The 144,179-nt window shown below is 38.8% G+C and overlaps 1 protein-coding gene across 1 annotated transcript; it reads left to right on the top strand.

The window, feature by feature from the left end:
- Positions 1-36,242: 36,242 nt before the first annotated feature.
- On the top strand, positions 36,243-143,823 carry SLC24A2 (solute carrier family 24 member 2). The gene is made up of 10 exons (XM_013948236.2): positions 36,243-37,178; positions 92,573-92,611; positions 93,695-93,803; positions 111,167-111,217; positions 117,455-117,550; positions 119,611-119,699; positions 133,346-133,477; positions 140,462-140,551; positions 141,016-141,182; positions 143,574-143,823. Exons 1-10 carry the CDS (start codon positions 36,243-36,245, stop codon positions 143,821-143,823), a joined length of 1,959 nt encoding a protein of 652 aa, XP_013803690.1.
- Positions 143,824-144,179: the final 356 nt, after the last annotated feature.

Genomic DNA, 144,179 nt, shown 5'->3' with positions numbered 1-144,179 from the left:
TGCCTTGTATCCCTTAAGGCACTAAATTCACTTAATAAAGCCTCCTATGGCATAAAAAAATCTCTAAAATTCATAAAGTTAACCGGCCAGGTAATTCTCTGTGTAGCCACACATGACCCCTTGGTTTCACCGCGTGAGTTTGGGGGCTCTAAGCGTCGAGGAGACGGGCAGGCAAGCAGCTGTTGGACATTCGTGCTACTTGTCCCCATAGGCATCTAGAGGTGATCATCTTGTTCAGTTCCTTTCCCCTGAACCTCTGGAAAGCAGAACAAGTGTCACGGACACACACGGAAAACTCTAGCGATTGCCCTGGCAGCTGCTCCCACGTAAGCAGATGAGTTGCTGTCCTCTGCTGGTAAAACACGGCATTTTTGTGTGGGCTTTTTACAGGACACAATGCCCTGGAGAGCCTGGAAACAGCTGGAATCTTGTCTCCCCGTTTCTGACTTTAGACATACACAATCTCATGCTGAGGCTGCTGAAAAGGGTAACTTTGCATAACTAATTTTTGCAAAAAAAGCAAGCCACAATGGTAGGGAGCAATATGAGTTTCTGGAAGACGAAAATGTCCAAATGCAAGGATATAGGAGAATATGTAGTTATACAGGAATAGGCACAACATGAGTTATCTCTGGGCACTGTGAAATTGTTAGTGCCTCTTTACACTTTGTATGTTTTGCATCTGTGCATGCATTGTTGCAAAGCCAGAGTAATGCACAGGTTTGAGAGATTAGTAACATCTAATATCTCAGTACAGAAGAGCTTGTATGAGGCATTGCTTTGTTATTATTCCACACCAAGGAGAACCAGTGCAGGAATCAGTTGGCAAACGTGGGTCTGGAATTTAGCCCTGCTAGTGTGCTCTGGTGCACAGCTGGGCAAGGTACTGCTTTGTGCTAATTTTCTGTATAAAATCATGAATTGGCCTCTCAAGCCCCCATGCTATGTTCATATTTGCTCAACTGCTCAAGTCAGCCTGGCTGGAGTTTCTTGTCTGTTAAAAATCCAGCAGGAGGCAAGTTCTTCCTTGAGCTTGTTTTGACAGAAAAAAATCCTGAGTGTATTAAGCATTATGCTTTTATCAACAAAGAAGCTGTCACATATAATTGTATGGTTGTATGGTGTACATACAGCCATCATAATAAAGTATAGGGGAGTTTAGCTTTCAGGTATAGGCACAGATTTTTGTAACAGAAAAATGTATACTACTTCATTAAAAATACAAAGCTATGACATTGCTTAATACCATTTATAACAACCATGCTCACAGATTTCAGGGGTGGTGCTATTAAACGAAAATATTTTCTGTCCCCAACTTCAGGAGCTAATTTATCAAGGACAGATGATGGAGAAATGAAATCTTGTGACACAGCATGAGACATCTGAACAAATGTTGTACATATCAGTTCAGGAATATGTTGGGCTGTGTGGTATTTTTATTGTATCTCTTCCTTATGTTTGCCACCAGGAATGCTGGTATTAGTATGTTCCATTCAGGCTGAAAACAACTGATTACTGATGCAATCTTACAACATATTAATCTTCTCTAGTTATGGAAAAATGCCCACACTTTATAGAGATCTTGTGCCATAGTCACAGATAGATCTAAATGGACCTTTGACACTGCTAAGCTTCCTTTAATCTTGCTTCCAGGTTTGCACTTAGAAATTATATATTTCTCTCTTTGAGCCCGAAACACTGACTTAAAGCTAATGTTATGCTGAGTTATAATGAAAAAAGCAAAAAAAGTAAAAGAAATGTGGGACACTTCAAAAATGTGTATGTTACAGTAGTAGATCAATAAATTATATTCTGTCTGGTTATATGCCTTACACTCACATTTCCCAGAGAATGGGTGAACTGTTAACTTGTTGGATATCTTTCCAGTACACAAAAGTTATTTCCTAAAAAGACATCCCTAATACAAAGCCTCCAATCCTGACGTAATAGTGCTGTGCTATAGAGACATTCTGACTGGCTGTGTTTTTCAGTTTAGTAGGCAGCAACACTGCAGAGATAAATCTTGAAGCAAAGAGCTGTTTTTCATTGAATTCTTCCGTGTCCAGATTATTCTTATTAGATTGAGAAATAATTTAGAGTTGAAAACATGTGACAAACCATTATTTTACAGGTAGGCTGGATAGCTGACAAGAGACGGTTGATGGGATTCTCATTTTAAATTGATAGATTGATTCTAAATCAGGGATGGCACAAGATAAAACAAGATTCACCAGCACTGAGGATTGTCCTAATGTGAGCTCCTATTCCCTCTGCAGGGGCATGAAGTATAACTTGCAAAGCATGCATAATCCTTTCAGATGAGAATATTAGAGAAGTGTTAGGATCCTGGAAGAATTAACATTTATGCAACCTGAACACCACAAGTTATCCAGGCACACCATGCTAGCAAACCTGTTCTAACGTTGCTCGGCGATACCTTGGCGCTGTACGAGGGCCCAAGTCTGAGGGAGCAAACCTCATTCCACAGAGCTCTGATTCATCTCGTCTAATTTGGGATGTTTGCACTCTAATTTGTCAGCCCATGCTCACTCTATAGTCGTGAGAGAGAAATAGATGCCATTAAGGCATAATTTATCTCCTATCAGAAGAGGTAATCCAAAATAGATCAGACGCATTGTGCTGTAAGTGCTTCTTTCTCTCTATGTAAAGGTATCCTGAGCTGAGTGTTTCAAATGTTGGTGTCTACCATATAAACATGTATGTTTAGTCAGGTTAATCACACCCAGAGGGACTAGGTTGCCATTACTTACAGGCTAAAGGGAATGGAAGCAAAGCATAAATGGCTTGAAGACAGAGAACTAAGAATCTTCTTTAACTGAAATGCATGTAGGTATTTTAACACTTGGAAGAGCAATATGAACAGGTCATTCTTCTTATTTTGGACAACTCATTTTCACAGAAGTACTACTCTGCCTCCCTCTGTGTATTTTTATTCTTGAGGAAGAAGTGTCCTTCCATCTTCTCTTTCATAAAAGAAAAAGTATTCTGTCAACTATTCAGAGAAATTGGAGACAAAATTGTTCTGACCTTGCTTTGCAATTTGCTGTCTCTTGCGCTTGTTTCTCACAGATGTATACTCCACTGAACATAGTGTTTCTCTAGTAGTGTTCTGATTCTTTAAGTCACAGGAAAGTAGCTGAACTTTGTTAAATAATTTATCTTTTAAAATATATTTCAATTTTCAAAAAAAAAAAAAGCTTAAGAAAGGGAAAAGGGCATTCTGCTGCATGTTTCCCTTTCCAAAATGTTCTTTTTTATCACATCTTAAATACTAGTCTCAAATTCTGAATTTGCTTCTGTAAATGACATTGCAGAAGTTCATGGGAAACTAAAGCAAGACATTATGGTGTATCATTTTGTCTGCATTTTCTCTAACATACATGCATTCCTGTTCAGGACTTTTATCATTCTAAAATAATTTATTCATATGACATTACAGGTGTAAGATCTTTGTGTCTGTTGCTGACACTGGTGCTCCCTCCGACCCTGCTTCTCTCTCCCTGTTCTTTTTTCCTCTTTTTCCAACACTTTCCTAACTTCTCCTCCAGGACACATAATGGTCTGCCCACTGACAGTGATCTTCCGGATTATTTATTCTGGCTAGGTATATATGTGGTAGGTTAATCAATATTCCTCAGGGCAAAAGTAACACCTTCTCTTGGTGTACATCCCTACTTTTCTCTCTGTTCAAGATGAGAAAAATACAGTTTGGTAAGAGAACAAATTCTTTCAGATCTGTCATAACTTCCTTCCACTGATACTTCACAAGTAGGCACGGAGTTGTACTGGGAGGCAACAGTGTGCAAACCATCTCACCCCAGTACTGTGCACAGCCACTCTACCAGGGGAACGGGAAGCAACGACCACCTCCAAATGGACCTCATTTTACTCAGAAACAACCTGTGAGGACTGTCTTCTCAGCCTAAAGCAGATGTGTACTGTGTGTATAAGCCGTTCCCTTTCTGCCTGAGATCTCCTCAGCTACGTCATTGAGCAAGATCCTGAGAACTGCCTATATTTTACAGCATGTCCCAAGTTTTCAGCCTGGCATTTTTTGGCTTACCCTCTCCTGCTCACGAGTTCCCCTGCAGCCTGTGCTTTGCCCTGTCACAGAGCAATCTCAGACATTCTCAAACAGGCAGCTGCTCAGGAAGCAACAGGGGCTGGTCCTTGTATGTGCTGAGAAGTAAACACAGAAAACAAAGACAAAATGATAAGTCAACAGTTTTAGCAAATATAATATAAAATGGCTTGAATTCCTCTTTGTAAGAACAGGCTCCTGATATTGCTGAAGATGATGGGAATTTTACACTTGCCAGCTTCTTACAAAAGTCATCAAATACAGATTATTTTATTGTTATAGTAAGGCTGGCTCCTAGAAAAGATCCTGGCCAGCTCCCAAGATTTGTTGGATGTTCTTCAGTTGCCCTTGATTACAACAGATATTTACATAACAATGCAGGACTGACTTATGAGCTGGTACTGGCTTGTATATTTTTATTAAGGAGATCACAGGGATCAGAGGAAAACCATAATTATCAAAATACAGGGCAATAAGGCTGGTGGGATTAAGTATTTTGTGAATGTGAAAGTCTGAGTTCAATTTCCTGTTCTGTGCTTGGCTTGATGCAGTTTTCAGAGCATCTCTTGAATTCTCTCTAGGACTCAGTTTCACGGTCTGAAAAATGTCCAACAAACCTATTCCACCAGCCAGTACTTCTGGATATGTAGATGAAAAGTGCATTGGGCCCACTCCAAAGCACAGTAAAGTCAAAAGGAAGCTCTCCGTCCCCATGCATGAGAAACATTTCTATTTTCATTGCACTGCATCAATATATATATTTTTACATATACATACATTTGATTTTACAAACATAGTATTATTCCATATATAGAAAAAAGAGAGGGATATGTTACTCTTTGCAAATCCAGCTCTTTTACTCAAGATGTTTTATGGACTGGCTTATTTTCTTCCTGTAGGCACCAAAATCCTGGAAGAGAGTCCCAAAGAGGTTTCTGAGAGGAATAGTCTTTATGAAGTGTAGTGAACAATTTACGCCAGATTCCAGAGCTTGTAAAATAGTGAGCCTAATCATAAGCAGAGTGAGAATATACACATTTTTTTGGGCCTGTGCCCAGCCATGACTTGGAAGTAGAATGTGAGAAACATCTGGAGAGGACAGTGGGATTTTTCATCACTGTGTCAGTGACAAACTGCCTCTTTTGAAGGTGTTTCATCAAAATAGGTGGTGACAAAAGAGGGATGGGGACAGAAGAGAAGGCTGAAAGAAAGCTTTAGGTTTTGCCTTGGTAGACCAGCTGTGTTCTGAGCATTAATTTTAACTGCCCTTTTATTTGTCTCCGCAGTAATATAAAATGTGGGTGGGCAAAATTCTTCCCCCATTGAGGAGACTGTATAGCCTCTTTAGGTTTTTATGGACCTTAATATTCTGTTCCCCTTTACAGAGTGGCATTTTATCTTTCCTCCTGCACAGGCAGAACACATCCAGTCTCTAAATCTTCCTCCCTCACCTTTGAAAATTTATAGGGGCTTTCAGGCAGGCTTGCATGAGTGCCATTGACCTCTGTGGCCTATGTTATTGACCAGAACACAGAATCTTCTGCCCACATTGTATATGCTTCCTTATACCCCTGAAAGAGAAGGAAATGACTCTTAGAATGACCAGGACCACAATAAAACCTGGAGATAGTTTCCCAGTTCCCCCTGCAATGTTGGGCTTTGCAAGAAGATAACAGGAGGGATCAACATGCTTGTTAAGGAGCACTTTGAACTCTTTGATTAGACAGGCATTACTTTCCTGGTGATTTGCTCAAATAGCAACACCATTTGCAGTGAAGGTTACTTGTGTGTTGCAACAGTGAAGAGTGCTCTTGAAGAATGACCCATATCATCAAACCATGGTAGGCAGTGGTAACATGCAGATAACCAGAAAAGATAGTCCTTTACAAGGCAAGATTTGCTGTGGATGTTTTCTAAAACAAGTCTGAATTATATGAAGTCCTACATGTGCTAACACTTCTTCAGGAACACCAGCTAAGACGTTGCTCCCTTTCCTCATCATTTCCCAAGAGTTCACCTCCAGCCACTGGTGTAGACTGAGCAGAGCTGTTACTGTCTGGTTCTCCAAGGAGGAGCTGATCTCAGCCAGTTTCAGTTTTCGCTCATGAAAACAGTGCAGCTGAGAATACAAGAAGCTGTTGACAGATCAGTGAAATACGTGTTAGACATTCTAAGCAATCAGCTTGAAAGGATGGAGAGAAGCTAGCCATGAGTAGATTATTCATAAATTATTTGGGGTAGAAATGTCTTTTAAGCATTTATTTGTTGACATCACAGAAAGCTTGCTAGATTAGGGTATCTTGATGCCAAAGCAAAACTACGAAAAAAAGAAAAATAAGAAAAATAGTCATGAAAAAGTGCATGAGAGCAAAAAAGAGAACAAAGAGAACAAAGATTTGTACTGCCACAGCAAATTATAAAGAATAAAGGCAAGAACCATTCAGAGTGGAGATGCTGAATCACTATTATCATGGCAATAATTTTCAAACAATGTGAAATGTATTTTAATATCTCATTAACATGAAATATGTATTTTTGCACAGATGGCTATATACTTGCATGTATTTCTATGTCTGTGTGTATGCAAGGCCTATTTCCATTTTCATTTGAATCATAAATCACACTTAAATCTCTGGTTTTACAACATCTTACAACTGGTCAGATAGTGTCTTTCAATATCTTTAGGGATCTCTGTGTTTAAGTGTAGATAGAGGAAAATTGTTCCTCTCTCTCTGAATATATAAAACATGATCACACACAGAATGATAGCTAATACATCATGAAGTTGATTAAAAGTGGGAAAATGACCATTTTTAAGAAATCTACTTTCAGTTATAAAAATATCAATTTCAAAATACTTTCAAAATCAAGTTGATAACAAAATGGGAAAATCCGAAGAAAACGTGAATTTTTGTTCTTTCTTAAAATTTCAAAGTTTTAATCAGTGTTATTAATGATACCAACAGTAAAAAAAATGCATTTTTGGACCCAGTTGCACAGACAGTAAGATGTGGAGGGACTGACAGTTGTAGGCACGACGGGTGCAGCGTGTTAGGTCTCCCTCTCTTGGTATTTCTCTATAAAAAACAATCTCAGGGTTTCAGGTTCATGGCTGTAATTGCACGAAGGCGTTGTATGGTTGCCTGCAACTTTTCTCCTGCCCCTCTCCCCTTTGCTGAAGAAGCCTTTGCTCGTTAGATGTTTTAACAGCCCTCTCCCCTTCAACCGCCCTGGCCGCTCCCCACTTTGACTGCTTGATCACCCATCTGCTGTGAAAGCCCATTTTACGTTTGTTTGTGTTAGCCTTGACACTTTCCCTGCAGACATCTAAAGACAGTTATCTGAAGGTGCTCCAGCAGACGGGTCTGGTGGCCTTACAACACCTGGATGGCTCACAACAGGAAGATATTCACAAGTGCTCATAAAGTCACAGGAGCTTTTTACTCTTCCTCTGGCAGAGATAAGGGTAGAGCCACACACCCACTAGCATGTGACCCAAGTCAAACACAGCCTTAACTGAATAGCAAGCGTGGTCCTTAACTCGATTACAGCTGCTCTAATCAGCAGAACCGTTAACCTTTGCACTTTTAGTCTAGCCGGGTCTGCATACCTATGGACAAGGCAGAGCTGGTTTATGAGGCTTTCCAAAGTCAGCCGGCTGCAATCAGCATGCCTGCACTTCCCGGCGACGTGGGGGGAGACGGCACAGCTGTGTCCATGGCAGCTTGGGGCTCAGCACCCCCTGTTTCAGCCACAGGCATGTTTGAGGCAGATACCTCCATCTTGCTCAGTTCGCAGAGAGCAACAGAGCCTCTTTGCTGGCATGAGGAGCTCAGCTGCTTATCCTGCCTTTTCCCTTCAGCCACAGTCGTGTGTTGACCCTCCTGCAGAGCCAATAATAACAATAAGGGAATTCAGTATCACTTCCTCTGTCTCCTACAACCTAACTTCTGTCAAACTATAGTGCTAAACTATAGACATGCTTCCTGGTAGAGTGTATTGAGGAACATGACTAACGCATGTACAGAGACTTGCTTTTAGTGTGTTTCTTCTGTGCTATCAAGATCAAGGCCAAAAAACATTTCTTGCACAAGGAGAGGAATATAGTAAAAATCTACATAATCCCTGAGCACTCAATGGTACTGAATTACTAGCAGTCACTTGCACTCCAGTAATCACTAGATGTGTGTGCAACATATTAGCTTCAGTCTGAGTGAAATCAGTGTTAACAAATCCATAGGGGTGAGTCAATTTGTAGTGGACTTCCTCTCATGACTTCCAGCCAGCCACTCTGAAAATACAGCCTGCCATCCAGAGACCCCTGGACATTTTGTTTGCATTTTAGACATGCGGAATCACATCTCAGGAGCTCCTTGAAGATGAAGACCAAGACATTTATTACACAAACAGTTCCAGAGGAAGACTGTATGGAGAAGGGAGGACAGTTTTGAAGTGCTCATGGTAAACTTTCTTTAAAGTCTTGTTCTGGTTTATCTTTTGCCAGGTGTTGAGTGAAATCTCCAAACTAAATTACCTTTTAAATAAGTCAGGATGTACATCTGTTTGGTGATAGACTCAGTCAGCGTAAGTGCTCCTTCCTCCCTTCCTCCCCCACCCCATGAATGTGCTGAGTCTTCTCTAAACACAGAGATAAGACATGGAGCAGGAAAGCCACACAGCACATTTATGCTGATACCTAGGCTAGCTTTGACATTCCTTTTATACAGAGCTTGAGAAATAACAGTCTCTTAATGCCATTCAGTGGGAATCAAAGAAACCAAAGAATATACCTTGCTTATATTGACATTACCTTTGCACAGAGTGGTTGAGTTGGGTTATGAGATTATAACGTGCTTTGGAAATCACTGTTCAACACAGCTGGTTATTGAGTTAAGCATGCCGGTGATGTCATCTTAAATATATTTAACTACAATTGTCAGTGGGATTTGCATAGGTAAATGAATGAGGGCCAGAGTTCTTACACTTTGCAGGCTTGACTCCCATGTGTATTTTATTATTATATAAATATTATTACATCATTGTTACGTCAGTAATTCTCCCCGCATTCCATGTGATTGAGACAAATACATTTTAGCTTTGATGTTCCTATCCTGAACATAATGGATCAACTGATAGTTTCGGAAGAGATCGATTTCAGCTCCCTAATTTTTCTCTGTATCCATAGATCTGACAAAATAACTCTTTCCATTCCCATGTCATCAGCTGATCGCAAATATTACTAACACCAGCAGAAGTACCGTATTCTCATACTCCTTACAAAGCATGCCCCTTGTGTTTGCTGCTCATGCTCCCTTGCAGATTTGACTACAAGAGAGCTCACAACTCTTTGGCAGCATGGTCTTTTTAAAAGAAACTTACTTTAGTCAAGGGAATTCAATGAAAAGACAAGGAGTCAATGATGCATGGAAAATAATAACGCTTTTCCACTAGTATCTCTGTTCCTTTTAATACTGCATTTGTTTGGGAAAGGAAAACGCTCTTCCTCCCACTTCTCTAGCCCTAACTTTTTTTTTTAATTACATTGACTTTGTTGTTGTGAGATGAGAATGTTGAAAATTTATTATCCTCATTGTGAAATTGCTGGTGGTTTAAATTATGACCCTGGATATTGGACCTGAGCTAGTCCTGACCTTGCACATGATATTAAGGCAGTTTTATTGTCTAGCTCATCTCTCCAATCTTCTTCCATGAAATAGGTTTTCTGGAAGGTGCCATGCTGTTTCTCTGATGCAGGGTTTTGATCTGTCTAGTTTATAACTTTTTTCCCTGTGATATTAGGTGTCTGTTTTCTTCCACCCTGCTTGGATTCCCATAGCTGGGAGAATCAGGCCTGTTCCTTAAGCCTTTAATGCCTTACTTCAGACATAGCCCCTTATTAACCCTCTGAACTCAAACATCTCCTTCCTGCAGGGCAGCTCTTGGTGGGATGTTTTGCATAATCCTACAGGGAATAGTTTGATCAAGTTTAAGAGACAAATCTAATGTTTTCCAGTATCAGATGCTTCTCAAGGGGGAGTGGAGGGAGAGGATCTTGCTATTTGGATGTTGTTATGACAGCCTTTCATGAAGCCCTGACTTTGCACATATGACTATAACAGTGAGGTGCATCTCTTGTGGCTGTCTGTGGGACAGGGATGGCTCTTCCTAATGCACTCTTCCTAATGCATCACTTCTGAAAGGCATCATTATGTAGTACAGCACTTATGCACTGATTTGATATTAAGCAGGTTCCTGAAGCCAAGAGTAAGTTGTTCAAGGCATCTCTCTTGAGTTATGGGTCCAAGGAAATGACTTTTTTCCCTACATGGTAGAGGTCTACTTTTCCAGAACAGAGTATTACAACTTTAACTGATGTTTTGTTTATTAAATAGAAGTAAGTAAATGTAAATGAAACTACCTGATTAGTTTCAATTTTCAAAGTGTAATATTGCCAGGCACTTTGGTACTTGCCAGCAAAACAAAGGACCATCTTTGGTTATGGCCAGTATTTACAGGGAAGCAGTTTCTACTTGCGTGTGAAATGATTTATCGCAATACAAGGGTGTTCAATTTGAAGCTAAAAAAATATTCCTTATGATAACTAGAAAGAAGCTTTGGGCTCAGCTGTATAATACATAAGTAAATTCTGTGTGCTTCCACGGGTGTAGCAATTTTAGGTCGGATGTGGTGAGACTGTATAAACAGCTTTGTAGATTTGTTTACCTGTTACACCTAAAATGGTGCTACCATGTGGACTTGAAATATAAACATACCATCCCAGGCAATAGTTTTCTTGTTTGTTTTGTCTTCATATTTCTGTACAGAAATCAGTATAAAATGCCCATCAGTATTCTGTAGTTCTCTTACACTCGCTTGTGAAATGGAGGCTTTAAACTACCTTTTCATCTTTTACATTTTAACTTCCTTTAGGTTGTTATTTAACATCTGAAACACTGAATTCCCTCCACATGCCTTAATTTTGTTTTTTAGCCCACCTTCACCCTCCACAAGGGCCTGCTAGAAGGATATGAATTTTATCCATTTCACCCATTTTGGTTTTACAGTCTCGGCCCTCATAGGATTTCTGTTCCGTTCTGGTTCTCCTGTCTCAAAAAGGATACAGTACAACCAAGAAAAGTACAGCAAAAGGCAGAAAGGGTGATGCTAGGTATGACAGCTTCCACACAACTCTTCACTAGGCTGCTTTGCTCAGTAAAGAGAAGTAAAATGAGGTGTGAAAGAAATCTGTATCATCAGTGGCTGGAGAAGAAGCTTGTTTAATGCCTCCTCCAATACTGCAGCAGAGGGACCGTCAAATGAAAATAGGAAATAATACCTTCAAATCAAGCAAAACACAGTCAAATTCCTTGCCTCAGAACATCATGGATATTAGAAGTTTACTCAGGGTGGAAAGGAATAAAAGTGCAGGGGGCTATTAAATGCCAGCATACTCCATCAAGTTCAGAGGTCTATAAGCCATAAATCTGTGGAGTGTGAGTGAACAATCTGGAGAAGTAACACTACATGCTTGCTTTGTAATACTATTCCTGAAGCATCTACTATTAGTTACACTTGGAAACAGAATTACAAAACCAGACAGACTTTTGATCTGATGTGATATAGCCATTCTTATTTCTTTATGGTCCCCATATGTTGCTAGAACATCTGGTCAGTTGGATAAGTTAGCTTCATTTTAGGAAGCTAGGGAAATCTAGTTAATATATAGCTTTTATTACTGCAGCTACCAGCCTTTACATACAGACCTGCACAACACCTTTGCTGCAGTGTATTGCACAGCAGCACATCTCTTGCTACCAGAGCAGAGGTGCTTCAGATAAAAACCTGTTTTTAAAACAAATTAAAATTCCATACAGTGTCTAGAAGATCACCTAAAAACTAAACATTTCCTTAAAAAAAATTTTCTTTTTCCCCATTCGAACACATTAAACACAGTGAAACAATATGACAAATAATAATAATAATTCATGGACTAAAGACTTCAGGGGTGATGCAGGGCTCTGTGCAGGTGCAGGGCCATAGCAACTGTGTGCAGGATGCCCCAGTTCATCGCTGGTTTTCACTGCTCGCTGGGGCAAATGGGCAACCACCTAGCTGTTGTGAGTGGGAGCAATGCCCTGATCACAAGAGTATCGCAGCCACTGAGAAATTACAGTACTGTGTTTGCATTCAGTGCACATGGCTTCCCATTATTACAGATTTCTCCAAGTAGAGGCTAGAGAATGAACTATTGTTAACTGAATTCAGTGCCAAATAACTGAAAATTTCAGAAATCTATCTCCAGGCCAATTTATCATATGATGTTCTATAGGCCAGTTACATTTCCTGTGAATAGATTCATTAAAAAAAATAAATCAAAACTTGCTCCATCAGTTTCTGCACATGAAAATGATATTAGGGAAACTCACGATTAAATATGAGCCCAATTATTCTCTGAGTGCAAATGCGTAAGCCCTGTTAATATTAACAGGAGTTATTCATGCTGCCGGGGGGGGGGGGGGGGCGGAATAAATCTCTAAAGCTGGTGGGATGGGAATCTGGAGAGATCAATCCAGCTGTCCCTGAGTCTGGGTTTTCCTGGTCCTGCCCACTGGGTGGTGGTAAAACACTGCAGATATCTGCTGCGTCCTGGTGTCTCTGAGGCACAGGTGTCTCTAGAAAGTATCTCACAAGGAGAAAACCTCTTCAGCCTTTTAAATTCTGATGGACCAGTACATCTTTCCAGCCTGCAGTAACCCCCTTCAGTTGCTTATTTCTCTGGAGACCAAAGGACTCGGTTGTCTACAACAGCTGTTAGCTTCATATCCAGTAAGACTCCAGTGGTGGACAGTTTATGGGCATACCCACACTTTTGCAGCTTCTTTCAATAAAATGAAAGTAAAAAACAAACAAACAAAAAAGGCAGTGCACAAGGGCTTTCCACTTGGGGCTGCCTTCCTCCCCATGCTCTGTCCCAAGGCATTCAAAATGCAGTTATGCATCCTGCTCTTGTGAAGAAATGGTCATGCCGAGGACTAAGCACACTGCCATCCTGCACTCAAAGGAGATGGACACTTCTGGGCTGTCTTTATACACTCAGGAATGGTGTGGCATCCGAAAAAATGTCTGGCAGAGCAGCAGACTATCACCCATCTTTGTATTTGAAGCATTAAATGGAGAAGTATAATATGGGAGGAGACCCTGAATAAATGTAGTATGCCGATATACAGTTTTAGTTCAACTTATTACAGCTATGGGAGCCAAAAAAATTTTGTATAGAAACAGAAAATTCCCCGAGGTCTGAGACATTTAGATGTAGAATTATCTAGATCCATCTTGGACTGTACAGCAATGGTTTAACCTGTTGTTCATTGACACAACGGAAATTTCTCAGAAATTTTAACCAAAGCCTTATGCTTTAAAGATTTGTAAAACATACTCTTATTTACTCCTTCCTGACCTGGTTCCCAAATTCTCATCCTCCTGGATTCTTCAGGTCTCTCTGTGAATATCAGCTTTCATACCCTGCCAGGAAATGGGTAAGTTCAATAGGAACTGGGCTGTGAACACCATGCTTGTAATAATGCACACATCCTTGTGTAAACCACCCGGTCCAAGAAAATACTTTGCCAACAATACTGCCTCTCTGAAAGTTACCCTTCATCCAAAGAAATGATAATGTTAAAAGTCTGCAACAGGTAAATGTAGGTTACAGACCCAGAGAGAAAACATGGTGTAAGTGTGAGGTCAACATTTATGCTACTGTTATCTTTTGTTACACGATACAAAGTATTTTTACTAAAGGTTCTGGGAAGTGCAATGTGCATTTCATGTCTGAAATTTTACAGCTTTAGCTTTAGATTTTTGCATGTCACCAGTTTTTTCTTTCTCCCAAGATGCGGAGCAGCTGAATGCTGCTGGCATTTTTTTTAGCCCAGTTTGTTTTCAGGTTTGCAGTTGAGAAATACTTGACAAATAAACACTTTTAAATGGCCACATTTGTGTATCAGTTGAGGCCAGATGCCAGATTTGTTCTGCCTCTGTTCAAGGTAACTTAGTACTTCAATTAAACTAACTAAGGTGCATGATTTCTAGTGGATATTCAGCTACACCAGTTGACCACTGCCTGAAGTGATTACAGGATCAGAGCTGAGCCCTACAACAGCTAAGTATCAGAAGATTTCAAGAAACACGGAAGGAGCAATATCTAAGTGTTAGGATATGCTGCAATTCCCCATGAGCAGGTTCCAAAGTTAAAGATTGAACTTGCACAGAAGATGCTGATTCTAGATCAAAAGCATGCTCTTCTCCACATGTTCAGGTTGTTATTTATACTCCTTAGGAAAAAACAGTTTGTCCTACTGTGGTAATTGACACTTCCAGATCAATAGTACAGGCTGAATCATTGCCTTCTGAAAGCAGTATAGGGCCTTTGCTGACTGAGAGGACAAGGCCATGTCCTTGTTACGCCTCAGGAAGTGCAATCCCATCTGGCACTGTTTAGCTAAAGCTTTATAGGAAATAAACTGCCTTCTGGCTTCTGAAGTTCGTCCTTTCTAAACAAGACTGAGAAAGGACAGAGGAAGACTTTGTCCAGATTTTTTAGTTTCGTACCTTGTTGAATAAAGAGATTTCATTCTCCTAGGCTAATGAATGACTAGGGCATATCCTGCACTTCAGCCTGAAACAGAGATGAGTGGGGATAGTTATGATGAAGTCCATATAATTGTGAATGATGTCAAGAGGTAGGGATCTACTTCTCTCATATTGAAAAAAGCAGTGAAATAGGAGGCATCAAACTGAGGCATCACTTAGCAGATTCTTTCCACATCTCATGAATAAAACTCATTGCCACAGGATGTTTTTTAATGGCGTTAAGGGCAGACTTAACAAGCTCATGGAAGAGAAACCTACTGAGGACCTCAAACAGGAAGAAAAGAAGTACCTCTGATTAAGTCCCTGAGCAATGTGCTGTTGGAGTCTGGGAGACCGTGCTGGGGAAATACAGTGGTGAGCTTGCCCTTCCTCGGGCTGCCACCTTCAGCTGTTGTCTCAGATGGCTGCTGGGCTGAATGAACCTTTGAGCTTTCATGTTGTGGTTGCTGTTTTGTTCCTGTGTTTTGAGAGAATTCGTTCTGGAACACCTATGAGGAGAATTCTCCATTGTCTTAAATGCTCTGGCAAATTCTATTCTAACATTATTATTTTCAGTGAATGGCTTTCCTTGTATTTATTGACATCGGAGAAAGGCAAGAATATTTTGTAAGCTTTCCGAGGCTTGAAAGAGCAGTGCAAGGATGAGGTAAAATATAATGATGTTTCATCAGGCAAACCTAAGATGCTGGGAAAGATACAGGAGATGGGGGCTCTGTAGCATTCATAATAGTTTAAAAGCTTTGATGCAGTGTGTACCACCTGCGATCATGTCTTTGAAGTATTACTTATTAACCATGTTCATAAAAAAGTAATTGGCAAAATATAAAGCATTACTTCACCTATTGATGGGAGAGAACTAGGGCTTCTGAGTTCAATTGCTTGGCGCTGCAAAACATTTTTCCTGCCAGTACTCTACTGGCAAACTTGGAAAAGGCACAGGCTGCTAAACATCATCCTTCCACCTGCAGATATTTTACCCACTTGTATTCCTGCAAGGAGTTCCTGTGTGAATGAAAACTGAAGGAGACTTGGGGGTAGAAAATGCTAAAAATCTCTGTTTTTCCCCACTTTAGGATTTTGGAAGCCTTTTGTATATTTTGTTTTACTACCTTAAAGCCATGCACAACAGTCAAGTTGTCAGAAAGCATCCTCCTGGTGATAGACTGCATTGAATCTGTTCCACCTACTCCCCACCTAGGGCAGGGCTGCCTGCCTTACACAAATGCCATATATATATACCCTGTTAGTTGTAGAGGTTGCATGAGAGTTGAGCTGGTCTGATGTTATTCGTTAGACATCATTGACATATGAGTTCATTCTGTGCTGAATATGTGGATTTTTACTAATATATAGGAATTAGAACCTCAGCATGCACTGTCATGGCTCTACTGAAGCCAATGCCTCACAATCCTATTTTCAGTAACCTACTTATCTACTGATCAAATGTCCTCCCGCAGCTCTACACAGCTATGTAATAGAGCAGAGCTTCCTTTTCCCTTGTCCAAGCATTCAGAGGTGCACTGCTGAAAGGCCAGCACAGGTTCAGTCATGGCAGTAGGGTTATCTTTTCATACGTGGGGTGTGCATCAGACTGTCAGAGTCTTCTTATCTTCATTATCTTTTGCGTTCTGTGGCATACATTTTGTTGGTGCTGCTAGACATTTGTTCAGGAGGACAATGCTTTCTTATGTCTGCAGGGTGGAGGGAAAAACTTGTATCAAGGAGGTGAAAAGTAATGTAGGTGGTTTATTGGTACGTTCCCCAGACCAGAAGTAGCAGTGTAGGCATCTCAGCTGGTGAACCGATCAGCCAGAAGCAGCCTCTTGTGACAAGGCCACGGTTGTCCTCAGCCTGCACAGACATGCTACAGAAACTGGGCAAATCACTTAACAGTCTCTGTTCCCTCCAAATAAAAATGGGCACCATGGTTTTAGCCTTGATTCACCTCCATACACACTGGGTAAAAAGAGGAATTATGGACAGTGCCATCATTTATTGATTAATTAGTTAACTTTTTAATCAAGACCTAAAAAAACAGATGATTGTATTTGTTGTCCTGATGGTATCTGGTCCTGAGCACTTTCATCAGAAACACTCCCCTCAAAAAACTGCCTGGCACAAGGTAGATGGGCTCCAGGCTGCCATACTAATCAGCTCCCAGTGTTCACTGGTGTATCGAAGTGTCCGACTTCTTCCATTACTTCAGCTGCGAGAGTGTGAGATGCCACTTGAATAAGAAAGAAAGCAGTTAAAGATACAGCTGTGGCATAAAATTGTTGCTTCCCCTATTCTCTTCTACTTATTCCCAGAGGAATTCTAAAAACTATATCAACCCCATTTTTTAGCTCAATGTTCAATTACTAAACACACTATGCACCTGGACATTAACAAACAGCAAAAAATGGTTAAGAAATAAGACTTACCCATATATATTCATAAACAGGATAGTTCTTCAGTTGCTGAAAAAGGAAAGAAGCGCTTTCTGGGTTTTTAGCTGGAAGACAGATATACTGTTATTTAAAAAAAAAAAAAAAAAGCTTTCTTATCTCATAAGGATCCAGTTCTGAGTATGGGAAAAATCATTATGGAGAGATGGCATGTGTTATGAAAGTCAATTTCCTTTTCATAAGCTTTCTCTCTAAGAGGCTTTTCTAAAATGTAATGTTAAATCATGCAGAGCGTGGAAATGCTAATAACTGTGGTGCCTCTCACACTGGAGATACATCTGCACTGCAGATCCAAGGTGTGACTGCTGCTCATATAGTCTGTCTCCCTTGGAAAGCAGTATAGCTGCAGCAGCATAGATCTCAGAACAAGATGCATTGCACAGATAACCCAGAGCTGAAACCTGCGGTACCATAACGGTGCTGCTAGTGGTCTCCAAAACATTTAGTAAGTGCACACTTGTACAAACTGCAAAAATATCTCCAGACACTATGAACTTAGGGTATGAGTGATCTTAAGTTATACTTGGCTAAGAGAAGGGGAAAACGGATCAAAACTGTGCCAGAAAGTTTGCTAACAATGTAAACAGTGTTGCAGAGCAGCATTTGCTCAGCCTCTCTGCTGCCCACTCTGCCTGCCCTGAGGTCCCCTAAAACAGCCCAGTGCACCCCAAGGAGAACCACAGGAAACGCTGGAACACGAGTGAGAGGTGCCTTCTAATAACAGGTAAATCGAGCAAAGAGTAAAACTCCTAGAAGTGGGCTGCCTTAAAAGCCATCCAAACACATGCTGTGGACGCCTTTCCAAGGGGTGAGCTTTTAGAGAAAAGCTGGCAAAACCAGCAACGAAATGGTGGAGTAGGTTCTTAAAAATCATATGGCTTTCGCACTGCTGTTCGTGGTGCTGATCTGAAACTGGGTGAGGATTGGTGGCAGCTCAAAATCCAGCTGGGCCATCACACCAATTAGCCTACAGTAACTTTCACACCACTCCCCAAAAATGGCGTGTCATGCCAGTGCTGAGCTATGCATATGAGAGGATGCCTGAATTATACAACACTTTTTGAATCCAATCTGTGCAATCAGGGAGGAGGAGGAGTTATGTAAGCTTCCTCTTCCTGATGGAGAGAGAAGTTGTCCTTAAGCACAGTTCACACAAGGACAGGTTCCTTAGAAGAGTGCACTGAAGGGCTCCCTTGAGGAAAGGCACATAAAATCAGTAGACAGTTTTCTCTGTGATTCTTAAAATCTTCCCAAAAGGGCCAAATCCTAGATCTTGTGTTATACTTGAGTAAAAGAGCTTTTAGGCAAAGAGTCTCAACTGGCACAGGAAAGCCTTCACAAGTGTTGCAGCTGCAGGTCTACTGTAGGCTGTCCAGTCATTGTTCCCTTATGCAAAGAAGGAAGCATAAGAAATAGAAATGCATAGCAACAGATTCCTATTTCCACCCTGGCAGGTTATTACAACTGCTTCCGGTACGCAGGAGTGATGGGCCACCATCCCTACATCAAACACTCTTTGAGAGAACCATTTTTATTCTGCTACCTGCAGAGCGTCCTGCTTTCCCAAACGAGGCAAAATCTGTCCTATGGTTTGCAGAAATAGGGAGGTAAGTGCACAATGGCACCTCCAGGGCAAAGAGCATTTCAGTGACCACTTCACAGAGCAGGCTGCACAGAGCTGTTGCTGATACCTTGGAGATGGTGGTGGGGACAGGCTTTTTCTACTTGCTTCAGGAACAATGAACAGATGGAGAATTGGGAGTCCTCTCCTGAGACTTCTGCTATGTGCTGAGAAGAGAGGGAACACAAGCCATTCTCAGGGATGCCAGTGGGAATAGCGTTATCTCTGAGTAAAGAACTGGGAAACTGAGGCAATCCCCACTCACCTGATGAACTGCAGTTACTACATGCTCTTCATCAGCAGATAACCAAAGGTAAAACATGCCTTGTGGAAGACTTTTTTCCTCATCTCTGCAAAGGGTTAAGACTTTCTACATAGATAATTACCATGATTCAGCTACTTGTGGTAACTTGATTGTGTGACTGAGCTCTGACTTGCTTTGGAAAATCAGTTTGTGTTTCCAAAACTAATGTGCAGTCAAAAAGTATTTCATATATACATATTTATTTATTTATTTATTTATTTATTTTTATTAATTTATTTATTTATAGAAAGTACTTTTTGACTGTCAAAAACTGACTATACTTTGACTGTACTTTTTGCAGTCAAAAAGTACTTTTTATATATATATAATGTGTGTGTATATATAGATAATGTTATATATTTTACATATGTTATATATTTGTGTGTGTGTGTAAACATTTCATAAACATATATATAAACATTTTTTAGTGACTCCTGTGCTACAAGAGAAAACAGGATCTGAAAATGTCCCAGGTACCAATTAGAAGTTTCCTACACAAAACCTCTCTGACCGCTACTGCCATTTTCCGAGTCTGAATCCTTTGTGTTCCCACCTCTTTCTAGAGCTGAATGCCTGGTCAAACCTGCTGTGACTCTTCTGAATGTTGTCCCATTCTCTGAATTAAGCTGGCAAGGGGCCAAATTTCAGTGTTTATTTCCAATGCTATTCAAAAATGAGAGATTCACTACAGATGTCTCTGCTGCCCATGTCTTGCTGGAGATGGACTCCAGCCATTGATCAGAACTTGATGGTTCAGCAGATGTGGATTGTTAACCAGTATAGTCATATTTTATCACTGGAAAGAAGCAGCTTTCTTCTTATATGCTCAGATCTTAGAAAGAAAGAGCCAACAACAAAAACAATAATAGAAAAATCCTAGTATGAGTCAGAGAGCCCTATTTCAAAAACGAAGTGAAAAATGGTATCTGTCTCTGACACTGGTTTCTGCCATAAATTCCTTGTTCTCTTTAGTGTTTAGTTTATTAACTTGATAATTATTATCATAATAATAACACCTAGCTCAGTAAGACCCTTATTTCAGAGGGAGTTTACCAAAGGCAATAAGAATCTACCCCCTGGCAGGAGCTTTACTGTTTATTTTTCGTATTTCCAAAAACTCCTGGAGGGAACAAAAACATTACTCTGTATAATGCTCCCTTTCCTGCTCATCCTTTTCTGCTGTTTTTTACCCAGAGCATCCTAACCTGCAAAGCCTGCCTGCTCATTGCGCTGCTGATAGACATACAGTCAATAGGGCTGCTCACAGTGTTAATAGCATTAATATTTGCAGAACAAGGGGTTTATTCTGCGTCTCCCAGAGAGGGGGATCCCGTCTTGCTCTGAGTTAAGCACAAGGCTGAATACGCTGGGTATTGTTCATCATGAAAAAAAAGTGTCTGTCAACGAAGAAATATCATTCTGAATAGGATACCTGGAATAATAAGAAAAACATACGTTCTGAGCTTCTCAAAGGCTCAGAGCAGAAGCAGCAGCTTTGGATCCCAACCATAAGCTGTAGCTTATGCCCTGCCTTTCCACAGCACACATGCTGGGCTGTTGTCAGTTAAGGAGCAGATCACTAGCATAAAATTACAAGTCTGTGTGGCTACAGTCTGCTGAATACGAGGTCAGACAAGTTTGTGAGCAGACAGGTAGATGAGACCAAAAAATGATATCTGTCTTGGGTGAGTGTTTTCAGAAACAGGAGGATGAGAAAATGATTCTTTTTTCTCTTTACTAGGCTGATGGGGCAAAAGGGAAACCATATTCTATTTCATAGATATCAAAGTTAATTTTGTTTCAAGTGAATTTAATCATCATGATCTGTCTGTCTGTCTTGCTTTTTAGGTAGTAACATGGTTCTCAAAGCTGTAATCACCAGCTAATAAATTTGCATGCCCATGTGCGGAGACACCCTTAGCAAGGAAAGTGAAAGGGGTTGGCTAGTGAAATCAGTGACACTGAAGGGCTTGGACAAAAAACAGCCTTGACATTTCCTTATACCTAAACTTTTAGGAAAGGGCTTGGGACCTTACTGAACAAATAAACACATTAAAAAGCCTTTCAGAGTAACAGAGAAAGTGCAAGGAGAGGGAAAGGGATCTGCCAGCCAAGGAAGTTACACCTTAGCAGTCTGAAATAAAATGAGAATTGCCAGAAGTCAAGATAAATTTGAACTTTTAAAGGAAATTAAAGTTTGTAGTCATCTGCAAGATATACAGAAAGATAACAACAACAAAAAGAAGAGGAGCTGCTATGTGGGTGGCTGAAATAAAGATTAAGGTGAATCCGCGTATATCTCAAAGTTAAACAAGTATTTTGACTTGGTTTTCAGTAAAGATGATGATGCTGAACATGGAAACAGAGATGAAGTGTCTAATGAGAGTGATGGTATGAAAATGGAAATCACAGCCCAAGTAGCCAGACTAGGGCTTAATGCAGAGTATTTAATAAATCTACTTGAGGTTGGTATTGTATGACTAGAAAATAGTGATCACAGTACCTATGTTTAAGAAAAGGAAAACGGAGATCCACCCGTTAGTGCTGGTGTGGTGGAGTGACATGATCATTAAGGTCACATTTGCACAGTAGCAGATCATCTGGCAGCAGAAAGGTCACCGGTACCAGAGGGGATGAACACATGGTCCAATTTTTGTTGAATTAGCCAGCAAAGACAATGCTGTGTTTATGTCAGCTTTACACTGGTGGCAGGAAGACAAATAATACTTGATTTAGAATAAAGTCAGCTGTGGCAGAGCTCTCTCCAAAAAAGCGTTTAGATCAGATTTGACTATCAGAAAGAGTTAATACCAGCTCAGTGCTTTGCATTACATGGAGTTTTTGATCCAGTACTTTATCCTCTGAAACTGGATTTACTCTAACATGAACACAGCCTAAGAAACATTAACATTGTTTAAGTTTTCAGGGCAAATTTTGAAAAAAAGAATAGTTAAAAATTTGGAGGCAATTGGGGCAAAACACAAATCAGTTGGGCAAATTATAAATGAAATGGAAACATGGTATCTTTATTTAAAACAGTAGCTGAAATTTCCTGTTTTCCAGACAAAGAAAATCCGATAGAGCTCCTCTGAGTAGACTTTTTCAGAAGTTTTTAATATAATGTCACATGAATAATTAGGTGATATAGCAGGGGACTGGACTATATAACCCTGGAGATTATTCCCAGTAGCAAGTTTTGCAACAATAAAGAGGTAAACAATAACCAGTTGGGGGAGGGGAGGCTTTCTGGGGGTGTCTACTGAAAGTCATGGTCAGTCCAGTGAGGTTTAAAAAACGTATAACCCACTATGCAGTATCCTGGGTGTGTGCCCCTTTTATTGATTGTATTGTAATTTTTCACAAATTTTGAACACTTTGTTCTCTGTAGCTCCTATGTAGGGTTTTGTTTCTCATCCTTTCCTAATACTGAAAGCAACTTTCTTTTGCTTGTATTTTCGCTTGCTTTGTAATACAACAAAGTTTTGCTTTGTTCCTGTATTGCTACCCACAAGGCATTGTTAGAAGAACTGGGTGGTGGCAATTTAAGTACATCTGATTACTTAGTCTGATCTGTACGAGGTCAAGGCTAATCTGTTCCAAAATCCAGACCTTCTCCTTTTGTTTAATATAGCCCACTGAGATTAAAATGGGATTAGGGCTCATCTGATGGTGAGAATAGTATCTTCAGACAAAATCTTTCACTGCTCTTTTGCAAACAGTCCTAGGTGGAAATGGTGTCTTGCAGTGGCCATGTGCTTGTTCATTAATATACACAAGGCATTTGTGGATTCTTTTGGTCCCATGAGAATTCTGAAACCAGATTTTGAATATATTTCTCAAGCCAGATCCCAATTGTTACTCTACATACATATATCAGAATGTGTGGATATGGATATCAGAATGGGTGTTTTTTTCTCATTCATCTCCATGTATTTTAAACTCTCTACAACAATAAAACTAAGGTGAATTTAAATAACCAGATATTATCTAGCTGCACATTTAATAAAGGGTTTAAAATTTAGTCTGTTAAGGAGATTACCAAGATTTCTTCATATAAATGTTTTCTCTTCTTTAAACACATGTGATGATTGCTGCTGTTGATGAACTAAGATGTTTTCAGTTCATCTTGATACATCAGCTACATTACAGATATCACAAATACAAAGAAGTCTACATGATCCAAATGACATGCCTCAAACTTGGTTTCAGTGAAGCAAAACATAAGGACCTTGGAAAAGCAAACTAAATTAACGGTAGTCTTCCGTGGTTTTTTTTTTTCCTAGTATTTTCATTTAAGCCATTGTTCTTTAATATTTTAAGTCCCTGCACAACATTTTTATATAAAGTGTAAGACCATAATGTGAGTCTAGAAGTGAAAGTAAAATGAGCAAAATTATTTGATCAATGTGTTTTCCCTGTGGAGATTCTTTGAAATGGGAAAATAATACAGCTGTCCATGATGAGGATGAAGTAAAATACCACTGATATTATGCACTGAAAAGATTATACAGAAACAGTTCTTCCAAAAGTGCTATATTTGCACAGAGAGGCTGCTACTCTCCAGGATTTCTGCCTAATAGTGAGTCTGTGCTTTGGCTTTTGCTAAAGCAATTAGCAAGGTCAGACTTGCTAGCTCAGTATAAGCCTGCAGTAACTTCACTGAAGTGTAAAACTAGAATGACTGAGGAGAAAACCAGGGACTTTATCCTGCATGCAGCGCTGCCCATGGTAGTGAGGGTATCAGGATATGCTGGAAGTAGATTTCAGCACTTTGCAGCTTTGGACGTTTCACTCCACTCATGCAGGGGGTTATCATTTGTGTGCTGTTGCTTCGTAACAGTGGTCTTCAGCTGTCAAGGTTAAATACTCACCTTATCTAGCATTTAGGGTTTGTTTTTGATCCTGCTTGGATGCTGGCACAAAGGAACAGCTCTTAAAACAAGTATGTCTGCTAAAGAGTTCACTGAATTCTTAAAACATTTTCAGTGGAAGCAACAGAAGGTACCTTTCAGACATTTACCTAGCCGTATGGGATCAGCTCCCATATGCTTTTTACTTGTAGAGAGAATACATCCATTGAAAGCGTCTTGTATCTCACCAAATAAGAACGTGTGCAGATAGCACTATCAGTCACCAAGATTTGGGATTATTTTTATCAGCAAACTCATCATTTATAATCTTCAACACAGAATACAACTGGGCAAATATGTAAAGATGAAAAGAGCAGTTTTACTGCAGTCATCAAAACATTATTATATTTCCCACTGCTTGCTGAAAAGTTACCTAGCATTCCCACTTCACCTGGCAGCCTGGTCAATTCCATTTTGTGGCTATATTGCATGTAAGGTTTACTCTGAAGAAAGATTTGCTTATGTTTCTTTTAACTGTTCTGAAATTTGAGCACAATAATTAATGCAGACATATTTTTCACTGGTTTTGAGAGGACATAAGAACCCACTAGGTTACTTTATTTACCATTTCATTATAGAAAAGATCTCATACTGCTCAGAAATTTTCACCTACCTAGCAGATTGGAATCATGTAACTATTATGGTTAGTTTGACAATGGAAAATGCAGTTAAGGAATAACAAACAACGTTTGAGTGTCATGGTGCCCAGCTAAGCTCGTTTTGTAAAGCATGATGTGTATGCATGCTCATTTTGTAAACCATGATCTACTTAGCTAACGTATTTCAATTTCTTCCTGACTGTATTTCAATGTAATATAACATTATTTCAGGTCCTAAATTGCTTAGCAGAATGATTGGTTCCTGATTTAATCTTAAGGGTGAAATATGGAACTGAAACTTGTTAAGGTAATTTTTTTGTTCAACTTTCATGTTATCCAGTTCATGCCACAAGTTTGCATGGGATTTTTGGCAAATATTGTGGTTTCTTTCTCCTTTTTCTCTTTAAATGCACATTACTTCCTCTGTGGTAGGAAAGCCCAGATTCCCCTTCTTTCTGTTGCCTGTGCTTCTGATGTAAACATAAATTTGCTTTCCTGGTCATGAAATCAGAAAACATTTTTTTTAAAGGCCAAAGCCACAATCATCTTTATGACCAGGAGTTACAGATGTATTCTGTATTGGATATTGTCTCTGAAATTACTTCCTAAATGTCATTTTCCTTTTCTTGGTTCCTTCCTGTATTCCATATAGAGCAATGCACATTTGTGGGGCAGGAGGAAAAAATGAACCCCCTGCTCTTCTGTGCCAGTGAGTATGGTTGTTTGTTCTTTTTATGTTCACAGAAAGAAAAGCTGACACACAGCTGACGTTGCACAACTACTTCTAAAGTGCAAATTCTGCTCCAGTGTCCCTGTGCCTCTAAGGATTATGTTAAAACTTGTCCTGTGTGTCACAAGTAGCAGCCAAGTAAACACCAAAAATGCTTACATGGAATATCAAGAAAAAATTTGGCCCCTCATAGAACCTGGGTTTTGTTGTCTGGGATTTGCATTATAATTCTAACATCTGAGGGATTGTTTTTCTAGAAAATAGATCACAGAGACTGTGATTTGCATGATTGTATATCAAAGCCTTTTCTGCCAGACACAGTACAATTGATAGAGTAGTGTCTGACAGAGTGGTGGTGTGCAATAGGAATCAGTTTATGTATCTGCAGTGGAGGGTAGATTTTGTAATTGCTAGACGCTGCTAAAACCAGTTCAACAGCTTGGTGAAAAATGGTATAAAAATTATAAAGTAACAACCTTAAAAGGCATTTGGGTCAGCCTTTGATGGTAGTTAGCATCATTAAATGACCAGATGGCATGACTGAATTGTGGTTTGCCACTGAAGAGATTTTCAGTGACAGCTACTTGAAAATGGCAATGTCTTGTTGAGTCCTGGAATCTGACAGTTGGTAGAATGATGGAAAGATGGTCAAGCTATGCCCAAGAAAAACAAAATATTTGAAGTGTTTATATATTTATGATGGAAATTAACAGTTGACAATAATATAGGTGTCCCACAGCCACTGCCACTCACTGCCTCATGAGTCCATGCAGCTTTCCCAAAGGACTTTGTCCAAAACAAGCTCTCCCAAGGGAAGCTGCCTGACACTGACTCCCAGTCCATGCACAGTTCAAAGGGGAATTTCTTTCTCCGGTCTACATTTCTTTTTTTGTGTGCGTCACTGAGTATGTGGTGCTGCTGTGAAAGTGGAAGCACCCTCATTGTTTTCCTCCTCCTTGCAGTCCCATTTGCTGCTTTTATTCACCTCTGAGCGATTTTTTTTGCTGAAAAAATTCTTACTGTCATAGGCTGACCTGATTTATGTCTCCTGAGTAGATTGCATGCCAGTCAGCATCACTTTATTAAATAGTTGTATACCACACTGCTGATTTTTCAGACCTGTTCTTCCTAAGCAAGTGCTCAAATTTTCACTGTATGCATTATTGCTATATAGGAGGTAAAAAAATTCAAGAAGGAGGTGGAGTTTCTCTCTCCATATATCCCTTGCAAGATATGCACAAGTTCTTGCAGATTTTGGATTGCACTTTTGCAGCACAATTCCAGTAACATGACTAGATCCATCTTCAGTCCAGCAGAGAACTGGCAATCATTTGCTCTGCATGTTCAGGTGGAAGTGGACAACTTGGCTGGACTCTCATTACCTCCCCCTGGATAAGCGGAGAGTACCACGAGGCACCCCTTCCCATTTTTGCTTCCCTGTTACCCCACAGGCACAATCCACAAGACAGACTTCGCTTGCAGGAGTGAAGAGGTGCCCTTGACTCTGAGTATCTTCTTCATGCCTCCCATGGTAGGGAAAGCTTCTATTTCAAATGTGAAGAGTTTGTGTGCCAAAAGTCAGTTGGTTTTATGAAAAAATTTACCTCTACCTACTTATTTGCTGATAGCCAGTTCTTGTAGTACTTCATCTGCAATAACACTACTGTCACAGAGACAGTAAAGGCATCATCTTTTCCTCCACTGTGCTATAGAGTTGGCTTGAAAGTCAATTCCAATGACAGCATTGATCAGTCCCATTTTCATCTTTCTGGAATTTTTACAGGTTTACAGGTTTTACAGGATAACTGAAATGATGGACTGAAACTTGTTACAGTCCAATATTAAGCTTAAATGCATTCACTCACTTGAAGAAACATTGTATAGTCAGATCCACATAATACCTATTTCTTGAAGATCTGACTACCATTTGTAGATGGCTGTGTAAATGACCATGAATGTATGATAAAGATTTCATGATCCACAAGTCTCTAATCTTCTTTCTCTTGCTACTGCTGAAAAGTACAAATCTTGTGTGTCAAATGTAAAAGGGAATTTACTTGTATTTTATAACATGTTTATGGTGTTTGGTTTAATTTTAATTTTCTGTGTACATGCACAGAAATCTCTAATTTTTAACATGGTGAATGCAGTTTACTTTGAGATATGCAGAAATCATAAAAGGGCTATTCTTTTCTAGTGATTAAAAAAACTGTTGAATATTTTATCTCATTCTTGGCATTCAAATAGGGCTATGCTGAATCTAATTTATTACACTTCCAGTATTTTCAAAAATATTTATACTAATAAGTAATTCCGTGTCTCTTAAACAAGGAAAGAGATAAAACAAGCTGTCTCTGAGGTCAAAAATCAAGAACAGTCAATGAAACAATCCAAATTCCACTGAAGTCAATGGAAAAATATGTTTGAGTAGGACGTCCACAGCTCTTCTGGCATCAAACAGTGATTGTAGATGATTGCAACATAAGTGGCATTGGCCAGTTGGTAATTAATGGGAGACTTTTAGATTCTGAAGGAAGTGATGCTTGTGTTCAGCTGGAGGCACAAAGTATTAAATTGACCTGCAAACATGGGAACTGGGCTGCAAAAGTCAACATCTTTCAGATATGACACAGAGCAGAGGTACTCATCATTAAGGATCACATATCTGGCCAAAGCCCAGATCAGGTAATTGCACTCTGTCTTCCAAATTGTCCTTAATTTAATGAACATGTTACAGTGACCTTTAGAATATCTAATGGACAATGCATTTGAGCTTTTTGAATGTTTAAGCCACTTTCCAAATTATCTCTCATTTGTTTATTCTTATCTTAACCCACACATTAAATTGCGGCATTATAAAGATAGACTTAAAAATCATATATGGTTAATTCCAGATTACATTATTGTATTTTCTCTGCAGTTTCAATTGGAGAAGTAGTTCTTTGCTGCTTCTCTTGAACTAGTATGTTGTGCTGTTTCATTTGTCTGCTTTTTTAAACAAGTACTGTAATTTACCAAAAAGATCATTGCACTTCAGTTGTGATCAGAATTATCCTGCAGATTACAAGTTTGTAAACTTCAGAAATCTGGCTAGGTTTTGGGTTGAATTTCCATCAAAAGCTCTTAAGGAATACAGGAAAATTACATACACTTTAATTATTTACTCAGTCTTCGATAGAGACTTTAAAAAGCTATACGAAGAGCTTGTAATCTGAAAGCTTCTCAAAATATCCGTTTATTCCAACTCAAACTTTCCTTTTATGTACTGACTGCAGATTCTCTTATTAGTTTGAAAGGTCTGGGTTTTTTCAGTTGCTGGGACTAATTTTGTGGTGCTGTTTTCTACCACCCTTTTGATCTTACTCCAAAATTCAATATAGCATGAGTCAGTGCTATAACTACTACCAAATACAAAGCCTAATATGTCATCTATTCTTTGAAAGATTTTTATTTCTATCACAACCTTTGAAGATATTGAAACTCTGCTGATGGATGGGGTCTCTGTTTTATTTGACCTGGACATGTGTTCATCTTATTATATCATTTTCAGTGTATGTGTGCAGGACATTTTACCAAGCAATGCTAACTGTGACTACACCCAAGGACCTCAGAATTTAAAAGAGAATGGACTCCATGACTTTCTCTTCCTTTCATCAGAAATGTCAAGGGGTTAGCATTGATTTCTGTGCAAAGATGCTTTTTGTCATCCGTTTCTCTTTAATCCTGTCTTTTTTTGCTTACTAGCTTTGTTAATCAGCAGATTTGTAATGCTTATCTCATAAATTCTCACCATTTCATATTTTACTATTTCAGGGCTATTTTTACCTTATATTTATTTCCCTGAAATGTTCCATGAGGGTGGAGAAGATTAAATGAAAATGAGATTACTGCAGAGATGAAGATAAATAGCTTGTAATTCATCAAACGCAGGGAATATGAGAAGGCTGAACATATGGAGACAGAAAAGGAAGAAAAAGGTAATTACCATGTGGTGGTACAGCAATGAAGATAACTTAGTTTGTGAGAGGGTTATAGTCGGTGGGAGTCCTTCATGTCCAGCTCTGCTTGGACAATGGCTTAGTCAGAAACAAATTGTATAAGAATTCCAGGTTGTGGCTAATATCAAGTTTGACCTCTGTTGCTGAGGCGTTCCTAAGTATTGCAAATCCCATGGAGCAGAGGGCTACAGCAGAGGCTCCAAGCAACATGATGCATGAAACTGCTGAGAAATTGGCAAGGATGCTGGAGCTCATCCACCAAACCAGCAATTGTTCCTTAGGGCAGTTGACTCGCCAGCATGCAGGTGTTCTTGTAAATCAGTCTGGTAGGCCATGAATTACTATGAAATAAGCCCTCACCTTGATGTCAGGGCAGCTCACTGAGGTTACGTTACAGCACTTGGATAAGTAGAGCTTCATAAGAGCAAATTACCACATCAGCCTCAAAAAGGGAAGGTCATCTTGCTTCATCCTACTGATTTGTTGGAAAATGCAGTTACCTTGTAAATAAAAATAACCACTTGGATATAATATATCCAGACGTTGAAGTGGATTTCAATAACAGTATCCCATACAGTGCTTTTCCTGCTGTAACACTAGATGTTAGGCTGTGATGATTCTGGTCTGATATGGACCTCTCAAACCTAAGCAAAGAGGAAGAAGATTTGTACTTTAATTTAAGGAGACCATCTCATAGGGAGATTGGCTTCTGTGATGACATTATTCATGACTGTTTTGTGCCTAACTAGTTATTGTAAACATTACACTAGAAAAACAACATTACATTAGAAAAACATGTTATTTTGTGACCTGCAAACACAGCAGAAACAGCCTTCACCTTTTAAAGGATACCTAATTTATATTTTTCTATCACTGTGTTCATTAGCAGAAACTGGATCAAAAAGCAGTCAGTTTTAGCTTCTTTGATAAAGGTGTTTATAATACTCATTATAACTAAGCAGAGCACAGACAGAAATTAAAAAACATTACAGAAAAAAAAAAAACAAGAAAAAACACCCCCTCAAATGTTTTCAAAGCGACCATTTGTTAGAAAATATATAATTGCAACAGTATTTTAAAACCGTTGTTGCCAGCATTACACTGGATTGTGACTTATGTAGCAATTGATGCTGAAAATATTTTGAAAAGCATGCATTTACAAGTAGAAGTTGACCCGCTGCAAGTGAAATAGGAATATCAGAAGATTGTTTGAGGGTTAGTATTAAAACTATGCTTAGAGTCGAAGGTAAAATGCATCTTCTACTGCATCTTTTACAACTGAAGTCCTAAATTTGTTCAGTCTTTGGCGTGACAGTGAAATGCTATAGTCAAAGAGGGATGCCAGTCTATGTGTCATCTTTGCTTACAGTTTTGACACTAGTGAGAGCTCTGCCATTGTGTATTCCTGATATATGAAGTGGAAACAGTAAGTATTCACAGCTTTAGGCACTTGTGGGATTTATTCATCACTGAGAGTTTAAAATAGTTTCCAAATTTTAAACTTTAATAGCATCCTCAGTGTGGGCTGCTGGAAACTGCTGTTATGGCAATTACTTTAAAGAAACCTGTTTAATTTTGCTCAATGCTTTCTTCAAGAGTGTTCTTCTCAGGTAATATAAACAGTTTCTGTTCTTCAGGCACTGTGATTTATATGTAATATGCTTGCTTGTTATTATGAACATGGAAATGATATAATGTACTTCAATGATAAAGACTGTATCAGTGTTTTAATTTAACTCTGTTATTCATCATCTTTTTCAAACACTTCTTTTATTTGTTATATGTTGCAAAGTCTTAAAAAAAAATTTGGTATTTCAGATATCTTCTGTTCCCAGTTGCAATTAGCATTTAAAAGCTTAACATCAACTTTCATTCAAATATGCCGCCTCTGTAGTCATGGTAACCTCCTCATCAGTTTTATCTTCCAGCTTTAGAACTTACTGCTGTGATACGGACGTTGTCATTCAGGGTTTTTCATTTAGTCCCCTCCTTCCCTCTCCTGCACAAAAGACACTTCTGTGCCTGCTCTTACACAGTCTAAGGTGTGTAACACTAAGAGAAGAGCCAAAACAAAAATACTGTAAAAAAATAAAAGATTACAGTGTTGACCTTCCTGGAGATGGGAAATGGTAAAGAAGAATAGTTTATGACTTGAGAGAGCACATCACACATGGTGTGGTAAACTAAATATAGACTCTCTGTTAAAGAAAAAAAAGCCTGTTTACATGCTCAGATTGCATATATGTAACTAGACTTTCATTTTTACAAATGTGTGTACTCAGAACCCAACTACTCAGCGGATATCTCTTGTCTTCTCACTTAAGAAGAGAAACATTGTACCAGATACAAGCCAAAGACTGTTTCTTTCAACTGATATAATTTTTCGGTATTTAAGCAGGATATACTTTGACATTTAATTTTGTGAAAAGAAAAATATATAATTTATTTTATTGTTAGTTTTCGTCATAATACTAATTTAACTGTGGGTTTTTTTTATTTCTGTCATTATTATGCTGCATGTATGTGAGAAGATGCTCAGCTGATTCAAAATACTTAAGTTATTGCAGAGGTCCCCACCTTTGAGCACCTCATTTCATGTTATACATTTTTTCTTTGGCCTGCAATATGTGTTTTTGTTGGGAGCAAAATCATCACAAATACATAAAACAGATGAGTGCTATCACTGAGATATTTGTTTCATGCTGTTCTTGGGCTTTCTGTTTGATGGCCTTTTGGTTAATGTAATCAGATGGGATTTTCTACATTTTTCTTCTGGTCATTCTGCAAAACTCACCTGCTTCTACTTTTATGTGAGAAATTGTTTGATGTTGGGGCACTGCATGCATATCCCAGCCTGCTTCTGGCCACCTGTGAAACTGTCAAAATGTCTCATAGTCATCTTTATCTAGTGGCCATTTTGCATAAACTGCAAGACAAACATACAACAGCCATAAGTACTTATAAGAACACTTATGTTTAATCCCCATCATCACTGAATAGCAGTCACAGGTTGGATATTTGAGATGTAGCTGTTTCATTTATGTCTTACACATGTGGTACAGACTATAAATGCATTTTAATTAATTCTTAAGTATGTGGTCATTCTAGATGGATGGTCAAAGCAATCTCCACATGTGTCTCAGCATCATCCTGAGCCTGAATTATAGAAGTCTGGATAATCAGCAGGAATCTTCAATCAACTGTCAGACACTAATTAGAATCTCTCAGTGTGTAATGTGAAATAAATATAAATCACCTGTGCAAACTCTGGCATTGAAGGGCATCTTCAATGTGTGTGAGTCAGTCCTCACTCTAGCTGGAAATTATTGAAATTTCCAAAATATTTTAAGAACTTCTCGCATCCCTTGCATGTCCATGTTCTCTCTAAGATGCCTATCCATTCAGTTGCACCAGTTTTTGCTGTCTCATAGTTGTTAGGGGCTTCCAGTCACCCCCAAGGTAACCTGAAAGGCCCATAGCTGCCAGTGTCTGTTGAAACACTATAGAGTTTGAGGCATTGCATATGGTCAATGTGGAGATACAAAAAGACTATATGCCCCAGGTCCATGCAGACAATCATTATTTTTCACATGGTATCCCAATAATAACTCAGAACATACTTAAAATGTCCACATTTTTTTAATTAATCAAACCTCTTGCATTTTTCTATTCTCCACAGAGCATCAAGTAGTTATTTGTTTGCCATCTGATGACATAAGTCAGAAATGAAGGAAAAAGAAGTTATAAAAATCAAAGTTATTTTTTAGCCCAAAGGGACTGAGAGTAATACTTGTTCATCATTTACAATAAATTTCTTCAGAAGCTGTGTTGTTGAAGGATATTTAAGTCCCCTACAGCCCTACAGTTGGCCTGCTTACCTTAATATTATGTAAGTAACTTCACAGATGACTGTATGGCCTTTTGCAACAACTCCATGGAGTAGGGCTACAAGTGGTATTTCAACAGAGCTATACTTGTACACTCTGTAAGATCTGCATCATTTAGCACCAGGAGTTAGTCACGATAAAGCTGCATTGTAATATTTTGTTGTATTTGAATCTTGAAGCAATTACTTAACACAGTAAAATTTGTTGGGGAAATACCTGTTTTGAAAGGTGGAGGCCAAACCAGAAAGACCCAGTTCTAGATCTGAACCTCTTCTGTTTCTTAAAGTGTTCAGTCCATCTTTATTGTTCTCTGTGCCAATTTTGAAATGCAGTTTGAAGACATTTCTGTTAATGAGTAAAGATGCTTAATAACTTTCAGTGGATGTGTTGTCTTACTTAAAATCAAAACCACACTGAAGTGTCCTTTTCTCTCATTCCCTAATTTCCCTCCAGAAAATATTTGGAATAAAGGGCATTTTAATTAAAGACCTCTTCTTTCTGCAATTACTCTTCATTTTGAGGCTCATTATCCATGCTAGAAACACTGTGTTTTTTTTTTAATCGCAGAGTAATTAACCTGCACCAGTCAACGCAGGATAGAACCGGGGGGGGGGGGGGGGGGGACACACGACACCTTAGTTTAGCACAACCGAACTCCCGGGGCGGGGGGGGGATAGCGACGGCACCGAACCCCCGGAGTCAACCGGACCCCCCAAACTCGCCGCGCCGCCGCTCGGACGCGGGGGCGGGCGGCCGCCGCCTGCTCCGCCTGCGCGGGGCGGAGCGGGGCGGGCGGAGCGGTGCGGTGCGCGGCGCGGAGGGGGCCCCGCGGGCAACGCGCCCGCACCGCCGCCGGCAGCAGACGGCGCCGCGAGGGCCCGTGGCGGCTGGCGCCCGCGCACCGCCGCGCACCGCTGCGCGCCCCCCGGTGAGCGCCGCCAGGCTGCGCGGGTGGGCGGGCGGCTGCCGCGGCGGGAGGGGCCGGGCGGGCTGCGCCCTTCCCCGCGCAGCAAAGCCGCGCTGCCGGCGGCGCCCGTGCTTGCGGGGAGCCGCGCCTGGAGGCGGGTGGGTGCGGAGCCTCCGCGGCTCTCCGCGGCTGCGGTGTCGGAGGGGAGAAAAGTTGGTGCAGGGCGAACTTGGGCCGAGTTGGGGAGGTTGTTGGCGCCTCTGCGGGGCGCGGCCGCTGCGCCGCGCGGGGGGACGGGGTCTGCGCTGCGCGGGGCGCAGGGGAGCGCCGCGCCCGCGCTGCGCGGGGCGCTGCACCCCGGAGCGGGCAGAGGGAAGGCGCGGCGGCGGCGCGGCGGCTGCGCGGCACTGCGCGAGTTGCGGGTGGCGGGCGGCCCGAGGGGCATCTTCCCCCTTCCCGTTCCCTGATTTACGCCGGTGCGGAGTGATCGGCCCCTCCGGTCCCAAACTGTGCGTGCTGCAGGTGCAGTGGCGAGAACGATGTTCCGTTATCTTCCCTGTTCAATCCTTTTTGTGGCGATCTGGTGAGCCGTAAATCGAAGGTGGGAAATAAAATATCTCCACGGTGGTGCTATATCCTTGCGGATGGAGAATGTCTCTGTGACATCGTAGCATGGGAGCTGTTGATAAAAGGAGGAAAAACTGGGCATGACTTAGTAACTTTTATGCAGATAACTGTGGGCAATGATTATAATTCTGTGTCTGAGCATTCAAAGATTGGTATTTTTCTTTTAGGTATGTAATCTTCAGTATTCAACTATTACTACAAATGCCTTGAATAACCGGTGTAACAAAGTATTTTGGACTATAAAAGTGGTAAACAGTAGTAATGTCATTTGGAAATTATTTTATATTTTGCATCATATAAGGTGCATCTTGCTATGCATGCATATACACTAATTTCTACATAAAATATATTCTTTAAATTCAGTAATATAAGCACCTATTATTGCACAGCAGTTTTTCCTGTTATAAAAGTGGTGTTGGCATAACGCTGTCATCCCGGCATACTAGAATTGTTCTTCTTCACATATTTTCTCTTCTCATAGTTTCATTTGTTTCAGGATCAACTCTTGTGTAAATTTAGTCTATTTTCCTAAGGATTTGTAGGACTGGCACTTTGAAAAGATACTTATCACATAAATATTCTGTGTAGCTTCCTGCATTTGTAGCTGAATGTGTTAACATAAACCAAAACAGAAGTAGAATTGAATGAAAATTTTGTCTTAGCTAGTCATAGGTCTGAGCAGAAGCAAACTTGAATTCTTACTGTTAACTTGAGTAGATTTTCCACGAGAAATAAAGAAGCCATGGATATGTTAGATTTTTATTTTGATCCTGTGCCAATGGTGTAGTATGTTACCTACGCTTCCATGATTGTTGCTCTATGTACACATACCATTTCAATTAATATTGTCTCAGTTGTGTGAAGGTCTGATGAGATGCTTGTTGGTACTACTTTTTCATACATTACTGCCCTTGCATTTGGGAATTGGGCATTATATGATCATGGTGAAAAGTAATTACCGCAGGTAAGGATCTTCAGTGTATCTATTAAAATAGTAGTTTATTCATTTTACAAAACATTTGGGGACAGTTTGCCTTCCACTAGGATTATTTGTCAGCAACTGAGACCTAATGCTGAGCAGTGGCTTCTGAAAGATGTAAAATGATCTGAATATTGATAGATTTTTATCCCTAGGATTACTATTGAAACAAACATATTGTTACTGTGTCTGATAGGTTGTGGTAGGGTATTATGTTACAGTCAGCAATATTCCGCTTTAAAATCTGAATTTAACCCAGTTTGGTTAAGTACTTCTTTATATTCTTCTAATCATATGCTGTTGCACTAATATTAATAACACCCATTTGTCCTTTTAAGCGTGAATGAAGAAAACAATTCCTATGAAGAATAGAAGTACTTGATTCTGGAAAACCTCTCAAAGCACCTTTAACTTCAAAGCTGGAGAAAAGTATGAAGGAACAGTCCATCTGACTCTCTCAGCATCTCACACACAAAAAATGGCTCCTTGTAAAAACACTGTCATGAGTATCTTTGAGGAGTGGTGTTTGAAGGAACCACTTTTTGGTTGCAGACGGAACCAGAATGTTAGGAAAAAACTGAGACTGATACGAATAATAGGGCTTCTTGTGAGTATAATGGCCATTAGTACTTTCTCTCTTTCAATTAGTGCCTTTTTCAAGACCGAACCACGTAGCACAGAGCTGGCCAGCAGCCTTGACAGCCCAAGGCTGAAGCATGGGAACCAAAGAACTCTCTTGGACTTCACAGAACAGAACGAAAACAGCACCCCGGATTCACCTGTTTCTTTGAATCACAAAGCTGAGCACGACAACGCAACAGAAGATCATGTCAAGGGAGAGTACCCAGAGGACCTTTTCTCTCTGGAGGAAAGAAGACAGGGAGCAGTAATCCTCCATGTCATTGGGATGATTTACATGTTCATAGCCTTAGCCATAGTCTGCGATGAGTTCTTTGTTCCTTCCTTGACTGTCATCACTGAAAAACTGGCCATATCTGACGATGTGGCTGGGGCAACCTTCATGGCTGCTGGTGGCTCAGCCCCTGAACTCTTCACTTCTTTAATAGGAGTCTTTATATCCCACAGTAATGTCGGCATTGGGACAATAGTGGGGTCTGCCGTGTTCAATATCCTGTTTGTTATTGGAATGTGTGCTTTATTTTCTAGAGAAATCTTGAACCTCACTTGGTGGCCGCTCTTTCGAGATGTGTCCTTTTACATCATTGACTTGATCTTGCTAATCATCTTTTTTCTGGATAACTTAATCATGTGGTGGGAAAGCTTGACGCTCCTGACAGCATATTTTTGCTATGTGACTTTCATGAAGTTCAATGTGCAAGTAGAAGAATGGGTGAAAGGATTTTTAAACAGGAACAAGGTTGAGAAGGTAACAGCAGCAGACTCTGAAGGAAAGGTTGGTCAATTTTTAATGAGATTTGTGTAATAACACTCTTGTAAATGCTGAGTCCTTCTTTATCATAAGGACCTGATATAGTACAATAAGCAATATAGAAAGTTCGATGTTTTGCTGAAAGGCTTTTTGTTTAATCAGTCAAATAGAACTGAAAAAATAAAGCATGAGGCAGCTTTCTAGGAAATCAATAGCTTTTAACTCCAGAACAATCCTAATCACAAGAACAACAAGGAAAAAAATGCACACAAAAAGACCCAAACCTATATTGTTCAGCATTTTGCCACATCGATAAGGCCTGAAATAAAATTACTTTCTTTTCTGAGATTTTAGGTTAAGCAGTAGCTATAGCTATGGGACATCTTTTTTGACAAAATTAATCTTTTTAATGACTTTTACTATACTTTCTTCCTCAAAAAAGTAAAAGCACCTAGAAAAATATACCATAGTATATTTATATGTTTTTCATCTTCTGATTTTGACATACAATATTTACTTCCAGTTGTAATTAATAACAATTACATGAAAAAATATCCCTTGGGAAACAGTGACAACAGTGGCAAAAGGCTGGGATCCTCAGTTTAAGTATGATTGTCTTTCTTGCACAGTACCTTGCATTTGAGCAAAGTAATTTCTGGCCTCGTACCTGGCCATGAGTAGGAAAGGGAATTATGCACAGAAGTGTTCAGTGGGTCTTCAGCAGTTATTACCACCTCTCTTAAACAGACCCCTTCTTAGAGCAGTATATATTTAAAATAACTTTGAAGTTGAACTCATAAATACATACGGATGTAGGCAGTGTGTTAACTGAATGTTTAATATTGAAATCAAAGTGTCTAGTTTTATATGACAGTCAGCTTGTTCATGAGGTAAGGTTATATTGTTCAGTGAATAATTATTCACTGTTTTGTTTTATTTCTGTAACAGCCACATATCAGAGGATCAGAAGGGAAAGAATGCACTGGTATAAATGTATAGACATACAAACAGAGAGAGAGAGACTGAGCACCTATAACTGTGTAGAGAGGCTGCATTCCCATGACTCACAGAAAACTGATGATTCTGTCCGTATGCAGAACTTCTAAGAGAGAAGCTCATATTTTGGCATTGGAACCACAAAAGGTCCATCAAAACAAAAACAGAAAATTATGCTTTTTTTTCACTTTTTAACTGAGTTTAACACTTCTGCACTGTTTCTTTTTAATTTCATATTTTCCTTTCTGTTCCATTCTTTTTTCCAAAATCAGAATTCTCATCTTTGTCTTTCTCAACATGCATACACTAGGTTTTAAAAGAAAATAAAAAGAAGGGTAAACAACAAAGGATTTGTCTTAGCCAGTGAAGACTTTAATTGCATTAATTTGTCTGTTTCTTGATAATGCATTATTTCACCGTGCATTATAAGCACTTTCACAGCCTGTATTATGGATGTAGTGTAGGAAGAGAATATAGTATCTGAGGCAACCATAATCAATTAATCCACCTTCATCTATCAATAAACTGGACATGCATGGCATATGAATTTATTACTGTTCTTAAGCAGTAGTCAATGTGAAAAGCAACTGTGTTGGGTTGTCTGGGTTGCAGGGTGGCAAAAGTAGCTACATACCATGGTATCTCAATTATTTTCAACTAGATAGATAGAAGAATAAATAATTTGCAAGCCACATTTAACATAGTCAATGTTTAAAATACTCTGGATAGATTTAATTTTTAAAAGATGTATTTTGGAGACCTCACTCATTTACTGTCTGATATATTAGTTACTATTCCTTAGAGATTATCATATTACAGGTCTACTTTTCCTTAAAACAAAACAAAACAAAAACCCAAACAAATCCCCCCCCTCCTGCATCACATATTTCATGGATATATTTTCAGGAGTTAACACAAAGTTAATTATAATGATAAACTCGCTGAGGGGTAAAGGGGGGTGAAAGAGATCCTCTAATTTATTTAAAATTTAGCGAAGATGTATTTGCTACCTCTTGGTGAAAAACAGCTTCTGAAAGTTTGAGAGCATGTATTTCTCTAATAAGCCATGCTGTAAAGACAGAATTTTGAATATTCCACTAGCACTTTGAAATTATAGTTTATTATGAATTCCTTTCATATTCACTTTAAAAGCATTTAGCAGAATGCTTTCTAATAGCAAGGACATCACAGATGATTTTTTTTTGAGAGAATTTCACTGAAGTTCTGTATTTATTTATTTACCATTCGTCTAACATTAGATAATTGCTTTTTGTTGCTTTTTAAATAAAAAAGCTGTGACATGTCCTGAGGCTTGACAGAAATGGACATTCAGCTTAAAAGTTTTATTCTAAAGCAAAGAATAAAATATTTTTGTAGTTTGCGATTTGCTGCCTGGCAGTGAATGGAGTGCATATGGATGCTTAATTCCTAATCAGTGGGGATCTGAAGTACTGCAGAAGTAATGATCATGGCTTTTGGTAGGAGAGGATACTTCATTTCTTCAGCTCTTGCTGTAAGCCTAGATTGCTTCCAGCCACCAAGAATGTGCTATAATGTCAAAATACAAATGTATATAAGCAAATTATTGTATCAAATGCAAATTTTGCAATTGTTTTAGTGGAAAAATATATTTTTTTCCCATTAGGGCAGAAAATGCCTAGGTAGCTCTTTGGAATCTGTAGTTTAGAGTGCTTTTAAAGAACTTTATTTGAAGAGGGCCTAGAAGATTCTGTTTTTTCTTTTTGCCAGCACTACTTCTACACATCCACTATTGATTCTGCTGTTGCTAAACTGGCTAGTGGTCTGCTAGAAAACCTGCCTGTGGTTTTTCTCTTTAAGATTCTCTGTTGTAATCTGAAAACAGCTCAACAAAGTTGAGACGTCTAAATAAGGCATCATAAAGCTGGAGGGTTGAAGGGTTAGGTGGCTTAGCAACCAGACCTCAAAGAGTGAAAAACCTAATCCGATGAAAAAACTTTGAGATATTAAAATGTTTTATGTTAATTTCAGTACTTTGATTATCAGTATTCTTCCATAAAAGTTTCAAGAAGTATTGCATTCTTCAGAAGGACAGTATCTCCTATGAAAAAAAAGTCTCAGATATTAAATGATTTCTCTGCTTGGCCGTCATTTTCTCATGTCATGTATTTATCAATTTGCCAGCATATGTACATGTCTCTAGGTGTCTTTTAGATTCCTTTCACCGTCCTCCAAATTTGAGAAGTAAAATGGAGGGGGTTTTGGTACTAGAAATCTATGAATATTCAAACTTAAACAACTTTTTCTGATTTTATTTTCTTTAGTGTGTGAGTTATCTGCACAAATGTGTGCAAATCCAGACAGAGTGCTCGGTATGAATTTCAGTGTGTTCACACTGTTTTTCTGCACAAGCTTTTCAACAAAAACTGAGTTCTTAAAGAGTATAGGTTGAGAAAATCTGGTAATTTGATTTTGGTAGCAATATGATGAACCTGATGAGAACAAACTACAAGCTGCCTGCATCTAGAGACCGTGTGGTCCTGCTGTGCCAGATGTGTTGGCAACGTCATGTTTGAAGTGTGGATGACATTGATCAGATGGCAGGCTGTTACTGAACTCTGGAGACAGCAATGAGCAAGGGTGAAAAAAGGAAGGATGAAAGGGTCAGGCCTCATTAAAAGACGAGAAGAAAATGCAGAAGAAGTACAGCAGTTGGAGTAACCAGAGGGTCAAGTCTCGCCATGTAGTGTGGCATGAGCAGACCAAGATGGGTCCTGAGAAGTGATGTTGAGCCTGGTTGGCTGCCCTGGGTTGGCCCTACAATGACCAATGGCCAAACTCAATACCTCCAGAAGTCCTTTCCAACCCAAATTATTCTATGTGGCAGGATTTTAAGGCTTTATATAGTCATCCTCCACAAGAATGGATTAATTTGTAGAATGAAAAACAAGAAAATCCACCTTTGATAGTAATTCTATGCACTCCTAAGCTGGGTGAAGGCATTTAAAAAGAGAAGGTTGAAACTAAGGGGAAGGGAGAGGAAAATGGAAATAGCTGAGGTACAAAGTTAAGTTGTTAAAAATAAGATTGTTTTGACCTTTGCAAAAATTTCAATCTCTTCTTGATAGTTTCCACTGGTAAGGCACGTTGAATAATATGATAGATCATGATAGAGCATCATGAGAAAAATTGCATTTTGTTTTTTAAGTACTGCTTTATTCTTCAATGCATCATGGAGATTATTGTAGAAAGACTTGACTCTGATCACTCAGTAACTAACTTGAAACAGTTCTGTTTGGCAACTAAGAGAACAGAATGTGGGTGGGACAGAGATATTGTGCAATGACATCTGTTTCACTGAGAGTACCATTTTAGATAAATAGTTTATGGTATATACAAGCCAGTTATAATTTTTATACATTTATAGAGAGTTGTCTTTGAAAAATGAGCTATTTTTACCAAGAAAACATAGTTTGACATTATTTTATTGCCAATTTTCTCTTCTTAAGAAACCCTAGTAGCTTCTATGTGATATATTAAGATCTATACTAGTCTAAAGTTTTGCCACATTGTAGTTAATGGCAGTATTTGCATTTTAAAAGAAAGGCATTTAGCACTGTTTGTAGGTAATTCTCTGCTTTCTGAATTTTTAGCAAAGCACTGAAGGGGGGAAAGGACACACACACACAATTATAAAGTGTGATCTAATATGTATTCATTTAAGGAAAAAAGACAAGTTCCTTGCATACATGCAGAAAAAACTTGAACCTGCAGAAGGTCTGAGTTTGTTGTAGTTGTTTCAGCTGCCTGAACTGTTTTTTCAAGGCTTCTCAGTGTTGAATCCAGTACCAGTAACTCTATCGATAGAGCCTTTCTTCTCTCTATGTGGGCGAAAGATTTTCTACAACATTGTTTTGTAGTTCATAGCAACATCAGAGTTTTATTCTACAGATGTTACACAGTCGGCCAACTTGTGCAGGCACAGGTGTGTGAATATAGAGCTATGAGGGCCTGGGACCTTGCATGCCAACACGTGAAAGATAGCTGCATTGCTTTATGTACATATTTGGAGTATTTGCATCATTGTGGTTCTTCTACCAAGTTTTATTTTGATTAAAAACGTGGGTTTTCTATTACATTTTGTTTGTTTTTGTTATCTTGAAACCTTTTAAGTTACTTCTATAGTAACTTAATGTTACTCCAGTAGCAGTAACAGAGCATAACGTATGATGCTACTCAATTTATGCTTAGCATACAGCATTACTGATACAATTTGGGGTTATTACTGAAATACCTGAAGCTTGATACTTTATATAAGCAGCCGTTAATACAGTGAGGTTGATATTCTGAGTTTATTTTAGCACCCATTGGTAACTTACTGAGAAGAAAGCAGCAATTACAGTAATTTTCAGCACTAGAGACTCCTGGTGTATGGGCCTGGGTAAGAAGCAGAAAATGACAGCATGGAAATGCAGCACAGATTAAATGCTCTTAAATCATGGCCATCCACTAAGATTGATTAGACAACCTTTGCTAATTATGCTGCGGAAAGGAAGACTGAAGCTCTACACCTTTAATTAACAGCAAGGAGACAACATATCCATCAAAGTGGTTTGGCGGTTTTGTTTTTGTTTTTCTAAAGCATGTGTAACTAAAAGGAAGTCAGATAATACTTCTTAAATGCCACGCAGTTACAGCTGTGTTGGCAAGCGTTGTTCAGCGTGGTGTATTACATCATTTCTCACACAGGAAGACAGAAAAACTCCATGATTAAAGCAGGTTGTGCTAAAAACTGTACAAAATAACAAGAATATGCAGTCCCAACTCTGGAAAGTTTATAAACTCTTTTCTTTCTTTCTTGGTTATCTCAGTCTTGGTTACTTTGGTCTAGACCTACAACATGATGCAGGAGCTACAGAAGGTGTAATTTCAATCCCAAAGTCAGAACTCCTAAACTCAAAATATCTGCCCACATGCAGACAGCTAAACTCTGAAGGAGCTCTGCATTTCAGCAGGAAAATTCAAGGGCTATAGTTTTGCTCACAGACATGCTCAGAAATGCCAGACTTGAGGTGGATCAGTATGGTAGCTCTTGTCTGCCTAACCCACCAACTAGATGATTCTCTGCTTTAATACCCCTTGGGTGAGTTCTCCAAGCTTACCTCCCAGACTAAGATTTAACAAAATCCAGTGACTTTTACAATCTCTTCATGTTCTGGTGATAAGAGAGCTCAACTTTTATACAAGGAGTAGAGTGTGATTTAAGTGAGTAGCAGATGTGGGAGATTTGTGTACAATGAAATGAAAGTGTTGGGGCAAGCCATAGGTGACTTTCCTACCTCTTCTGACATGTTTTGAAGGACACTGTTGACCCCTGCCAGTGCTTTTAAAGGGAGGGTGTAAGTGCCTGTCCTCTCTGAAGTGTGGGATGTGGGTAGGGGCAGGTGCCCCAGGGCAGTATTTGCTGCAGTGATGAGGGCACTGCAGTGGGTGAGGTTTAGGACACCGCTGACTTTCGGGTGGCCTTGGCCATCCCTAGGCAACCTGCACTGCACCGCCAGGGCCAGATGCCAAAAAAACAGGTTTTATGAAATGCTTCTGTCCCTTTAATGATCTGTGCTTTTGCTATTTTTTATTAGCTGTAATTAGCATTCCACTGAGAACTGAAGCATTTTGCTTTTGTAACTGTAGAATAAAACAGTATAATGTATAGTACATTCATATGGAAGAGAGCATTGTAACAAAATGATTTAGAGTGGAAAAGCATAATGACCCGAGGTTTGCTTAATGGTAACATGTATTTGTCTGACGTTCATTGAAAGCCAGATTTTTTTAACTATTGGAATTAGGGACTTTCTGTGCAGAAATTTTTTTCAAGGACTAAACCTGAAGTAGACAGTATGCGTTCCTATTCTCTCTTGCTTCAGGTTGGACTTGTGAATTTTTTGTGAAGATGGTATAAGGCAATCCTTAGGTACAGGCAGACAAATGTACAAACCTAGTATGTGCTTTCTGGCTAATACAGATCAATAGAGTACCAGTATTTCAAAATTAAAAAGCTTCCCATGCTCCTTTCAAAAATTCAGAATCTGATTTTAGTCAGCAAAACTAAAGAAATACAGAGCCAAAGCAAATCTGAAAGTTTAAAAGGGTCAATGTGAGATGAGTGAATATAAGTGTTTTATACATGAGGTACATTATAAATGGGAGGATATATTATTGACGGATATCAAGAATCAGTGATTTATATAGTATCTAAAACAATTGGTTAACAATTGATTAAGGCATCTCTTATCTATTTAGCAACCCTTGTAGCTATTTCTAAATGAAACTTTAATATAAACAGTAGGACTTCTTAATTTCTCCATAGTCATCTACCGTGTTTTGCCTTACGGTGCAAACAGTGCAAACTGTGCACTAGTGTGGTATTACATATTCTGCAGAGCAAGGAATGACGCTTCCTTGGCTCAGATAAGACTTATTTCTATGTATTTGAGCCAGATCTTTCTTAAATATTGCTCTTGATTGTTAACTTAATGGCTGAATCCATTAATCTATGCAGCAGTAAGTGTGCTATTGGCACAGACTAGAGATTCAAATTCTTTCTTGGAACTGGCAGCCTTTTAGAGCGTACAATGGAAAGGTATGGCAAAAGTAGATAATTTTAATGAATTTATAATGCACAGAGTAGTTGTTATTCATCATAAGGTGAGATGAAGGTGGTCCTGAAAAAAGGGTGCCTGTTTTTGCGTTTTCAACCAAAAACCCCTCATTAAGTACATCCCTTTAAAATTGCCTGCTTCCTTTTCAGGACAGACTAAATACCTGATTGTACAAGATGTGCATTTCAAAATTCTGAAAATTTGGTCTGTCAGTGATAAATCCTTGTTACAAAATGCTCTCAACTCCATATTTTTTCTGTTTTAACACAGCCACAAATTACTTGAACTATTATTAATTTTGTTATAAAAGTACTGAGGTCATAATCAGGCCCCCACCACACTAGGTGCGCAGACAACGATATGAAATCACAGTTCCTGCTCGCTGTGGCTCCTCGTGGAAGAAGATAAATGTAACATAAAGTGCCTGTGAAGAAGGATATGATTCAGTATGTATAATTTTATGTATATTGATACATGCTTACCCTTCTATATAGTTAGCGTACTGTCTGCCTATTGCCAATCATCCAAGCTGTCACTGAGTTGCTGATTATTTATTCCACACATGAGTTCAGGAGACAATTTAAGGAAATAGTTTATTTCACTATATGATCTTAGCAAGTATCAACCAATACAGCATCTAATACAAGGCAGCATCTTTTGTGCAGCAGGACATAAATCAAAATTTTAAGGATAATGCTCTACTTTGATTTTTGTGAAACTAGATGAATAGGGTGGTTTGGGTTTAGTTTGGTATTGTTGTGAATTTGTGCATGTTAAATTCTTGTATTGTTATGAGCACATCACAATATCCCAGGCAAATTGAAAATCCTAAGTCAGAACAACCTTAGGAGGTACTGCTCCAAATCCAATTCCATTTGACAGGAGAAAGATTGTAGTATATTACCACATATTGCATTATTTTGCAGGCAATCTCTGTTACTTTGGGGAAATACAATCACCATTTGTGTGGCTGAGGCTGTGTGTTGGCTTGCGTGTGTTCCTCTCCGAAAATAGAAAATGAATAAACAAAACTTTTGAAAAATAGCCATTGCATTATTGGCAGTAGAGTTAAGCCATATGTCTGGGGAGGGCAATGAGAGCTTTCATGTGACTGTGTTTGTTTCTGCAGCAGGTGGAGGGTTCAGAGCTGACATTGCCTCCAAAGCAGTTTTATTTAGCTATGTAACCCCCTGCGCTGCCTGAATCAGCTGTGGCTCACTTACAGCTATTTTACTATCCCTGTATGAGACAATAGGATCAGAGCAGTTAAAAAATAATTACTGCTCAGTTATCGTATGTTGCAATATTCCATTACTATTCCACTATCTTCTGTGTCATCAAAGATGTATTCGTTTACAAAATAGCCATAAATAGCAATGAACTTGGATGACTTTTTTAAGGTGAGGTGTGTGACAATAGGCTTAAAGGCATATGTGTAATGGTATTAACAGCCCTATGAAGTGCTTAAGGGAAAAATTACATTGGTACAAAATTATTTTTTGTTGGAGGAAGGGTCATGATAACAGGGAATTTGTACTATAGCCTCCACTGACAAATTAATCAGAAATTTTTTCTCAGGAATTAATCCTGCTTTATCACTTCTTAACTGCTTGCTACCATGAGTCTTGTCTAAAGTAAATGGTATTACTGGTGACATTTATTGCATAACCAGCTAGTGTTAACTTTTCACCCCCTCCCATTGCTATTAAAACTGCTCTGGTGAATGTAGTGCACTAAGGAAAAGGCACGTCCGCTGTCAGAGCCTGCGTCTGCCAACCTTCAGGGTGTGATTTAAGACCTATAGGCTTTTGCCTGAGGGAGCGTCTGGGAGAGAGCTGAAGTTTGCTGGATTTGTAAGGATAGCAGATGTGAGCCTGAACTTTATTTGGGGTTTAATCAAATGTTAATTTTGTTGTTTAATTAATGGTGCAAGCTTTTATCGAACTGTCAAATTACAAATCAAATCCTTTCTAATTTCTACTGGATTAGTTCTGTCACAATAACCAAGTTATCATTTAGTTAAAACTTATGACTAATTTATGTTCGAGTGGGAAAAAAGAAAAGATATTGTTTTGGAAGTCCAGAAATTGCTGTGTCTGTGGGCAAGGAGAAAAAAGCTAGAAATAATTCATATTGCTAAGTTACACATTATTAAAGCAATCATCTAAAATAACTTGAAAGTATCATGTTGTCTAATAACGAATTTACATGTCTGTGTAATTTTACTGTTATTTAAGTATTCATCTTTTTCTGCCTTCTTCTTAATATTTATTATATCCATTTGCTATACTTGGTTTTTATCTAGAATGTTTCTAGGTGATGACATACCTGTTTGAATAGCATTTAATACACTGAAGGCTTCATCTTGGCTGGATGTCTAAATGCTACAGTGATGTAAATAATTATAAAAATACTCTGCAAGGTGTTGAATACCTTGAAAAATAGTTGAATTCTCCAGTTTAAAGTGAATTTTTGATACGTGTACACCCTTGGAACAGGCACGGCAAAGCTAATTTCTCTCTAAGTCACAGACACAAGACCTGAGTCTCCTCTCACTCAAACCAATGGCAGGATTCCTATGAAATTTGGTCAGAGAATAATCATGCAGTAAATTTCAGAGAAATTTTGCCTTTGGTTTTAGTGCTCGGTTTCTCAGATAAAATGGCTTTTTGCTGCCACTCAGAATCCTGCTCTGTGCCTTATAATGAAGTGATTTTGTACAATTTTGCTTGTCTCATTGTCAGAGTGACCTGGAATCATTTACCATTTATGTGTGTGTGTAGGTACATCCACACACACCCCTACCTGAAAGGTAGTGCATAGGCCATATAAAAGGCCTGTGTGATACATTGCAGATCCATAGGATAGTCATGTTCATGCTTCCTTCATTATGTCACCAGTACTCTGCCCAGTAATCCATTTCTGTAAGACTTTTTCAAACATTTACCATTTTGGAGCAGCATATTTCTCATTTTTTCCTAAATATTCTTATGCCTAAATAGAGAAATATTTCTGTGTTTTCTCCTCAAATTTTGGACTCCTTCCAAATAGTAAATCACTTCAGCCTGAGGCAGAGAATATGATGTACTGAGCTGTTGACATATTATACCTTAAGACATCATATTAGTAATTCCTGCTATCTTATACCTCTGTAGGGCTAGAAATCTGCATCACTGGAGAGGAATGATTTCTGTTTTCTTTCCAGTGAGGAAATCAGGATTTGATTCTTGCAAGGGAATGGCCCAGGGCACTATTCTTTATGACATGACATTTTATGCAGAGAAAAGGCCATTTTTTGTGCAGAGGAGAGGCCAACAGCTGGAATTACGATAACTAGGACTTGTAGACACATAGGCAAGTAACTGTGCAGTAAGTTGGAATGTGAATTTAAAATATTTCTTTCTTCACTTAGAGTATCTACCCAGGAAGCATAAGTCTTTTTAAGGATACAGGAGGAATACAAAAGAAGCCAGACACATTCAGTAATCATTTGCAACTATATCACTAATTTCAGCAAGCATTTTCATTATTTTCAATGACTTATTGAATTATTTGGAGAACATTCTTTTCTGTTGCTTGCTTGCAAGCAATTCCTTGAGGGTATTTGTTATGCAATATATATATATATATATATATATATATATATATATACATATTTAGCCTCCAAAAGCCATTCAACCTCTTATTTCCTATTAAAGGCCACAGGGAATAAACATTGATTCATAACCTCACCCAGGGACATATATAAAGAAATACAGACTCCTATCTTAAAATAACGCTAACAAGCTCAGTAACAGGCATGGACTGAATTGCAAACTCATGCTTTAGTTTTGGATTTAGGGATCTAGATGTGATTCTCTCTTTCATTTAATCTTCTTGGAAACCCATGGTTCTCAAGCCTTGTAGAATGTTTTACGGTGAGCAGTAGGAAGCTTTATTTCTGCTTGCTTGATTGGATTACTGTCTGCAAGAAAAACAGTGGCTGGCATATTGACCTCAAAATGATGTTGATACAAGGCAGGAGTTGTGGCATCTGACAGAAATCTGGTAGATACAGCAGTGATGAGGCTTGGTGAAGACTAGCAAACAGACCTGGTACTGTATGGGAAGCTCTCATTTAGTGACAAGCTATTTTTGAAGCATCAGTAAGCTTGGTAGCAGCCATTTTTGTCAAAGTTTTAAATCTTAATAGATTTTCTGTTTAAGAATTCTTCCCATCATTAACATAATTTCTTTCTGCAAAAATATGAGTGGGAAATATTGGGGCAAAAAGTGAATTGCACCTAAATAAACCTGTAGCTATAGACTTTTATAATTACAAGAAAATGGGATTTTTATGAGGGAAAGGGGATTAAGTTATTGTTATATGCTGAATATAAACTAAGTCTGATGGAGGTGAAATTAAGGCCAAAAGACAGGACATAGAGAATTATGATCTTGCTTCTTCCCTGCTCCCTCTGTGCCATTTTATAATTCCAAGCAACTGAACTGCTTTCCTTCAATATTAAATCACCCCTAACAAACAAAGCAATTACTTTGGGCTCAGAGCAAGCAAGACAGGCTTTATCAGATATTTGTGCCCTTGGATTTAAACTGGAAAAGGGCACTCAGTGCCTCACAGCCTATTCAGTTCTGTCACATGGGTAGCTTTTTGGATTATTGATAGATGTCAAAGTAATTACTATATTGTTGGTGAGCCCATAGCAGACCGATCTCTAAATGGCAACACTTAAGCTCTGGAGCTATTTTTTTCATCTTAATTTCCTGTGTCTGTTTTGAAGAGGGGGAAGAAAAAAAGAAAAAACACTCCAAAAACCAGCACTGCCTAGTTTTAAATCACAGAGTTATTGGCAGTCAAGAATGGCATTCTGGGAGATGAAGATGTGTTTTCAGAAAAAAAATACTGTTAAGGAGAGCCTGTTATTTCCTGGTTTTGTCTTTAAATTGATGCATACTAGCATTCCATAAAGTGAATCTGCAAGGTCTTTTTCTTATGTATATAGTTATTGTTTTATTACATTATAAGTTATACACTTAAGTTGTTTCTGGAATAACAACATGTAAAATAACATTCTAGTTTTGAATATGGTTTAAATTTAGTTGATCCCTTCCTGGACAAGGGATGGGCTGCTTATAGACTCTTTCTGCCTTATTTTCCAGATTAATATGATGATACTATAGATATAAAACACAAAACAACAAAATCAGGTCTGAATTCTATCTGTCAATATTACCTTGAATCCTATAAACTTTGAATAAATTACTGTTCATATTTACTATGAAAATGTAAATTTGAGACTATTATGTGAAGGTCTGTGTCTCTACTTATAGGACTGAAAAATAAGCTTCAAATGAAATCTGATATCTATTCTTACAAATGTATAGATTCTTTGGTGTGTTTTTTTTTTAGATCAATTTTCAATCCACATTATTAGAGAAAGATTAAAGTTTCTTCTACGTGTGTACCTGAACAGACAGTGGCAAACAAGATTGCTCATTACTACTAGGATACAGAAATGAGCATCAGACCTTGTGTGCTAATACTTCCCCATGTACAGCCATTCAGAGTTGTTCTTCTGTAGCCCTCATGTAGTAGAAACATACCTCCTCACTGTGTCTTTTCTCAAAGACTTGATCTTTAGAAACCACTGCCCACCTTCATCATTTTTCGGCGTTCCTACTATGTCTGTCCTTTTAACAAGAAGACTGCTATGGGTAACTTCAGTTAATTACTTTCTGAAATGTAGGAATAGCTACGGCTCTACGTGATTACAGATATAATGATGAATTCCTGTGCTGGCCCGTTTTTATGGATTGTACAGTAGAAGAGAAATCTCCTCTATCAATAGCCTGATCTGTCTGTGGAAAAATGATGTGCAAAAGTAAAAAGGCAGACTAACTACTGTTCAGTTTTAATTGATCCACATTCAAAATTACCAACAGGAAGATCAAGACATCTGACAATTGCGGGATCCAACTCATGGGCCCAGATTTCATCCTGCTTGTCTGTGCTGCCTGACCTACAAGTATAGTCTCATCAGGCCACTTCTGTGACCAGTGCACTATTTGGGCATTTTTAAAGGATGACTTACATCTTAATTATGAAGATTAATTATCTACTGGCCTGAATTTAGGCAAAATTAATCTGGGCTGTCACCTATAGCAATTGGTTAAAGGCTGAAGAGCCAGCTCGTGTGCTTTTATTACAGTAACCTGCATAGGTCTTAAGGTTTCATCTTCTTTAACACCTGATATTGCATCAGTTTGTGACGAGCACGGTAGCCTGATGTGAGTTTGCACAGGGTCGCCTTTGAGACTGGGTGATGAAAACTTACTGCTTTTCTCTGCCACTATATTAAAATGCTTATTTAGTTGTTAAACAGGTCTGTGAACATTTTATTTGCTCTCTTGGTAATCCGGTGAGTGTATAGATAGCACATTTGGTCCCAAAGAGCTGCATGTTGCAAATAAGCTATTAAGCGAGCCTCACTGTTATATATAGAAAAGTCAGACACACTGCAGCCACAGAGACTGTTAACATATATGATTCATAGCAGATTTGTCTGGGTCATATTTTGATAAGCTGAGGTATAATTTTTATTTTAGAGAATTACAGTATTGGCTGGTTCAAGTGTTTGATGCTTTTCATTAGCTTTTAATGCAGATGACTGAGAATGTACAATGAATGAATGAAGTTGTATACAGCTCTTAAAATAACAAGGAAACCCTTGTTAGCAGGATTCTGCAACTGCAGCCTATGAAGTAAAAAAAAAGAAATGGTTAATTATGAAAATTCAGATTACATTGTTCTTGCTCCATCTGCCTTTCATTGCTTTTGGAAGTTTGTTCTCCACAATTAATTGCTAATTGTTGTTTTCAGATACTTTGTAATACAGTGAAGGGAGTAGAGCCTGCCATGAAGAAGCATGTGTGCAAGCAGTCCTTAACAAAAGGAAATCAGGTTGCAGTTGTGGCTTATTCAGACTTGTTACTTGAGTCTGGGGAAGTTGTTTTATTCACTCTGTCTCAGAACCCTTCAGATCTGTAAAACAGTGTTCCTGCCATATTCGTACATCGGGAAAAAAAAGCAAATGTCCTTAGATGTAGCACCAATTAAGATCATCAGTGTGAACGTCCACGTTTAGCAACAAGACAGCATTTCACCCATGAAATGTACAGCATCATCTATTTGTTCCTATTGCAATGTTCTGACCACCCCCCTTTTTTTGACATCATCACTGTATTGTCAAGATAGCAGTAACAGTGCTGTCTTGTATCAGTACAAGGATATAAGAGTGAGGCATAAGGATAGGAAATAGGTAATGGGTATACATGTACATTAGAAAGGCAAAATTCCTGCTCTTACGTCAAGAACTTGATGCCATACCTCATTCTTATGCATGTACTATTTCACATTAACCACTGATTTTTGTACTGTACATAACACTGTACAGAACACTTCATTTGTCATGCAAACCTAAAACTTACAGTCTGCCCTTTGCTAGGGCACCCAGGTGAGACATGATTATGGTCATCTTGAGTGTGGGGGACAGGGACTGGCAAAGGCCAACCTCAGTTGGAGCTACCTGTCCTCTTCTAGGTCCATCACTGTTTGCAATCTGCTCACCAGGCCTCTGACCGCAAAAGAAGAATAAGGAAAACCAGCAGGTTTGGGGCAAAGAACTGTGACTTGCCCATTTTCCTGATATCTTGACATTTCCATTCTGATGTGTTCTCTTTGCCAGCAGCTGTCAGTGGTTTAGATTGTTGTCACCATTTCCCAAAGCATTGGCCAAGAAACCCTTTCTGGCAGCCCATGAAAGACCACATAACAAATTGCTTCCTGACACCAAGAGCCAGGGGAGAACATGTTCTTTCCACTCTGAACACCAGCCAGGGATCACACATTGCAGAGAGCGGGACAGCTGCATGGGTCTGGCTTTCTGCTTGCAATAGGTGGATATCACCATCGTTGGTTTTGATGGGTTTCAGATAGGTTCAGTATGTAAGAACTACTGTCTTATCCCGACATACTCTGCGGAAAAATTGATGATGATTTCAGAGTTGTTTGGCACTGAGCAGTGTCAAAAGAAAAGCAGGACTTTCTGACTTGATGTTGTCCTGTACCTTGCTGACTTTTCATATCAGAAGGGACCTATATTGCCCTATATTAATGCCCTAACAATGAGGCCTCTGCTGGAAATGTAGTTTTTCTAGGCTTGAGAAGAACCATGGGCAACACTCCTAGCATAAGAAGCTTACTTAGGTATGTGAAACTATATGGGATGAATATGAAACTCAGTGTTCAGCAGAACTGCCCATTTCTGTAAGTGTTCTCATTTACACTGGCGTTTTAAAATTATTTAAGTAAAAATTAAATAAAACAGTGTGATATTAAGCAGCCTGCAGACAAATTAGTCTTTCTGAATTAAAAATAACTTGAGAGTGATATATTCTTTCTCAGATAAATCCTATAAATTTATAGACATCGTTTTTGAGGAGGCTGGTTTTAGTCCATAATTTGTAGACCTTTACCTGAACAGTTAGAATTTTTCTGAGTAAAATTTAAAAAATCAGAGAAAGAAGTAGAAACTATTAGTTTCTTTAAGTATGTGTATTTTTTGCACCTGTTAAAATATTGCCTGGTTGCAACTGACAGATGTATCTGTGTTTATGCATTTTATTTTTGGCAAAATACAGGACCATTCTCTGTGACAAGTACTGCTGTTTTATTCACTGTACATCCAAAATATGGTACTAGCATAGACAAAGTCATATGTTGAGAGAGTGAATTTAATCCATGCTAAACGTGTAATAACATAAATGGAATAAATTTCAAATGTGTGTGGTAATTGCCAGCAGTGTTCCCCTGGGCCTGTGGTAGCATTTCTGTTGATGCCATATTAGTTCCTTTTGGGTATTGTATATCCATGGAAACATAGTACCTTTAGAGTGTAATTTAGGAGGAAAAAAAAAGATTGGATGCAACAGTGAAAAATTAGGCTTCCTTATCAGCAGAAGCAGGCATGTTTCTGATTTTTTCCAATGATTTTCTTTAATAAGGTTGCCAGCATCTCCGCTGTAGCACTTATGTAGATGATGATACACTTGCCAAAATAAGTAAGCTTATTATGAACTTAAACTTATTTAAACTTGTAAATGCAATTGAAAATCATTAGCAAGTCTAAATTACTATTTTAAATTACTATTTTAACAATTTATGGGATTAATCATGTGACACCTATCAGTAGATCCAAAGTTAGTAGCCACAGAAATGAGAAATAGCTTAATATTTTTAAATGTATGTATCCAGAATTGTCTAGGTCGTTGGAAGGTGCCTTGTGTCCAGTTAGTCACTTGTGATGATGGTGGAACAGACTTTGTTCCTCTTCTCTCAAAAAGACTAGGAGACCTGCGATTTATATTTCTGCTTTGGTTGTAAAAAGAACAGCTGAGGACCATAAAGAGAGAGGTTCATATATCAGCTTTCATTGTCATATTCATATTAATACACAGTGATTTAATGATAAATTTGTAGATGCATTTTAATTGGATCCAAGATTTAACTTTGGTGTGCTGGATCTCTCTCAGGATAACTGAGAAAAATATATATTTGCAGTATGCCTCAGGCATTTTCTGTCTGTGAAATGACAGCAGAGGGTTTCTGCTTACCAAAGAGAAGAAATCAGCATAGCCAAATGTGTGTGTATTCCTGCTGTGATGTGTTCCCATTACAGAAGCATGCTAGTACTTGAACAGAGAGAGCCATAAATAACAGAATAACAGTCCCTTCCCTTTTCTTGTATGTGCATATTTAAATTTAAAAAGAGCGTCTGCTTCCCAGAGGACAGCTCCTCTAGAAGAATTTGTTACAGTTGGGGAGAATAAAACAAAGATGCCCTGAATAAATGCAATGCTACACTAGTAACAGGACTGCCAGTTCTTCCCTGATTAAGAAGTTTTCTCGTGTATCAGGAGAATGAAATCAGAGAGACAATGTGTAATAGTGCCATCTGGTGACCTTCTTTCAGAACATGGAGTAAAAATATGTGATTCACCATAAGCATTTAATTTAGAAACACAAAATGCTTTTAAACCTTGTATTTAATGTCTAAGATCCAAACTTCCTCTAAGTTTAGGGATATTAAAACAGAATATCGTTTCAGCCTGTTAGTGATAACAACTTTGGGTGTGCTGTTACAGTGCCAATATAAAACTCTCGAGGTGCTTTGTTCTCTAAAGATTCTGAGTTTGAAAAATAGATAGGACAATCTTTACGTATCCCAAAAGACATATACCACTTCCCACTTCAGATAAGAATTGCAGTACCCAGACTGTTTGGGGATGAAATTAGAACCCCGCTGTTTATCAAAATGCGGTGTCTCCAGCAGGTGGGATGACACCTCTGTAAGGTGCAGCGTTGACAGCTCACTCGCGTTGACCGGAGCTGCTCTCATCACGGGGCGAGAGCCCCAGGAGCAGCAGGTTCCCAGCACTGCCGAAAGCCGCGCTGTGCCGAGGCCCAGCACTCACCTGGCACTCCGTCACCTGCCCAGTCCTGAGCTGGTGGGGATTACGCTCCTGCTCAGCTTCTCACCTGTGAAGGGCAGCAATAAAATACAAATACAGGTTCCTAAGTTGGAAGGAGAAGGGTTTGAAAGTCTGTCTTTGTGGCCAGTCTGGGTGTTCAAATGAAAAACCAGACACCTGATAATCGTCTCAACCACTGTTGAGATAATTAAAGATCTTAAGCATGAGGGTCCATTGCTGGCTCCTGTTCAGCTTGTCCACCAGGACCCCCAGGTCCCTCTCTGCAGAGCTGTCAGGTGCAGGGCTTGACACTTGCCTTTGCTGAACTTCAGGAGGCGCCTCTCTGCCCATTTCTCTGAGAAATGTGCATTTAGATGCACAAACATTTGGTATGCTCTTCTAGACATGAACAGAGCTTACTCTGCGTGCAGCAGTTCAAATGAATCTCTGTAAGAACCAGAGCCAGTCCTACAGATGGGTGCAGATGGACTGCATCTTCAGGCACTCACAAATATCCTGTGCCTTGCTCTGTTTGAACTGCTCCAACCATTTCCATTTTACATACTCCAGTGATGCTTTCCTTTAAAATATGGTACTCATTTTTTTACAAATCTTACAACTCATCTTCCATCTTGCACCAGGGCTATCTTAGATGATGAATACCAGTAAGACTATAAACTATTTTCAAAGTATTAATTTTGGAAACACAGTATTGATCCACAACTCAAACCCAGTGTGATACCACCTTGGACATCTGGAATGGTAAAAAGGCAATTTTTTTCTATGGGCCAGTTCAAGAATTCATCCTCTTTTCTGAGGTTGCAAAATATCAGTATGTTAGATCATTACTGGAGACTTTGGATCTGATCATTAATTTTCTGTGAGCTATCTGAGATCACCATTAATTTTATACAGACCCTCTTTCTGTTGGTAGGGACTGGTTAAAGAACTGTCTTTTTTTTTTTTCATTCATCAAGTGGAAAGAATGTTGGAAATGAAATTACACTAAGCCACATGTACAGTGCTTGAATCAAGGTAGCTTGTTGTGTATCAGCCAAAATTCTTCTTAGTAATTTCAAAGAATCCATTTTTTTCCATAAATCCAGCCTTTTCCATAAGAATAGGTAATGTGTGTTTGCTTGCTCTGTATTATGTCTTATAGGTGCACTTGTCCAAGATGAATGTTTTAGATTTTGCAGATGAAATTCACTCTAATGTATTTCAGCTTGAATAACTGTTCAGAAAGAGAAACCTTGTTCTGTGCAGTGCTAGGTGTGAGGTAATTACATATGGAGTTGCTTTAACATTGTTCTTCAGAAGTCCCAGACACCTATTTAGGATACCTTAGTGAAAACACAAAAAAATGAGCATATAGAGAGGAAGTGAAAGAGCCCATTTACTGATGTCCTTGAAGAGTCTGATGTAAGGCAAAAGAGAACAAAGTCTCCCGGTGCAGGTGGAATGAGAGCGAGTGGGGAGTGGGGCATTTCTGTTACGACTTCAGAACAAAAGTGCATCACTTCCTCCCAGCACAGTGGAGCAGGTCCTTCAGCCCAGTTTGGCAGCTGTGCCCGGAGCAGCCCCACAGCTTGGCTGGCGGACTCTGGAGGAGTTTGCAGCAGTGCAGGGCTGCCAGAAGCAATTCAGTCTGGGAAAGCAGCAAGCAAGGTGTCCTTATGGAGGAGTCCTCTGGACAGTGGGTGTACATTATAGAAACCTTTAAGTCTCTCTGATTTGAGTTGGTGCATAACCTTGGTGTGAAGTGTCCCTAAGTTTATGATGATAGGAGAGTAACTGGGGGGGGGAAAGCTTTTACATTTGATTATTTAAATCATTAGATATAATCCATATTGTACTATTAGGCACATACGTCTACAACCAGGCAATCTAATACTGACATTTTTGAAATTTTCCATCAAAACGAACTGTTCAATTGCTTTAAATTACTGTTATGAGCCAGCAACACTAATTTTTCACAATGGAAGCCAAATATCTGCTCTATGAGCACCCTCAAAAGTGTTAGCGAGGAATATCTGAATGGATCTGTTCATCAGAGGAGTGATGTCTCATTGAGAACTAGGACATCCGAGCAATTCTCAGAGTGATGCTGAAACCCATCTTTTTTAGCTCCTCTTTGTTCACTAGTCCAGCAAGACTCTTTACATACGGCAGCACAAGAAGTCTTCAAGAAAATGACTAAGGTTACTGATATGGGATTGAACTCTGACAGGAAGCCTTTAGCTAGCCTATATCTGGCAACCATGATGACTATGTAGGATATGGCCTTCTCCCTAATGCATGGCAGGTATTATGATAGCATGGCTGTAAAGCCTTAGAGCAGACTGAATTTCAGTTATTTCAAGAAGTTGGTGTATGCCTTCAGTATCCAACTCACAGAATCACAAACATTTCCATTCCCCAGCAGAAAGCATGTTGGTACATCAGCAGGAGTAGAAATGGATAAAATAACTGAATTGTAAAAATTCTAAATGAGATACTGCCAAATGCATTGTAAATAATCCAAAGAGGAGGGAGAGGGAGTAGAAAAATTAGCTGGCAGACAGTATAGCAGCACACCTTTCTATCTACTATGCATTGATGATAGAAGAATGTCCTAAATCTTTATAAAAATAGGAGCTACGAATTAAAGGAGGGAAAAGTTAAACAGGATGAATTGCTACCATCAAGCAAAAAGGGCTATTTGCAGCTTTTAATGCATTGCATAGAAATAGGAAGAAACAGGTCCTGTGGGCTGTGGCTTAACTGAAATGGATATATACAACAGTCTACTTATTTCAGGTTTTTCTACTCTTTGCTTTGTGCCCAGCTACTAAACATAGAAGTATTTATAATAAATCCTCTTAAGATACACCAATGCTTGCATTTGCTCAGGAATCACAGCATGCTCTCTCACCGTGAGGACTTGGTGCAGAGGACTGTGGAAGCTCTGGTTTGCTACATGGCTGTTGCTCCAATTATACAGGGCACTGTAGTGGCTTTAGTTATGTGCAGGAGCCGCTATGGCATTGCAGTAACCTCTGCGTTCAGTAATCGAGGGTCAGTTTCTAAAGCAGTTGTCTCAATCAAGTATGGTTGGATTTGCATTGTTCTTGTGAGGAGATTTATCTGTGTAGGAGTCCTCACTGAATGGCAATTAACCAGGCATGCTGCATAAATTTTGGTGGCACTAAGTAGAAGCGTGTGGGGTTGTTATTCAACGACAGCAGCAGGCACTTGCCTGTTCCACCATTTGCTGTCGTAATACGGCCTGCGAAGCAAGGACACCTTGTGATGAGGCATACTTGCTGTATGATGAGACCAGTCCCTTCCACTTCTGCTGCTTATACAGCCAAAGCTGATTGCTTCATGCTGACAGAAAAGGGAGAGTCATACAATTAAAGTGAATCATTCTTGCCCATAAGCACTGTGTGTCCGAGGATGCTTTGGCATTTTGTCTTTGTGTCTCACTGTAAGACACATGTAAAGGACAATGGCAATGGTGAGCTAAGACTAAATAATACAAAAATATTTGGGGAAAATGCAGTCTTGGAGAAAACTTAAATATTGCTGTGCTATATGTTTATTTCTTCTTTCATGGAAGCATTCAGACTATCTTTGAAGAACGTTCTTATAAATCTGACTATTTGATAGTCCTCTGAGTGGAGGATAATCTTTCTTTCCTCTCATGGGCAGAAAGTGGTCTTTGATCCTGTATACAGACAGATGATAAGAAACCAGAGAAATTCAAAGCAATACTAGAAAACTTTCCATTTGTGACCCTATCAGTCCCTCCTAGACTTTAATCTCCTTAGGTTCTTATAGGAGGCTATTAAGACCTGTATATGATAGCTCGAGCACAGAATGAAGAGAAATACAATAGCAAAGCTGATTTTGTTTTTAAAGGTCTATACGGAATCCTCCTCTCTGGGTACAAGAAAGCAGTTTTCCACAGAGAATGTATTTGAATCCTGAAATCCAGAGTGAATAAACAACCAAGGCATGGAGCCCCTGCACTTCCTCAGAATAGTATTCTGCAGTACACAAGGTAATAAATGAAGCAAGGCTTCTTCCACATATTAACAAAATAAAAGGTTTCTCAGGATGCCAGTTTATGCTCGGAAGCTTGGAGGGTTAGGGTTTGCAGGAGCTGACCTGAAGAACAGGTCGGTAAGGCTGAGTGTTTGGAGAAACAAGGCCAGACAAGGGGCTGGAACCTCTGAGCTTAAGTGAGCAATACTGCAAAATTGTTGTGGAAACAACCCAGACAAATTATATTCTATACCTCCTTTTGAACAAGGAAGAAATAGATTAAACCTATTTCTGATTCAGAGAGACTTTTCTGAGCAACAGCTTTTACCTAGGGCAATGTAGTTCTACAGTGCCTTTGCTCAGAGCTCTGTCTGGGGACTCGAGCTAGCCCCAGATGTTCTTCCACATCCTCACATTAATCCTCACATCATCTTATTCTGTGCAGAAATGGTGAAATAACAGTGAAGAAAGGTAGTTTTAAATAAGCTAGCCACCAGCTTTAATGCTTCTTCTGTCACATTAAAAGCTTAGAAAGCTTAGTTTTAAGTGAGTATCTGCATGACAGCTAGAATTTTAGATCTGAATTGTTTTATTAACCAGCAGGTATCCATATACCTCCTGGATTCCTGCTCATTAGCAGAATATTTCAGTGCTCTGAAGAAAGAGAAAATCACATTTCACAGAATGTTCAATTCTGAGCAGGTCAGCAGGTCCTGCTGATTCAAATTAAAGCTGTCTTTTAACAGACATGGCCATGCCTTTCGGTAGAAACACCATTTCTTCCAGCCTTCCAGCAGGAAGACAATAAAGGCAAGGAAAGCAGAAATACCTGATTCAGTATCATTTTATTCCTTTCCTACTTTAGCCAGTGTTTTTGATCTTACATGGACTTTGCATTCAGCAGTGCTCTTATGTAAACTGTTATACCCCATTCAGTTGAATGGAGCTAGGTTGCACAACTTACAGCTGCATTTTCAGGCAGTCTGAATACTCAGAATGACAGTGTTGTGTCAGTTTAGCTTGAAATGAAATTGTTGCCATCATAAGGAGTAGTTATTGGCTTTTAAATGAAAGTCTAGTTTTGACAGAACTGTTTAAAGGCAAGGGTGATTCTTTGACGAAATCCACTAGCTGTTGAAATACTCCTGAGTTTCTCAGTAGAAACAATGACATTTTTAATTATTGCATTACTTCATTACAGTTGAAATCCTCAGTGTTTCTCATCTCATTTGGGTACTGTATTGATTTTTATTATCATATATTCTGAGCTATCAGTCAACAAGAGCATTTGTGATTCCTTTATATTCGTGGATTGATGTTTCTGACAACTCTAATATCATTCGGTCATTCTTAGTAAAGTGACATGAGCCAAGAGTCAGTTGTTGAATGACAGTGAGTGTTGTTAGCAGAGTTATGTAGGTAGAGATGGCTGCATCCTACCAGATTGGATTTAGGTGCCTACGTCTCAAATTTTGGTGATTTTGAAAATGTTTGCTCAGTTGCCATCTAATCTTGGAAGGACCTAACACCAATTCTGTTAAACTGTGGATCTGCATGTGTGTGTAACTGCTTTGTGTTGACATTGAGCTAGTTGCTCAGCTGTTGAACATACATCAGCCTGGACGTGATGCAGAAATTCAGCATTCCTCTGATGTAGTGCCTTAGGCATCTCCATGTGGGAGGTACTTGTGGGACAGCCAACACACACGCCGCAGGACTGGGCTCCTCACAAAATGAAATACTGTAGAGATTTCCAAGATCTGGCTGGGTGCAGCCCTGAGCACCCTGGTCTGAATTCAGTGTCAATCTTTCTCTGAGCAGGAGCTCGGACTAGAGACCTCGCTAGGTCTCTTCCAGCCTGAATGGCTCTGTGATTTAGTAGCAACTTTGCAATTCAGCTTCCTCAGCAAGGAAGTTGGAGATCTAACTTCAGTTCAACCTATGTGAGATCAAAACAGTCTTGCCTCCTGGGAGACTATTGCAACCATTAGGCTGTAGGCTCTGCTTCTTCTGGGGAAGCTTTGCCTTTGTTTGCCAGCCCAGGGATGGCGCAAGGGGCAGTGTGACTCTGGACTAACAGCTGGGACCCCCCTGCCTCTTGAAGGGGGCCCAAAATGACAGATTTTTATGGACTTTAAAAAAAAAAATTAAATGCTTCTTTTTCTTGGAATTGATTTGCTCTGCTTCTGGGCAGGCAAGAGTCAGAGAGGGGCAGAACCAGTGACATAAACAGAAGTCCAAGGGGCTACAAGCATGGTTTTCCTGGGACCTTCAACAGCAGTGGTGGTCATATGGTGGCTCTAAGCCACATGACACTTTGAAGTGGCTTGCCAGACCACTGCGTGGGAACTTTTACACTGAGGTGTTGTGTGAAAACTGGGCAGCAGCAGTATAAGTTGCATTTTAAAAGCAACGAGTGATCCCCACTTGGTTATCTCAGAGGATGTGCTGACTTTCAGGAGCAAGCTGTGAGCTGGTGCATCCAAGCAACCAGGAGTACCTGCCTCCCACCCAGAGTGAGGTACTGAGCCCAGACCCCTCTATGGCCCATCGCCAACCTCACTACCTCCTATGATCTGTTTCGGGCAGGTCCCTCCTCAATGTCCCAGGCTGAGAGGGATCCCATTTTGTGGCACTTGTTTCATGCACTAAATGTGAAGCCTAAGAGTCTCATGTAAGAATTCAACTCCAGGTTTAGGTACAAACAATTTATTCAGTCAGCCCTGAAGACTTTTGCTGCAGTTATCCCCAAATCTTTCTGCGGATCTATGCACTCTCTATTGTATCTCTGCTCAGCATATATTGGAATACAACTTCTCTGCTATGCAAACAAAGTCTTGCTAAACAAGAAGTATTGATGTGATGGCAAGGACAGAGGTAGAAATAGGAGTTACTGAGGGTAACATTACTTTCTAATTGCTTCCTGGGGCTGAAGAGCCTGCAGAAGAGCCAAATTAACACTTTTTTTCTTATTCGTTGTTAGTTTCAAATAGCTCACAATGCTATTTTCTGCTAAACAGCTGCTGGGAAATTAGTTCAATGCAGGTTATTTGGGATTAATATTCCTGTTCCAAGATAAGAACAAGATGACATGTTTAACTTCAGAAGTTCTTGTCTCACTGCTGGGCTTTTTTTGTAACTGAGGATTTTCCAAGCTACCAGCAGAATTACCTGCATATCTATGAGTAATTTCTGTATGTCCAAACTATAAGCAGAATTATTTGTGAGAGAGGGGAAAAGCTGTGCTTATTGTTTATTATTATAATCTATCTGTTTTATATTGTGTTTATTTTATTAACTTAGTCTTTAAGTTGCCACCTGTAATTCAGTAGCTCAAAATTGCAAATGCAAAAGGTTTTCAGTTATTTAATCTTAATTTTATCTACAGCAAGTTGCAGGTGTAAAGTAAAATGATTGCTCTTGCAAGATAAAATCATTTTGCAATATTAAGTAATAGAGAATGCTTCGTGTGCATTCAGTGACTGTAACAGTTTTATACAAGTAATGAATTTGGCCCTGCTATTGAAGCACTTGCCATAAAATAGTCTTCTCTTAATAAGATTACAATCGATTATACTAGACAACAGGCTGCAGCAACACAACTCATTAGAGCTTGACTTCTTCTTTTATAAACAACATTCTTAATGAAGTATTTTAATATCATTAGAGAAAACTGTTTCTAAATGAGTCAACTGCCCACATTGTGCAAGCTATTTAATTTTTGAAAATGAATTTATGATTTTTTAGATTAAGTGTTCTTTGGGCCCTGTTTACCAAGGGGATTAGCTTAAAAAGAATTAAAATTTATAAGATGACTTAAAAATGAGAATACAGCAGACTGGTAATAATCCACATATTGCTAATCCACACAAAAATTGGCAGTATCTTTCCTCGTCTCAGGAAAGACTTAATAGCAGATTCCTGTAGCCAGGATTCATAAGCCATTATTTTTTACAATGCCCGTTATGCACAGTTAGTGCTTTCTGAGATGTTATCATGAATAATTAACATTCTGCTGCAGTTGTCAAGTGGGCAAAGAACATTTTGAAATGCTTTATTCCTCTGACTGCATGCTTTTAACTTACCTAGCAGTGATGTCAAGCAAATAATCTCTCTGCAGCTGCTCAAGTCACCTTGGCAAAGGAAGTGGTACCGTCCCAAAAGGATGGGGCTGCCTGAGCAGCTCCTTGTGCCAGCAATCTCCCCAGGACCCCAGTGCACCTGCAGGATGAAGCTGACTGCCATTCCCTGTGGAGCTCCATTAGCGGCTCTGCTGGTGCATGGATTCACTTTTTCTTCCAGAAATGTGATGTACTGCTTTTGCCAACAAGCCGGAATAATTTTTGAGTATCTACATGAGAGGATTTCTCTCCTTTCTGCTCACTTTGTATGACTTTTTAGCACCCAGGCTAAGGGTTCATGCTGAGGATTACTTGAAGCCTTAGGCTTCAAAGCCAAATAGTGGTGCCATTCATGTAAAAACACAGGACTGGAAATGCTTTCCTATGTCACTAAGTTGGGCCTGCACAGTGGCAGGTAGTGCTTAGATGTGATCATATTTTTAACTCAACTCATGCTTTCCTACATTCAGATTTATCAACATGCAACTGTTTTCATTAATGCAATTTATATCCCTTTTGTGAAATAACACTAATGAAAAATTTGTTCCAGTGATGCAGCCTCTAATGGTTTTTGTGGAAAAATAGTTATAAGAGGCTGCTACAGATGTTCTGAGTCAGCAAAATAGCTCCTTGCCCTATCCCATGGAAAGCCCTAGAGGAAGGGAGCAGGCATGATCAGAAAGCTGCTAGTGGCTAAATGGTGCCACACAACTAAATATGGTTGTACCTGAAGCCCATTGTAAAATTCAGGAAATGTAAACTTGAAATCTCTTTCCCCCAGTTCTTGAAGAAGAAGAGAAGATACCCTAAGTCATTATTTTTGTAAAGAAATTTCCATGGGCCTAGATTTCAGCCTTGGGATTTTAATTCCTTCCTTCCCCTTTTTCCAGAGACAGAAATACTCAGTATTATGAAGAGGCTCTCCTGTCTTTTTCCAACTCTAGTAGCTTTGGTACATGGCTTGTTGGATTTCTGAAAGGTGAGAATCAAGGTCACTGTTTTTTCAAGGTCCATGTCTCTGTCTCAGCTAAAATTTTCTTTAATTTAGCATATCACCATGTCACATTATCACATAGCAAAACTAACTTTGGCAGAAGAATCAGGTCAGAAACCATGGAAGAAGTAAATTGATTATGCCTCTTTCCCAAGGTGATACATGTAAATTATAAAAGATATAGCTGCTATTCTTGCTTAAAGTAATTTTCAACCAAAGAATAAAAAGAAATGAGTAATCTTTTGAAATTACTCCACAGGAATGTTTCAAATCATCATTTTACTGTGAACAAATGAGTAGATTCCAGCATCAGAGAACCTATTGCATTAGCAAGTGGCTTCCTTTACTGAAAAACAAGCCAAATGAATTGGAAGAAAAGGGACAAGCATTGATCCACAGTGAAGCCTTGCATCACCTAACCTCAGAAATTCAGGGGCTGAACTTTTGCTCCTTTGGGGAGGGAGGAGAGGGGCAAAGAGAGAAAAAAAGGAAAATTTTAGTTATAGTTAAAGATTTTTCCGTTAAAACTTCACCTAATTTCTTTCTGAGAGATAAAACCTAAGAAAACTGTCTCTGAAGACCCGGACTGGGGCAAACAGCAGAGAAAAACATATAGCCAATGAAGAAAGGAATTTTCTCTTCTGTAATTTAATATTGCATGCTCAGTTCTTCCCAAGGCTACATCTGCTCGAACTTTCACTGATGCTATTTCTAAAGGTTTAAAATTCTCCCTTCTCAGAAGCTTGACGGGAAATTGAATGAGGTTTTGGGGGAGATAGGAAGGTTTTTAAATCAGTTTCCTGGCCTGCCGACATCTTAAATCTTATGTACCCTTGGATTAGAGTACATAAAGGACTGTGGAGGAGTTTAAGATGTCTGAGCCCAGGGCAAAGTTACAAAGTACAATGGGTTTAAGGTGTCCTTAGTCACCCAGACTCCTTAAGGAACCCGCATTATAAGTTTTAAGTGTCATTTGGTTTCCACAGCTTGATGCTTGCCAGACCGCAGCGGTATGTCTCAGAGTGGTGTATTGAAAGCAACTTTTGCTTTGAAATGGCAAATCCAGGCTTTTGGGGGGTTGTGAGTTTTTTCTTTGTTTAATGAAGAGGGTGTTGGAAAAATTATAACTTTTTTTTTTAATCCTGTTTTAAGATACAGTTTGACCCAGATCTAAGCACCGTATGTTCATGGGGAGGTCCTTAAATACTTCAGCATTACTGGATTTTTTTTTTTTTACAAAATTAGAATTAACTAAGATTAACTCATTTGGACAAAGTGGGATTTTTGGGGAGGTTTTGTTACCTCTTTTCAAAACCATGGACAGCAGCTATGTGTGGGAAGGGGGGGAAGAGGTGCGGTTACATCAGACTTCTGGGAAGGGTTTTTGGGGGACTTTGGGGGACTTTAGGGAAGGATTACCTAAATATTCTCATGTGCAAATACAGGTATTCAAGGCAGCATCCTTCCTGTTGTTAAAATGAAATGTTTTATTTTTGATTTGTATTTGAGGTAATTATTTTACTTCAGTATAGTCATTTTGCATCCAAACCAATAGCTGCATAAAGTATTACAGGCACTAAATCCCTTTGTACAATCCAAATTAAATAGTAGCAAATTAAATCAATGGCTTTAGATGAAAACATTAAAGTAATATTTATTCTGACTTTCTGCCTTATCACAACTTTTAGTTCTGCCTCCTGGAATTTTTTCACAGAGTGTATAAAATGGATTTATTATGTGAACGCAAGAATTCAGTACTATTTTGTCAAACTATAATTTTTAAATCAAGCAGATTTCTCTTATAATTTCCCATGTGATTTTGTAATATTTCATTAATATAGCTAAGTATTTTAAGGGGCATAGGCTCTGATAAATTAAATAGTCTCTTATATTTACATATTTGACTCAATCAGCCACATGATTTCCAGGGGAACTAATGCTGGGAACTTGGGAGTATTTTGCTCTTAGTTCTGTTTTAAGTGTTATTATAGCACAGTACAGTGGATCTCTTACAAAGGCTAGGAGGGAGGATTCAAAAGGCAGTGATTTAAAAATAATCCTTTCTTCAGTCCTTGAAGGTAATTGCTATATCCCATGGCTTAAGCATGAAATACTCCATCTGGGAACAACTAGAAAAAGTAAGAATTTTATATGGTGATTAAGTAGGATACAAGCTTGAATTAGTGGGGATTGTCACTTCAGATGCAGTTCTAGTTCACTTCTAATAATTCTGAATGTAGTGAAAACATGCTTCAGGGCAGAGGTGTTTGCTTCAAAAAATTTTATTTAGTGTATACAGAGAAGGCAATAATATGAACCTTCTTGCTATTCCATCCTGAAAATAAATAGCTTTCCCAAAGTAAATATGTATGTGCCATTGAAGTGCAAAAATTTGCTCATTTTCTTTAGCTGAGATTTATTTTTGTAGTTTTTGGAGGTTCTTTTGTGTAAAAACTTCCAAAGCATCCCTTCTGCCCAAAGTTCCTTCTTGGGGAACTCTTTAGCCCAGATATTTGACCATCTCTGCCCAGAATAATACCACTTTTTAAATGGAGAGCAGATGATGACATCCTGTTCTGCAGTGACTTAGCAGAAATCTATCAGCAAATACTGACGGGGTGGATCAGCAGAAAAGTGTTGTCACCTATTGAACCCTAGTGGTTAGAAGGCAATCCAGAAAAAATTGCAGATTTTGCTTGCTAAAATAAAATGACTAAATATATTAAAATAAAACAAATTCTACTTCCTTATGAAGTGGAATATTTTCAGGATGCATGCCTCTCTCGGTGTGTGTGTGTGTATGTATGTGTTTGTTGAATTTACTGCCATAAAAGTCATTGGTCTCCATTTTATAATGGAGAATTTGGCTAGGTTTACATAATCATTGAATGGATGTGATGTTCTTTTGAAAATCTTATAAAAATTAGAAAGTCCTTCGAGATTTTCATCAGGGTATGCTGCAAATACTCACTGGAAAACCTAACCATATGGCTCTGGGATGGACTACCTGTGTCTTGTTGCCTGCAATCACATTATCCTGTCCTTCAAATAAACTGGTCAAAACAGGATAAAAGGATGTAGAAGTTTTGGGGTCAAAACTGGTACTCAGAATTTCGCCATTGCCATATATGAAGATCCTTCTCATTTCTAGCCTAATTTTTTCCATGGTCAGTTTATATCTGTTTAAAAATGCCTTTGTGTCCCCCCTCTGCCATTTTCCTACATAGATGAGTAAAGCTCTGTAGTCTCCTCTCATCTCTGCTACTCCTGTACGTCCTTTGCAGCACCTGTGCTAGTCGAACATGTCCTTCCCCTCGCATGTCACCAGAGCTGCCCACCATCTTGCAGATGAGCCTCTGACAGTGCCTTTTGAAGTAATTCCAATCTCTATTGGAAATACTTCTGTTGACACATCCTAGCATTTGGCTTTTCCACGGTCAAATCCTGTAGGCAGCTAATCATCACCCCATGCCAGAAAATGACCTTTCTCCTTTCCCTTGTTTCTTACTGATGAGCTCCATGCTGATAGAAGAAATTGCAGAACAATAATGTTGTTACTTAATTGTGTTTCTCTAGCTTTGGCCAATTCCAGGTAATGGAGGTAATGGGATGTTTTTTGTAAAACACTTCTATATGAGGGCATAATTGTAGATATCCGTGCCAAATATGGATGCCGCTACTTATCAAACAATGTAGTATCAGTGATTCTTACTGTTCTGTTATCGTAAGTGACCTCTGAAAGTAGATGGATGTTCTTGTTTTAACAGCAAGCTGACAAAAGCAATGAAGTTCATCCATAGACCAGAAACTCATTAGAAATCATGTTAAAGAGTTCTGAGGCTACATGAATTCCATTATCATTTTCTTAAACTGGAGCAATTGAAACAATGCTTTAATAGAACAAGAATACTGAGATCACAGATGTGAATAGCTATCACGTTTGACTTCATTAGTACTGAAGGGAGTAAAAAGGCTTAGAAAGTGAGGCAGGGACAGCATGCATAGAATTGCGGCTTTCTGTCACTGCGGCTTTCTGGTTGTCTTAGGGGCAAACAGCATGCACAGGATGGTAGAATTTTTTCCAGAATTTTTCTCTCATAGGCTGTTGATGCTGATGTATATTTCTCACCAACATGTACTTTTTGTAAGAGTATACATGAGGTCCTACAAAATACTTCAAAAGCTTTAAAAATGAAAAAGGGTTAACTTCTCATCTGTTAGCTCCCTCTCTCCTTTTTTTAAATCAAAAAAGAATTCAAGAGAAAAATAGTAACACCTAATTATGTCTCTTTTAAGGTGACATTCAGTTTCTTTCTTTGACCTTTTTAGGTCCAAGGGAGAACATCTCACTGTTTTCATCAAACAAGAACAGACTGCAGTCAGGGAGTGCTGATATCCTAGCTGCCTTATCTCATAATGTCTACAACCTTTATGAAAAAATGGGTCTATACAAGAACTGCCTATGCATAGATTATGATATTTGTTTTTAATTAGTAGAGGTACCTTAAAGCAATGCATTCTAAGATATGGAAGTCTTATTTTATTTTTTTTAGAAGTTAGGTGATATCACACAATTTCAGTGATCACCACAATGTTAATGTCAGGAAAAACTGTGGTAGCTGAGGTAAACCAAGGTATTTATTGTGACGTGATTTCACGGATTATCATTAATTGCATAAGCAACAAAGACCAAAAATTCTAATGGAGCACGTATGCTATATTTGAGATTTATAAATCTTAAAAATGCTGCGTTGGATCTCTTAAGCTACTAAATCTCAGAACCCCTTGTAGTGGCTTGTCAGCAGGAATTAATTTGGAATTTATTTTAGTTTGATTCCAACACTTCAGATGCAATTCAGCTATCAAGTTCTACATGCAAAGGAAAGGATCTTGCTCTTGCACTTGATTCTGAGAAGGGTACTAAGCAATATTGGCTGTAGGAGTGGGTCCTTGTTGCAATCAGTGGATATTGTACCTTTGTTTCCAGAGAGAACAAGTTCATACCTTCATTTTGGGTAGAAAGGCTTGCTCAATTCTTGATAGATGTTCTTATTATCCAAGTAACAATGTTATGGCTGAGGGCAGAACAATAAAGTGTAGTTGCTAAGGGCTCTCATTTAAACACCATAAAGTGCCTGGTCTGGGTGACTGCCAGAGCCTTGCTGAGACAATCACCATCTGGATCAGTGCAACCAAGGACATCAGAAAAGTGTTTTCAGAGAAAAGATCCAGTTCATTAATGTTTCGTATTTGCTCTGTTCATAAAATTTCAGCCTGCTAGAGTATAAACTAAAAAGTTTATCAGATATAGTAGTAGAACCCTACAGAATATAAAAGCAAAGCTTTAAACATTTATTTCACACTAATGGAAAATTCTCATACTATAAATTTTACTCTGATGGACTGGTTAGGTTGCTGTGGATAACAGCTTAACCTGTTGGTACATGCTTATTGGCAGGCAGACTGTCAACACAATATTGAAAGAGGAAGTATTATTTTGTAAATTTCATCGCATCAACAGCAACTATTTCTGTTATGTAAGGTTTAGGGTTAGACTGAGACATGCTTTGAATCTCATATTTGGATTTATATATGCATTCCTCTAACAAAAAGCATCTGCTAAAAAGATTAGCTCTTCAAATATTTGTTTTAATCTTATCTACCCAAAGTGTTGTCCAAGATGCATGGGATTTCAGCAGAAGCAGATGGAGATAGAAATATCAGATGACAAGGGAGGTGAAGGTACTGTATGATTGAGCCAAATATTTAGACCATTCATTGAATTTTCCATATGTGACTGTCAAAGCACTTCACAAAAAAGTCAGTATCATTATCTTAATTTTGCAGATGGGAAAACAAAACAGAAATACAGTACATCAAAGGAGCTGCCAAGAATACATCTTAATCTTTGGACTCTTTGGTCAGAGCCATTTCTCCTGGCTGATGTTACCTTACAGACTGTTTGATCTGAGTAAATACTGCATGTTTATAGGATTTTAAAACTCTGTAGTTTGTCCTCAATTCTGTAGTGCAGCCTTCTCTCAAAGGAAGATCATCAAGGAAAAGATAAACAAACATCTTGACAGGTTGCTCTTCCTCCTTTCATATTCTGTGTGGCTAATCTAAAAAGCCATGATATTCACTAAGGACCTGCTTCACAAAGGCTCTTAAGCACACATTTTACTACAATCAAAATATACTTGATCAGATTTTAAATTGTAAAATAAATAGACTTTGAAGTTTGGAGCTTCAGGACAAATGCAAGCATTCTGATACCTGCAGGACGTGTGCAGAGCGAAAGGAATATGCATGTTAGAAGCAGAAAGTGGATTTGTTCTTAGCTTCAACTTACATTGTCAGTATTTCCTCAGTCTTACTGTTTTACTGTTTTATACTGGCTACAAGAAAAGAAGTGCTGTTAAGTGTCTTTTTACTCTTTCCTCCCCCACCTCTGCTAGGTCATCTGAGTCTTTTCTGTCTTAATAAATTAAACTCTCAATAAAGCTAAGATCCTTATAGTCCAGGTCACCATTATCCTTGCAAGGACTAGAACCAGTGGCTTGAAAACATTTTTAAACCTGCCATTTATTGTCAAATAAGAGTTTAGATCAGCTCCAGTCTTACAGGATTGTAAACATTTCTACCCAAAGTAATGGTCATCCTTCGATCAATTACTTTCCTCCTTTTTTAGTCTAAAGAATTCAAGAAACTGAGGTACAAATTCTATATAGGTGCTGGTTCAGCCACTTTCAAACTGAAACATGGGAGTTTTAAATAAACTGTAGGACAATTCCCTATACTCAGCAATAGGAGCAGTGCAGTTAGTGCCCAAAACTTCCCTCTTGCAGAAAAGTGAAAAGATCTATTTTAAATCAGAACTAATAATGCAACCCCATTTTAAGCTGCTCAGCTGCACCCAGCTTGGTTAGCCTACTGGCTTCTGTTCTGTACAAATGACTTCTAGCTCTGAAGAGCTGTTCACCCCCTCTCTCATTTGGTCATCGAAGTCAAGGGGTGGCAGGACTTGTGCAGCTCAGCAGTACAAGTTGGTGTGGTGCGTTCTGTACCAGCGTTCAAACCAGGAGCTCAGTAGCAGTATAAAGAACGCAATTCCATTTTCTGTCTGGGAACAGGAGCTCAGGACCTAAGTCTCTCTCCAGAAGTTGCTGCCTTCCCTGTCCGTACTCAGACTGCCTTCTAGCTCATCCTTATAGTGCATGGCTGAGACTGTTCACATGACAAAAGGGAGCAAATGCTAAAACTGTCAAAGATTGGGTCTGATTGCCTAGAGCTATTTGTATCCTGTAAACACTAGCATGAAGCGCGACTGGATGTATTCTTTGAAATTTCTGTAAGCCTTTGCTTTGGCGCTCGCACCATCTGATAAAAATCCTGGACTCAGCCTTCACGCAGAGAATCTGACCAAAATATATACAGCTGCAAAAAAGTACCCCCTTCTTATATAAATTTGTTAATAAGTTATAGAGTATTGGGAAATCTAGAGCTGTTTTATAGACATGAATGGAGTTACTCTGGATATCTGCTGACATGTTACACCCAATTAACCTTGGGAATAAACCTTGTTTAAGCAAAATTGTGGATGTATTGAGAAGAAGAGACCTTCTCATTATAGAGCAATGACTAGGCTCCATCTGCAGACATGCTCTGGGACTGGTATTTTATCTCCCTGCCAGAAGTCACTGCAGAAAGGCTAGATGCTGTGGGACCTGCTTTAAATATACTGAGTTGGAGTGTTGGTCAGGTACTTTGCCACCTATTATGAAACCTGTAATATCAAAGGGCAAATTCGAAACCTAGATGCACACTTCTAAGGCCATCCTAAGCATTCAGTGTCCACTCACTGGGTTGTGGGCGCTTCAGATAATGACCAGTATTTAAAACAGGTTTATTTAACATGAAAATAGAATTTTCTTGCTTGGTTGTTCCTAGACCTTTTTTGTCTAAATCCACAAGGCTTTGCAAATGGATATTCTCATACTTGTGCAAATACCTTTTCCTTTAAAAAAAAAAAAAGGATGTAAAAGAGTTCTGAGACATTGTAAAAGAAAATGCATGGAGTACCCAGAAAGGTATGTTAGTGCGAGCAGAAGTGTCCAGGGAGGGATGAAGTGCTTGTTCTGCACAGAAAATGCTAGCAAGGAACAGTCTTGGACCTTGTTCTCTCTCCTGTCAGGGAAAGTTGTGTCCCAACAGCTCATGGGGAAGAATGAGATGTCTGAAATTAATCTGATCACATGCCAAATCCTGCTTATCTTTTTCATTTGCATAGGGACAGTACAGCTGGTTTAATCTGACTGTAAAACACCTCTGATAAGAGTGATTTGGGTAGTCTAATGATCTTATATTCAAATGCGACTTATGTCCACTGCTAATTTTATTCCATCCAAAGCTGATATATTTATACAAAATGACTTAGAACCTATTTATCTGACTTGTCTAAGAATACAAATTCCAAATACAGATGGAAGTGTGATTTCATCAGCATTTCTATGGATCCTCCAAAGGGTTGGAGGTACAGCTTTCAGTCTTCCGCAGTAACCCTTCGATTACCCACTATGTGCATATTATCTATGTGGGAGAAGCAGCGGGTCAGTTTCTGCAGCAGATCTCAGGGTAATCCACAGGGGATGGGTTGCTTCTGTTCTCACTTGAGTGGTTTATACTCAGCTGTGGTACAGGGGCCCCAGCAAAATTTCTCATATTTTAATCTAAACTGCCCATTTGCATAAGCATTCAGGATGTGGGCTGGGGGGCAGCAATGAGAAGCCCCCAGGAATCACGGGCCCCCTGCCTTTGAGTGTGTGCGGCTGTGCTGCGGTGGTGGGGGAGTGGGAGGCAGCCAGCACACAAATCTCCCTAATCATGGTCGGGAAGTGTTGGGCCTTCGTGTTGAGAAGGTTTGGCTTAGCCGTCCCTGGTCTTATACAAAAAGTCTTTTTCATAATAAAGTATTGGAAGGAGCAGTTGCTGTTATGTATTATTCGGAAGAAAGTGCTGGATGTAGAATACCATAAAATACTTGCAGAGTACTTCAAGAATCACTTGACGTGCACCCAGAATGCAGCCGCTTCTGGGGCAGAATGCAACAGCTCTGTAACAGTGTGCTACAACAGTGTGTGACAATATAAATAAAAATGAAGAAAAATATTCAACTGTTAAGAGGCAATATAAATAAAATTGAAGAAAATTATTCAACTGTTAAAAAAATATTTAAAATATAGACCACATGGCCCCATCACTCAGTTTTCCCAAGTGTGCCCCCCTCCGTCTCAAACTATTGTATAGTTTTATAGTGAACTTTAGCTACCTTTCAACCAGAGGTATTTCAGTGATAAGTAAGGTGGGGTTTTTTGATGGCCAGAGGAAACTACATAAATTAAAATCAATAAGTTTGTTTTTAAGAGTCACTTCAGGAGCAGGCCTAGTGGTTTGCAATCACTTTTACTTTTTGAAAAATTCTATGTAAAATAAATACACAATCATTACAGTTATTTTTTATGAAGTTCAGAGTGAATGGAGTGACTGAAATTTCAATATTATAACCTGCAAGCCATCCGGCTTGACAAAGCAAGGGTATGGTGTTGGGATAAGTGTACTAATTTGTAACATGTACTGTAAAATTCTTTTTGTTAATTTTATGTTATTGAAAAAGTATCTGGAGGATCTATATCTGAATACAGTGGAGTAAAAATGTAAAAATTATATAACTGTACCCTTAACAAGTGCTTACAATATATTCCTTAAGAATCCAAACACACCACGCCTGCTCATTCTCAGCAGTGCTTAATCATTCAAATAGTGAACTCTGTTCTGTGAGAGCAAAAATGATAGATGTGATGAAGGAAATATCTCTGTGTTCTCTCAATTCGTCCTCCAAATTAACTTTCTGAACCACTACTTCTCATCATCCAACACTTTCTCAGGCATATCTGCATTTGACATGATGTGTGGTAATTAAATGTCACCTGGCATCTAAAAAAGGAAAAGGGAAAAAATAATAAAGCCATCATTATTTAAAAAGACCAGCTCTAGCCTGTTATTGGCCTCAGGCAAAAGATGCCTTCTTTGCAGGTTCTCTTTATTGCTGCAGTGCCCATATCTAGCATAGTAGTTGTATCTTACCATGGAAACAGACTCTCCCTTTTTTCTCTTATCGTAACTGGTATTGATTGTCTGGCTTATCTGTAATGCCTTTCTAGTCTTTAGTTTTGGATTATACATGTAGTTTTGAGGTGAAACTTTTCCAGGGTTGGAAAAGGAAGGAAAGTTAAAATTAAAGAAAATGTCAATAGTTTGCCAAAATAGGGACTTTTCAATTAAAGGAGAAATAGTAAATTATCTTATGATAGAATGGCTTCAGTTTAGCCACCTTTACCAGAAAGACACAAGAATAACATTTCTGTGACTCTGAAATAATAAATTTTGGAGGTGAGTCACCAAAAAAGACCTGAAGTATTTCTACGACTAAAGCTGGATGAAGTGGTGACTGTTGTTGCAGCATATGATGGAGGCACTACCATATTTACTCAGATTTGGTTATGAATATTTGAAGATGTGTATGAAATGACATGTCTGGGAATACAGTATCACATTTATAAAATCAGTACTGTAAAGCACTTCTGTACTGCAGGATGGGAGCTTGTTTTACAACATAAATTAAATAGAAGATTCCTGAGGGTAACAAATGTGTCACTTACTTGCTTATTGCAGAAAAGCTAGGATTATCCCTTGTGATGTTATCACATGAGATTTAATGAGAAAATTCTGTAAGTTTACTGTAAGCTAGCTATAGCTGTTTGCTTGGTCCTCTGTGAGATGTAGATGTACCAAAATAATATAAAGTCTAAGGATCTTACCACCTGAGTTAAAAACAAAATAGTTAGAATGCAAATAGCAGCCTCCAAAGAATGACAACTACAATATTATGTTTAATTTAGTTTTGTTATGTCATGAACTTGCCTGTTAAGGTTATCAGAGAAAATCATCCTTAGGCAGATTCTGAATGAAAAGTGAAAAGCATGAAAAAGAAACAAATGCTTGTGGAGAACATCAAAGTAGCCAAAGAAAGTGGAGTAGAGCTGGCTATGGGGGTAGTGTGACAATTTAAATAACAAGCCTGCCCTGAAGGCCACAGACACAGATTTTGCAGCAGGTGAAACAGTGCAAGCATGTAAACATGTAAATAGGCTAGAGGAATAAGTGCATTTTATCCTGTACCTTAAGGGTTGAGAAATCATTTTAGCAGTGAAGACTTTTTTAGTCTGAAAGCATAACGCTTAGGTGAGATGTTGTAAAAATGGAAGAAGTTTCTAGGATTTATATCCTTTTTTAACAGAAGCTGAAATATAGGAAATTATCTTACGGAGAATGATGTCTTCATCCTCCTTTATATCTCTAGGAAAGCTTCATGCTGAGCATTTAAATTGGAGACAGATCAAAATGCAGATGCTTTATTTGGTTACCTTAATAGGTTTTAAGGATTATTACTCTCACAAGCCTTTTTGAGCTTATAAAATCCTAATGTATTTGCTCATAGAAACTATGAGCTCAGTCCCCAAAACTCTTACTCCAGTCCTCAGCGAGTTGCCAGATTTAGTGTTGTAAAAGTTTAATGGTCTGCATGATCACCATCGTATGGTTGCAAAAACACTGCAGAGAGCAGAAAAGTGCAAGAAATGCCCAAGGAGATCCAATTAAACTGTAAAATTATGATTTTTCCCTCTACTTGGTCTGTTCCCAAGGATATTTGGCCTTTTTACATTCATGCTGTAGCTAAGCAAAACCCAAATGGGTTGTATGTGGTACATGTCACTTGAAAACATATTTATTTAAAAACCCTGGCTACAAGTGACATTGCAAATTAAGAGGAGTTCTGCCGTGGAGTGAGCACTGCTCAGGAATTAGTTCTCAGAGGGTGTCAGGCAGTAAGACAAGGTCAGCTACATTTGTGTGGAGCTGTGTCCGCATTTATTATACCCACCCCTCACAAGTGGACATGAACCCATGCATACCTCCCCTTCCTGCCTACTCTCCCAGACTAATCCTGACCTGGTTTGCCATGGCCTTCCCAGGAATGACGTTAAACTGCCTCGAGCCCCTGGACCTCCATCTGCCGTCTCTATGGGTATTGCAGGATTTTCCAGCCTTGCTTTTTGTTATGCCTCATGATTTGGTTATTAAACCAATGAGACCATTAAGTCTGTCTTTTATGACTTTTCACCATGGTCCCAAGGTGATGTTGGTGAGAACTGTGCCATTCGACTGTATTTCTGGCTGGAGCTACTATAGCAATAGCCCTGAAACCTCCCGTGGAGCTACTTGAAAAGGGGTAATAAAAAGTTGGCTATGAAAACTATGCACAAGTTGATGATCCCGCTGGATGCAGAGCTCTCTAATTAAAAGGCTGCCGTGCTTTTTTTGACATGGACGACTGTCTGTCATTTGGATAGTACTATAGGCTTTTCCTCCTGATGTTTCCTGCCCTCAATATTATAGTCCAGGGAAGGGATAATAACCAAATGTTGCTGCCAGCCTTTCCAAATCAAGCAGCCTAAATGAGCATATTTGAAGTGAACAGCCAGGAATCATAATTGCACCTCTCCGTGACATTTATTCAAAACTGAGCCTGTTTCATCTGCAGATGAATCCATTGCTATCAAAGTTTTTAAAATAGTTCTGTAGATGTGCTGCAAAGAAGTGAGATTTGCACTGCCTGGCATTTTCGGCTCTGATACTGAATATCCTGTCAGATATTTCTGACCACAGCAAAGATCATTTACGGCTTTTAGTCCTGAGGTCATTGACAGACCTTACAGGGAAATTCACAGTTCTAAAGAGAAATGCAATTGAAAGTATGTTTCCAGACAAGACAGTGATTATGCTAGATCTGTAGACTCTATTAAAAAAAAAGTCTGATTCAGACGAGGAGAAAAAAAATCAAATGGCCATTTTTCTGAGAATGCCAGTCTCAAGACCAGACTGCAACCTCACTAAGAATCCTGAATCAAACCTTCTTCTGCAGGAGTTTCAAAGTCATGGTCATTAAATGGGTTAAATGGGATAATTTGTGTTTAAGATCCTGAAATTATTATTAGTTTAAGAAGACTTTAAAAAGACATAAGAAAAGTTCTTATTTGTTCAGAATTCATTTTCAGGAATGAGTCACCTGTTACTTGAAGTTGAAGTGTCACTTAGAAGAAAGTAAGAAAAAGCAGCACTGAAGGAACCAACCCCTTCTAAGTCTGATTTGTTTTTGTAAGAAATCCTTGAATTTGGTGCAGCCATTCCTGAAAACCTATAATGATACTTGGGAAAAGATAAATTATTAGGGAATGATTTTCTTCCAAGAGAAAATGCAGAATATATGGGATATATGTGTGAGATGAAGGTTCACTTCTCACTCTATTTTAGCTTTTGTATTTGACCACACCACTGCTATCAGCTTTTTAATGCAAAAATGAAACTTGCTTGATTTAATCCTAGTGAGTGGCTTACATTAGTCTGTGTTTCCAAGGCTATCTTTTCAAGGATAAAGTTGAAGATAGCATTTTATACGTGAAACTGAGATCCTTCTTTATGATTTTAGTTTCCTTCTGAAATCAGAAAGCTTTTTAGGCATTAGATATTCAAGGCATCATTTTGTAAAAGTGATAACTTAGGCTATTTTAGAGGAAATAAATAATCTAGCAGATAAAATACTGTTTATCATCAACAAAGAGAAACTGGTAGACTTTAGATCACAGAGTCAGATTTCTCTTCTACTAATGAATGAAGGAAACAAATGAATTAAGAAAAATTGAATGTATTTTTCTAAAGAAGCTGCGCAACACACATATCAGAATAAACTTTGAGGTCCCAGATGACAGAAAAAAAAGTGCAGAGCCAATTCTAATTATCCTTTCTGTTCAGAAGTTCACATTATGAAAGACAAAATGCCTGAAATAATTACACAACATAGTGTTACAACTCCTGGTAGGAGGAAATAAATGAAAGCTGATAATGAAAAATTTACTGCAAAGGCTTTAAATTACTTTATTTCAATTTAATAGTAAATAAGCTATCATTATAGGAAATTCATATGGCAGTGATGAGAGTGTAGAAATTTGTCTTTCTATGTAAGCAGAATCCAAATTGCCACATCACACTGTTTCACAACTCTGTGTGCAACTTGGCTTCTTTTGACAGAATAGTAGGCTTCTTCCTTCTAACAAAGTCAATGATTTTTGTCTGTTTTGGACATTACTGCTTCCAGGCCTTTGCTGTACTGATTTATTGAATTGTCTGTTAGTATGGCAGGTGCAGGGTCTTTCTATTTATTGGCTTTTTTGCTATACTTTGATCATAGAGGCATGTGAGCAAAATGTCCATTTCTTGAGAATTCTTTCATGGTTCAGGAAGACGTGGTTAACTTGCTCTAAAAATGTTTCATGGTCAGTATGGTTTTCATACAAAGAGATGCGGTCCCAGAATTAATCTCAGGATTAATTCTCCCTGTCAAGTTATGGTTGAAAATGTCTAGCCAACTTATCTACATTTCTCCAGAAGATTTCTGTCCCATGTTACTGAGAGCTGTAAAATATAAATTAAAATTCCTTCCGAAAAAAATTAATGTTAGAATTCAGTCTGCAGCTGTGTCCATTGCATTTTCTTGGGCAGAAAATAAAAGCTTTTTAAGGTGAAATCTCCAGGCTGTCAGTATATGTTCTTGTTTAATAAAAGGATAGATTAGAGAATAGCTACCTCTGCATCTGTGGGGAGAATGTTTGCTTTCTCCATGCTCACAGAAATTTGTAGCTAACTTCTGTGTTTTGGCAGCTTTTTTGTCTTTTTTATTTTTGTATCTTTTGATTTGCTTTTAGCAGAGATTTCTAGTCATTCCCTCTGGTCTAATGTGAAGGATGAGCCTTTATTGTATTAGTACAGTTGTAAATAATACTTGTATAGTCATGTTACTAACTTATTTGCATCAGAGGAATGGAAATCCTCAGCTCTTCTGCCGGACAGGTACAGTCAGGAGAGCAGTTTCCCCCAGAGTCTGTGCAAAAAGTGCCTCTGTCCTGGCTTCAGGGTCCCAGGTCTTTGGGGAAGGGACCAGTCTGTCCCCATGCAAATCTGTATTTTGCTTCTCTGTGGCTGTGCCCGAAAGATTGCCAGACACTGACGGTGTTGCAATAGATGTCCTTAATACAAAAAAATCTGCTATAAACTGGATTGATCCTGCAGCCCTTGCCTCACAGATGGCACCATTAATCCAGCAGACAGGAGCAGCCCTTGTTTATTACCAACCTGGGCGAGCTCTCAGCGAGAAACGAGGCACAGAAGGGTTTGCATCCTGTTATAGTTCCTGCTTTGCCATCCTTTAATGAGCTCAGTGAGTCGTTTATAGCGTTGTCCTTGCCTGCCTGTGGCTGAGCGCCGTGGCGGCCAGGAGCGAAAGCAGCGTCAGGCACGGAGGGCGGCTGAGCCGTGTGTGCTGCTTGCTTGATGCATAAAAGCACCTGGGGTGCTGCTCATGGGTGGATGGGTGGATGGAGGGGGCTACAGCCCCTTCGCTAGGAGAAACAGAAACCACGGCCCCACCAACCATAATTTGCCACAGTGCGAGAAAGCCATTTGAAACGTGTGGGGTTTTTTTAATGGCTATTGCTGTTAAGGTTGACTCCTGTAGATGGCACATAAAGTTACTTAAATGTTTTTTTCTAAAAATATTCTGGCAGTTGATCCTGTTAGACCAACTGACCTCCTCTGATCCCCAACCTGGTCGGACCTTGTCTGAGCAAGCAGATAGGTCCTCGAGCCCCCGTGCAGTGTTGTGCGGCTGGGATCGGTGACTGCGAATTACCGCAAGAGCTCAGACTGTTTCCCTCTGGCTAGGCACAGGATCCGTCTCCAGTTTGAGCCGGAAAAGTCCTGAGAAGCAGGACAGTGTGTCTGGAAAAGCCCTTGTAAAACAGGGTCTGGGAGAAGGTGTGGCACAGGAGCCCCTTCTAAGGACAAATCCAGATAAAACCACAGTTTTGCCAGTGGCCCGTAACTTCTAGAGAAGGAGGCAGTGTTTTATTAAATAGCATATGATAGTTGCTGCTTTAGTTATTCTTTTGTCTGCATAGCAAGTACAATCTGCCAGTAGAGCCCAAAGGGTAGAAAACATACATATTGCAGAGAGCATCCTTTATTTTCACTGTATTTTGCTCTATCCTTAACAAATTCTGAGACTGACACCTTGTTCCAGTGTGCTGTGGAATGAATATCACATCTCTTCTGGCTTGCACCACCAGATCCTGCTCTCATTTCCGTTAGCTTTGTGCTAATCCCATGGAACTAGTTCCCAGTGGTGTGAAATCAGAATTTGAGCCAGTTTTTTCTGTTGTTTTGATTTTTCTGAGGTTTTCCATAGCAAAATCAGCTGTGCTTGTTATTTCTTCATTTATATTAAGATCTTGATTTTACCTGACCTTCTTAATTTTTCTCATGTAGTTACAAAGTCTCTATGAATCACAGTGAAAAGGTTTTGATAGTTCAAATTTAATTAGAATATTGAAAAATCTGAATGGTATGAGAGGTATATATGATTTTATATATATATAAGGAAGTTCATTTATGGAAATGGAATACTATTAGCAGAATTGGTCCGTAAGAGTCTTAGTAATTCTTTCCCATTTAGTAAGTATATCAGATATAATTCAGATTATTGGAAAATAAAATATAAAAAGCGATCTTCATATATTTCCATGGGCATCCACAGCAAGACTAGTGGAATACTGTCTATAAAGCATTTTAAAAAACATATATGCACAGAGATCTCTCCAGTAAGACTGCCAATAAAACAAACATAAAGCAGAGAGACTAAGGGAGTTTTATTCTGCTTTTTCCCTCATTCTAGCTGCACACTGTTTTACAAATGGAAAGGTGACATATCCTAAGAATCAAATATATTTGTTCTAGGAAATACATTTGTTCTCTCTGACTCCCTTGATCAGCGTTCTTAACACAAAAGCTGTTTAGCATAAAACACCATGTTTAGAAACACTGTGTAATAAGACGTGACATGAATTCATCAAATCTTGATTGGAGTCTCACAAACTCTCACGTGAGAGAACTGCGATTCCTGGAAATTTAGGTTGATAGATATTGCAGTTTCCCAAAGTTCAAGTGAAGATTGTGAAGAAAAGCATGTGTGCATTGTTTGTTAAAGGTTTTATATGCAGAGTCAAATGTGTGTATTTATAGCAATAGGAATTTTCAATATTACCAAAAACTAGTTTATGAATTACTTCCAGACATCTTAAGACTCCATAAAACATAATGGTTTCTGGCTAGTTATCTTACAATTTTCTCTGCATGATTAACTTTGTACAATGAAAAGTTTCTCTTAACTAAGTAGGGTGTTCCCTTTTGGAGCAACCAAACTTTTGTAGGTCCAGGAGTATGTATGTTACCTGAAAACACAGGGATTTACTTTAAAACATTAGGATGTCATTAAAGCCAAAGATATGCCAACCTAGAACCTAGCCACAGAAATCAGAGTTTGATTATTAAATCACTGGCAAATAATTTGCATGTTTATACTGAGGCTCAAGAGCATTCGTTTTTGTTTTAGAAGAATTCACTCCCAGTAGATTTCACTGTGAGGTCTGGCATTGATTCGCAAGTGCAAGTCTTGTTTTCACACCCTCCCCATCATGGTGACTTCACCTAACCCAAGAAGTGCATAATTTGTGTTACACAGCTCCCCTGATAGTTTCATTTCTTGTGCCTCGAACACTGAAAAAAGCCTGTGTGTGGAATTACACAGCATTGAAACTGGTGCAGCATAACAGCCCTCACCTCTGTAATCACAGATAATTGTGGTTATACTTCTTTATGGAAGCAGAGAGCTGAAACAATAGGAGCTTCCACGTCAGACAGAGGTGTGCGTCAGCCCTGGGAACAAAGGTTCGTAATGGTGGGCAGGGTTTCCATGGATATTGTGTGATCTGGCTGCAGAAGAGACAGGAGGAGAAAGAGCAACAAGTAAGTCCGAGACATGGCCAGAGAAGGACAGGCCTTGAGAGAAAAAACATAAGAGAGAAAGGTAGAGAGAGACGGAGCATTTGGGAAGCAGCTGTTGACTAAAAGGAGACTTATCTCAGGGAGTCATGTCTTGTCCTTGGGACTACGGCAGTGCTCAGAGAAACCAGACTTTGTCCATTTTTTGTAATAGAATAGGGTTACACAAAAGATGAATGGGTTTACTATCTTTTTTTTTTTCTAATAAAAAACCCTGCAGATTGTGAGTTTTGGCTTACGTCCATGATAGTACTGCTTAGCAAACGTTCTCAGAAATCTCATGATTTGCAGCGAAGCACACACGGCAGCTTGGAAGCAAAGAAATACTCTTATCCTCATTCTGTAAATGGGAAACAGAGAGTTGGCCCACAGAGCTGAATTAGGGTGTCAGCTGCTTATGCTACCACCCTCAGCACCTCTCCATGAACCATTTCATGCTTGCTCTTAACCATGGTCTCTTACTACATCTGGCCACGATTCAGTCCTGCCTAACTCCTGAGCATCTGCTGCCACTTAGGCCTTATTCTTGTCTGTCAAAAAGGTAGTTCTCCTTTGATCAGCAGTGTTATGTTAAATATTAGGAAGCTCTGTTGGGAGGTCCAGGCTTTGCAAGTCACAGCAGCGAGCAGCAGAGCCACCGCTTCTGCATCATGCATGGCCACAGGTTGCCTGCAGGACTGGACTTGTAGCTGCAAAGGCAGACCAGCAGTGTGAAAGGCAGTGTGGGAGAGCAGACTGGTGAAGGAAGGTGAGCATGAAGGCTGGCTCACTCCTTTGCTGTGTCACAGAGGACATAATTCTCCAACTGAGGTGTCCAGATGCTAAGAACCAAACTGGAGAAGGTCTGATTCGAGTTCTTCATGTTTTAACTCTATATTTGGAAACAGTGCCACTCAGCTCTCTCTGCCTCAGTTTCAGCTTCTGACTCCTAAGGAGTTTAAAGTGACCTGTCAGGTCCCATTGGTAAATCCTCCAGCATATGTGCCTGGTGGTCTCCAGTTCATGGAGCGTTCCTGACTTCAGGTCCGCACATCTTCTCTTTCATCTTAATGCAAAGCAGAATATTGTAGAAAAGTAGTTAAAAGGCAGGAGGGATCAGAGTAAGACAGAAGCTGATGTGCTATTTTTTCTTCACTTATTGTGAAGAAAACACTGATTTGTTCTGCTTAATGATTATAGGTGAAGTTTGGAAATTCAGACTTGCTTTTCTGCCTGCAACTCTATTAGGCCTGCTGGCAGTACAGTGCTGATATTTCATCTGCAAGTCGTTTTGTAATGTTTCTTTTCTATTTCTTATCAACTTTTTTTCTCCTTACCATTTCTTAAATCCTGACAAGGTGCAAGACAAAATTTTGGATGACATTTGCATGTTTCAGGTGATCACAGAGACCTAGTGGCAAAGCAGTGGCGAAAATAGCTGAAAATGGTTGTCTGAAGGGGGGAATATGTAGGCAGATGCTATTCGGTGTCAGTTATAAAGATGGTGAGCCTGAAATACTGTTGAGTCAGATATGCAAAATTAGGATATTTAGTTTCAGGAAGGCTTTATTTTGCTTCAGACTTAATGTTTAGTTTCCTATTTTGAAACTGAGAAAGTGTAATATAATCCAGTTAATGGGTGAATTAAAGAAAAATGACTTATTTTCCTCTGTTTTTCTTTTACACTGTTGAAGAACCAGTCTAACATCTCACTGGACATAAAAAGTATAACAGTGTTTTGTAGGCTTTGATTGCATTGGTTTTCATACAGTCTTGTAAGGCCATAATCTCAGAGCTGTCAGGGACACAATCCAAAAATAAAATGTCTCTAAAGTTTGTTGAGTAACAAAGCGTTGCAAGAAATACAATTTTATCTTTCACTTATAGCTGTTGAGGGTGCTAATGTCAGAAAAATGCTGTTTTGTGGTTTATTCCAATCAGTATTTCAGTTGTGCTGGGCAGATGATGCAAATCCCAAGGACAAGAAAAAAGAACACAGTGAATTCCTTAAAGAGAAAGCAGTCTTAGCAAGCAACCTGCCTCCAAGCCCGCTTCATCAGCATGAGGTTTTTTTACCAGCCAAAACCCCACAGACTAAAACTGATGGTGTGCAAGGACTTTGCTTTTCAAAGAAGTGCCATTATTGGAAACATTTATACCTTAAACAGCATGCTAACTGCTTCGGTGATGCTTCCTTTCTCCCTGCTCCCTTTTTTTTTAAATGTGTGATGTAGAACACTTTAAATGTTATTACTGCATCATGGAAAAGTAGTCCCGCAGGATAGACACAGCATGCCAAAGTTTTCACTTTGTCTCATTTGAAGTGCCCAGCCTTTTACTTTTTATTGAATGTCCCCTTGTTCTGAGATTACGGGAAAGACTGTTATCAGTGCTCAGCTGGCTTTCTCAGTATCATTCATTATTTTGCATGCCCGTCTCACATTAGATTACATTTTCATCCTCCCAGAATCACTCTTCCACCGCAGTTGTAGCTCCCTCTCTCCTTCAGGATCTCCAGGGCAATAGAAGAGGAAAAGCGGTGAAATGCAGCACTGTCGCCCTAGTGGTGAATCCTCTGCAACGTACAGCCCACTTGCAGCAAGGAGATTTATTCAGTCATCACAAATCATCAGAGCATCTGCAAGTGCTAAGATTAGTCAAACACTTTTCTCTATGGGAATTATTGTGACTATTTTTAAGGCAAACTCTAGAGCTGCCATAATCTGTAGATCATTTGTATATTTAGGCAGGCAAGAGTCCTACGTAATGCTTTTTCACTGGCTTCTCAGTCAGCCCTTCAGATCTGACTGAATTGTAAGGAGCGAGGAATTGGCATTTCCTGTCAGTAGTTTGTATGATGTAGTCTGAGTTCAGCTGAAAAACAGCCCCTACCCCGAATTTGCAGTTTGTTTCGTGAGTGATTTTAATTTAGGCATTTCCTAAATTTGGGGGCTTAATTTTGGAATATTTAATAATGCTTTCCCATGTAAAGTTATTAATGAAGTAGCAGCATATTAAACATTTTAAACCCAAGTATTTAAAGCTACCATATAAATCCATAATGATGTACTTAAACTGTCACTTATGAGCAAACAATTTGTGTACATGAGTATCTACTGACCACTACAAGAACCTAACTTCTTTTTTTTTTTGAAAAATTCTTTCCTCTCCCTTGAGAGAGTTACACAAACATACACAACTAGTGTGTCAATTTGTATAATTTAAAAAAATAGGAGAGAGAAGACTTCATTGCATTAGCTTGAAATGAAGTAGGATGACAACTTAAACTGCGTGATTACTTCTGACATTAAGGTGGTTAAAAACTCATCAAGTCTATAAGCTTGAGCTGTTGCCTCGCCATCCTAAGCCAAAGATACCTGATTTTAAATAAGTTCAGAGAAGGTAAGAGATGTGGGGCAGACTCTGAGTTTCTTACATGTATTGATAACTAAATAGTGTAGGATTGGTTTTACTGGCTGATGGAAGAGTAAGATACTGTTTCCTATAATGGTATGCATAAAAATCTGGACTTAAATCAGTTGACTTAAAATTAGCATGTGATATAACATCCAGTTCCCTAAACCATTCATTTGTCACTGCTCAGATCAGCTGAGATGCATTTTTTCAGGACATTCACTATGTGTATGCACATTGGGTAACTGCATGAACAGACTGGCATAAAAGAAGCAACTGATCCGAATGAACAAACCATTCTGCTTTGCCCAGAGCTGAAACTTTCACACTAGATGCATGTAAACAGGCAGTTGTAAGTGCAGCCAGGTATCACAATTTGATAGAGCAGCTCAATGTCAGTGAAAGCTCAAGCTTAATTTAATAAATTCTTCATTTTGATGAGTAAAGCGAGCTTACAACATCAGTTTAGTTCTGGCTGTGGTTCTTGTGAATCATATTTGTTTTCTCCAATGATACAGAAGCCTGTTTTCTTTAGGCGGAACTCCTGTTTTATTTTGCTTTCAGAATGGAGAAAGGCAAGAGGAAGGAAGAAGGCAGGAATAGCGAAAGGGATTTTTTTTTTTTTCTACAGTGTGCTCAGTAAAACTTTTTCCCTGTTTGGAAACTTCCCTCTGTTTTCAATAAGATCCAAGGTCCTGTCTTGATCTTAAGTCACAGGTCACATTTAGCAAATGATCTACTAAGCAAGTAATATGTAAGTTGAAATCCCCACAATCAGTTTACCACAGCTTAAACATGGAAGTATTCCCATCTTGCTGCTGACAGCCTTTCTGTATAAAGGAGTTAGGGAGCAGGCTAAAAAGAAACTTTACCCTCAGCATGTAAGCTGTACTGGCCCCGTTGCAGCACGTGGCAGAACTTCCATGGACTTTGGTGGTGAGGGTGAACCTTTCTTTTCAGGAATATCCAGAAGAAATTGAGTTTGAGTACACTGAGACCACGAGGACACAATGATACTAAGCCATGCTAAGCCTGTGCCCCCAAGCAGGCATGACTATTGTTGCTTGTGCTGGCAGTATTAAAGATAGCATGTGGATACGTGTCAGGGCTACCACAGTACTTTTTATTGCAATGTGGATATATCCTTAAGCTCCTATCAGCAGCCAAAATACAGCTGCTGGAGTATCAAGTTGAAAAGTGTTGTGATAACTCATGGTACTTCTGGGTTTGGTCTGTGACTCAGAGTATGTGCAAAGGAGGCCAAAGGAATTATGATCTGGTAAAACACAAAGGTGTACCTATTAAGAGAACCAGGCAAAAGAATAGCTTACTTCTTTTTCTTTTTTTTTTTCCTTCTCTGAGCTGATTAGGTTTGTTTCTGAAATGTGTCCAGCTGAGTTTGTTGCTTTGGATTCTAGTTAGGCATTAAGCTAACTTTGCACATAGTTTCGAAGAAACACGTAATAGTTCTATTCCAAGTACATTATTAGCATAACCCAGGAGACTGAATCTTAAAAATGATCCAGCTCCTGTTAAATCAATTAGATTGACCTCAGTGGCTGCCTTTGAAATGCATCTCATTTTTCTGCAATTCATCCTCACAAAAACAACCCTGACCTCCTTAAACCTATGTATCTTGGAAAGGTTAGGGAGGCCAGTGCACCAAAAAAACTACTGCCTATACTTTATTTCAAAACTGATGGGCAGTGACTCACTGAAAGGTATAAAATTGCAGAGTCCAGATCCTGCTTTTGAAAACAATCATAGGAGAGATTCGCAGAAGTCCTTCTCTAAAAAAACATGTTTGAGATGATTTAGCAAAACCCCCTCTGGGCTTGTATTCTGCAAGTAATTAGAGACACTATATTGTATTCAGGACCACAGTCTGCCAACCACTGAACAGCATGAACTTTCATTATTCCCATAAAGGCTTATTCGAAAAAAATTAGCTTTTTAGTTATTATCGTTGGGAAAGATGTAGCAAACAGGAAACAGAAGTCAACCCAAGCTTTAGAAAGGATGCTGAAATGTAGTTATGTTATTGTCTGCTGTTGTTTGACACTCTTTTCTGGTGCTGATGGAACTGAAGTCAAATGTCCACTTCCTTATGCTAGGAGAAGGGGATGGGCAGTACAGTCTGCTGATTGCTACAGGCTACAGAGCACTTATTTCTAAAACTAAAATGGAAACTAGAGCTGAAACAACTAGAGCTGCAACTAGTCAGCCATCTGATTCTGGTCTGAGGATACACTGTGATGCAATTTAATGGATGATTGATGTTACTAGCCATCCTTTATTAGCATTTATTAATATTCTGTATCAAAGATTAAGAGCTTTTGATAGATTCCGGTCCTTGTTTGACTGCCATGAAATTCATTGTAGATTTCTTTGTTTTAAAGGAAAGCAGGAGGAGGTCCTCTACATAATTAGAGAGACATCATCTCTTGCATGAATTACTTTGGGAGCCTGTTTTCCAAGAATACAAAGTCCCAAACCATTGCCAAACATTAAAGACTTTCAAAGACTGTGCAGAACTATCAAAATCCTGGTAATATATTTGGTCACTTAGCTCTTGGGCAATTTTTTCCTGCAGTTCCAACGTTCTTTAAAACTTTGGCCCTAAAGAATTTTAGCAAAAAGAAAGATCCTGTTCATGCACTACAGATGCTTTTTATTTCATAAATTTTCAGTCATTATGTTATTCATAGATAAGTAATATTTGTTAAAAGAACAAGAGAAAATCTTTCTTACACTTGCAACAACTAAAGACTGTAAAGAGCTGCCTGGACATCAGTGTTGATACTGGATCCTGTTTAATTGTAATTAGTTACACAGTAAGGTGGGAAGGAAATTGTTTTGCACCTCTGTAGAAATATTTCTTGTTATTTATTTAATCTGAACCAATTTCTTTGATATCAGCATTGTATGACAAGATATAACAGAAGTCATTTGAACAGTTCAGATCAGTTACACTCACCAGTGATTAAATGTAATATCTTTACAAACATTTATCAGACATTATTGAGCATTGTTATATGGTGAAGCTATTTATGGCACTTTCACGGACAGGTATTTAGCTTTCTAGAAGTCAAAGATAAAAGCATTGGAAAGGAAGATGTCAGGTTTAATCAATAATGGACTTATGCCAGTGAGAAATAGAGATGTGTGAAAAGTATACCAAAGACCATTTTGTCATAGCAAGTAGACTTGGTTTGGATTATTCCTGAAATAAAATGGTTTAAGGCTTTTAGCACAGGCAGAGCAAACTTTAAGACATGATCACTGATATAGATAGGAGGATGAATGAACTGTAAGTGTTGTCAGGCCATATAGGAGAGCCAGCAAATATTCAGTGACTTCTCTAAAAATCTAGTAAACTGTTTGATGATTAATCGCTTTATAATTCCAATAGAAGCATAATGAGAGGTAGTGTCTCAGATACTTTTGAATAAGTGTACTGGAATGCACTGCATTCATTTTGCATGACTATAATAAACTGATGGTTTTAGAGAAGTTATAATATGAAATTGAAAAAGATTAAGTATTCTTCCACTGCCACTTCTTTGCAGAAAAATGTGTAATGCACAGATTACATTTAATTTCCATTTCTTTCTTATCATGAGGGAACTAATATTCAATGGTTACCATCATTTAAGAGCCAGCTTATCGCTATAGAAAGTGTGTCGTCTAATAAAAAAAAAAATCACTCATCAATATATCCAAAATTACAGTGTTCACAGTCAGTGTAAAGAAATATAGCCATTTTAACTTTGGGTCAGTTTTTAAATATTGTCTTAAATTAAAAAGTTTTGTAAAATGTCTGACTAATAAATGTTTCTACAAGGGAAATACAGTACTTTGCTATGTAGTGTGTAATACCCAAACTTCATAGCACTGAATATCTAAATGCAAAACTCCCTATAAACAATAGGAACAATAGGAAAATAGCTTAATTTGCCATTCTAATAAGGACAAAATACCATCAAATACAGGATATAAACAGCAACAATGCCACTGAATTTTCCACTGCCAAATTAAAAACACTATTCTAAGGCATTATTATTGTTAATCCATGTGATAATCCAGACATTATTTGTAATTAGTATCTCCAAAATGGGGAGCCATTGTTTGCACTCCTGTTTTTAAAACTGCAGAGACATTTTTGCCTTAAAACTCTATTTGTATTTCAGTCTTGAATGTTTCTGCTAGGATGTAACTTGACTGGCAAGTTAAGCTCAGGAACTACTGCATTATCGATAATGTGTGGAAAAAACAATTAAAAAAACATTTCACAGCATTATATCCCATTCTGTACTGTTAGGAAGAATAAAATGACTTATTTATAAGTATTTTTAACTTTGTATTTATTTTCTTAATGTATACACACCATGTATTTCATTATTCTTTCTTTTTATATCAACAATTATCTTATAGGAATTTAATTATATGGTACAAATAATCGTTTAGTTATTTTTATGCATTCACTAAGCCTCCATCAGTTCCATTTCAAGTAAAGGACAGTGTTAAATTTAACTAGAATGTTCTTTAGGTATGCCTCCATCATAAGTCTACAATGTGCTCGATGTTTTAGAGAGTTGCTGAACACTCTCAATTCCTCTTGCCCATGAAGTGCTGCTCCTTAACCATTTGCTTTTTGAATAAATGACTCAGATTTATTTGTAATATACTCTTGTCTATGCTCAGACTTTTTTTCAATATTCAAATTAAGAAATTAATTTCTTATTTCCATAAATTCAAAGTCCCCAATAATAATTTTTATAATTCATATTAAAAACCCAGTTCTCACAGCTCTTCCATGTGTCAGAAACTTTACTTATGTAACTACACCACTGAACTTTAGGAGTCTGCTGTGAGACCAAAATAGCTTCTTTAGAAACAAAAATAACTTGTACTGTCTCTTTTGCCTTCTTGTGAATTTGGCTGCAAAATAAATTGCCCTCCCATGAGGATCCCTCAAAGTATGCACAAATAAAACGTGCATGTGGAGGTCTGTATATGGATTTGTCTCTGAAAGAGCATGAGTATATATTATTAGATATAAATTACGGAAATGCAAAGAATGAAGATACATTCACTCTTTTAATTATGTTTTAAAACACAGAGTTTGTATTTTCTTTTCCTTTCTTTTTCTTTCCACTCTGTTGAAAGTTCTTTCCATGATGATTTGCTTTAACAGATATGTAAAACTCATACTTTTTTCCAACCAGTTCTCACATCACGTCGGTATAATTTCAGAGGTGACAGGCAGTGTCCTTATCATATCAAAGGTCTTTTTCCTTTGCCTCATCATCTCTTCTTCAAGTTAATATTCATGGTTAGGGTAACATTTTCAACACAAAGAGTTTGATTCTGGTTTTTCTTTTGCTTATTACGGAATACAAATGGTCTTTTCCAGTATCAGTGTTTGCTCAGGGTTACTCGTCTTCCACTTAACCTCCAAGGTTAAATTCATTAACTCTGAAAGGCATGCCCTGACACTTAGTGTTGATGTGTATCTACAATCCGAGTTTCACTGCACTGGGTAGCTCATTCCAAAGCATGCACATAATCTGCTGCTCTGAGCGATGCACCCAACAAAAGCCTTGGTGTGCAGGAAATGGTTCACGCACCAGCTCATGCCGAACAGATTACAAGCAAGTAAGAAGGAATGTGAGACAGCTAGAGTTTGCACTGTGTCGTGTTCTAATTAGTACTTGTTTACTGCAGTTTCTGATTTCATGTGTTCTGGTGTTAACTTTCCTTCTTGGAGCTAAATGGAGTGACTAGAAAAATAACATGACTTTATTACAAAACTTTCAAAATGTTATGGAAACATAATTCTTCAGTGACAGAAGTTCTGGGTGCCTGTTAACACCCAGTTAACAATTGTTAATTTTAGTAAAGAAAAAGCAAAACGCAGGACTACAAATCAGATACAAAATTTGGCACTGGCTTATTTTCAGAGACAACCATCCTCATCCTCAGAACTGTGTCCTGGGGATGTCTTTCCTCTGCTGCTGCTGTCCTAGGGAGGAGAATCACCTCTGGGATATGTCACTTACTTTGAAGTGCCTTTAAAATTGCATTTAAAATTCATCCACAGTCTTATTCTCCTATGTGACAGAATAACATGTTATGCGGTCTGTGCTTAACTATTCCAACTAGTTGAGGCTAAATGACTTTTTGTTGGGAGTGGTTAGAGATTGAGGCAACTTACTTTCATTTCATTGAGTAGTCCCTTCCTGCAAAATAACAGGGTAATATTATTCGTTCTTAGGCTTTTATTAAGCAGTTGGTCAATCCTGCATTTAGTCCTTTAGTCATCACTGAGAAATGGTTTGATCTACTGGGAGTTTCTGTTCCTGCGTGTTTGCAAGAAGTGAGCATCATGACCTGTAGCCCAGCTGCTGTGTGCCAGGCCCTGAAATTATGACATTTCCTGCCCAAGAAATAGACACAAGTAAAAGATTCCTGCAACATTTCGGTGTGAATTCACAGTGATTAATGTAACCTCTAGGAGGCTTTAAGTCAAGTGGTTCAAAAACCTATCACAACATTCATAAAATCAGTGCAGTCCTTTACTGACTTTCTGTTCTATGCACACTCCATCTGATACTTGTTTTTATTCTTTTCCCTTTCATGCAGTCACCTAATGCTGGAGACAAGGATGACCAAACTCTGACGGTAGGCAGCAATTAGTATACATCTGAGCATTTATTGCTGAAGAGGGTGGGTGAGATAAACCTTTCTTTGGTCAGCCACCTGTCAGCCCTTTTCTGAGTTACTGGACTCTCCTTTTTCCCTCTTGTGCTGCTATAGAATTTAAATAATTTTTTCCAGTGTCAAAGTAGTGAATTAATTCTCTTGATTGGTTTCTATCATTTCTCATCTAGTTTTTGAATGACGCCACAGATCAACGTACTTGCCCTGTAAATGGTTTCATTGCAAAAAAATACTTCCTTCAGGTTTGTTTTTTTTCCCCCCCTATAATTAGGTTTAGGGAATCATTAATCAACAATTTGTGCACTCTGATTATCTCTTTTTATCCAAAAGGGTAGACCGCCATCCACAAAGCAGTTTTACTCTGCAGAATATATTCAATACATCAGTTATCATACTAGACAATGACATGGGGAAAAGAACCGCACCCATATACTTAAAAGTCCTTAAAACATGTAAAAGGTGCTTGTATGTTAGCTCCATTACTGCAGGTGGCTGCACTGCCTTACCACTCCAGCACTCTGTTTTTGCAATCAGTATTTATTGTATGGAACCAGAGTGAGGCATATGTTATACTCTGACTGAGCTTAAGGGTTTTGCCATTAAAAAGGGGATCTTTTGATCTTTAAGTGACCAAAATCTTCCATCATTTTGATGATCTGAAAGTTCGCAATACACAGAGGCACTTAAAATGAGGATTTACTTCAGGGATTCAATCACAAGTTTCTACAAAGAAACAAATTATGAATGAGTCCTGATGCAGGTATGAGGTTTTTAATTTCTTCATATTTTGAGAGCTTTCATGGAGCTGGACATTTCTTTTCCTGCTCTTTTCCTGAGTCCTAGTAGACTAATGATTAATCTGATGATCCATCCTCTGCAGAGAAATCGGATATATACATCACAATGCTTAATACAGGGTATAGTTTAATATGCTCTGCTATAGGTGATGACTGAAAATGTTTCACTGTGTGGTGAGATAAATTTGTAGTGTTTCAGACCTGTTTCCACAAAAAACTAAATTCTTTCCCTTCTTTTTCTACTTAGACAAAGCCACGGCTCCAGCGGGGAGGAAGCTCTGCATCTCTCCACAACAGCCTAATGAGGAACAGCATCTTTCAGCTCATGATTCACACGCTTGACCCACTTGCTGAAGGTATTTCTATTACATTTTTTTTAATTTTCTGTTGAAAAAGCAAACAAATACTTTTCTTTTTCCTTCTCCTCATGGAAATATTTTTTACATTTATATTTACTTTCACTAGTCTTTTCTAGATGTGTTTGAATTTGCTGAGAGAGTTTTGCACTGTCGTGGCATGGTATATATGTTCCCACCGAGACTTGCAACTTAAGAAATGTGTTTACTGTGGTACTAACTAAAACTGATCACCTGGTTGATATGTGTCTTAACTGCTGTTTCTCTCTACTTCTGGCTTCAGCATGAATGAAAAAATTATAAAAATTCTATCCTCTTGTACTTTTGTAATTTCACAGTTTTTGTTTTCTTCCCTAATTTTCATTTTACTACATCAGAAAAAAAGCCAAACCATTAAGTAATTTGTCATATGGGACATAAAGGAGGATGAAACTCTGCTGGTTTGACTTTGAATAGATAAACACTGAGCTTGGAGACAATGCAACAAACATTGCTCTGTGTTATATGCACGCTGACAGTTTGTTCGCTTTATCCAAGTGTAGTATAATTTGTATTCTTTGTGCTGAAAGACATAATTTAAAAAAAAGACATAATTTCTTTGGTCTGCTATGGGGTAATTTGAGTATCAGCTTCTGGTACACTTCCAAAAAATTCACACCCAAGTCTGTGTTTGGTAAATGTATGTCTATAAGCTCTTTTCTTGCTGTAGTAATAATTGTGTTTAGAAATTGCACTTGTGGAAGAAATATGAGTGACTAAAGTGACCTAAAACACTACTAACAGGGAGAACTTCCAGCCTTCAGAGGTTATAAAGTATATATAGCACCTTTTTGCATTTAAGTTGCTTTATGTTTCTCGTTGCAACATTGCATGCTACTTTTTAAATTGCTCTGTATCTTTTGGACAAGGCACATCTACTTTGCCATTTCCATCTCAAAAAGCTGAAGCTTACACCTGTTGTGTCAACACAAGGGCAATTTTAGCACCTGATTATCTGCTATACTGTACTGTTGCAACAAGAAAACTGAGTTCTGACTAGCAGACTTCCTACCCCAGCTTGTAAATTATAGTTTTGCACGGCAATCCCTTGCACTCCTCTCTTCCTATAAAGCAAAGCTTCTGGGCCGCAGATGCATCTGTGATGTCTCAAATTGCACTAAGTGCTAATGCAAACAAAAATTCCAACCTGAAGAGGTAAATGGGTTTCATCAATTCGTTTTTAAAGATAAGACAACAGAAGCAGGTGGGGTAGAACCCATTATCAGGGATAAAACCTAAATAATAGATGGAAGACCAAAAGGAAGCTAGAAATTTTGACTGGAGTTCCATTTAGGCTTTATAATGGTTCAGAAATAAGATCAGCTGTCAGGTATTATGTATTTCTGTGTTGCTCAAGCTTACTTCACTTGTTTCTCACACATAGCTTGTTCAGTGTCCAGGCCTTTTCCCATTGCTTTTCCCCCATAGCGCAGATATAGTGTGATCCAGAGGATCCCAGTTTTATGAGACCCACAGGAAAAAAAGGTTTTGAAATCTGGAGCCTGACTTAGGAGATGCAGGAGCCCAGCACTTTTGAAAATTCATTATTATAATAAGATAACACTGTTCTTCATTATGTCAGTAAAACACTGGCTTTCAACATGGTTCAACAGAGATGACTGCAATGGATAAATCTTATTTAAATGACTCCAGAAAGTTTTATTTAGGGTTTCCTTGCTCAGAATATTTTCCTTTCTTTTTCTTTTTTTCCCCAGACTGTTATGCTTTTCTTGGTATTAATGTTCTTCAAAAGTTAGACTCTCAAGGTCTAGTGGCCTTTAACTGAGTACAAGGCAGTAGCCCCATTTATGTTTCATTAAAACTAGCACATGCTTTTTCTTCTCCCATTTCATTATCATTTGCCTTGCCCTTTTTTCTCATCCCTTGTGTCACTTATCACCTGCTCTCACCCATTTCCGCTCAGTGGCTTCCTCAACTGGGTCAGTCCACCAAAGCACTTCCCAGACAGACACCACAAGCCCTGATGTCGGCATGGCCAAAAGAACCAGATGTTTAGTCTCTGGAAAAACACTCTCTGCTCCTGAAGTCTGGCAGCTCTGTCTGGCTCTTTGCAGCTTCCAGATCAGCTGTTGCCATTCAAATGAAAATTTCCAGTTGTTGCCCTGCTGCTGGAATATCCAGCTTTTCTTTCTATTTAGATCAGTAATAAAGCTCACTATTGCATTCTGTTAAATAATTGCAAGGGAAATAGATGCAGAAAAGGATAAACAGCCTTGTTATTTGGATTTGTGAGGGCTTTGCAAGGCTCACAGAAAAGAAGTCTCATCTAAGTCCTCTAAGTGGTAGCATAAGCATTATAGAATATATAAACAGGCTCTATGACTACTAATGGTTAGTTTGACCTACACGGTCTTATTTTTACATTAATAAGTAATGTATTCGTAGTAAACCAGCTCATGTTATTTACTCCTGAATAATTCATTTGTCAAGTCACAACCAACCTCTGCTTTAACTGAGATGCTCTTAAAAATGCACTTGGTTATAAATAGGAGAATATGAAATGAATGAGAAATAACTTTAAGAAGTTTTTGTTTTCCACAAAATGTAGAGAAAAGGAGTCACCATGATATATGATTCCACATTTGTGAACTTGTCCTTCCTCTCCCCCTTCCCCACAAATTTGTTTTTTCTCTGGCTTGTGCCTGTGTTGTGAAAGCCAGCTTGTGAACACTTTCAGAGCAGTGGACTTGCAAAGTGCTTTGCCCCACCTCTGACATAAATGACATCTGAGATCTTCAGTGGGTGTCATGGATGTGTGGCTCTTAGGATTCAGAAAGGTGTGCAGTGATGCTATGGATTTAGGAGTTTAAGACAAGCAAGGCTTCTGCTCTTTAAAATCTCAGTCTGCTTAAAGTTTCTAGGATAAGGGTTTGGCCACTCTAGCTGGTGAATGTATAGGATATTCATTAGCTGGAAGTGAAATTTACAATGCAATTGAAACCTCATCATTCATTAAAAATGTAACTATGCAAATGACATTGGCATTTTGTTTGCTTTTGTCTTATTACAGAAATAATGACCTTGATGTGGATCATTTCCTGGGGATTAAGATTGCCGCGCATCAGGCTATCATCTACTCCCAGCTAGTCATTAATCCCCAGGAAATCCTGTGCCAAATTTGCTTCTGCTTAAGCGCTGGTCTTGCAATCCTTTATTCACCAGGTAGTCAGCTGGACTGTTCATATCGGCATTACCCATGTGAATAAGAGTTGACTCATCAGATTTGATGTATTGGCCAGGCCTCAATCCAAAATCCAAGGAATTTAAGCATATCATGGGAATCATTAATCATTTCTGAATTTTTTTTCTTCCATTCTGCCATGTATAGAAAGCTTACCCTCTCCCTACAAGTTGTAGATTATACAACCTGTCCACCACGAAGAGGTCTAGGGGAGGACTGGGGGCTCTCTATCTTCAGGGGCTCTTCAGCTCTTACACCTCCTACTCTGAAAAGTGCTTCCTTCAGGACTGCAGAGGGAGATTTTCCTCCCCGGAGGTTCCTGCAGGAACTCTCCTGAAAGGGGAATATACCAGTGATGAAGTGGGGGTTCAGAGCATCACTATAGCCTGAAGCTACATTGATTTTCTTGCAGATGTTTAGCAGGGAACAGGAAGGATGAAATCCTTTTCTTTCATTTCCATATCCATTTTCTTATCATGCCCCCCCTTTTCAGTCTGCTGATGTGGACCTGCAGGCCAACTAAATGTCTTCCTCGGCAAGGGAAAGATTTAGCTAGATGTTGACTTGCTTGCTCCTGCATGACAAGGGTATAACTCATATGCAAATGCCACCCTCTGCATGAAAATGAGTATGATATAAATCTCTGCCCTGGCTCCCTCCCCAGTGAAAGATATGCATCTTTGTCAGTTTTCTCCCATTCCCTTCTCTAGTTCCATTTCCAAAATGTAAAATTACAGGATAGTTTTTTGCAGTACTTCTGCAGAAAAGTTGTTTTTTATCATATTTGCTTTTTTTTTTCTTAAACATAAATATGGTGCTTGTTATCGGTGAGAGAAGTAACCTTCTGTTACATAAAGCTGAGCTGACAGTTCTGTTACTTCCTTCACTAAATGCAGAAAAATGCACTACTGTCACTGACTGCTCTGAGAGAAAAAACCCTGAAACCTATGTTCATGATTTATCAGGAAAATAAAGAATGCTGTAATTCTCGAAGTTTTTGACATAGTGGCAATTTATAATTAATCTCTAGAACCTATTGTGTTCCTGGCTATTGATCTTAAGAATTTCTCAGCTTTTCAGTTCACCTCAAACTTTTTTGCTTAATTTGTTGCTGCTCTTTGTGTTCTTTTCTGAGATGGCATGAAAAATGCCAGCTTACCCCAGCACTGGCTGTCAGTGGTTGGGTAACTTCCCCTTGAGTTGAGGGAGCCCGGCAGGCTCCCAGTTCTGGATCTCTGTCTGTGAAACCCTTGTGCTCTTTTTCTTCCCTTAGCCTAGGTTAATCTGCAACATCATATCTGGGCTCACTCTCTTTGGGAAGCTTTTCTGGCTGACGTTGTTTATTTATTATAAATATCCTCAGAGAAGTAAGGCCAGGCAGCTCAGCTTCCAGCAGCCCTCGGGCAGCGCTCAGCTCCTGCCTTGCTCAGGTAGCCTGAGCATTTCCAGTTTCCTCAACTCCAGCATGTGGATGCTGTGGGACTGCAGTGCGCTTCTCAGCACGATGCCAGAGGTGAAAGAATTAATTCTTAAAAAAGAATTTGTTTTGTGGCTTCTAGCTACAACTGCACTTTATCTAACACGAGGAAATATCTAGAGGAAATAAATGTAAATCACTCTGCATGTTTCTGTACTCTAGATTCTTCATCATTTGTGAGTGTCCTTGAGGCATATCCATGGGCTCCCACAGGAGTTCAGCATCCTTCTTCTTGCACACTTCTTCTAACCCAGCTCGTAACAGTTCTTGGTTGCTCTGCTGGCTCACCAGTGAGAAACAGCCCTCTGAGCAGGAAAACATGAGCTTTCTCGTTTTTTCTCCTGCTGAAGGCTGAAGTGTTTGCATGTCCTTGCCAGAGTAGTTGGGGGCTCCCTGCCAGGCTCACATACAAATTAATAGCTGTTAATTATTATTATCTAGTGTCTTCCTTTTATCTCCATCCTCTGGAATTTCAGTCCAGTGTGAAGACAGGCAACCAGTATAAAGGACCATGAGGCTTACCACCAAAATGGAGTGTCTTGTCTTATAAAGACAGATATTCATACCCTCTTTATGCAGCTAGTTTTCAGTGGCTTGGCTGTCTACAGAGACAATAGCAAGATGAAAGCTTTTCCGTGACACCTAAACACCTAAACACCATTTAAACACCTAAATGAGGTGGGTGGCAGTGATGAGGTACATCACTCTCCAGTGAGGCCTCCTTCCCTTTTGCTTTACATTTTAACTCTGGTAGAACCCAGGGAAATTAGGTTCCTAACTTAGGCACCTTCATTGCATGCTTGATGTAGATGAGATGGATGAATACTTTCACAGATATCTCCAACACCAAACTGAATTCATAGGCTGAAGGTAGAACTGCCCACACAGTTACATTAAGCAACAGCATAGGTAACATAGAAAATGGGGATTATGTGCAACTAAGGGCAGACTTATTTAAATAGACAGAGATGGTATTTTAGATAGCCCTGTTATTATCTGTCAGAAAGTAGAGAAGGAAGCAAATTAAATCACTGTTTCCCCAGGGAACTGCAAAACATTACTAAAGAGTTCAAAGCCAGAAATTAGAGCGGTTGAATTTCCAAGCTTCCATGTAGAACTCTGAGGACATAAATCTCACTTTAACAGCTGTGGAGTTTGAGCTGTCCACAAAGATGTGTGCTTTTGGCGTAGAGGAAATGACATTTTAAGCTAATGAAGAGAATTTTGTTATGAAGTTATGTTTCAGCTGATTTATCTAAATTTGCGTTGCAAATGTGCATCTAAAAGAAAACAAGTAGAAATTTGAGGTCTGAATTTATTTTAACGAGTGGCTTATTTAGCCTACATGCATGGACCACTTCATTCTCATCCTATTTTTGGGATGTTGGTCTTGATTATCCTAAAGGCAGTGGCTCCACTTTCACAGATTGTAGTGCGAGAGTGTTTGGGACTTTTATCCAGCTAATACGTCTGTAGGTAATGATATGTATAAAAAATTAGATATATTTTATTACACATAACTTGGGGCACAAAGAAGCCCTTCCAAATTCCTCTCCAAATGGGCAAGTCAGTAACAACATGTAGTTGTTGTGTTGCACTCAAAGTCTGCAAGAGTAAATGTCAGGTCTGTTTAACTTCAGCTGGTTCCAAAATATAGAGAGGAAAAGGCAGCACACTGTACTAGTTTCACTGATAGAATTTTTAACTATTTAAAAACTGAAGAACAGTTCTCCCTTTCCTTTCTAATAACTCAATTTTCCTCTACTTTTATTAAGTTACCATTTCAACACTGGGAAGAGACTCTAATTCTACGGACAGTGAAAATGAATTGCTAAGAAAAGGAGAAATCAAGCTGAAGGAAAAAAAAGAGAGAGAGAGCGAGTGCACATGCGCTCTCAAGCCTTTTTGGCCTTCTTTGAAATATTTTAGAAGAAGAGGAAAGTGTAAGCCCAACTATTGTTTCTTTCCAGGTCACATTCAAAATCAGAATTGCTTTTTGTAGGTAGCAAATTTTAAATAATGCAAGTTTTATGGTGCCTTTTTCTAACTTACCTTTGAAATTTAGAAATTCACTCTTTGTGTTTGTTTTGTGGTAAATGTTAGTTTTCTCAACAATTTATTTCTACACATCATGTTTTATTCTTCAACCAGAATCTACAGAAGCTGCTCACCACAGGCAAAATTCATGCCTTGGATCTCCTTGATACTTTCCGGTGATGTGCTGTTCTTCAGGCAGCGTATTCGTCCTGGGATTCCCTACTTGGTGTGAAAGCAAGACATGAATATTTAAATGCGAGCGTTATCCCAGGGCAGGATACACCTGTTCTGACTATGCATTTCCATGCTTAATGAGTTCCACTTCTTTTTCAATTTCCTCTTAACTCTGAATATCATTGCTAAAAATAACAGTAAATAACACGAATAAGTTATAAACCTCTACAGAGCTGTGAATAATAGTAGCTATGAGGGAGGTTCTGTTGAGGCTGGAAGCAGTAAATTTTCTTTGGGACAGTTTGTATATGGCAGATAGCTTAATCCTACAAAGGCTGAGTGGATTTTATGATTGGATTGTGAGAAGAACATGCATTTTCCTTGCATTATTCTCATCAGACATGCTGAAAATCAGGACTGCTGTTCACTGCAGTTGAAGTTGCACGTGTCCAGCACGCCGAAGTGTCTGGCCCCACAGACCCTGGGCAAAATCCTGGCCCCACCAGAAATGATAGTAATGATCTCAGTATCATCAGGAGGGTGAAGTTTTCACTTCTACATCTTGGCATTCCCATTCTCACAAATATTTGTAAATTCTTCAAGGGGAAATACTCCCTTCAATGTCAGTGGGTATTTTGTTTGACCAAGACAGGGTCAGTTCTGGTATTACAGATCAACTATCCTTTGGTGTCATTATGTTGTAGAGAATATATGACACTAGTTTTCCAAAGTTTGCTGGCAGGTGACATAAAGATGAGCGAAAGAAGATGAAAAGGAAACAAAGCCATCAGGAAGAGGTTAGGCATTATCCTGATCAGCTTCATGCTTTTCTTAAAAAAAAAAAAAAAAAAATTAACCACCCAAAATATCAAAATCACGATCTGCCTCATAATATTCATTTAAATATCTTCTTTTTTGTTGATTGTTTGTTTTAGTAAGATGCCATTGACCCACCTCCTTAAACAAATTTGCCTCTCCAGTGTATCAGTTAGAATCCTGTGGGCCCTCTGATAAACTTTCTTTTGGCACTAGAGAAGGTCTGATGGACTATACGGACTGAAAGAACTGTGGATTTTCAGTCTCATTTTACATGGTGCACTAAAAGCAAAGTAATAGGCATATCTTGCTTTAAGGTGCTGTTATTCTCAGCTGCTCAGAACTCCATTGGTATGTTTGTATACATTTTCAATTATATTTCTATTTACATTCCAATTAGATAAAATTGCAATAAACTAATTATAATAAAAACAGACAACTTTAATAAGATTCTTATCAGGACAAAAGCAGCTGCAATAAAAAACAGGGTAAGGACATACGATGAGAGAGAATAGGAATAGAAGCTTGAAACTTAAAGACAAGATAAAAGGTGACCACATTTGTTTTTAGAGTCCAGAGCAACAATGTCTCACATAATTTAGTTTCTCTCCAGTATGCTGCCTACTGGCCAAGTAACTAAAAGTCAGCTAAAAGTGTCAACATAAAGATCTGCCTTATAATCTTCATTTAAACCACTTCCTTTATTTTCCTACCTGTGTTAATAAAGCAATACCAGCATAAGCATAGTCTGAAAAGATATAATTCTGAAAGGCATATTATTTACTGTATTACTCAGATTCGGAAGAGGCCCCTTGCAATTGTTTCTTTATCAGCTCAATGGCAAAGCCTCCATTTTGCAAGAACTGCCAGCTCGAACACTGGCAGCTTGAAGGTCCACAGGCAAAAATGCAGGCTACAACAATGAATTATAACTTGCATAATTTAGATTATCCTGCAGGCATTACAGGAAAAAATCTTTTGCCTTTTAAGTAACATTTTTTTTCTCCTCTGCATACTGCAGTGATAGTACGTAATAAGTCCCACAGCAGTCCAAGGCCTCCGACTGTCCCAGATGAGACAGATGAAGTAGGTAATGAATAATCTACAAGGGAGATAAGAAGTTTATGAAGTATACAAAAGGTGGGAGTCAAATTTAATCTGAAATTCAACAAAAGAAAATTATTTCAAAAGGATTCTTCCTTTTAAAACTCACAGTGCCTGATATCCTTTAATTGTTGGGGTTTATGTGCTTTTCTGTTACCTCAAAGAGTCTATTTATAAAGGAATTACCTTTTATTATAGTTCTTCTAGAGGTTAGAACTCTTACTTTACACCTGTGTGATGTTAATCTCCATTAAATCTTTGGCACATTTTTAGCACTTAGAGTTCTTTGTTCCAGATCCAACATCTCTGATGAAACCAATTCAACTTTGATTCAAATTTAGATTGAATAGCTATGACAAATGATCTAGCAACACTTCTGAAGTGGGCTCTTTTTAGTTTACAGCTGGGTCTCTGACCAGCTAATTGAATTTTCTCAAGGCCAGCTGGAAGAAATCACAGAAAACATTAGGGAAGAAGAGAATATATACCTTCTTGATGTCATTATATGAATTCCTGTAAGTGCTTCACCTGAAATTCTCAGCCTTCTTTTAAAAAAAAATTGATAAGAAGAAAAGGAGATGTTGTAAAACATGGTGACAACAGTAAGTACAAATCTGGACTCATATCACAAAGATTTAAAGGAGGAGAAAATCCTTCAAGAAGAAACTCCTAAGGTGGCTGTTCAGGAAATCCATCCAGGACATAAATAAGGGGAAACTCATTTTTATAAATGCAAGAGGCTTGATTAAAGCAATAACCCAAGCAGTAAAGGCAATAAAAATCAGTAGTTCTGTGCTTCCTCTGCTTGCTACCAAATAAGCAAGTAACCAAAGGGCACGTTCAGCATCTGGGAGAAAAAGAAAATGGGCAAAACATACTTTTCTTCAAAACTAGGTTTTCTATGAAGCTGTGTTCATTTCTTGATTCAAAGCTCGATTCTCCAGGGACAGTATAATCAGAGAGCAATAATGATCTAAATTGTAGTTAGGAAATCCCATTGTTGACTTCTTCCGCCTCTCCTTGCCAAGCACCGCCTCTGCTCTCACTGTTGTTCCCAGACGCAGGACCTATTTTGATTCAAGCAGTACTAACATAAAACTAGACCTTATGGGGGAGAGCTATGTTGATGTAAGTCCAATTTTCATTTCATCCATTTGTCAAAACTTGGCTAGGGACAGACATCCTCTTTCGGATCCAGCCAGTCAATGAAGTTGTTACGCTCATCATCACTTTTCTGCCAGATGTCACAGCTCGGGTCTGTCTGATAGCTCACAGGAGAGCTTTCCAACCCAGCTCAGCAAAAATGAACTGCAGCAGCTTAAACACTGGAGAGAGAAATATTGCAAATTGCAGTGGCAGGACCTGTTAGAGCAGCCCCCACAGCCTGCGGGACGGGGCTTGTCTATCGGTAACCTTCAGATCCCGCAGTGCTGCAGTGTGCAGGGAACGCTCATCGTTCAGGATGGGTCCTCTGTTTTGGCTAACTGAGACCTGCTTCCACAGTTTTCTTTCATGTTTATTCTGGCCCTCTCATGAAGTTGATCAGCAAAAACTTGTTGTTCATTTCAATAGACATAAAACTGAAATTTTGTGTATTCTCCTCATTAAAAAAAAATATCTGGGCTACTCAGACTAGATTTCATGTATTCTTTCCTTTTCCCTGAACCCGCTTGCACTCAGCAGGCTACTGAACAATAAGCGTGGATTACCAAATTAAAGCCTTTGTTGCTTCCTCTGAAGGACTGTCGGGAACTGACTTTCAGAGTTGTGTGTGCAACCTCTTGCACAAAAAATCCCTTCTGTCTCCAAAAGTAGGTTAGGATTCATGTTTACAGGATTTTTTTGCTTTCAAGTCATAATTCTTGACTGCAAATTCACTCTCAATTTTACTTATCAGTTTCTAGCCTCTTTTTAATTTCTCTTCTCCCTTTTATTTTGCATTTTTTAACCCTTCCACAGGTTGAATTTATGGGTATGAAAACCCAGAAAAGATTTATACTGTCCATTTGCTGCTGTACCAATAGCCCCAAACCTACAAAGACTTAGGCAAAATCTCAGTTTTTCTCACAGGAATGGTCCTATAAGTAAAGTTAAGGCTGAGTCCTGTGAAACTGTTCCTTAGCTAACATTAGTCATAAAGGTGTTTGCAAGCAATGTTGCTAGGCTATATTCATTTTTACAGTATCTGCGTGACTATCACTCTTTAAGATTTGTTTATGGGAAGGATGTGCTCATCTTCTGATACCTTGCAGATTATAAGACTGGTTGAACCTCATGAAGTTCAACAAAGGCAAGTGCAGGGTCCTGCACCTGGGGAGGAATAACCCCAGGCACCAGGACAGGTTGGGGGCTGACCTGCTGGAAAGCAGCTCTGCGGAGAAGGACCTGGGAGTGCTGGTGGACAACAAGTTAAGCATGAGGCAGCAATGTGCCCTTGTGGCCAAGAAGGCCAATGGTATCCTGGGGTGCATCAGGAAGAGTGTTGCCAGCAGGTCGAGGGAGGTGAATCTCCCCCTCTACTCAGCCCTGGTGAGGCCACATCTGGAGTACTGCGTCCAGTTCTGGGCTCCCCAGTACAAGAGGGATGTGGCACTACTGGAGCAAGTCCAGCGAAGGGCCACAAAGATGATTAGGGGCCTGGAGCATCTCTCTTATGAGGAAAGGCTGAGAGAGCTGGGCCTGTTTAGCCTAGAGAAGAGAAGGCTGAGAGGGGATCTTATCAGTGTGTACAAGTATGTGAAGGGAGGGTGTCGAGAGGATGGGACCAGACTCTTTTCAGTGGTGCTGAGCAACAGGACGCGAGGCAATGGGCACAAACTGAAACACAGACACTTCCATCTGAACATGAGGATATACTTTTTCACTGTGAGGGTGACAGAGCACTGGCACAGGTTGCCCCGAGAGGTGGTGGAGTCTCCTTCTCTGGAGATATTCAAAATGCGCCTGGATGCAATCCTGTGCAATGTGCTCTAGGTGACCCTGCTTGAGCAGAGGGGTTGGACTAGATGATCTCCAGAGGTCCCTTCCAACCTCAGCGATTCTGTGATTCTGTGAAGGATATATAGCTCTTTAGAAGGTAGTTATAAGATATTGAGTTTATTGGTTTATTGGTGTTTGGCTCTTGAAATCAGCTACACACTGTCCAGCAGCAGAGCTGAAAATGACCACCAGTATTGTACCTACCATCTTAAAAGAAGTTATTTCCCAATATTACCAATGTCACACATGAGTCACAGACACAGTGATATAGGCAGAATCTTCATCGATACACAAAAAGATACTCACTGCCACCCTGCTTGTTCCCAAATGTCTCACAGTTAATTTTAAGCCAAGCTGTCACTGAGTTTAAAAAAAGATTATGCCTCAACACCTTCATAACTGCAGAAATCAGACACTAGGAAGGTCCAGAAAATACAGCGGTGGAGTTGCACTAAAAATTCAGGGATTACCTTCAGAGATTTCTCTTTAGCAGCTTTACTTTGAATAAAGAATAAGTCAACATCAAAGATTTTAATTCCCTTAGGGTATATAGAAGAAATGTGACAAGAATTTTGATGCAGATGTGTATTTTTATGTAAGGTCAGAATCTTGCGCTTGTCTAAGAAACCTGCAATGCATTACTGTGTTTACAAATATAAAGGCCCAATTCCTGAAGTTCTGAGAGTCTGAGGTAACATTTTTTGTGTAGGGGTACACACTGTTAATATCTTTAGGATAACAGTTGTAGCAGTACAGGTTGCTATCTTTAAAATAGCTGTGTGTCTTACCAAGTATTCTGAGAAACTCCAAGCCAGGTTCATTTCTGACATAACCGGGGGCGACTTCAGTCAATATCTGAGGCCCTCATGGCAGCAGAGCAAGGAGCTGGAAATACTGGCTACACTTTCTTCCCATGGGAGCTGGGACACAACGATTAACAGGCAGAAGTTAGTGTTTCACCACAGACAGTACCTGTAAAATTTATTGAATGCACCTGGCAAAAATAAACTGAGTAATTAGGTGTATTATTTGAAATTACAACTAATATAGCACCATTGACTAATGGTATTATTCTTTCTGCTTACCTAGATATGGTGTAGCAACTACATATATGGTAGAAAATAAGAGGTAATGGCAGATGTTGTCATAATCCTTCAGGAATGTCAGGCAAAATTACCAGTAACCCTCTGTTCTCCTCTGGCTTGAAAATATGCAGAAAGGAAGAAATTAATTCAATGACTATGTGATTGCCCAGGATGGGCTGTTAAGCTGCACTTCTGCATCCTCTTCGCTTTCCGAGACCAGAAGGGACGCTGATACTGACTGTCAGCCAGGCTGCCTGCGGTGGCCCCCGCAGCGGGAGCTGCGTGGCGCGGGGGGCTAGACAGTGCTGTTTTAAGCAGCAGGCCCTAATAATTGTGTGTTTCTAATGAGTGCTTCAGTCCTCTGAGGAAGGAGGGGAAGGAAGAAGATATCAAAAGCGGTGTTCCCAGCCTTTTTCCCCATTGTCCGATAGAAGCTGCTTACATACGTTACACGCTGGCTGCACTATGATTTTACAGGACACTGAAACTGACAGACATTTCAGAAAAAAATAAATTATCTTGTCTTTCTGTCTTTCCTTACAACCTCTCCATGATCTCTAAAGTCATCCTGCACGCTGAGCTTCAGAAAGGAGCATCAAACCTGAAAGAGTCTGCAAGGGAATATTTCATTATGATCCACCACAGTTACCTGCAAGAAATGTCTTATAGTGCTTCAAAGTTGAGAGTAGGGACATTTTAGGAAAGCAGGACCAGTATGAAAACTGTAATTTTTCAAACTTTTAGGATTTTTTTAAAGTATTTTGCAATTCCAAATATATAGTAGGCATTAATTTAAATCAGTGTTAGACAGATCTCCAGAATTTCTGAAGTCAGATAGCTAAACATAAAAAGTCTCTAGGTCTTGAAGCTGCTTAGATTACTCAGAACTCGAATTCAAATTCAAGATTTTAGCAATATAGGAATTCATACAATACTTTTGGAATGAGCTTCATGTATTTATTATAACATTCATTAGAATTTTTTTTCCTAATAAAATGGCTTTGTTTCCTTAGAGCAAACATCTTTAAGGTGAAAGTAAAAGCAATATAGAACATTCAGAATATTTTTAAAGTGCAGGAATAGTTGGGGAATATATTTGAACTTCTAACCTCATGAAACTAGAATTCTCAAATTTTCAAGGTGTTGGAATTTTTTGGTCTCTTTCCAAGCAGCCTTTATCACAGTATTTCCGATTTCCAGTTCCATATAATATCCAGTGGTTTTAACAGCTGAAAACATTTTCAAATCTACCAAATTTTTTTAAAAAGCACTTAAATTCAGTTGGAGTTTACTTAGAATCATGTTAAACAGAGTCCTGTTACAATAGGAAAATTCAAAAATAAACACTAAAGACTAGATTTACTCCCAAATTTTACAGCAGAAACGAGTACTGTACATTGGAGGCAGTAAGGGTGCCTGGGTTTAGCTGTAAACTATGAATTAAGTAAACCTTTGTTTTGGAACGTTTTCATCAGATTAATATTAATTTGTAATAGTATCTTAGCAACAAATTTCAAGAGGGCTTTAAAATCAGTGACATCATATAGGATCCATTTGGGGGCATCTGGTTTTTAGCTCTCAAATATTTCCATGGTGTATGGCACATGCAAACTGCTGGGAACAGTCATTTCTGAAGATCCCTTCCAGGAGCTGTGTTCAAAAAAGTGTACCACACAAAGCTGATGTACCAGGTCAAGCCAAATTTAGATGTCTGGTTGATCTGTGAGAGTGTTTTTGTTGTTAGATTTTTTTTACTATAATGATTTAGAATCCAGTTCTTTTACCTCTGGTGTTGCTGAGCAGCACTGATGCACATATTTTTGTTGAAATCAACAAAACAATTTGTGTGAGTAAGTGCAGCTGACAGTTTCTAGCATCATCACAGTGCTGTTGTTTGTATAAAATATTCTGCTCTGGATATAGGACTATAAAAGCTTTGAGGAGTGTAATCTCACCAACAAGATTAGATTTTTCCTGGAAATAGCTTTGCTAACTGCGAGAATTCACCTAGTTTAAAGCTTGGCGTGCTGAATTGCTGGCATTGTATGAGTGCCTAGGACATGACTAGCGTCAGTGTTGCGCACTTGCGTGGATCTGTTTGTACCTTTTCTCTGTTTTCATAAGGTCAGAGCCCCCTGTTTTTCCTTCCTCTTTGTTGTATATCTCTCATTTCAGACGGGACAGAAGCAAACGCAGATCTAAACCTGGTTGCCAGTACCTCAGTTACCATGCCTTTCTGCTGCTGCTTTCCTTTCTGCTGGAGATTTAGCATAATTTGCCATTATTGTGGGCTCCCTCTGAAAGCTCCTCTGTGTCTCTTCCATTAAGTCAGAGGTCCTTGGCGCGGTGGCTGCCACCACCACGTCCCATGCTATCGCTGTGTTAATGCTGCGGTCTGCAGCCGGGGTGCCACCTTCAGTGCCATCCTTCCCCTCTCCCCCAGCTCGTTTTGGGGGAGACGTAACTTCATCCACCCTGTCGCTCGCAGCCTTGCCTCCTGCATGCACTTGCATTTTACTGCTCTCGTTACTCTCTGGCTTCTTTCGGCATCGGTTTCCCACGCCTGTCTCCATCCTCCAGTGGACGCCTCGCCCCAGGTTCTAGCAAACCTGGTCACGGACAGGTGGAGGCAGGGATCGGTGAGAACAGGTTCAATCAAGGGCTCGGGCCCCCGTCATCAGGGATGCCCAGTCCCAGTATTAAGCAGCACGCCAGGTTCCTGACGCCTTACACAGAGGAAGTCTGTCCTGACACGATCAGGAGCTTTCCCTGGATAAGGAATTCGGACCTTTCAGGCTAAAATTGAGACATTAGGACAACAGCTTTTTCTACATAAAAGCAGCAAACGAGATTATATTACAGTATTAAGAACATCTTTACAAAATAGTACATGAATAACTAGATCATTTTAAAGCAATATATAAAATTATTTCTTTAAATTACATCTTTCTTTGCCCTGAGAGACTTAGAGTAATGCCATATGATTATGGGCATACTTATGTGCAAATAAGGACAGACTACACTGTGCAAACAAGACTATATCAGTATTTGTAATGGATTTTTTTGAAGTATGTCCCTGAAACAATCTTTACAGTTAAGTGTAATTCAATTTAAAAATTCTAACCATAATAAAAGCTTGTATTTTTTTAGTTACATGGCATAAAGCTTTCTCTCTGTGTACAAATTATATAAGAAATGTTTGTTTTGCAGATTCAAGTATCTGCAAATTAATAAAAATTTGGATCTTTTAAAGTACCAGATTTGCATATCATCACAATATTTTAGAGTTAAAAATTAAAAGCAAGATTTCCATTGAAATTCTCCCACGTAGAAAAAATATTGAAAGATCATGAAGTGCATCAGCTAAAAACAAAATAATTGGCTAGCATTTGTATGTTTGCTTAAGTACTTTCATAAACATAAACAGAGAATAATTGCATAGAAAACACCCATATCAAATTGTTAAATATCCATTTTTTTATAACTAAACTGTTTTAAAGGTTGAATGCTTAGAAGCACAGTTGTAAAGCTTTACATAAGGAATGACAACAGAGTGAAATTGCTTACAAATTTTTCAGCTTTGTGCATTAATATTTCTCTGTCCTGCTCTGTAGAATTTTGAAACCTATATTAATTATTGTGTTGATATACATGCAAAACTTTAAGAAAAAAGAATATTTTTATACTGAAATGAAATCTAAAGTAACATCTGAAGAAGAAAGGTGATTTTGTACAAGATTCTGTCACATGGAAGCATAGTCCTAAGGAGCTGGGGAGCTCTGCTTTCCATTTGTTCCTCTACTGTGATAGACCGTAATAATGTGAGATATTCAGATCTAATTAATGATTTAATTAATTTAGATGTTATAACACCTGATGAAGTGAGTAAATGCAATTTTTCTGATCTCACACATGACAAGAGAGTGGTCAAATTAAGTAACTCCTATATAGCAAGTCAGCATCAGCACTGCTATCAGAATGCTTGTAAGACAGCATCTCATAAAAGATTTATATTCTCATATAAAGAATCATGATTCTTTAGATAATGCTTTTTTTTTTTTTTTTTGGATGCCTAAATATTTAAATGCCTGACCTGAGACATGTTAAAAGGCTTAGTTTCCAAAGTTCCTGCTGATCAGGTCCTGTCAAGGTTTATTATGTGTCCCCATATATGGAGACACCAAAATTGGCAATCACCTTGAAAAGGCTGAATTTTAGATTTCAGCACTTCTCCCGAGATCACAGTCTAGCAGGTCATTTATCTAAACCACGTGACTTGTGAAACTTCCTGGGGGGAAAGGCTCTGCTATTTCTGTAATCCATGTTTCGCTGTCCTGCAGAATTTTTTTGCATAATCGCTGTGAAGTTTATGAAGCACATGCAAAAACATGTACATTTCTTGAATGTCTGCTGTTTCCTTATCTTTGTGTCTTTTACTGTGATGTTGTAGAGCTTGGATCATATGGAAACCTAAAATATTATGACACAATGACTGAAGAAGGTAAGAAATATTTTAGAATTGTTTGTATGAGCTTTCTGTAAAGTCCTTCTTTGAGCACCTTTTGTGGATTTGCTTTTTCTTTCATTTTACTTTATCCTATTTTCCCTTTCTTCATTTTTGAATAATTCTTTTTTGCATGATTTCATTGTCACTGTGATCAGTTGTCGCTCTCTTTTCAGGTTACTGTCATCAGCTTTTCAGTTTTGCTTCTTTCAGATAAGGAAATGCAACAGAATGTGTTTATTAAAGAAGGACAAACATGCAAATCCACACTCACAAATTCTACTGAACTGTATAATATAGCTTACAGTTGCTTATTTTATGTCATGTTTTACAGTGCATTCAAGAAGATGAGTTCATTTATGGATGTTCAAATCACTCAGTTTGAAAACATTTATTAAATTACCTCAGTTTTGTGTATTATTCAAAAGTAATCAATAAACTTCTTTTAAAAAAAAACTAGGCTTCACTATTTCTAGAATATTAATTGTATGCTTAATTACAATACAAAAACTGTATAAAATCCTGATTCTGCAATACAAGTAGGAAGTAATTAGGGCCTGAATCAGTGCTCAGTGAAATCTCAGGGAATTTTTCAGCTGAGTCAAAAGCATTGCTGTTTAAAATGCTAATTCAGGAAAGCAGTTAAGCATATGCTTAATTTCCACCACATGCTTCAGTCCGAGTCCACTCAGCATTTCTGCAATTGGGAAGTTTTCCTCAGCTGAGACCTGATTGTCGGTAGGATCAAGGCCTTTTGTGCAGCTCTCTGATTACAGCGCCAGGCAGGTGGTTTCATGGGTGTTCAGTTTTGCAGTGAACAGCTTGCTGGAAGATGGAGATAAGCGCGAGGCCTGTAGAAAAGTTAACCGCCTGTTCCTAAGTTTAAATTCCTAAATTCTTAAGTTTAACCATGGGAATATATGATGAACAGCTAGATTCTCTTTTTTTAAAAAAGACAGCTACTTTCTTGCTTAGATTATTTTCTAGTTTAGACTGATCTTGATTTTAAAATGTTTTAAGAAAACCTTCATTATATGACTTACTCCTGGCCATTTCTCCAGGAAAAGCAAATGTTAGATTCTGACTATTTCCCATTTTCTACATGTGCTGTTGATACTCACTGAAATATAACCATACTATTCTGGGCCCTGCTTTTGGAGGCGGTTCCTGTCACCCTTGTGCCTGCTATTGCAAGACTCTGATTTCTTCTAGAGAAGGTGCAAGCTCCAGCTCATACGGACGACAGGGAAAGCTGGAGTGCTATCCACAGTTGCCCAGCTGGCAAATTCACTGTCCAATTTACAAGGATGGGCATGAGATAATAGATGCTTGAGAGGAGATTTTACTGGACATTTTGGTGTTTAAGTTGTTTAAATACTCCTCTCAAGCATCTGAAATGAGTTGTTAACCCAGACCATTCAGATACAGCTACCAGAGCTAAAGTTTTTGCGGTATGTGTCATCTCAATATTTATCACAATCAAGTTACAAATGTCATTTTTCATTGTAGCCTCAGAGTTGGATACATTGAGGTTTTTCTTTTTTTTTCTGAAGTACTAAGTCTACCGTTTCCAAAGTAGTCACTACATCAATAGACTTCTGAGTTGTATAAATACCCTAATGGTAGTTAAATATAGCTACTTGTGGGAAAATATCCATGCAAGTACGCTCTGTAAAACTGCTATATATTATTACCATGCTTAGACTGAATATAATGCTATAAATATTCAGTGTCACCTCAGAGAGCACCCTTCATGAATAAATAATCCAAGACCTACTGTACATTTTCTTCCAGTAGCAAAAATAAGGAAGGAAGTGCTTTTTGTCTTTAGGAGTATTAACACTGACAAGAGTCTGTGATATGGGTTAGCTTCCCAAATACAACTGTCGTCATCATCATTTTTACATGTCTTCAAAAAGCAAATAATGAATAGTGTATCCCAGAAACTGAGCTTAGATCAAAGCACGCTATATCTTGAACTTTCCATTTGGATATGCAAAAACATAATCCCCATCACTCTGCATCACACTTCATTATCCTTTTTTCTTCTTTATCTTCCTTTCTTAACTGAGCTTTTTACATTTTTATACATTAAGTTAGGCAGAGGAATGTGTAAACCCAATTATAAATCCTTTTTTTTTTCTAATACAGTACATTCTTACGTCAGCGTCCCCAAACCCTAAGTGAAGAGAGCTGACAAATCTTTAAATCCTCTGATGAAGTCACACAAGGCACATCAATTCTTGCTGTTGTGTCAGAAGAAGCAGAGGCAAAAGGTGACAATAACAGATATAGTGAAATAGTCAGAAGACCGTTGTGCTCTAGGTCTTAAAACTGAGCTCTGCTGTTTTGTTAGCTCCTGTTTGGTCTGAAACTGACTTTAGATTAATTGCTGATTAAACAGGCCCAACTTGGAGAGAAAATATACCCTACCACATGGGAACATGAAAAATCTGCATGTATGTGCAGATTCATGCATTCATGTGACACCGGTGACTTTTTAGCATTAAAGCTGAAGGGGTATAAGGAGGATTTCTGGAATTGATCGGTTGTGACCCGATAGTTTCGTTCCCTAACTGTCCACCAGCAGGCCAGGTAGGCACAGTTTAGGTTGCCTAGACAGCCTTAATTTTGACATCCTGTGACTCATGAAAGCTTGGCTGCAGTGCTAGTGTTGCAAAGATGTAGTAATTTGCATTTAGTCAGAGGCTGAAAAGAAGACAAATGGTAGTATTGAATTTTTTAAACCAGTGAATTTCCCAAAATATTTTTCTGTCAAATCAAAGGCTTCTGACCCAGAGAATCTGAGTCTGTAACCTGGGTTGCAATCAAAGGACTTTTAATATAACCTTGATCAGGAGGCGAACTCAGAGATGCCAGCTGGAGTTACTCATGAAGATCAAGGCACATGTATATTGTACAATACTGATTTGTTTGCATGTGTTCAAATATAACCAATTTAGCTTTAAGCTACCTTCTTTGCCAACCACCTGTCCCTGATCTCCCATTCCTTCTTATTCCGCCCCACCCAAACTGAAACAAACTGCAAAATTGGTCTGAGTTCAGCAAATCTAGATTAATGAAAGAATTTTCTAAAATAGCTTATCCTGTTTGGGGTGTGTGGAGTCAAGAATTTTCATTGACCTGAACTCTCATGGTAGCAGATGATGTAAAAACTACTTTACATAGTCAAACCCACAGTACATAGGACTGTGAAAGACAAAACCCAGGCTTCTAGCTTCTAATAGAAAGAAAAAGTTACATGAAATTCCTATGGCTTGTCATAGTAATCCCACCTGGAGATGAGAAAAAGGCATGAGAGAAGATCTGTGCCTAAGGTTAAACCTCTGGGGCTTTCTATTAAATATGAATGATTTAGAAATATCCTGAGATGGTCTTATTCCCTGATGGGTCTGTGCATACCTGGGCTTCTCCTTTGCCAGACAAGTTTTGTTTAGCTTTGTTTTTTAACTGATGGAGGAAAAGGGAAGGAAGAGGCTCCACTTCCGCTTGTATGTCACTACCCTCATGCAGGCTAGCAGTAGTGCTTTCCTGCAGTGGCACTTCAGTTTTATACTTTTGATAGTCCGTATTTTGTCTTTTAATCATTTCTTTCCACTGCTTGTTCACCTATACTGAGTGAATCAAATGGAAGGGAATAAAGTAAAACTATGTAAGACAAACCATGCATTTCTAAGAAAGAAAAATGAAGAAAAATAGTGTTTCCATTTCCAATAATCAGTTTAATTTCCATGACAGTGACTTGTAACTGTGGAACAGTCTCCTGAATGAAGTGGTGGATGTGTATCTTACAATGGTAATGTCAGGGTAGGAAACTCCTTCTAAAGAAAAAATCAGCATGGAAGGGGGCCCTTGACAATACAACAAAAATTGAGGAAAACAAGTTTTAAGCTCATATAAGGCAGAGTGAATCTCTGTAGAGACATTTCATTTTCAGTTCAATATTAGCTCAAATTTCTCTAAACAAAACTAAGCAATTCCAAACAAAACAAGAATATCCCTATAAAACTCTGCATTATTTTAATTAAATTGTTTAAAACTGAACCTTAAATTAAAACTAGCGTGGAGTAGGTGAAGATGTGGATGTTTCCACAGATCTTTTTCAGGAAGAGTCTCAGTTTCTTCGTTTGCATGGCTTCCAAAAATGCAGTTGTATATTTGTGGCATCATAAGCCAAATCCTCAAATGTGTGAAGCCAAGATTGGACTCCGAAACCTACCACCAGCAATCTATGAGCAAACTGACATGCAAGGTGTATGAAAATTATGCAGGCACCTTTGAAAACCTAAACATGCTTATTGATAAGCTCTTTTTAATTGCCCCAGTGCTTCAAATGGAGTTAGAAACAGGCTTGACTTTTCCAGCATTTCAGCATAAAATATTTGGAAATATGATTTTCTTTCTACTTCTCTCTGTTTTTCCTTTCTCTCTTCAGTTCATCTCATAACCTGAGCACTTCCCTTTCTCTCTCTTCTTTTTCCTTTCTTTCACTTTTTTTCCTCTTCTTCCTTTTCTTCCTTTTCTAACTAAAATCTCTGGCATTGACCCTATGCATTGAAATAAGGAGATGGCTTACAATTTATCATTGTGTTCTACTCTGCAATGCTCTTCTGCAGGCAACTTTACTCGAGGCATTTTATACCAAAAAAGAAGATGTTTGCAATGTATTCTTAAATGCTAACTTTTATTTTGGAGCATGATATGTTTATGATAAGATAGAGGTTGCAGAAGGGGCAGTGCCTACAGCTATTTATTGGATCTTTGTATTATTTTTATTACTTTTGAAGTGATTTGCTGTTGACAAATTAATTCCACTTCCCAACAAGTGATATCTGCTAGTCCCTTTGCACAGTAGAATGTAGCTTCTGTGCATATGAAAGTGTTGGTACAGAGTTTTGAACCAGTTTCTTGTAATGGTATTGTTTCTGATAAGCTCCCATTTGTGAGAGGGGAAGAGAGGATTTGTTTCTTGACCCATGATTCATTCTTGCATGTCTTGTATTTTAACTTGGAAACAGTGACTCTGCATTATCCAACTCACTGAGTTCATTCATGACTTCTCTCTGCTTCCCACTGTTAATCAATTATTTGATTCCATTGAAATATCTTTTGGCCTTAAGCCTGCATTCATTTTGCAGCAAGGACAGCAAGAGTTGGACTGCTTTCAATGGATTTTTTTTTTTTTTAAGATTAAGAATTAAAACAGGCAAGAGCCCTGGCTGGTATTAGTGTTTTTAATTAGAAGAGTACTGTGCTGTAGTTATCCAGTTATATCTAAACAAAGAGAAAAAAAGCCTGGAAGAGTAATGGCAATGAGAATAAAAATAGAAAAGGAGGCATACAGCATCTTCCTACAAAACATAAACTGTCATAACCTATCCAGAGAGTCCTTACATAAGATAACCAACTTAGAGGAAGAACTGAGTTAATTTCACTTAATGTTTGCCATCTTTGACATTGTCTAGTTTGAATACGTCATTTGGACTCAATAACCGACAAAGAGTAACAGGACCTGAGACCTCTCTCTTAGGATGGGACAAGTTCCCCAGAGACAGTCTAGATGATGAGTTGCGAGTAGATCTCTAACTTCTCCAGGGATGACCTGATGCGAGACGTCAACCATCTGGCAGGTTGAGAAGAACATTTTCCTTTGAGAAGCTTTCATGAAAATCATTTATTATGAAGATTTCTTCTCCTTCTGAAATGTCTGTAGTAGTCACAGGGGCACAGCAGAATGCAAAGTGACAAAATGAACCACAATCAGTATGACATGATTTATGGATTCCTCTGAAATTCTGTGTTACTGTGCTCCTAATTCAGACCTGAAACTCTGCTTATTATCTTTATTCATCTTCTGTTTAGGCTGAAATTCTACACCAGCACTTTCATAGATGGAACTTCAGTGACTGCTTCAGAAGAAAAACAATTTTTTTTGTTGTTTTCAATTTATTTTTCAATTATTTGCTGATTTTTCAGAATAAAAAAAAAACTTTTATATTTTTATTTCCATAAAAAAGAGTAAAATAATGTATCAGATACAGTATATAAGTAATAAGTATATATCAGAACATCAGATAGTGTTTAATAACATATTAGGTGCTTGGGAAGAAATGGAAATGGATTACTGCACTGATTTATGGAGCCTAAGCTATCACAAGGAAACCTAGCCTCTCAAAACAGCTGCATTTGAATAATGACAATGCTTTATTTTAGGAAAGTTCAAGGAGAGGGCCTCAATTCTTCATAAGATTGCCAAAAAGAAGTGCCAGGTGGAAGACAGTGAGAGGCGGAACGGAGATGCTAATCATGGTGAGTGTCGCAGTGCAGATTTACCACTTGTCCCTGAGGGCTTATTCACTGTTTTATTTTGCTTGAAAATCCTTAGAGCCAAATTTCCCCCTCTGCTTTATTTATGATAAGCTAGTAAAAAGTACTCTGATTACATATAGGAAAGAGTGTAAAACACATGGACAGGACTGGGAGTGACGTGCAAGAAGAGAAAGGCTGATTAAGACATTAGAATGACACCCTGCAGGGAAAATGCAGAGAAAGATGTAGTGCTGATTTTGACATGAGAGAAACGGGCAAAACTTACTCTAAGTTTGAGTTTGAAAACTCGGTGAATTTACCGAACTTTGAAAGGTTGGTGCAGGGGCAGATTGTGCTGCGTTATTTGCTTTTAATAGGTCGTGTTAAACAAAACCTGGTTTGCTCAGCAGTTCTGCATATACACAGCATCCCCACAGGGCTAACGAATAGCTCTGGTAGCCACACCTGGTTTATAGCATTACCAGCTCATCTTCTGATTTTATTTTTTCCCTATCCACATACATAATGAAACCTGCCACATACGCAATTTGCACTGTTTTATCTATCCGAACTCAGGTTTCAGCACTTTTCAGTTCATGGAGCCCTAAGAATTTTCTGGTGGAGAAGTGAAACCCCTTAAAAATTTTGCACAGGTTACTTACTGTGTATTATAGATGAATTTTTGTAGTTCCTGAGGTCAAAACTACTGCTTAGGAATATACATATTTTAGGTGATAGCATTCTTGTCAGAAAAAGAAAAAAAACTTTCACATTTAGGATTTGATATGGGCATTGGCAAGTTGCAGAGAATCAGTCAGGCCCATATATGCTATTCTTGTACAAAATCAGCTTACTATGGTTTTTGATTAAGGGTAAGAATTTGTCTTTTAGTTCCAAAGTTCATATATTAAAAGGAAATCCTTACCATGACCTCTCTTTTCTCTACTTGACCATTGCATGTTCTCTGCATTAGAAAACCAGATGCCAATGTGTCTGATAAAATCTGAACCATTTTATCAGTTGATACTTTCTCTGACCTTGTGCTATATTTAGGCACAATTTGCCTCCAGAATCAAGCAATTGGATGAGATACGCTGTAAATGCACCATAATGCTGGGTATGGGGTTAAGAGACAACCCAAAGGCACTGAAATAATTACAGATAGCCTGGCACTCCAATCCGATTTTTAATTAAGATTAATCTCAGGGTAGCAGTAATGCAACCACATAGGTGTATTTACCTCTGTGCAGAAGGCACGTTGAACCCGAGTTAGACAGTGCTTTATAACTTTATATTGTCCAAGGGATTTTTGGCCATTGGCATTTTTATTTAGTACATACCAAAAGAGATAATTATTGATTAGAGATTTCAGAGATAGTCAAGGTAAGAATAAATTTGAATAAATCTGGATTCAGAACCCAAAGGCTCTGTTTTCTTCCTCTAATCCTTGTAAAGGTTTTGTATGAAGGCTGTAGGATTCTGTTATGAAGGTATTGGATCATCCTGTTATTCTTTTCCCACATATTTGTAAAAATGGAAAGAATACAAATACTGTTGGGAAGTAACTTTACTAATTGCAAAGGTATAGTGCGCCATACCTCTGCAGAGGTTTCATAGGTAGTGTATTATAAAAATTATATGTTCTTTATGTTTGATATGTTCTTTACTGTCTGGATAGAATGCTATATGTCAGTTTTGACCTTAAAAACTCAGTTTACCATATGTAAACTGGGTTTAGCATAAGTAAAGCATAAGTTAAGAGCACTGGATATTTTCCAAAGTCATAAAATAATTTAAATATTTCTAGAATGTAAGTGCTAATAGGATAGTTTCTTCAACAGCAAAGTCACCACTGATCAGAATTGTATTCAAAACATGTACTGGTCAAAAAGAAGCCAGAATTTTTTTCTGTCATTTTTGTAAAGGAGGTATTGGTCCACCATCAGTATTTGATGATTTAGACAGACTGAATGAATATATGACAGCAATTTCACTAATAGATTTGTTATATAATATTCTGTTCTGTTGTTTTCGTGCTCCTATTATGGATGATGCCCCAGAAAAAAGTGCAAAAGTGGAAGTTGCAGTAACACCACCAAGTGATTCAGGACCAGTGCAGAATGGAATCGCCCATAACGCTGAAGAAGAGGTTAATGTCTTTTTTATTCTTTTTAGTTTTAATTTTGGTAGATATATTCTGTGCTTGTTTCTGCTTTTCACTGAAAGTACGCATCCTAATAGCAAGGAGCTGTTGTTATGGACTGGCTACAGTATGTTTAATCTTCATTTTCAACAAAACCCAATGTATGAGAACGTGTTTTGCCATATAAAAAAGTTTTTCTCATGCCCCCTCTGCCCTTCAGTGTAAGTTTGGTAGTCTGGAATGGATTCTTTTAGGAAATGTATTTTTGCTTATCAGACAAGAAGTTGTGTCCACAGCCCTTAATACAGCTAGTGGAAATTGCTTGTCTCTTTATCATCACATTGCACAGAACTTGCTCTCTTAAGAGGTGGCCTCTGATGCTGTAATTCATGGCATGGGTAAAAGTAGTTACAACAGAACTGTACATTAACTCCTTCTCAATTCTGTCTTTGAACAAAAACCTTAAGACAGCTAACAAATTAAGCTGAATGAGATATACTATACTGGTATTTCTTTGACTCTCATTCATAAGAATTAAACTCTGTGAAAGAAGACATTAAATATTTAAATTTACTTATTTTAATATATACCTTTTGTAGACAATAATCAAGTAATTGCATAACTGTGTTTGTCACACAGCTACTGAAATAACTATAAAGATGAGCTAACTTCTGTGTTAAATAAGCTGTAATTCTCAAGTGTAGCAGACTGCAAAATTTGGCCCTCTCAGCCCCTTTTTTAACGTATTCAAAAAATTTTTAAATGTTATAAATCCCACCTAATTCCCAAGTAGGCAAACGAGTGGAAAAATGCTAGTGAATTGGCTTTGCCAAACGTGGGCACTGCCCTTTTAGACGAAGAGAGCAAATCTCGTCCCCCCACACAGGAAAAGTCTCATTACAGATAGTCTTTGACACAGAAGCTTGTACAATGGTTGTATAATGGTTTTGTTTGTGCAGCTGACTTCTCAGCCTTTTCCTAAAGCTGTAGTGACACAAGAGAGTTACTGCAGGAGAAGCTTGAGCAGTGGTCTGTGCCACAGCAGGAGCCTCCCCTTGCTGAAAGTAGGATGGGCTATCTTGCATTTACCTACAGCAAAATCATGAAGTAGAAAGGCAATTGCTGTGTTTGATTTGAATAGTCCAGAGTTTAGGTTTTTATATTTTAGTTGCTTTCACTTACTTTTTATTTATTAAGATTGTTAGTCTAAATCAGAAACAATCTTGACTTGTTCATGACCTGAGCAATGTCACTGTAGCCAAATAAAATTCTTTCCTTGAAAGGTACTGCAAGACACAGGAAAAAGTAAAAGTGGGATACAAGTAACAGTGTTTGTTTATTTATTTCTGTTGGTCACTTCCTAAACACAATTATCCCTCACAAGGAATATAGTTTTTCCTGGAACATACTTACAACAGGAGAGGTCATCCAATTTTGTGCAGCTGTCTGCAAGACTGGGAAAAAACATCGTGATACATAATAGGATGTCTCCAGGAAGAGTTTCTGTTTGCCTTACAAAGCTAGAAGTGGAAAAATGACAAGATAATTATGGCCAATTGCCAGCTGGTGCACCAAATATGGACAGATATCTTTAGTTCTTCACTACTTGCAGACAGTTTTGATCTCGGAAAAAGGAACAGAGAATCAAGACCCAGGTTCTAAAAGAGCGGGATAGTTTTTGATATCCTGAATAATCACATAATGATAATGAATCTCATGCAGAAAGGAGAGCATAGTAGAACATTTAATTATATTTTCTGTTAGTCTAAGTTGTCCAGACTGACAAGCCACATAAAAGATCTTTGTCAGGCCAACAAAACAACAAGATGAGTATAATCTATTTAATAAAAATTCTCAGCACTCTACTTGCACATTACTTTAACACTGAACTTTTTAAGGTAAGTAAAGATCAATTTTCAGATCCATCTGGACCCTGTTCTGAGAGTCTGGCTTCACCACTGCAGTGAAATATATCTTTAGACTGGTTTTTTTCAGTTTAGCAAAAAAAGTAAGAAATCCAAAGCAGTGTATTTTTCAGACTTCTGTTCCTGAAGACTGATATCATGGTGTCATAGCTTGGTATAACCTGATAAGGTGTACAGAAATTAGTATGTAGGACATGCAAAAATTCAAGTAGATCTGGAAGAAAGAAGCTTAAGAATGAAACTGCTCTTGCCTCGTAAGGTTTTTCTCTGAGATTGTTCAATGAAAACAATGATGGAAAAGCAATCATAAGCAATCATATCTCACAGCAGTGTCCATATGCTATCCTTCTGCTTCACAATGAAGGGGTTTCTGAGCTTGTTCAGAAATCTGCAAGGTCAAGCAGCCTCATCATCCAAGACAATGGTTTCAATTTCAAACAAGTGCGGGATAAGTAGATAAAATTTTGCAGGAATAAATTACTCAGCAATGTCATCCCCCCTGCTCCTCCCAACTTCCTTTAGACATCTTCAGTTTTCAGTGAGGCAGGTTTTAGAACTTTTGTGTTAAATTCAGCAAGCATTAGGACATTCTGAAAATGTGCTGTGCTGTGTCAGAGGTGGGATGCATTATTTATCCTTATCAGGATGACAAGACAGACCAAGCAGGGAGGCCCGTAACTGATGCAGGAGTGATTCTGCAGTTTCAGCTCTGTCAGCCTGAAAGAAAGGATTTTAGGCGTCTGCTGTCACACTAACAGATAGCAATCCCCTAATAACATTTTGAGACAGCCCATGCTGGCTTCTTCCCTGGTGGCCTTTCTAATTTTGTCCTCTTCCAGTGATAACCTGACAGTTGCTGCTATCTCAGGCTATTTCAGTTATTGATGTGCTGGAATCCATTGTTGTAATTTAAATAAATAAATAAATAAATAAATAAAACAAGTTGTAATAATAATTAGCTGCTCATCCATTCTGTTTATTTAAAAAATAAATAGATCTCTTTAGCACTTAGGACCTTACTGAGCCTGTGAGGTTCTATTCCCATTCTCAACTGTACAGTGACCCTTCTTCAACGTATTGCCTAGCTGCTTGTGCACAGCTTCTTGGTATGCTTTTCTGAACTGTGGCATCACCCTGAAGCCAGCTCTGACCTTCTGAGATACTTGGTCAAAGTTAATAAAACAGAGCAGATCATAGAGAGGGGTAGGAGATGACAAACAGAAAGAGAGAGAGGAAAAGAGATTTAGACAATAAAAAGAGCAAGAATAAAGGTCAGGAGGGACAAAAGCAAAGAAAAACAGATCCTCTGCTTCTCCCACTGACGTCCAAGGAAAATCTGTTTACTTTACTTCAACCAAAGCTTGCACAAAGGTGAAGTCTGCCTTTTTCCAAAATATCTAACTGCTTCTGTAGCTGTTCATCCCCCCAGGAAACAAGAAAGAAGAAAACAGAAACAGATGAACTCAGCACTCTTCAGTTTCCTTCTGCTTTGTATATTGACTTCATGGGCACTAATAGGATTATTCCTGAGTTGTAATAGTGTAAGCAACAACAGGATCAGACACACAGCATTCACATGGCCTTTTCTTTGATGGCAGTTAGAATTAGAGGAAGGGAAATTGGTCGTTGCCCTCCTGAGCCTTCTTTCCAGCTTCTCCAGACTTTGTGCAGACACTTCATATCTCTACGACATAGCATGTTTTTGAAGACAATGGTACCAGTTCTAACGAGCAGCTTTGTTCTGGGAAGTAATAATGAAGGCACAGGCTAATATGCCAGCTAGTCTTTGACAAAAGCTTCTCCTCCTCTTCCCTCCACAAGGAGTGGTTCATTACAGTTTAATCCTGACCAACAAACTCTGGAATTTTGGTCCTTTTATGAACAAGTATCCACCATTTGACCTTGAACATCATTTGCCTCCACTTCATGAATAAATTTGATCTGGTGGCTTGAATTCTTGATGATTTTTCTTTACCTTGATGCAAAAAAGAAGTGCTGTAGGGTCATAATTTAGAAATGTAGTATAAAAATCACTTCTCCCCAGTTTTATACTTGTATATGTCCAAAGAAATGTTTTGTGACCCATAAATGCTACTTAGACTAATGTATTTCTTTCTGTGTGGGATAAAGACTCCTGAATACCTTTAGACAGTTTACTCTTAGTACCTGCACATCCCAGTGACGTTCATTTAGACTTGAAAAGATCAGAGGCACTGTCCTTCTTGAGGAAGCAAGCTGCAAATTTGTCTTTGGGAGAAACTGTCCTGAAAACTGTTGCCTGGGGTATAGCTGTGCTCCCACAGCAAATCATCCAGTATTTCTAAAATACGTTTGCATTGAGGATCTACAAGATGTGCATGGGAATCTAATTCTTTCTCGTCCACTGTCACACTTCACTATGATCTTTATGTTTTTCCCTCTTGCACAAAAAGCACAGTCATACCAACCTGACAGCCTTCTTCCATGAGATGACTGGCTTGGTGGATGAGAGGGGAGCTGTGGGTGTTGTTTATCTTGACTTCAGGTTTTGATACTGTCTCCATAACATCCTCATAGACAAGCTGATGAAGTGCAGGCTAAATAAGTGGTTGGTGCAGTGGACTGAAAACTGGCTAAACTGCTGCCTCAGAGGGGTGTGATCAGCCGCATGAAGTGCAGCTGGAGACCAGTCACTGGTGGTGTCCCAGGGGGTCGATCCTGGCACCAATACTGTTTAACATCTTCATGAATGACCTGGATGATGGGACTGAATGCATTTTCAGCAAGTTTTCAGATGACACAAAAACTGAGAGTAGTGGCTAAAACACCAGATGGTTGCACTGCTGTTGAGAGGGACTGTGACAGGCTGGAGAAATGGGCAGAGAGGAACTTCATGAAGTTCATCAATGGAAAATGCCAAGTCCTGCCCCTGGGGAGAAATAACTCCATGCACCAGGACAGGCTGAGGGCTGACTGGCTGGAGAGCAGCTCTGCAGAGAAGGCCCTGTGGGTCCTGGTAGACGACAAGTTGAACATGAGCCAGCAATGTGCCCTTGTGGCAAAGAAAGACAACGCGTCCTGGATTGCATTCGGCAGAGTGTTGCAGGTCGAGGGAAGTGATCCTTCTGCTTTGCCAGTGAGACATGTCTGGAGTGCTGGGTCCAGTTCTAGGCTCCCAGTACAAGAGAGACATGGAGCTACTGGAGCAAGTGCAGCAAAGGGCCATGAAGATGATGAAAGGACTGGAGCATCTCTCTTATGAGGAAAGGCTGAGAGAGCTGGAGATGAGAAGGCTGAGGGGGGATCTTATCAGTGTGTATAAGTATCTGAAGGGAGGGTGTACAGAAGATGGGGCCAGACTCTTTTCAGTGGTGCCCAAAGACAGGATGAGAGGCAATGGGCACAAAATGAAACACAGGAAATTCCATTTAAATGTAAAAAATGTTTTTCACTATGAGGATGTCTGAGCGCTGGAACAGATTGCCCAGAGAGAGTTTGGAGTCTCCATGCTTGAACATATTCGAAAACTGTTTGGAGACAATCCTGGGCAACCAGGCTGTAGGTGACTCTGCTTGAGCAGGTGGGTTGGACTGGATGATCTCCAGAGGTCTCTTCCCACCTCAGCCTTTCTGTGATTCTGTGATACTTGCATTGTTTCTTACTTTTCACTGGCACAGACTATGGTCCGTCAGTCTAAATCCCTAGATACAAGCATCTTAATAATGATTCATAATTGTCAGAAATTAAGTACATTAAAAATTATGTATGCCACAATGACAAAAAGAACATGCAAATAAATACATCTTAGTTGCATAAGCCCTCATCTTTAAAAGTATGATATTGAACAAAGGCCCCTTATGAAGGGAAGGCTCAGGTTGAAACTGGAAGAAAAGGAAAAAAATAGCTTTTGTGTTTTATTTTAATTTTTGTGTATTTTTAAATTAAATTTCCCTTTAAAAAAGTACATCACTCCAAATTCCATGAGTTCCTTTCCTTTGTTTAAGGCTTTTGTTTTTTCTTCACCTTAATATTTTTCCTGGGTCTTATTTCTCCTCTTTTCATCCTTTTTTCACTGCCTAAGACCTCAAGACAGAGTAAAGGACACTATCAAATAATAACTTTCACAAGAGTTCATGCACCAGAGTGAATTTCACTTTGTTTCCTTTTCTTTTTTTTTATTTGATTTCCTCACTTGTCTTTTCCTAACTTCACCATCCTGTTTTTCCCTTTTTCCCAGGCCCTTAATTCCATTCTTTTCCCTCCACTCTTCTCCTCCAGAACCTCATTTTTCCATGTGCTTCTTGCTGGACCAAGCCTTTGCTCAACAGGATAAACTCTGTTCTGCTGCTGCTTGCAGGATTTTAAAAAGACAATCCAGAAAATGCCCCCTGCAATCCAGTTGCTTGTCCAAGACAGGTATATTCACTTAATCCCGTTCCCATTGAAATCAGCAGCAGATCTCCCTCACACTTTGATAAAATCTGGATCAGCTACTGGGAAGGACAGTGCTGCTGTCTCCTTCCCAGTGCCTAACCACCACAGCTGGGAACAAGACTGCTTCCCACCACACAGTCTGTAAAATATCCGAGCTCCATTTGCAGCCAGGATTTGCCTTCCCTCCTGCCAGATATTCCGTGTTCCTTTGGGATTTTGTTCTGCTTTTTGAATTCTTCCTTTTAACCTGTAGCAGTTTGCCACAAAGGAGAAAACTCTGTAATACAGTACGTTATATTTATAGACTGGTACAGAGCATGTATGACAAAATGAAAGAAGACTGAAAGGGCACTGACAGTTATCTCATTAAATGTTGTATAGGCTGCCCCACAGAAAAGTGATCCTTCTGAGAAGTCCAATTGCCTTTCACCCTACTGCCAGCCTCTTAACCGACATATGATTGTGTTTAGTCATAATCTTTCTAACCTGTGGCTTTCCTAAAAATATCTTCCAGTCTGAAGATAACACCTTCTCCTCCCTCCTACACACACACACTCACGTGTACACATGCGCACACTTTTGCCTGTTTCCATGGAAACCCCACTGGAAAATGTTTACATGCCAGCCATGTCAGCGATAACTTTTTCGTGAAGCTAAAAGACAACTTAGATGTAATAAGAAAATGCCACTAATGCTTTGTTGTTTTCATTGGATCTAAATTACCTACCTAAGCAACTGTGTGCTAACGTGCATTTTGCTTTCCACACCAAAGAGCGGCAGGTGTGCAGTGCATTTCAGGACAGAGCCTCTGGCTGACACAGTTCCCCCCTGCCCAAATGACTCCTTCCCCCTGCACCAAATTAACATGATTTGAACCTAAGTAGCTTTGTGTTCTCTGTCACAGGCTGTGATTCTTGGAATATATTAAACATTTCTATTTTGCAGAGCAGGGGCGAGGAGTTGACAGCAGCCTTTGTTGCAAGGCAGTGATATATTCCAGCATGTTTGGTGTTTGTTTGATCATTAAAAATATGTTTTCCAATGACTAAAACTCTTTTCAGTTGCCACACGCAGCCTAAAATGAATGCCTGCTTCTCGTTTGCTGGTATACATCTTTGTAACTTAATGCGATTGCACTGCTGTCAAAAGGGATTGAGCTTTATTTTTCCAAGGCTACTGAGTTGCCTTTTCTACGTTTTTTTCTGTTGTGTGCCATTTTGATTTACCTGAAAATCAGAATAGTCAGCTGTATCTCTTCACTGCTCTAGCTGTTCTTTCCACTGATGAGCTGACTGTAATTTTGAATATTACATTGTAAGTATTTCTTTTCAAATTCACTGAAGAGTGCTGGGTGCAACCTGGGCAGAGAAAATTGCATATAGGCTCTGGGAGCTGTGCTTTCAGGTATTTGCAGATACAGGCAGTAATAACAGAATCTGGAGCAAAAGCCAACCCATGCCTTGCTTGTTCCCACAGATTCTGCTGAAAAGGTCGCTCTTTTCAGCCAGTTCACAGGGCAGAGAAGATTAACACAAATTAACTGCATTAAGGGGAGTGACCCATATAAGCAGAATGCTTTCTAAAAGCTCAGGGATTGAATTTTACTCCACGATTGAATTTTGCTCCAGAATTCTCAAGGAAAGACATTGTTTTCTGTCTTAGCTACTTGGATATTGCTCACTACTACTGTAGCTTGGTACCTCACCTTCTTTCCAAATGAGATGTAGCAGAAGATAAATGAGCAATCCAAGTCATGGAGAAGAAATTTGAAGCAGAGGCTTGAAGCTGTCCCAGAGGCCACAGTAGGGCTCTAATTGCCTCTGTTCTCTGCCTTTCTAGTGAAATAAATTAATCTGAGATTTGCTATTCTAAAGAAAAAATTCAATCTCAATACTGAACAACAATACTTAAATTTGAGACAGGTAACATTCTGAGATATCATATTTTTTTCTTGGTTCACTCATTGTGAAAACTTGGCTTGTACAGAGCTCCTCACTTCCGTGAAAAAAAAAAAAAAAGTTCAACAGCCTTTTGCAGCACTATCAGATAAAGAAATATATAACATTTTCATAGTTGGTGCAATATCTATGCTTCAGCATGAGCAAATTGAACTGCAAATAGTCCCTGTCTGAAGTTTCCCTTTCTAGGGGAGACCTGATGCTAATTCTGTGCTGATTAACCATGTCAGAAGTCAGAATACACAAGACATGTACAAGCATAAGAATTTTTAGTTCAGTTCTCATTTATCTCGGTTATCTCATTTGGGCTAGCAGAATAAGCCTAAAAACATAATGTTTGTAATTCATATCCTGTAGCTGTTATAAGATATGGACCAGTTGGTAAATACTGACATATTCAGTATTTCAGGTAGTTTTGAAGTGGCTTGTTGGAGTTGTTTTGCATGTTTTCCTACTGTCAGGTAAAAAAACATAAAAGTGCAGTTGTTTAATGTTATGCTAGATAAACAACTATTTTTACTAAGATAATATATTTTGAGTGTAAGCATCTAGGGAGACAGTTATTTTCTGATGTTTGCCAAAAGCAGTGACTACATTGTGACTTTGGCAGATGGAGTATGCTGTAAGATGTTGTTTGTAAACAAAAGCGTTATTGATAGAATGTCACCATATGTTGCCATTGTTTATATAATGTGAAACACGCAGTCGCTTCCTGTCTTTGGACAGATCTTCTTGGGAGATAGGGAAAAGTCAGATTAATCATGAGCAAAACAATATGTGAGATGTCTTCCATGGGATTACAGAGAAGTATTAGATACATATTCCTGGGTGAAGAAGTCATGAAAGATGGAAGGTAGGGAGATTTGATACCTTTTTCATTGTTTGTCATGGGTTACATACAGGAAGAAATGAAGTAGCAAGAATAGAATTAGGAATATACATAGACTGGTTTAAAAGAAAATATTAAAAGTATGCTTGTTACAGACATGTAAAAGGGAATATATAGCAAAACTATACTTTTAATCTCATTTCTTCAAAATAGGGAATTATATCTATTTGTTTTATTATTTACAGATGTACCCCACTACCCCGGTAGAATATGCAAATGGTGCATTTGCCTACTAGAGAATTCATTTGGTTATCATTATTGGGTTTTTTGCACTACAGTAGCATGTCCAGCCCATCCAGGCAAGAGTATACAGATTATGTTCAGCACTGCAAAGGTTTATGTAACAAAAAGACAGTTCCAAGCACAAGTGAAAACAAAGGAGGGTACAACAGAGAAAGGAAACAATTATGACAGCTAATGAAAATTTCATGAAAAGACATCAATGACTTTTATATATGACAACCTAATGCAGTTTCTGTCTAAACCTATAACTACTGGAAGATGAAAAAATATGCCACATTCCAATACTTCTTCCTTGAATATCCATATCTGGCCATCAGAAAGCAGATACTGGGCTAAATGGGCCTTTGGTCTGGCTCAGTATGGCTGTTCTTATATTCGTAGTCCAGTCAAGCTTACCACATTATGAACAACTGTGGAGGTTTTACACTACTTCTGTCCTCTCCCATCTCCCCAAAATCACTTAGTATTTAGCAGAGTACAATGCACAAACCTGGCCTGGGAAAAGGCCTCCTGATGACCATGCTGGTTAAGAGGAAGTGATGCCAGTGCCAGTCATTTTTGGAAGGAACAGTATTAATGTCTTTAGTGACTATCTAGAACACTTGGAATTAACACTATTTGTGATATAAATAAACTGTACTTTCATTAGCATATTCTGAACTATCTTTTCAGACACAGTCAGCAAAATGGACTTGCAGAATGTAGGAAGGGCATATTTATCTGTACAGCATAACATAACCTGTGTTTTTGCGACAGCATTTACATTTAAGTTCAAATTAAACTCAATGTAGATATTGCAGTATCATCAAAGTTCATAATGTCAATTAATGCAGCTTTCCAATATGTTCTTCCCCAGCATCTTTAAAGCTAGTTAGCTGCAGAGTTGCACAAGGGAATGAGTTTTGTGGTAGGATTCACTTGCCTGCAGATAGGTAGCTAGTGCCACCTGAGTTAGCCTAGAGAACTGGAGATTTGGCACAGTGATGGCAGAGAGGTCATAAACTGGCAGAGTCCTGTGCTCTGCTGATCCAGTGTCTGAAGTACAAGTAGGATACCAGAAGGTATTTGAAATGGCTCCAGCATGTCTGTGTGTAGGCAACTGAATATCAGCCTCTATGTCCCATTATCTTTTTTTTTTCTTAACATAACATATTTAACATTACAAGTATTGAGCTCAGTCAGAATCATACAGACTAAAAAAATCAAAACTGTAGTTCCAGTATTAATTGCTATAAACTGTGAGTATGTATATTCAGTATGTACATTGCAGAGAGCTGAATTCACAGACAGTGCAAACATCTCTGCCATAACTGTGCTGTGTTGCTTTATGTCACTGCTGCTTAGTCTAGAGCATGACACACACATTTGCACTATTTAGTCGTTGTAAAAATTCTTTCCTTTTCATTTCTTCAACCTCAGTGAGTAGTTCAGCATCACTTTGAAATACATGAAGGCTAAATTTGCAAATGTATTGAATTTCTTCAGTTTTACTGATTTTTGGAAAATCAGTACTTGAAAATCAGATGCTGATTCTGATTTATGGAATAAGAAACAAACAGCCAGTCTGTAGCTTCTATAATGCATCCTGGGGTTAAACTAGCAAGGAAAATGGTTTTGCCCTACTGCATTTTGAGCTTGAGCTTGAGTTTTTATTTTGGAGGAAGTTATCTTGGGGAGATAGATGAGGTAGAACGACTTGAAGGTGAAAACATCTTAAACAGATGGACCAAGGTTCTCCAGGAGGTATGTGCCAAATCTCCAAATGTACATTTTTTTATGCTGCTTGTATACTGACATTGCTGTTGCCCATGTGTTCATGATAGTCTGGTGCCATTTGACAAAGACATGAGACCAGAATAAGGCCCAGCGCTGAAGTACTGCATATACCAGAAGGGTATCACATGAACCAAATTAGATATTAATTTCTTTAAATTTTGCAGACTCACGTACAAACTCAGACTAATATGTAAAGTTTTTGTTGTGATTAAAAATGGTTGTTAATCGTGGCTAATTTCTAAAGATGGCAATTCAGAAAATACTTAGTCATTTAGTGTTGTTTATGAAACAGTTGTTTGTGGAGGTTTATTCCTGCTGAGTCTGCTGCTTGAATTATGCAGAAGCCACTCAGAAAGAGTTACCTAGGCAACCCTTCAATTGCTCCTTTTGTGCTCAAATTTTACCTCAATCATCATATTTCAAAGCTAAACATCCAACTTGGTTTGATTTGCCCACCCCAGCATTGTCTACCAGAATGGAAAAAGAACAGATCTGAGTTTAAGAAAGTAACCCCACAGACTCCTGTACCTGCACCTGAGCAGTCCCCCAGAAAGGTCAGGCTTCAATAAACTAAACAAATGAGATGCTAAGCATCTGCCTGCTTTGGTAAAAAGCTGAAAGCTAAAGGCAAAAGCTAGCCTCTTAAGCTGCTCAGGAGCTTCTTGAAGCACTATAATTATAATGAATTATGTCTCTATGTGTGTTTTGAAAATCTTGCAACCATGCAAGTTGGGAGCTACACAAAGTGTAGAGTTAACAAAATACAGTCTTCTGTTGACATCAGCATGTAGTCGTCAAAGTAGCTGCGGCCTGTCAACGTGTCAGGAGGAAAAAATGGGTTTGTTTCCATTCCGTTGGTGTAAGGTGATAAAGCCATATAGCTGTATGACTGAAGAGCCTGAGCTGAGAGGGGGGCTTTGCTTCTCTAGGGACTGACCGGTTCATAGTAGGTCAATAGCCGAATAGTTCAGGAGTTCATAACAGCTGAATAATTAAGACTGGATCTTCAGTCAAGATTAGCAATAAGTAGAAAATGTTACGGATTTGTAAAAACTAACTTATGATGCCCTTCAAACGGCTGCTTTTTATAACATTGTCACATGGCTTACACAAGCAATGTTAACGCAGGGTAGTAACTCACAAGAAGCCTGTGCTATAAATCAGTGGGAAGAATAGCTTGCTCACTTCAGGAAGGACTGAATATTCACTTCTAACCACTTTGTGAAAAAAGAAAACTACTTGAAGAAGTAGCTGTATGCTCTCAACATGCTCTCTGCATGCTCTCAGCTGAACATAATTTTCACCAAGTACGGCTTTTGGGGCTTCTTAAGCTTTCACTGTGCTCCTTAGGAGTCTTTCCAGAGGCTAAGTGAGATTTGAATTAGGCACATTTATGTGAAAGAACTATTTAGGGCAGTTTTTCTGTTGCCTTATTCTCTGGTGTTAGTTAGACCCGTGTGCAGTTTCGGACACATTGCCTAGCTGTGATACACCGTGGGTAAATAAGCCAGAAAAAAAGTATAGTATTAAAACAGGCTGAATCATGCTCCCCTTGCTTTTTTTCTGTGGCAGTCTCAAAGGGCTGCATTTTGCCAGCAGGCTGAGCAACAGAAGCAGGCTAGGGAAAGAGATGTAGGTAGCAGCTGAAAGGCATTCTGTCACTGGAAAAGATCGTGGTGCATCTGCTCTGTAATGGACATAACAGGTGAAGAGCATACACGTAAAAGGAGATGAAAGATTAGTGTGAAGATCAGCTACACCAGTAAGAGAGGAATGTCTTTCCTTTAGTTTTAGCACCAAGCTGTTAAGAAGACTGCTGTGTTGTGACAGGTCTAAACAAGACAGGTTCTGGCTAGATGTGAGAAAAAATTTCCCTGCAAAGACAGCCCAGCAGTGGAGCTGGGCCAGAGAGGTTGTGCTGTCTCTGCCCTTGGAGGTTTTCAAGCAACTTTTTACTGACTGGGTAACGCCCTGAGCAACCTGGTCTGCCCCCACAGCTGAGCATGCTTTGGCCAGGGGTGGGACTTGAAACCTCCCAAGGTCCCTGGCAGCCTGATTTGCCTTATAGTCCTATGAATGGGAAAAAAGTACATATACTTATACAAATGTATACATATATACATATGTATGTACACATATATGGCCAGGCTTGTTGCAGACCAGACCAGTTTTGATTTCTGGTCAGACTAGCCATGTCTGTGAGGGAAGGTCTGTGGGAAGATGCATCTGAGGCACCACAGGTGTGTGGGTCCCCTCCAGGCAGATGGCATGATGCTGGTCCCTGCCGCTGTCAGCACAGATGCAGTCAGAGATGCCCTTGGGCAACCTGTGCTGGAGGGATACACTGTAATTACTGAAATACAGTGAAATCCTAAAGACTTCCTCCTAAAGAATCTCTAACCTTATTCATGCACTTTAATATTCTGTTCACCGCTGTTTTTCTCGCAGAATGAAGAAGAGGATGAAGACCAGCCTCTCAGCCTGGTCTGGCCTGACACCCTGCGCAAACAGCTCACCTACCTGATTGTTTTACCCATTGTTTTTCCACTGTGGGTTTCCCTCCCGGATGCCAGGAATCCTGTAAGTAGCTGTTGTTATAAGTCAGTGTGTTCTGCACAACAGGATGGTTGCTGAATGCCAGCATCCAAGAAAGGACCATAGTGGATTTAAGCAAAAATAGAACTAATGATTTTTTTTATAGTTCCTTTTGTGAAGAAGATGCCACAATAGAATTTTAAAGTAAACATCAATCTTCAAGTGCTTATGGGCAACTGAAAGCTAATAGCTCTGTAAATATTGCCATTTGTATTCATTAATATTTTATCACACAACGAAAAAGCTTTTAAAACTTCTTCTGTGGGGCTTTTACATCTATGTTTCTAGATCTCCACTGAGCATTTCTTAAGTGGAAGTCTGCCCAGCTGCAATACCGTAAAAGGTAAAACTGGAAAGACAAAGGCTAGATTTTCTCTGTGTTTCAAAAATAATGATGGGCATTTCTCTTAAATGCATATTCTACTAGCCTTGTACAGCAGTTCTCATTAAAGGGCAATTTTGTTTCCGGAATGTCTGACTAAAAATTGAGCAAAGAAAACCTCTGTGTTCTGTTTTTCATCTTTTAATTTTCATACTAGGATAAGATCCAGAAGTTTTTCCATGTGCAGAACACTTACTAATTCTGTCCAAATATGGCTTGAAGTCATGTAAGATGGTTTATTTAATACAAATGACATACTGTGATAAGTTGTCAAATCCTACCTCTTTTATATTCACATATGCAAACAGTAATAGCTGGGGAGGCTAATGGAAAGTAAAAAAAAAAAAAAAAAAAAAAGTCAATAGCTGGAAGAATCCTTTAGAAGTGCTTTAATCTTTTCCTTTCTGGATCAAAAATAGACTTAAAACTCCAGCAGGAGAGTGTTGTGCAAGGAGAGGGTTATAAATCAACAGCCTGATTTCTTTTTTTCCTCCTCATCACATTTCCTATCCCACACACTGAAAAACTGCAATTCAGTGCAAGAAACAAGCTAAAATAAGTTCTTTGATTTGTTTTTAGATAAAGGTTTCTCTAAGGGCATAAACTGACATTTTCTCTTCGTTTTTCATTTTTTCATTTTCTCTTCCAATCTTTAAGTTCTATTTTCTTTATTTTGTTTAAGAAAACAACTCTGGTAAAGATTTTTGTTTGGTAACACAAGAAAGCATACTACCTGAATTGTTTATTTCTATATTTTTGCCCTCATTTTATTATTCAAAATCATCACTGTATTGTTTTTCTTTATAATTTGTCTTAATATGAGCAAGTACTGCTAAGAAATAAGTATGTGCATTATTTTGAATTTAAAAATTCTGATGCTAGCATTAATAGCATTTGCAATCTTTTTTACTTCTTCCCCTTGAACATTTATAAATATCCAGTGTTCAATACTGTGTAAATGAGAACAGTCAGAATAATGGCTTGGGAAAGCCAGTGTCTCATGAATTTGCATGCTACTGTGTAGTGTGTGTGAATATTAACACTAGAATTGTTCACATCCTAGAATCAAAACGCTATGCCATAACATAAAAGATAAGCGCAGTTGTATGTGCCAGATATGTCAATGGGCAATTTCATTCACTGAAAGGAGTAGCTTGTTATACAGAAATAAAAGTGAATTGCGTATTGCATGCAGTTTGTAATTACATGTAATAATAACAGAAGAGGTAACAAGCTGTATCAATGTGACAAGCTATTTACTCTGAGCATCACTGTCAAAGAATTAACCAGATGGTTGCATAAACTCTCTGTGCCCAGCTGTCTAACTTTTCAAGGACACTTCATTAGTGTGTTTGTCTCTAAAATACTCTCACTTATGCTTGTGTGCTGTCCCCCCTTTCCTTTCCTAAAGAAAACCAAGCCCGGCTCCACAGCTCAGCATGGGCTTCAGAAAACAACTTTACATTAAATCTGTGAGGCAAAAGTTAAAACAAACCTCAAACAGTGCTTAAACAGATTTTGTAGGTAGGCCTAACATCAGGGACCCAATTTGCAAAAGTGGTAATTTTAGTCAGAAATCCAAATTCTGCATGAGGATACTCAAATTAGCATGTGAGCATATATAACAAACCCTGTGTGCTAAATACTGAATCGAGACACCATAAGGAGCTTTTGACATCCTCTGTGGGTGCCCACTTTTCAGAATCTGCTCTCCTTTCCTCCCAGTCTCCTAGAGCCCTAGAGTCCAAAAGTATATTTTATCTCAGCTTAATGGGGAAGGTTTGACAGCATTTACTAGTTTTAGGAACAAGCTGCACTTAGCTCCAGAAAACCCAGAAGCACCAGCAAAATTATTTCATATACAAGGCCTCTGGTTATGAAGTTAGTAAAAATCCTTGCTGCCTTATTATACTCTGGTGTACAGATAAAGATATTTGCATTTATCTACAGTAGATTATGCATTAACTCAAATAATTTCTCAGCTGGTTCAGTAGTTGACTTGTTTTAATGTGTGTTTACTGGCTCAGTTATACCTGTTCCTACAAAATGAGTATATTTAGAAATCCTTACTGTAATATCAGTCATGTTACTAGAGGTACACCAGAGGTAGGTGTAGTCTTGGGGAATTTTATCATTGGTCTTTCATTGAGATATTTGTAAAAATGATGGATACTTTCCCTGCACTAACAGCTCATATCACTAGTGGCTTCACAAAGGCCATAAATACAACTGTCTGCCTCCTACAGTTAGAGATGCTGCAACACTGATGGGAAAATGACATGACCAAGGTGACCCAGTAGGCTAGGGGCAGAAATTGGACAGCAGCTCTCTTGTTATAGCGGCAGTGCACTGTGTCTCCCTTCGTGACACAGGCCAGAAAAACCATCTAGCCGAGCCCCATTCCCGTTGTCGCTGGATCCGTCTGGGGCACTTCCTTGTACGCATGCAAGTTCCTGTTAACAACCAAGAGACACGACTTATGTGAACTCGTGTTGGCGTACGGAGATGTGCTGTTACCAAGGGGACAAGGACAAGATGTTCCTGCACAGATCCAGTTACTAGAGCAGGTTCTGAGTAATCAGATTTAACCACTGTCAAATATGGATGAAAAATCAAAGATGGCATGCAGATAAATTTATGCATGAGACAAACATGATTCATTCAGGTTAAAGGTAAAGATGTCAGTAATAAGGCTGACTAAAATTAAGACAATTATTTTGCAAATTATTAGGTACTTGTTATGCTGCAGAACCAGGCTCTCAGGAAAAAAAACTTCACTTTTTCAACATACTTCTCTCACTGTGGTTACTTATTTTAGTAAGTCCGATTTTTCAAACACTGGTAGGAATTCAACACAGAGATGCACCAGGATATATGTACTTAAGGTTACTGATGGACAGGAATAGTAGCAATCCAACAGATCTACAGCGAAGCTACAGAACTATTTTTCTTTTGTTAAATGAAAATAGGATACAAACTATATGATCCATGTTTTTTTTTCCCTTTGTTCTGTTACCATGACCACAACTGAACCAAGTGGTAGTAAACTGGAGTCTTTATCCTAGCAAGGCAAACATCACAGCTATCAGAAAAGGTGGAGAGATGTATTGCTGTCTATTGTTTCTGACTAATTCTTGTAGGAAAATGCTTAGAACTAACAGCTCTGCATATTCCCAAGAGCTGGGAAGTTACACTGAGATAAATCTCAAAAAATGTTGTCAATAATTACAAAAGAAACATGATTACTATTATACTCCGGAAATAAAATACAGCATCAGAAAAAAATCAACAGTCCCCTTTCTGCTTTTTAAAAAAATCATCTATATGCAAATTGTATAGTAGCATTTAAGGGGTCCATTCTTGATTTTTATCTCCTGTAATAGGTACAAACTTTAAATTTTGCTCTTTTTGAGTTTAAATGTTTTCTCTTTTAAAGCAGATAGTTAAACTGTTAAGTCTGTTAAAGTACTCATAACCCTGAACTGCTTCTTATCAGTTAATTAAGCTGGAAGAGAATTGGCTAAGACAGGCTGGGTATCCACGTGTTGCAAAGTTACTGACTCATAATTCTTAGCCATCCAATTCTCCACATTCTGTGGGTGTCTGACCTGGATAAGCAATATGCAATTATTTTACAAGAACCATTTGATATTTATAATCCTGTACTCTCATTGAATTTTATTATTACTGGCCGGTAGCTGGGATTTGCATAACCTAATGTGTGCTTATTTCTTGAGTGCTATAGAGTGATTATTTAAATTCCACTATTGTCATTTGCTCCCCTATTTAGATTTGGAGACTAGCTGACAACAATAAGGCTATCACTTCATCTTCTCATTCCCCATATGATTTTCCTGCAAATCCCGGTATTTACAGAGAAGAAAAGATTATGTTCAAAGTTGAAAGACTTGGGTGCTAAGAAAGCTGAAAAAGAAGTACTAGTTATTTGGTCAAAAAAAAAAAGAAAATTACTGCTTAGATTCATTTATCTCTTCCAGTCTCAGCTGTGCTCCCACTGATTTTGGATCATGTAATTGTGCTCCTTTTCAGAACAAGTTCTTCTGCTCCCACTGCAGGGAAAGTCTTGATTTTAAAATTAAAAGTGAATCTGATTTCTCATAAGTTTAAACAGAAACACTGGAAGCTCATTAGCAGATTTTCTTATATAACAAAAGTTCAGAACTTTGTTTTGAAGAAGGCCCTCTGCTCTGCGGGGAGTTAAGAAGCAGGTCAGCCGGGGTAACTTGTGCGGTTCTAGAAACGCTGCTTCTGACAGTAACGGAATTTAAATGACAAAGGCATTTGCAGGTGCCATGATAGCTATTTATGCCTGTATTTAAACATAGCTCATTTAAAACAACTACTGGAATGCTTTTCCTGCTCTGAGGTTCAGTTACTTATGTATATATCTGATTCCCTCGTGGGTTTTGGGAACATTGTTAAATCTGTACCATCTTTAATGTGTCTTCCTCTGTATATGAAATTATGGAATTGTGTGGGTCATGTTAGTCAATGGTTACGAACTCCGTCCTCGGGAGGGCATTTAGCATTATGCTAACTACCCCCAGGAGTAAGTGCTCTGCAGCATGGCTCGCAGTTGCATCTGCTGGTAGGGCAGATAGAGGCGTTTAGCTGTCCCTTTGTGTAGATGGGCATGTACAGTTATCATTGCTGACTCTACCTTTTTCCCATCCGTAGCAGCCTGATCTTGTTTCATTTAAATCAGCAGAAAGATTCTGCCCAATTTCAATGAGCGGAGGATCACTGCTGACAAAAAGCGCTGCCGTTCCTACGCGATTTAGCCCGTTGGATTTACCGAGCCCCTCTCCCGTTGCAGCTGGCCACAGCAAGTGCTTCCTAGACCCCAGGATGGCCCCTACAAATACCTGCTGTGCCTGGTGTAACAGAAAAGCTGGCTGTGCGGCTCTGTAAACTCCTCAGATAAGAAGGCGTTAGCACGGCTTAACCCAGCTGAATTGGCAGCATTCGGATAGTATTTTCTCCCAGCTCGGGGAAAGTGACAGGGGCTCTTTGGACCACCTCCGGGTCCGTCCTCTCCCTCGATGCGGGGGCTGGTCGTACGGCTTCACGGTGCCCATCCATCCACCCCGGCATGCGGGAACAACCCGTGGGTGAGCGGTCCCGACGCTGCGGGGCGCAACACGGGGCGTGCTGCCCACGTGGCCGGTATCTCCCCGCCAGCTTGCCCTGCTGAGGGGTCACACCAGTCTGACCTGATCGGGAGGCACCATAAGAGAAAGTTACTGCTTGAGTGCGCTTGCTTGGGAAAAGGAAAATCTGTGGGCACGTGCATAGCAGAAGTCGAGAGTGGATGTAATGGGGGTTTAACGGGAAGAGGTACCGTAGGGTTGAGCAGCAGCTGGAACAAGTAGTCAAAGTGGCATAACTTACTTCCACAAGCAGTCCTACTGGTCATTCCTATAAATCTGTAGGACTTTGCAAATGGCATATTTGCAAATGTTTTTTGCAACATTTTTGGAAGAAAATGGCACAAATGATCTGGGGCGAGGATTTGTCTTCAAACGGTGGATGCCCATAAAGCATGTGATTTCATTCAAGGTTAGTAGCATTCATTCACAGTACAAATTACATTTTAAACACTAATTTGATTTAGATAGTGATTACCTGATACAGTCCTCCAGTGATGTTTCCTTTCTCTGGTAGTTAATTTGATCTCTTTTTATTACACAGATCTAGCTAGCCAAGAGGAAATGGGGATAATGAGCAAGACTGAGAAGAACAATGATCAAAATAAGTCATTAATATGAATATAATCCATTCACTGGCTGCAAGAATACTATATATTCAAAGCTTGATGTTGGTATAGCAGACACTGAAAATTAAAATGAGGTTATTCTGGTGTGATACTGATTTCAGAATTAATTGAAGGATCTCAAAGTGTGATTTTACTTTTTTTTTTGTAACAAACCTCTCTTCAAAACAAAGCATGGCAAATGTGTGCTTAATTCATCTTCTGTGTCTTCTGTGCTAATTGAAAAAGTGGGTTATTTTCCCAAGAATGATTAGATGCCCTAATAAATTTTAAATGTGTATTTTTTAGCTTGGTGCTTAGGCAGCCTCTCTGATACTGACTGTGAAAGCTGTTGCACAAAGAAATTGGTGCACAGACAAAGGATATGAATACCTCTTATAACAATTTGAAAACATTCTTTTTGCTTAGGCATAAAGTCATTTATAAATTTAGAAGCCCAAACCTTCGTGCAGCTAAATATATATGCAGAGTGCAACGTAAGACAATATGGTATAAACGACAACCCCAAACTTGCCATTCAGTATAATACATGTTGTTGTTAGGAGGTGAATCTTGTCATAGACTAATTTATAATGGAAGCTGGTGGAAGAATGAGGCATGGGTAAGTATATATCAGTAGGGGCAGTCAGTTTCTGAATTTCCTGACATTTTTTTTGATCATCTAATGATGAACAGAATAGATGAACAGAATAGGTGATCAGAATAAATGAGAGGTCACTTAAGGAGCAAATAAGAATACATCATATCAGCCTTCAACATAGTTGTTCACTCTTTCTCTTTGTTTCTGTTTCAGAAGTCAAGAAAATTTTTTCCAATCACATTTTTTGGCTCAATCAGTTGGATTGGATTTTTTTCTTACTTAATGGTCTGGTGGGCACATCAGGTAAGAAGATGTCACACTGGTACAAAATAAAAGCCCTGTGTTGTGTTTTACACTGCAAGAAATCATTTAGAATCAGGGTCCATCACCTATCTCATGCTGAGTAGCATTTTATTTTAGGAGCTGGAACAATGGATGAAGTACATCGCTACTCAGTAAATGGAAAATAGATCAGAGAGCAGTGGCTGCCCTCAACAAATGTTTGATCTTTCTGTTAACATCAGCACCATAAGCAGCCACTTGACAATACCTGCTGGTCCTCTCTGACAATCTTACTTTTCCCCTGAAACTCGTGGAACATTGTGAAAACAAGTAATTCTCCAGTCCTGTCGGTCATCACTGCATTTCCAAGCTAGTCACAAAGCTCAAAGATAGTATTCCCAGGTCAGCAGGTTTGCAGCAGAGAGTGTCTTTCCACCCCGGGACTTCAACACATATTTTTGCTGTTTTCACTCAATCTTTTTCAGGTTGGAGAAACCATTGGTATTAGTGAAGAAATCATGGGACTGACTATTTTAGCTGCTGGCACATCTATTCCTGACCTAATTACCAGTGTTATTGTAGCACGCAAAGGTCTGGGGGACATGGCTGTATCCAGCTCTGTTGGCAGCAATATCTTTGACATCACAGTGGGGTAAGTCCTACGGCAAGAAAATTGTGGCTATTTTAATAAAAAGTCTTGTGTTCTTAACATGTTGCCCTGGTTTTGTCAAGGTGTTACCTACAACAGTTTTCTGCTATTGATGTTTAAAAAAGAGAATGATGCAAACATACAGTAGGTGTTATTATTTCAAGTATTCAGAACTTAATAGATATTTGCAGGACCGGCTTGTTAGACATTTGTTGCATCATTCTTTATTTCACACATCACAGAACTTCCCAGGCAAGTAAACTGCGCTTAAAAAGTATTGTTCCAAGAATAAGTTTTTGAAGTCTTTTATGCTTTTGTCAGGCACTTTGTTGCTGTTGTTCACTTACGTTTCCACTCACTGTGCCTATGCTAGAGCTCTCTTTATAATCGATGACCAGGGAACTATTCATTGCCTCTGCAGTGTCCAGCATGGTTGCTGAGAAAATAAAAAGAATGTCGTTGACTTGTATAGCTTGTATAAGCTGTTGTTGGCATGTTATTTTTTATATACCTGGCAAATCCCAAATTAGAAACCAATTCTCTATTAACACTAAGGTCCCTTTGTATAGCTCTGACAATATGAAGCAACATAAGATTGTGCAGAAACGTGCTTCTTACATTTTACTGCATGCAAGGTTCATTTTACTGGTGCAGAACATAAAGGCTTCACAATAGCATGAGGATAATGATGCGTCGCGTGCGGTGGGAATGTAGATTCCTATCTGACCCTTTGAGAGAAAGCTAGACCAGATCTGGAAACACTGCCTCAGTATGCCTCAGTATTTCAGAAGCGTGCAGGAAATTTACAGCCAAATTCTGTCTTAATGCCCCCTTTCCTAATTTCAGCATAGGATAGAAGCAAGGAGAATCATATCCATCATCTTAGTTTCTCCATCCAGTTGTTATTTTTTGCCATCATACACCTAGAAGAACAGATCCTGCATCATGGTTTTAGCTGCTGTAAAACATATCAGCAACAGTGCTCATACAAAATGGGATTCCAGAATTGGAGTGGATAGTAAATGGCTCTTTACTCCACTTGTTAGCTAATGGCAGTAGTTTTGGACACGGCTGGGCAACTTTTTTATATTAATCCAGAAGCATGAACTGGTTTAAATAACATTTATAATAAAAATACATTATTCACTCCCCAGTGCTTCAACTTAGAACATGTAGGATGCATTGCAAAACATTTCCCTTTTGCAATACTTTCTTTTTTTCTCAATATTTTTAGTCTTCCTGCCTATGGAAACGTATGCTGTCCTGTAGCACAGTCTGCTAGACCTACTATCTTTACAGCAAAAGAGGCACAGCTTACCTGTAGTCGTGGTTTAGTTAGTACTGCAGCTGTAATAAATTATTCTCTCTTGAGCTGCTTTATTCAGAGTTTGAATGATGTGAGCTGCTGACAGCTCTTTTTATGCATTCCAAGCCTACTAAGCTCCAATCAGTAGCTTAAATATTTATTTCAACTTGACATTCCCCAGAGGGATGTTGCCACATACAGTAGCATCAGAGCTGGGAAATGCAGTAACAGCAAGTACAAAAATAGAAATTAAGCTGAAGTTCAGTCAAAGTTCAAACATTTTGACATAGGTTTATATGTAAGCATGGATCAAGACATTTAAGGGCCAAAGTTTAAGGGCAGCACCTTGTGAAGAGCTAACTCTGCACAGGAAAGATATGCCACCCACCTTCCACTGTCAGGCAAGCTCTTGGAAGGAGATTGACAGCAGATCCCTCTGTGGATGTTTTGAATCCACAAGCTAACGAACGAGGACTTCTTGCTCACAGGCAGGAAACCAGGTGATTTCTGTCAGCCAAGGGAAACATACTGCACCATGGCAGCTGGTGGAGGAATGGTGGGAAGCGCAAATCCCACATGTTCTCCACAGAACCACAAGCAAAGTGACAAATGAGATTTATGTATGATTTATGAAATTAGGAGAGTTTCGTGCTTCACTTTGTGCAGGAAGCCTGTGGTTCAAATAGTCAAAACAGATGGAAGAGAAGGGGCTGGGAAAATGTCAGAATGATGAGCAAACACAGAGTGGCCTCCACAGGTTAGGAAATTACATAGAAGGAATCTTTGGCTTCCCAGTATCTCCGTATATCTGAATAGCCCACCTTTTTCTAAACTAGGCTTATCCTTCCTCAGCCCACCAGTTGGTGTCCAGGCATCCTTGAAAGCCTGCTGTTGAGATGAAAGGTCTTTAGTTAGAGTACAGCATGTGATCTAAATCCTCTGTAACTGTGTGCTTCCCCTGGCCAGAGAGATGGGTTTCCCTGTCTCCCAATAAATAACTTTGTATTTTGAAGTGCCTTCAGAACCTTTCTAGTGCCCCTTTCTGCATCTCTGCAATGTTTCCAATTTCTTTTTCTGTTTCTTAACAGCCTTCCTCTTCCGTGGCTCCTGTATGCTGTGATTAACAGCTTTGCCCCAGTGACAGTCAGCAGCAATGGTCTGTTCTGTGCAATCGTCCTCCTCTTCATTATGCTACTCTTTGTCATCCTCTCCATCGCTCTCTGCAAGTGGAGGATGAATAAAATACTGGGCTGTCTTATGTTTGTGCTTTATTTTGTGTTCCTGATTGTCAGTGTCCTCTTGGAGGACAAAGTGATACAGTGTCCTGTGTCCATTTAGTGGAAAGTGCCGTTTCTTGAGGAAAAAAAAAGTATATATATATTCAAATACATACATATATATATATATATATCTCAAAAGGAAGCAGCAAAAACCCACAATGGAAAGCTTCTATGAGAACAACCAGTGGATTTGTAAATCTCCTATCCCTCAATTTTAAAAGGAAGAAACAACAGGTGAAATTCAAAGCAGAAGAATGATTGCTGTTGGACAGTGCAGTTACCTATGAAGGGCTGAGGTCAGTTGCAATGAGGCTTTCTCTGTTTGCTGCAGGACATCCTCACTGCTCAGTACTGGAGATGCTGTGCATGCTTTGTAACAGTGAAAGCTACTGCATCTTCTGTGCCTGTGGTACC

This window comes from Apteryx mantelli, chromosome Z (genome assembly GCF_036417845.1).
Source record: "Apteryx mantelli isolate bAptMan1 chromosome Z, bAptMan1.hap1, whole genome shotgun sequence".
NCBI classification, from domain to species: Eukaryota; Metazoa; Chordata; class Aves; order Apterygiformes; family Apterygidae; genus Apteryx; species Apteryx mantelli.
The sequence above is the reverse complement of the archived record's forward strand: the minus strand, read 5'-3'. Positions and strand labels throughout refer to the sequence as shown.

Excerpts from the sequence above, each read along its gene's own strand:
- SLC24A2 (XM_013948236.2), top strand. The coding sequence starts at position 36,243 with ATGGCTCCTTGTAAAAACACTGTCATGAGTATCTTTGAGGAGTGGTGT. Across the intron at positions 92,612-93,694 it reads AGGATGACCAAACTCTGACG|ACAAAGCCACGGCTCCAGCG; the intron begins GTAGGCAGCAAT and ends TTTTCTACTTAG. Across the intron at positions 140,552-141,015 it reads TGGTCTGGTGGGCACATCAG|GTTGGAGAAACCATTGGTAT; the intron begins GTAAGAAGATGT and ends AATCTTTTTCAG.